The 144,179-nt window shown below is 43.8% G+C and overlaps 3 protein-coding genes across 16 annotated transcripts; 2 read left to right on the forward strand and 1 right to left on the reverse strand.

Moving 5' to 3' along the window:
- Positions 1-15,028: 15,028 nt before the first annotated feature.
- RIMKLB (ribosomal modification protein rimK like family member B) lies at positions 15,029-80,135 on the reverse strand. 12 transcript variants are annotated; one of them, XR_007890599.1, is made up of 10 exons: positions 75,770-76,827; positions 69,414-69,634; positions 36,052-36,282; positions 34,074-34,160; positions 30,999-31,202; positions 29,781-29,926; positions 24,712-24,891; positions 22,848-23,000; positions 15,471-15,534; positions 15,029-15,216 (listed from the first exon to the last, which is right to left on the reverse strand). XR_007890599.1 is itself a non-coding variant. In XM_051629513.1 (8 exons), the coding sequence occupies exons 4-8, from the start codon at positions 69,586-69,588 to the stop codon at positions 29,463-29,465; spliced, it is 1,161 nt and encodes a 386-aa protein (XP_051485473.1). In that variant the 5' UTR covers positions 69,589-69,634; positions 75,770-76,088; positions 79,037-79,220; positions 80,009-80,135; the 3' UTR covers positions 24,852-29,462. The 12 variants fall into 12 exon arrangements, 9 of the variants coding, with proteins under 9 accessions (XP_051485525.1, XP_051485473.1, XP_051485489.1 ...); XR_007890600.1 differs by lacking the exon at positions 15,471-15,534; XR_007890597.1 differs by having other exon boundaries at positions 15,029-15,534.
- A 17,330-nt stretch (positions 80,136-97,465) lies between these two features.
- On the forward strand, positions 97,466-109,807 carry MFAP5 (microfibril associated protein 5). 3 transcript variants are annotated; one of them, XM_051644164.1, is made up of 9 exons: positions 97,466-97,591; positions 97,979-98,041; positions 100,472-100,519; positions 101,666-101,701; positions 103,322-103,357; positions 104,142-104,177; positions 105,293-105,380; positions 105,777-105,850; positions 106,423-109,807. In XM_051644164.1, the coding sequence occupies exons 2-9, from the start codon at positions 97,981-97,983 to the stop codon at positions 106,542-106,544; spliced, it is 501 nt and encodes a 166-aa protein (XP_051500124.1). In that variant the 5' UTR covers positions 97,466-97,591; positions 97,979-97,980; the 3' UTR covers positions 106,545-109,807. The 3 variants fall into 3 exon arrangements, with proteins under 3 accessions (XP_051500124.1, XP_051500126.1, XP_051500125.1); XM_051644165.1 differs by having other exon boundaries at positions 97,578-97,653; XM_051644166.1 differs by lacking the exon at positions 103,322-103,357 and having other exon boundaries at positions 97,469-97,591.
- Positions 109,808-117,419: 7,612 nt separating this feature from the next.
- Positions 117,420-124,456, forward strand: AICDA (activation induced cytidine deaminase). The gene is made up of 5 exons (XM_051617209.1): positions 117,420-117,427; positions 120,490-120,637; positions 121,755-122,025; positions 122,218-122,333; positions 122,639-124,456. The coding sequence occupies exons 1-5, from the start codon at positions 117,420-117,422 to the stop codon at positions 122,690-122,692; spliced, it is 597 nt and encodes a 198-aa protein (XP_051473169.1). The 3' UTR covers positions 122,693-124,456.
- Positions 124,457-144,179: the final 19,723 nt, after the last annotated feature.

The following is a 144,179-nucleotide window of genomic DNA, read 5'->3' on the forward strand; positions in this document are numbered from 1 at the left end:
CTGCTTTCTGCACATCTTTTTCCCTGATTCATCCCTCATCCTCACTGTCTCATTCTTTATTCTGTTTTACACTTAGCCTTCTCTGCATATCCTACCCTCTCCTCTGCCTCCACTTCAAATCCCCTTAGCAGAATGCAAGCAGAACAACGCAAGATCAATTTCAAACCCCTCACAGTCTACACATGCTCCTGGTTTGCCACACTTAGCCAAATATCCAGGTAACAGCATGTACAGACTAGAGCTATGCCACCAAAAAGCAATACTGAGGTTTCGAGCAGGTCATGGTCACTGTTGCCTTCATAACCTGGCACATATTCTTGCCTCTCCCTAGAGCTGCATTGAGAGGGATAAAGTTACCAGCTCAGATGATATGTCTAATTAGGTGAATGCATAGTCCTAATGGTTAAGTCTAACTTTCAACAGAACATCACTCTGATTAAGCAGAATTTACTGTCTTCAGAGGGTGCCTGAGTTAGAACCTTAGCTGCTCTTAGTCTTTCAGAACAGCCAGAGGGAAGTATTTTCCCATACACGGCCAAGAGGAATATTGCAATTAACTCCAGATATGCAAAGTTCCTAAATGCCCCCTCTAAGGTAGTAGTCCTCTTCCCCCCACATCCCTGCCACATTGTCACAGTGCTGGACTAACATCCGATGTTGTCCCTGCAACCCACTTCCTGTGTTAACAGCTCAGCTGGTGAAGTCTTAGCTTTGGTCACAGACTTCAAAAGCCAAGTCCTCTCAAATCAAAGGTGATGACTTGAAGATTATTGTCTCTCCAATTTCTGGCTTATAGGAAGGTGAGGAAATACAGCACACTGTTTGACATTATTTGAATCTTAAGTATCAGCATTCTCAAGCCAGAAGACAAACCTGACAGGCGAAAGGTGAAATAAATTTTCTGACAAACTAGGAATCCAAGAATCTTCCCAGAGGACTTAGCTCATTTTTAAAAGCAAGAGTTCCAGAACTACTGCAAATCAGCTCTGGGAGCTTGCTGCTAATTCCTCAGAACTTTCCCATTAAGGGAATCAAGGTTGAAAAAGACCTTCAAGATCATCAAGTCCAACTGTCCACCCTACAACCTCTAACCACTAAGCCATCTCCCGAAACACCACCACACAACATCCCGAAACAACACATCCACCCATTTTTTTAACACCTCCAGGGATGGTGCCTCTACCATCTCCCTGAACAGCCTGTTCCAATGCCTCAACACTCCTTCTGTGAAGAAATTTTTCCTAATATCCAATCTGAACCTCCCCTGGTGCAACTTGACCCCATTTCCTCTTGTCCTATCACTAGTCACTAGGGAGAAGAGACCAACACCTGCCTCACTACAACCTCCTCTCAGGTAGTTGTAGAGAGCAACAAGGTCTCCCCTCAGCCTCCTCTTCTCCAGGCTGAACAGCCCTCGGGTGCATCCCATCCGGCCCCACAGATCTGTGCACATCTACGTGGTGCAGCAGGTCACTGACCATCTCCTCCTGGATTGTGGTGGAATTGTTCTGCTCCTGGTTCCTGTCACATAGCTTAGGGAGCTGGATTCCCTCAACATAACTGGCCCTGTTACTAAAGACTGCAGCAAAGTCATTTAGCACTTCCACCTTTTCCTCATCATTCATCACTGTGTCCTCCTGCATCCAATAGGGAATGGAGGGTCTCCCTGGTCTTTTGTTGTTAATATGTTTATATAAACTTTTCTTGTTGTCCTTTACCATAGAGGCCAGATTAATTTCTAGCTGGGCTTTGGACCTTCTAATTCCCTCCCTGCATAGCCTCACAGCATTTTTGTAGTCCTCATGAGTGGCCTGCCCCTTCCTCCAAAGGCCATAGATTCTCTTTTTCTCCCTGACCACCAGCCAATGCCCCCTGTTCAGCCAGGCTGGTCTTCTATGCCACTGGCTTGCCTTAGAGCACATTGGGATGACCTGCTCCTGGCCTTCAAGACTACCTCCTTGAAGAGTGTTCAGCTTTCCTGGACTCCTACACCCTTCAGAACAAATTCCCAAGGGATTCTGGCAATCAGACCACTGAAAAGTTAAAATTTGACCTTCAGAAGTCCAAGGTGGCAGTTTTGCTGCCCCTCCTCCTGGCATCTCTAAGAACAGAGAACTCTAATACTTTGTGGTCACTGTGCCCAAGATGGCCTCTAACCATCACATCTCCTACCCAGCCCTTCCCTGTTCACAAAGAGCGTTCAGGGAACCACATCAGATAATAAAATATAAGGAAACACTTTACTACAGATGTCTTTACTGGGCTTTTATAACCCTCTTTCTCCTTGTCTGCAGCCTAAGAAGAATACCTGACACTCAGGAATTCAGCCCAGAGCTGGCTTCACTCAAATTCTCAAATGTGGATAACAGGAAGAACCATTAGACTGTTTGCTGCCAAAGAAACATCTGCTTTCTGGAGTGCCGAAACGTGACTAATATGCCCTACAGGCAAACATGCCCTCTTTACACAAGGGCTGAGCAGTTATTGGTTCAGAAAGGATTAATCTTAGTGAGATACAATAACTGTAGCTGCAATTTCTGCTTCTGAGCAAACCTGGAGTTCAGTCTGCATGGAATAATCCTAGGATGTGTTTGCACATATGCAGACTGTGCAAAACCTGCTCCTTAGACAGGATACTGCAGTGCAGAACTGACTAGCAAATCCAGGTAACTCTAAGTAAAACTTTAGTACATCTTATTAAAGATAGTTCTCCTAACTACAAGAAGCTGGTTGTGGTTCTAGTTAGCAGTCCTGGGTGACATTTTCCAGGGTGTGCATCTATTCAACACCAAATTTTTTTCAAAAATTCTGCCAAAATGTGCACACTTTCCCAATGATGAAGACAGGCAGCTGAGATGTTGGATTTTACCATCACCATTTTCTGGTGATCCCTCCTTATAGTTCGCTCATGTTGGAACTGCAGCTTGGAAACAATCACAGGCTCAATGAGAGCATGCTAGAGCTTATCATCTTACCGAAGGCTCTCTGCTAGCACTCACTAACCCACTGACTAACCATCCCTGCGCAGCAATGTAGCAATTCCTTTTAGTGCTCCAAAAGTGATGATAGATGTAGCTTCAACAGCAAAAAGCAAATGCTTTAGCCACTCAAGGTGCTGGCCTTGTCTACCTTGAATGGTCACTTACTTTTCTACGGTGATCATACAGATAATACATGAAAGGCAAGAGTCAGACTCGCTGCAGGTATCACAAGCACCACCCTGAGGCACACAAAGGGACAGCCTGCAAACAGGGATAGAGAACGGCCAAACCAGAATCAGAACCAGGGGGACTGAAATTAAAGGGAAAGCAGGGAAATAGATTATTGGGAAGTTTAGATATGTTCAGAAGCCATGAAAGGGAAAACTATTCAAAAGTGGGGAACAAGGTAGAATATGGGAGAGCTCTCAGCCTGGAAACCAGTGCAAATAGGAAAATGAACACTCTAAGAGGAATTGCTTGAATGTTCAGCTAATACTTTTTGAACACCTGCACAAGTGCAGAAGAATCCCACACACAGTAGCTTGGAAAGATTTCTGCAGATGTCTGCCCTAGGGGTAACAAACACACTCCTGTGTTCACTTCCAAGCGATAAGGAGTACAGTAACTCCTGTTTTCACCTAGTTTCTTCTTTCTCTAGAATCCTAAAGCTAAAATAACAAGTTGAGGAGGACAATGGGTCATAGGATTTTCACTTGCTGAAAAACAGGGAGAGATCAATGAATCTTTGAAGTCAACAATTTTTTATGTAGATTCCACTTAAGGTGACAAGCTAACAGCCTGCTCTTGTCAGTGGACTGAGTTGGGAGTTAATCTGAACACTACTCTCCCTACAACCAGTTGGTAAAAGTTTGCAGAAATTCTGTAAACTGCTTTGGGGTCCATGCTGTGGAAGATTTAACTTGTGTATAGCATGGGCGATGGGTTGTTACAATTGGATGTGCAATCCTTTTTGTTAGCCTCTGATCCAAATTTTCTGTGCTGTCAAAAGAAGGTAAGAGATCTAATTCTGTTTGATCCTTTGGGCTTAGAATATATATTTATGTTGGTGGAAAAGTTTTGCTTCATTTCATCACAAAACAAAAACAAAAACAAGCAAACAACAAACAACAACAACAAAAACCAAGAAAAAAACAACAACAAAAAACCAACCAAAACAAACCTTAAATGCAAAGGCATTCCTACATCTTGATCATCTTTCATCTGGCCTGATGGTGGCAGGTGGGATGCACCTGTCCCAGAGGGGGAAAAGGCTTTTGGGGCAGGACTTAGCAGGGCTCATTGAGAGAGCTTTAAACTAGATGCGAAGGGGGAAGGGGAGAAAACTGGGTCTGTTAGGGACAAGCCCAAGAGAAACATACCAGGGCCTGAAGGGGCGTGGTCTAAGGAGGATTTGGTCCCACCAGTGTGCTCTACTTGCTTCCTGAAATGCCTGTACACCAATGCACGCAGCATGGGGAATAAACAGGAAGAGTTAGAGGTCTGTGTGCGGTCTAAGGGTTATGATCTGGTAGCAATAACAGAGACATGGTGGGACAGCTCACACGACTGGAATGTGGCCATGGATGGTTATGTGCTTTTTAGGAAATATCGGTTGGTGAAGCGAGGTGGTGGAGTTGCTCTTTATGTGAGAGAGCAACTAGAATGTATTGAGTTTTGTACAGGGGCTGATGAGGGGCAAGTTGAAAGTCTGTGGGTAAGAATTAAAGGGCAGGCTGGTATGGGTGATACAGCTGTGGGGGTCTACTACAGACCTCCAGATCAAGATGAGGAAGTTGATGAGGCTTTCTACAGGCAGCTGAAAGCAGCCTCACAATTACAGTCCTTGGTCCTCATGGGAGATTTTAACTACCCCGATATCTGCTGGAAGACTTATACAGCCAGCCTTTCACAGTTCAGGAGGTTCCTCCAGTGCATTGATGACAACTTCTTAATGCAAATGGTGGACAAGCCGACTAGAAGAGGAGCGCTGCTGGATCTTGTGCTCACCAACAAGGAGGGCCCTGTTGAAGCAGTGGTGGTCAATGGAAGCCTTGGCTGCAGTGACCACGAGATGGTGGAGTTCAGGATCCTGTGTGGGAGGAACAGAATACCCAGCAGGACCAGAACCCTGGACTTCCACAGAGCAAACTTTGGCCTCCTCAATCAATTGTTAAGGGAAGTCCCATGGGACAGAGTGCTAGAAGGTAAAGGGGCTCAATATAGCTGGACAACATTCAAGGATCACTTCTTGCAAGCACAGGATCAGTGTGTCCCAATGGGCAGAAAATCTAGCAGGGGAGCTAGGAGACCAGCGTGGTTAAAAAAGGAACTGCTGGGCAAACTCAAATGGAAAAGGGAAATCTATAGATCATGGAAGGAGGGGCTGGTTACTTGGGAGGAATATAGGACTGTTGTCAGAGAATGTAGGGAGGCAACTAGGAAAGCTAAGGCCTCCTTGGAACTTAACCTTGCAAGTCGGGTTAAGGACAATAGAAAGGGCTTTTTCAAATACATAGCCAACAAAACTAATACCAGAGGCAATATAGGCCCACTGCTGAATGAGGCGGGTGCCCTGGTGACAGAGGATTTAAAGAAGGCAGAGGTGCTGAATGCCTTCTTTGCCTCTGTCTTTACTCCTGCAGGCTTTCCCCATGAGCCCCAGTTTCATATAGCCCCAGTAGAAGTCAAGATAAAGGAGGAGTTTGCCCAGGTAGATGAGGATTGGGTTAGGGATCAGTTGCGTAATCTGGACATCCATAAATTGATGGGTCCGGATGAAATGCATCCAAGGGTGCTGAGGGAGCTGGCGGAGGTCATTGCTAGTCCACTCTCCATCATCTTCGGTAAGTCATGGGTAACTGGAGAGGTGCCTGAGGACTGGAGGATAGCAAATGTCACTCCAGTCTACAAGAAGGGCAAGAAGGAGGACCCGGGTAACTATAGACCGGTCAGCCTCACCTCCATCCCTGGAAAGGTGATGGAACAACTTGTCCTTGGCACTATTTCTAGACATATCAAGGAGATGGGGGTCATCAAGAGCAGTCAACATGGTTTTACCAAAGGTAAGTCATGTTTGACTAACCTCATAGCCTTCTATGAGGAAATTACTAGGTGGATAGATGATGGTAGAGCAGTAGATGTGGTCTATCTTGATTTCAGTAAAGCATTTGACACTATCTCCCACAGCATCCTTGTAGATAAGTTGATCAAGTATGGGTTTGATGATCAGGCAGTGAGGCGGATCAAGAACTGGTTGAAAGGAAGAAATCAGAGAGTTGTAGTCAATGGGGCAAAATCTAGTTGGAGGCCTGTGACTAGTGGAGTCCCTCAGGGGTCGGTACTGGGACCGGTGTTGTTCAACATCTTCATCAACGACCTGGATGAGGGTACAGAATGTGCCCTCAGCAAGTTTGCTGATGACACCAAGCTGGGAGGAGTGGCTGACACACCAGAAGGCTGTGCTGCCATTCAGAGAGACCTAGACAGGCTGGTGACTTGGGCGGATGAAAAACCTGATGAAGTTTAACAAGGGCAAGTGTAGAGTTTTGCATTTGGGGATGAAAAATGTCATGCACCAGTACAGGTTGGGGGCTGACCTGCTGGAGAGCAGTGTAGGTGAAAGGGATCTGAGGGTCCTGGTGGACAGGAGGATGACCATGAGCCAGCAATGTGCCCTTGTGGCTAAGAAGGCCAATGGCATCCTGGGGTGTATTAGAAAGGGTGTGGTTAGTAGGTCAAGAGAGGTTCTCCTCCCCCTCTATTCTGCATTGGTGAGGCCGCATCTGGAGTATTGTGTCCAGTTCTGGGCCCCTCAGTTCAAGAAGGACAGGGAACTGCTTGAGAGAGTCCAGCACAGAGCCACAAAGATGATTAAGGGAGTGGAACATCTCCCTTATGAGGAAAGGCTGAGGGAGCTGGGTCTCTTTAGTTTGGAGAAAAGGAGACTGAGGGGTGACCTCATCAATGTTTACAAATACATAAAGGCTGAGTGTCAAGAAGATGGAGTTAAGCTTTTTTCAGTGATGACCAGTGATAGGACAAGCAGTAATGGATACAAATTGGAGCATAGGAGGTTTAAGGTCAATATCAGAAAAAATTTTTTTACTGTGAGAGTGACAGAGCACTGGAACAGGCTGCCCAGAGAGGTTGTGGAGTCTCCTTCTCTGGAGACATTCAAAACCCGCCTGGACGCCTTCCTGTGTGATGTACTCTGGGTGACCCTGCTCTGGCAGGGGGGTTGGACTAGATGATCTTTCGAGGTCCCTTCCAACCCCTAGGATTCTATGATTCTATGATCACCACATAAGTCTAGCAGGATTTTTTTAGATAAATATGGGATGATGTTTCATGGCTCTGAATGGAATATTTTCACTGGAAAGATTCACATATATCTTGTCTTTGCAAGCTGAAATAACAGCCACTAAAAAGTCACCTTCACTGATAAATCATAGACTGAAGAAGAGAGTGGTTCAAACAATGGCTTTGTCAAGTGCCAAAAGACCTGAAGTCCTACAGCAATGAAATCTTCCTGACTAGACAATATAGGTTGGGTCTTAAAAATTGGATTCATATTGTTCTGGTAAGTGGCAGGCAGAAATTGCTGTGAAATGTATCTCCCTCCTACTGCAAAACAGGTTCTAACAATGACAAACACTCCAGAGTAACTGAATGTGAAGATTGCCTAAGACGCTTTTTTTCAGTTTGCAAAAGTATTTCTACTTAATGGTGTAAGTTCTGGCAAAGAAAATATTTGCAGTAGCATTCTCTAGGCGTCTGTAAAGCCATCTCTTTCCATAGGTGTTGTATGGATATGCTCCACACCATGAGTTGAGGAATATCCATCTTGATGAAACAGAAATTCTAAATTCTGGAACACACCATCATTTGAGGCAGCAGTACTGACTTTGATGATTGTGTAGACAGAGAATATAAAAACCAGAGCTACCAGGGTTGAAATTAGAACCATTATCTGAGCACTGTCTTGTCTACTCTTTCCCTGAACTCCGTAACTTCTGAAAGATGGTGAGTAACAGCTAAGGAAACCTCTTAAGTACTTGCTATCAATATTGAGCTATTCTGTTCATGAGAACAAAGGAAGACAATTTGCATTGTTTTTAGTCTTAAGTAGGTCCACTTCAGAGAAAAAAAAATAAATATCTAAGGAATACTTGAGGTACTATAGGTAGCTTCAGGATGCACTTTGAAAACCATCTTAAATTAATCTCAGACTGTACTATTGCTGAAATTAATAGAATCAAACTTTTCAACAGAAGGATTGATCTTCGATAACCATAAGTTGATGATGAAAATACACCTGCAGAGATAATTTGTGGGAAACACAGGCTCTCTTGCTCAGGCTGCCAATTGCTTGCACTTGCTACAGAGATGCATAGCCAGGGAATTTACTTGATTTATGATTTTCAGTTCTCACATGTTAGATTCCTAACTTAAATGGTTTAATTCCTCTTGCTTGCTTAAGGCTCTTAGATAGTCCAGGCTCTGACACAAAATGTTTCTTTTCCAAATCCAATGAAAGAGCCACACAACAGCCATAACAGTTTTCAGTCCCCACACACCTATGTGAAGTCTAAAATTTGTTTTTTATCATATTCTATGTATCAGAAAATTGTATGACTGAGGGATTAGCTGGCTCTAGTGTTCTTCATACGTAATTTTCTGTTCTTTCTAGTACAGAAAGGGCAAGAATGAATCCCAGGTTCTTACTGGCAGATTGTTACTATTAATAGTATGACTTCACTGACATGTAAAACTGTCTGAAGTATGACCAAGCAAACTGTCACAAATATGCAAGCTGCTAAATACCCAAAGGATTGTTGTTTTCATTTGTGAAGAACCTGGATCAGCTTGCAGCTCCTACTATCTGAAATCTTCTGGATGGCTGAGAGAAGGAAGAGTCCTCATGATTCTGAAATCCAAGATGCCAGGGTCTTGAAAGGACTCTACAGTCTTCTCCCTAGAGTGCAAGTGACAAGTGATCCAGTGATTGCTCATTCAAGGACCTGGTTCATCCAAGGAATATGTTCAATTTCTGACACCACCTGCTTGTTCTTAATTCAGAACACCTTTTATGGCTTTTTGCCACTTTCTCAATAAGCAGTAAGTGGCTCAGAAAACACTGATAAAAAAGGCAAAATATCCTTATCCTAGCATACGGAGTCAGAACTCCTCTTATTTCGCCTCCTTTGGCTCCTGTATTTCTTCTCTCTATGCAGTTGTAGATTCAGAGAAAGACACAAGTCTTCTCCACCCAAATGTAAGAGTAAGAAATAGAAAGGTTTCCTGCACCTTGAAAGGAAGTAACACCATTTTTTATTCCTTCACCATCTGGCAACTATGGAATGAGAGGCCATGGCTACCTCAGTGTCACCATTTGACTCGGGTCTGACAACAATGCTCTCGATCCCCTCCCCCTCCCACCCAGGCAGGGAAAGAGAGAAAAAGAGAGAGACTTGGCTGGATTGAAAACTAAACTACACAGCTTTAATTAAACACTAATGACATAAGAAAATATATACAATTATATACAGATATGTTCAGATATCTGCAAAAGCCTCTGGTCTCCCCCCACCTCCAGCAACTCCCACAGCATCTCCTGAGCTGGGAAAAAGTTCCGAGAAATCCCAGAGCTGCTGCTGGAGAAAGCAGAGAGTGATGAGGGTCAGGAGAGCTCGAGCCTAAGGGTCAACGGTGCTGGATGGACAGAGTCCTCCCCGGACACCAGCCATGGACGGAAGAGAAGGGAAGAAGAAGCAGGAAGGAAGTTGTCTTCTATGATCTCTGACCTTCCTCTGAGCTTACATAGATATATGGAGTGGAATATCTCTCGCCAGTTTTGCTGTCTGTCTAACTCAGCCTCCTACAGGGGGATCATAGATCTCCTCGTAGTGTCTGAGCCGGCAGAGTGAAGGTGCCACCTTGAAGCCCCAGCAGTTAGAAAAACGTTCCATTCTTATCAGCCTTAGTTAGAGCACACTGGTGCTAGTTAAAAGAAGCTTACTGAAGGGAAAAAAAAAAAAAAAAAATCAGTAAAAGGAAAATTGGCTTCATCCTGGCTTAAACCAGGACACACACTTTATGCCAAGTTTCTGGGCCACACAAGGAACTGTCTGCAAATCTTACACTCTAGTCCTGTTAAGACATATACCAAGATGCTCAACACAGCATGTTCTGTTCATAATGGAACTTTAGGTGATATCCATTGGCTTTTTGTCCCCTTCCTTTCACCCCCCTGACCATCTCAGATATTAGGTACGGCTCTTGCAGAGGCTCTGCTGGATTTAGACTCTACAATTTCAACCAAATTATACATGCACTGAATACAACTTCTAGCATGGAAGCTGTAAGGGCTTAAACCTGTACTTAAGATTGTTATGGTAATAAAAAAAAATCTTTGAAAGAGCTTTGTACAGATTTAGGCAGCTACAAATTTCTACTTCTGAGTACAGTACAATCATGTGAAGAAAAGCAATAGCTTTTAAATTTGCATATGCAAACTAGCTCTAAAGAAATACTGCTACTATAGACATTAAAATCTAAATAATAAAAAACAAGGTCTGGAAAAAATATATTTTAAAAGTCCTTATGAGCAGCATGAAAAGAAGATTTTATGTGGCCTATCCAGACTATATAATCCAATAATTTTATATGGGGGCATCATGATTGTTAACTATTGCTACTTATAAGGAAGAGCTGAAATACAGTTTTAACTTCTACTCCTGTAAACATACACAAGTGCACAAACTTTGAGAAAAATCAGTACTACTTCTCACTTGCAAAGTTACACATCTCGGTTTCTAAATGACCCAAGGCCCTAATTTCAATCCTTCTTTTTTTCTCTATAGCAATTTTACGTATGGAAACTAGAAAAATGGATTTTTAAACAGTGCTACTTGTAATTTCAGGGTATTTTAATGTTAACATGCAGTGCAACGAATGTTCAGATGGATTTTAAATTTGCATGTAACTTAGATTAGCTAATCATGTAAGACAGCAGTATGAATTTTCAAAAATATTATCAGCTTGAAGGTAACCAAAGTATTTAATAATTACTGTAGACGAGTAAAAATATGAGACTTTGAAAACTGTTATTATCTCTTCAGTCTAACTCATCCCTCCCCATCCCCCCAAAAAAAGGAAGCATGCACACCCAGAAAAATTGTCAAAACATTCCAGTCCAAGATTCTTCTCAAAGCAAAGCCACCTTTACATCCAGATTAAGTCACTCCAGGTCCTGTCCAGACAAATTTGGTTGGAGATTTCACAGCCTCTCCAGACACCTGTTGCAAGTCTGTATCACTCTTCCGGCGACCAGTTCCTTCCCATGTCCAGGTAAAATTTTCCTAGTTGTAGCTTTAGGCTATAACCATTTGTACCCTAAAACACTGTCTTTACATAATCTAGAAGCAAAACTCCAGATAATACTTCTTGACACCTAAAGAACTATATCAACCCTAGTTCTGTTCATAGCTCCACTTTAATGATTTTTTATTAGTATTTCAAGGAAATATTTTCTATTCTACTCTTTTAGTATTTCTAGTGTCTCTGTGTTTTCCCTTCCTGCTTCAAGATTGTGTTTATGTATTTTATTTAAAGATACGGTTAATAACTTCATTTCACTCATTAACACTGTTGCTGTTTCTTTCTTAATTTTATTTTTATTAATATGCTGTATTTGGTCACTGAAGACAGTTTAAATGTTTCTTGGGATGACAAGAAAACAGTAGCTTTGGAAGCTTGGTTTTGAGAAAACAGTAAGTCAGCAATATTAACTACATGCCAGCAGAGGGAAACACAGCCTCAAGAAAACTAACTCGCCCTCTTGGAGGTAATTTTTACCCATCACATCCACTGAAGCTGATGGATTCACCCAGGGATAAATCAGACCCATTGAGACATAGTAGGATATATTGTCTTGTATTTACTATGTACATTGACAGAAATAAAACCTCTGCTTTAAGTTTTATCTGTTAATTATGTGACTCAGACATCTTGGGCTTGCTTTTTTTCAAGGTTATAAGTGTTTCCTGCTTTCCAAGGAGCTAATTGGTCCAAAGTGCACTTGACAAAATATGATCCAAATCCAGCACAGTTAGAAGTGATGTCTGGATGTCAAAACTCCCATCTTTCACCTTGGAATATGTCAGTCAAACACTAGCCACTGTGGAAGTAGGTGCTAGGGATGAAACCACTTCTGGAAAAAGAAACTGAACAGGCATGATCAGTAAGCTCTAAGAGCACTTCTCACACACCAGTTCAAACCTTCTGTCCTGAACACCAATGACACCTACCCTTTTTATGCAAAATAGAAGCATAGTATAGAAAAAGCTTATGGGACTGCATAGGAGAGTGAATTTCACCTCTCGGAAAGCCCTTCACCATGCTAGGTTTGCTTCCAAATCCATCCAAACCAGCTTGCTTCTCGTACTCACTGTTCTAGCTCGTAAGGGTTACATTTGTTAAAGGACACTTACGATAACATGTAATTACAAGATGCTGAACTCCTGCAGGCAACCAATGCAAACACACACAGTGACCTGCTTGCCAACTCCACATAAGCAAAACAATGCACCATAGTGTGCTGCACTCCAAGGGACACTGACTGCAGTGATATTAAACTCCAGTCATTTGGGCAAAAGGAAATAACGGGAAATGTAATTGAAAGTTAATGATTACAAGTAACTTTGCAAGATCTGGCTGCCTTCAGAACATGTTCTTTCCCTCCCCTACATTTAAAGTCAGCTACAGCTTCATCCTACTGGTTTTAAGTGCCTTCTTTTTTCTCCTAAGTCAGGAGGCACTGATGAAATCAAGCACTTCAAATAATTTCCCATACAAATTAATTCTCCTGATTCTTACTGTACTCCTGCCCCCATCACACAGAAGAGCTCGGTACACAGCCCAGATGTGACTTTGAGAGCTTTGATCATCAAAAGTGGGTCTATGCAGTGTCCATAAAGTTAAATTCCTGTGCCCACATCCTCACTTCTGTCACCGGCCCCTTCAGCTGCATGTAGCTCACTGGCAGCTCTTGTATGACAAAGAACACTGGCAACCCAGCCTGGGAAGGTGGGTCATTGCTACCCTTCCTGTCTGTATGCAGGCTAGGAAATACATTCGTTGCTCAAGAACAGACATCCATTGTTTCTACCTACAACAGCCATATGACTCTGGCAGTAATACTGTATATGAGAATGAAAACCAGGAAGCATCCAAAGCATAGCTGTCAGCCAACATACTATACATCCTGGTACTACTCCAGCTCTCTCAATCCCATGATTCTAAAGCAGATGTGTTACAACTACTAATTATTGACATGCTGTCTCCCTGTGTCCTTCTATCATGTCATACAAGGACACGACAGCATACCTTCCAGCGCAGGCTTGTCCTTTTGTACAGCCTAGAATAACGCACATTCAATGCTACTTTCATCTCAGTAACTAAACTTCCGACAAAACACAGCTTCCGATACTATGTCATCACTACATTAGGCAGAGGGATCTGCATCAAACTTCTTTAATACCTCCCATTCAAGCCAACTGACTTTATATGCCAGCTGATTAAATCAGAACTAGGGGTGTTGCAACAAAGTTACACACACCTACCTAACAAAATCTGAAATACTCTTTCTTTCCTTCCTTCCCTCTACTGGGCCTCTACTCCCATTTCAGGGTTTGAGTGTTCCAGGGTGAACTCTCATGACAGGGCTGCAATTTTCCATTTCCATTCTCTGATCAGAAATTCAGCTGTTTTCAAAATATATGAGCTATTACCAGGATTGGGCAAAGACGGAAGATCACCATCCAAGTAATGAAAGGATTCAGGCTGCAGGGAACACTTTGAATGATTTTGTGGAGGAGTTGTTCCCTTGGAGTTTTCCTTTGCAAAACAGAAAAACAAAAAGCTGACCACTGGTCCATTAGTGACCCATCACAGCTGGAAGCAATTCTGTCTCTTCCTTCCCTGCATTCTCCTCTCTTTTGTATTCCTACAGAGCTATGCCACCAACGAGCAGCAGAACGTGGATACCAGGAATGCTAGAAAGTGCATCCCAATCTTTTCTCTTGCAAGGTCACCGCTATATTCTTTGGCATCTCTTCATCCTGGATCTTAAAGGCTATAGGGAAGAAGCAGTAAGTAATGCTACAGACAGTTCTGACAGCTGCGGTACATTCTCTCTAGGAAGGAAAAGATGGGCAGAACTAGGACTTTTTCCTTCATTAGAAATCTTCAGAAGCACTGTCAGCAAGAATATGTTTTTTAAAAATTTAATTAAAAAGCTGAAGAAAAAGATGCAGCAGTTGTAACTCCGTTTCTGGCAAAAACTCTTCCTAGTGTGTTCTACATTATTTTGGAGTCCAGTATTACACATATTCCTTGCATAAAATGGGAAGAAGGATGGGAGGGAGGAGAGGGGGAGGGGGAGCGAGAGGGAGAGAAGGTTCCTCTGGATGGCATCCCTTCCCTCTAGGGTGTCAACTACTCCACACAGCTTGGTATTGTTAGCAAGCTTCCTGAGGATACACTCAATCCCACTGTCCATGTCTCCAGCCCTGAGGAACGCCACTTGTCTCCACTTGGGACACTGAACCACTGACCACAACTGTCTGGGTGTGGCAATCCAGCGAATAATCATCTAATAGTTTAAAGAATCTCCGATACATTAACAGAGCTGCAGTTCTGTGTCTCTCTAGCAGTCACCAAAGGTATCAGCATAGCACGATTTTCTTCTTCAAACTCAAAAAACTGGCACTCTTTGTGACTTACGTGAACTCATGACTGAAAACCAAAGGCCTGATACTGAGGTTTCCAAAGCATTTCGGAAAACTGTTCATGCAAATATAAACATTTTGGAACTCCAAGGAATGAAATTATTGGATTTTTTAAAAGGCTAATATGCTGAAAAATATCCAACCGTTATTCTGCTTACTTTTCTGGCTTGTTTGTATCAATATATTTCGAACATTAACCAGCACTTCAAAAAAAAGGGTGCTGGTGCAGAAGTTACCAAAAAGAACCTCACACTCTCATGAACTTGAATTCACAACTCTTTTATTCAGTTCTCCATCTTAGCAGGACAGTGTTCTTTATGACTGTTAATTCCAAGTGTGGACATCACCCCATTCCACATTGCTGCTGGTCCATCCTGCTGGGCATTATCAAGACATAATTGTCCCCATAAGAGGGAAGAGAAGATCTGCTGCTGGTGTAGAAAAACCTAGAGAAACAAATCATTGAAGAAGTTAGTCTTTTTCCCCGAAATATTAATACCAGAAATTGAAGCAGATATCACCAAAGAAAAACATCTCTGTAACTGGCATCTAACTTGCTTCCCTGATAGATGTATTAGAGATGCACCAAGGACTGAGTCATGGGTACCAACTTTTCTTCTGACCTTGGAAAAGGCCAAGGAGTCAAGGAGTGAGATGCAGTTAAGACTGTGTGCTACAGGTAAAATCTAGTTCCTGTTACCTTTCCAGTGGTTAGAGGAGTTCAATCTCAGCAACTGTTGATCCAGCATCTTTCACAAGCATTCCTGTGAAAATATTTCACGTGGAAGAAAAATGGTATAAAAGTTTAGCAAAGTCAAACTGCAGCCTCTTTCTGCCCAGTTCTCTCACTGATAAAGCTTCAGTGTTTGCCATCTGGTAAACAAACATTTCCATTCAAGCATGGAAAAGCATTCCCACACCACATTATATTTGTACTACTCCTCCCATACACTGTTGTAAAGACAAGTGGGGAAAGTAACTGTAGAATTTCTGTTGATTCTGTTGGCCTTGTGTTTGTTAGAGGGATGGGAAAACATGCACACAAACATACTACCTTTCCTCCTGAAATTTAAGTTTCAGGCTTAATACACAATACCACTGAGCAGACAGAATCCAGAGAATAGTAAATTCTAGCAGACAGTGCTTTTGTACAGTACTAATGAGGAAGAGAAACTGTACACACACCCTTGGGCAAGCCATGCTTCTAGTAAACACCAGATATGAAATATTTACAGTTGCACAATCAATGTGACGTTCCCAGGCATCATCATGGTACAACTGAAAGTCATCTTGAGTACTGGCCTCAAGCCATCATGAAAAGAAAAAAAAAACAAACAAGAAAACAAACAACCCACATACACCACACAAAACACCACCAAAAAAACCCTAAAAAAAAACCCAAAAACCCCCACAAAAAACCCAACCCCACACAACAAAAACCCAAACAAACATAATCACCACACACACTTCACCAAATAACACCCAGGAATAAAAAACCCAAACAGCCCTACAATCTTGACCACTAGAGCATGCCCTGAGGTTTCTCATCTATACGTTTCTTGAATACTTCCAAGGATGGTGACTCCACCACCTCCCTGGTCAGGCTGTTCCAGTGAGCAACCAGTCTTTCAGTAGAGAAATTCTTCCTAATTTCCAATCTAAACAACCCCTGCCACAACTTCAGGTCATTTCCTCTGGTCCTGTCATTATTCACTTGGGAGAAGAGGCCAACCCCCACCTCCCTACAACCTCCTTTCAGGTAGTTGTAGAGGGCAATGAGGTCTCCCCTCAGCCTCCTCTAATCCTAACTAAACATCCCCAGCTCCCTCAGCCGCTCCTCATCTGACTTGTTCTCCAGACCCTTCACCAGCTCTTCTCTGGTGGCTCTTCTCTGGTGGCTCTTCTCTGGACATGCTCCAGCACCTCAATGTCCTTCCTACAGTGAGGGGCCCAGAACTGCACACAGTACTTGAGTTGCAGCCTCACGAGTGCTGAGTACAGGGGCACGATCACCTCCTTACTCCTGCTGGCCATTCCTGATGCAGGCCAGGATGCCATGGGCCTTCCAGGCCACCTGGGCACACTGCTGGCTCATGTTCATCCAGCTGCCCACCAGCATCCCCAGGTCCTTTTCTGTTGGGCAGCTCTCCAGTGACTCCTCCCCAGGCCTGTAGCACTGCCTGGGGTTGGTGTGACCGCAATGCAGGACCTGGCACTTGGCCTTAACTGAACCTCACACAACTGGCCTTCATCTGTGTACACAGCTACCACTTGGTCTTCTCTCCCTGCTTCATGACACCTTCCTCCTTAGTCCATGTAACACAGTGTACAGTTGTCACCTCTCCAGCTCCTTTCTCCCCAAAATATAAGTATTTCACAACACAGTTAAACTAAGCATGAAAGAAGCTCAGTAGTATCACTGCTTCCACCGCAAACAGGAAATCTGCATAGAAAATATGCGTGACTGGCGGAAGACATGGCAACAAGGTTATTGACTACTATAATTTGAATTTGCCTGTCTAAAAACAAATTCTATTTTGTACAAGAGGGATTGTCCCAATAAATTCTGGAAATTAACATACATTCCTGAAAATTTATGAATGTGATAAATTAACTGCTTCTGATCAGAATATTTTATTGAAAAAATCCAATTACTTCTAATAAAATTCCATTTCTTTTCCATTCCTGTATTAAAATACAATTATGTTGGAATTTGCTATATAAGATTTGTGAATATATTGCAATTATTTTGGATTTTGTCAAGAGAAAAAAAATCAGTCCCTATTAAGAAAAATGTAAATATCATATTACATTAAACCACAGGTTACCACAATACAGTATCTGAAGTTGGGAAAATGCAAAGCATTTAATAGGGGAAATTTAAAAACTCTCTGTTGATCAAAAGCAATTGCACTTTCTAGTGACAGCTACACAGGATACTATTTAACAAAGACTGCTGCTACTAAGGCATATATCAAAATAAAAACATACACATCAGCAAAATTTCTTAGACTTCAACTCTCTGTCCTCATCTGGCCAAAACTTTCAAAGTCTTTTATTTGTCTTGTCTTATTAAATGATAAGCCAAAAAGCTTTCTCCCCAGCAACATCAGTGGGTACTCAACTGACACCAGACTTTGGATATAACTAGTTATGTAGTTCCAATGCATTTTGACTGCTTTCCCTTTATTCTCATTCCTATAGAAAGGGACAACAAAATTACATATTCAACTCCCCAGATTTCCTTCCACACAAACATACAAAAATATTGAATACACTAAGAGAACTATCTGAAGTTATATATAGCAAATCACCTCCAATTAAAAAAGTAGACTTAGCAAACACACAGAAATACACATAAACCTTTTATGAGCTCTTCCCCCACACACTACTCGCAAAGCTTAATATGCTGACATATGACTATGCAGACTCTGTATATCCTAGTAACACTTGTCCTCTTTACAAATATTCTGCCTTCTTCAAATCCCTACCACATCAAAGCTGCAGAGAACAGGATGCTTTGCTATGTCACATCTAGTAGAAAAAAAAAGAAATACTTTTTTGAATTGACAGCCATGTGTGAAAACATGAAATTCCTGCTTGTTTTACACCCAATTTTTTTTTCTTGACCAGTTGACTCTAAGTCACTTACAATCATCCCCTTGCTCATTTAAAAGGCTTACATACATCTCTCTTCCTCTGTCCCTTATTTAGGCTGAGAAGCAAAATGTTACAGGTGTATCTAGGAAAGCAAGTCCATGTTCAGGGCTAGATGACCACCATTCCTCCCAAGTATTACTGTCATCTGAACTCAGTGAAGTAAGATTTTTAATCTACATGATCATCTGTTCTAGTAGGCAAGTGCTACAGCTAATTTGCGTATCTGCAGCTATAATGACTTTCAGCTCTCTCCTCTTTTGATAACCAGTACTCAAAGGCTAGTATGGCTAGCAAAAAATTTCATACAGAAAGTCTGGTTAGATTCTTCCTTACAACAAAAAGCTGGGAATGCTCAAGATCAGTAAAAGCTGTTTTATTGCCTCATCTCCCTCTCTGATGACAGCCTGACTCCTTCGCCTCTACTAGAACTGTCTCACTTTCTTTCACATCTCCAGTCTGACTGGATTTAAAAAACATTCTCCATGAGCTTCATCTGGCACACAGACTTTGCTCATTGTTATACTTAATAAATTATTTTCAAATCTCCATCCAAAATATTTTTCACTTTGCACATTTGATCTCCTCTCACTTTTCAGTAACTCAGTTGTAGCATTTTTAGCCTGTAGTCCACATAATACATTTAGAAGCTACTGAGAAAAGCACACCAGAGTTTCATAGTGCTAAGCAACACCTGATGTGCCATGGAGACTATTCAGCTGTATGAGTATCAAAACCTTAGATTCAGCTTAGTTGCCATACCTAAGTGGTGTTCCTCATTTTAGTGTCACCACCCCATGTAACAATAGGAAACAGAATTTGGAAGTCATCCACTAATAGTTAGCTACTGTGTTCCTTATATTGGTATATATTCTAACCACAATTTTTTTCCCAATCCACTTGGATCCGTTTCTCTGCATTTTCAACTGATCCAGATTAAAAAAAAAAAAAAAAAAAAAAAAAGCTCTTCCTAATGTCTAGTCTAAACCTCCCCTGGTGCAGCTTAGGGCCATTCCCTCTTGTCCTATTGCCAGTTACTTGTTAGAAGAGACCAGCACCAACCTCTTTACAACGTCCTTCCAGGCAGTTGCAGAGCACAATGAGGTCTACCCTCAGCCTCCTTTTCTTCAGACTAAATAGGCCCAGTTCCCTCGGCCACTCCTCATAAGGCTTGTTCTCAAGGCCCTTCACCAGTTTCGTTGCCCTGGATCCTCCTTTCAGCCTTTCTTGTGGATGGGTACCACATTTGCTACCCTCCAGTCCACCAGGACCTCCCCAGTTAGCCAGGACTGCTGGTGAATGATGGAAAGAGACTTGGTGAGTGCATATGCCAACTCCTTCAGTACTCCTGGGTGCAACTCATCCGGCCCCATAGACTTAAGGATGTTTAGGTGGTGTAGCAGGTCACTGACCATTTCCTCTTGGATTATGAAGGTCTCATTCTGCCCCACCTCCCCGTTTTTCAGCTCAGGGAACTGGGTGTCTAGGGAACAGTTTGACTGCTAAAGACTGAGGCAAAGAAGGCATTTAGCACCTGAGACTTTTCTGCATCCTTTGTCACTATATTTCCCCCTGCATCCAATAAAGGATGGAGATACTCCCCAGTCCTCCTTCTGTTATCAATATATTTATATACAGATTTTTTATTGCCTTTGACAGCAGTAGCCAAGTTGAGTTCAAGTTGGGTTTTGGCCCTCCTAGTTTTCTCCCTGCATTGCCTCATTATCTCTCTGTATTCCTCATGAGAGGCCTATCCTCTCTTCCAGAGGCCATAAACCCTCCTTTTCTTCCTGAGCTCCAGCCAAATCTTTCTATTCAGCCAGGCCAGTCTTCTTCCCCCATGGCTTGTCTTTCAGCACATGGGGACAGCCTGCTCCTGGGCTTTTAAGACTTACTTCTTTAAGCATGTCCAGTCCTCCTGGACTCCTTTACCCTTCGTGACATTTCTCCCAAGGAACTCTGTCACTCTCTTGAACAGATCAAAGTCTGCCTTCTGGAAATCTACGGTGGCAGTTTTAGTGCCCCCTCCCCTCCTTACTTCTCCAAGAATTGAAAACTCTTTAAGTTCATGGTCACTATGCCCTAGATTTCCTCCAACTGTCAATTCCCCCACAAGTCCCTCTCTGTGCACAGGCAGCAAGTCCAGAAAGGCACCCATCCTGGTTCGCTCCCTTATCAGCTGCGTCGGTAAGTTATCTTCCATGTGCTCCCGGAACCTCCAGGACTGTTCTCTCTCTGCTGTACTATATTTCCAGCAGACATCTGGCAAGTTGAAGTCCGCCATGAGAACAAGGCATAGTGACTGTGAAACCTCTCCCAACTGTTTATAGAATACTTCATCCACCTCCTCATCCTGGTTGGGTGGTCTACAACAGACTCCAACCACTGAATCACCCTTGATGGCCTTCCCCTTGATTCTTATCCATAGGGACTCAACCCTATAATCACTTTCATTAATTTTTAGGCATGTCTCTCTGATATAGAGGGCCTCTTCTTCCTCACCTACCCCTTTTAAAGAGTTGACAGCCACTGATTGCAGCACTCCAGTTCTAAGTCATCCCACCAGGTTTCTGTGATGGCAACTATGTCATAGTTCTCTTACTGCACAATGGCCTTGTTCTCCTCCTGTTTATTGCCCATGCTGCATGCATTGGTGTAGATGCACTTCAGCTGGGCCAACGATCCTGTCACCTTTTGGAGGAGAGAAGTCCTAATTGCTGTCTGACCATTCTCAGCCACTTCCATGGTTACTTACCTATTAGTAAGACCTGTGTTTTTATTGCCACATGTATCACCATCTCCCACCTCAGTTGAGATGACAGACTGAAGGTTGTCCTTAGGCCAATATCTAGTGAGCCTGGTTTTATCCCCTTCCCTCTCTGAGCCTAGTTTAAAGCTCTGTCAATGAGCTCTGCCAACTCATGTTCAAGGATCCTTTCCCCCCTTTGAGACAGATGTACTCAGATGTCACCAGCAGACCCAGTGCCATATAAACATCCCCATGATCAAAGAACCCAAAATTCCAATGGTGGCACAAGTTGCTGAGCCACACTTGATCAGGTGTGTTTTCCTTCCTCTTTCAGTATTTCTCCCTGCCACTTGAAGGACTGATGAAAACATCACCTGCACACTCGAGCCTGCAACCAGTTGCCCCAATGCCTTGAAGTCCTTTTTAATTGCCCTTGGACTTCTCTCTGCAACCTTGCCAACCTGGATAACCAATAGAGGGAAATAAGCAAGAGGGCTGCACCAGACCAGAGAGCTTCTGGTTACATCTCTAACCCAGTCCACACGGAGGCAGCAGAATTGTCTGAGGCATGGTTCTGGTTGATAAATGGGGCACTCTGTTCCCCTCAGAAGGGAGTCACCTACTACAATTACCCCCCTTTTTTTCTTAGTTGAAGAAGTCCTTAGGCATGGGGGTGAGTGACTAGCCCTGGGCAACTCACTGGATGGATCTTCATCTTCATCCTCATTGGCCTGGCCCTCAAGTTCCAAAGCCTCATACCAATGGTGCAAGGGCAACTGAGAAGGTGAGGGGGGCCAGAAGGGGTTTTGCTTGCCTCTCTGAGGAGGAACCTGTCTCCATTACCCCTGTCCCTTAGGTCCCCTCATTCTGCCTGGTGACAGAAGGAAAGGGAATCCTCCACTTCTTCTAGAGCCTCTTCTTTCTGCCCAGCCTCGGGGTACGGCTCCACTAATCTATTTCACTCTCGCATTCTCTGATGCTACTTAAATCTTCTACCTCCTCCCTCAGTTCAACCACCTGCCTGAGCAGATCGTTTATTTGCTCACATTGCACACAGGTGGTGTCTCTGGCTGCCTCCAGCACTAGTGCCAGGCACAGACATTCACTGCAGCCAGAAACCGCATGGCCGCTTATTTGCTTGGTCCCAGTTCGCACATTCTTTCTCACAGTATACACACGTGTAATTTTGGTTATCACCAAGTAGCACTGCAATGAAACACTCAAGAACATTTCAAGAAAAGACCTATGTGTACAAGAAGTACACATGAGAATCACCCCAACAGTGGCATTAGATAGCACATGGGAAAAAAAGGAAGTAGCAAAAAAGCAGATGGGCTCTCAGTCCATAAAACTGGTTTTTAAACCACTTTAAAGCAAACATGTCACCAACAGCCAAATTATGACTTAACTTCCTGTGGGGCAGAGAAATGGATAGACTAGATAAATTTCTTTCAGCTTTATTTTCCAGTGCTCTTAAGATGTGGCAATTTTGATGTGGCTTAATTTTTAAGACATATATTGTGCCTTATAGAGCCACTGGGGAAACAGGAATATTGAATCAAAGATCAGAATTAGGACATTCAGTAACAAAACACAACATCAGCTAGATCAGTGTATCTGCTGTACTACAGCTCATCTTTTGATGGTTAGAATTCTGTAAATAACACTCACCATTCAAAGGGACAGTTCAGGGACTCTGACTCTCTCCTCCATTCCCCTTACTTCAGTTAATATTTTGCAATCCATTTCTCCCGGTACTGGAGGTTTCCCAAGTCACAGTCACATGAGTTTCTTCTGCTGCTGCCACCTACCAGTTTTATTACTCTGTTGCAGCAGAAAGGCATATAGAAGAAGGTCTTGTTCAGCACGCACGTAATCATCATCCTTTGTCTAAGATGTCATGGCTTATTCCAGTTCTACAACATTTCCCTATACACAAGGCAAAGCACTGGGCACAAGCAAGAGCAATACAAGATTTTGACAGCTGTTCCATAAAGAGGAAAGAGCATGATCTGTAAAACAACCTTTCAAGCAACACTAAATATTACGACATTAACTTCTGCAGAATGCAGTAAATTTTTATCAGCTCTCCCCACGAAAGGTCATTTGCAGACAGATCAAAGAACTAGCACTTTTTTCCAAGAAAATCTTCACTTAATATATATAAAATCAGGCTAGAGATGCAAAACTGTGTTCCAACATTAATTTGTTCAACAGATTTGAGGAAAAGAAATGCTAAGATTTAGACATTATTGCAAACACACAAACTTCTCTCTCAAAGACACCCAACCACATGTCTGAAAGTGTTACACCCATGTCCTATAGGAGCTGATACATAAATATATACACAAATAAAGGAATAGGCCTGCCCAGTGCTGAGATGCAAAAAGTGGATGTGTCTGAAAGGAAAAGCATTGGAAATATAAGTACAACTAGTCTCTAAAATTATATTGAACTAAAGACACAAATTATGCCACTGAAATTTTAGATCATTCCACTCACTTTCACAGACCCATTCCAGGTTTATCTCAGCATAATTGAGGGAAAATTTTGGCTCTAAGATTACCCCTTCCCACCTTAATTTGAAGCTGCAATATGTGGTATTGCTGATAAATTTGCAGTGTTTCAGGAAAATACAAACTGAAAATATGCTAGACTATTTTATGATGATATGCAAGAGTTATTAATGCACACAGAAAATAGTCTGAAATAAGTGCTAATTCTTTACAAGTGTCATGGGAAATAAAATACTGAAACAGGAAACTTGGAAGCCTGTCTGAAGGCTTATACTCTTCTAATTTGAATGGTATTCCAGCTGTCTGGTATTTGCCTCTGTAAATAAAATACAGATTCTCCTCCTTAGACAAAGTAAAAAGAATATTAAGTTCCCAGAACTTTTAAGTGGTTTGAGATTAAGGAAGAGCATTACAATAGAAGGATAAAGTGTAGAAATACTCACATACAGCAGTAAGGACAACACAAAACACTTCACCCCATCCTCCACAAACAGAAATAATCAGCCCCCCAGTGTTTTTCTTTAGTGCACATATTCTCTTACCTGTCTTCTTTACAGGGTCCTGCTCCATTGAATTTTAACAGATTTAATGTTCTTGGTACTAGCTTTCCATACCTATCAACTCTTAATTGATGCCGTTATATTTTATGTTCACTTGGCAAATGGAAAGCATCGTATCTTTCAAAAACCTAAGCTAAAATAACACCCTTGAAGGCAAACTACCTTAAAGTGATAAAGAGGAGGTGGAATTAACATATTGCAAAAATATCCCTCAAATACTTACATGAGGGGACTCACTTTTGTCTCAAATGAGTAAAGCAAATGACAAAGACAGTTTTCTTAAAGGTCAACATGCATAAGGAGAGGAAATAAAGACGGTAAGTAGGATTTCCTCAAAATATCACTGTTAAAGACAGCAGTGAAGAAGCTTCACTAAAATGAACTAATGGGAAGAAACGAAGCCAGATAAGTTAGGAAACTTAGGAAGGTTACAGTAAGAGCAGAAAAGAGTCCATTTACCTGACAACAGGTCGGTTTTGATGTCACCAAACTGCTGCATTTACCATTTTACCCACTTGCTTTACTGGGGAGAAAAGTTTAGGAAGGAACACTCTCAAGGACTGTTCGTAAATTCTCACTCTCGCCACCAGAAAGGGGAGAAGGGAAGATTTTCTCTGGATTGTTTGACTGTTTTGGCTCCTGAAAAGTTTTGCAAAGAACAGTAACAAAGTGTGAGCTGTTAGAACGCATTTCTGTAAAAAAAAAAAAAGGGAGAATCAGTCACACAAAACAGATCAATAACAAATCCCACCCAAAATTCGTGCATCTAATTTGTGTAAACAGTTTAAACAAATAAACAAAGCAAAAACCTTTCAACTCAAATTTGAAATACAAGAAGGTTGGAGACTTCCAACAGCAGGCCAAGATCCACCATCAGACTGCTTCAAAAGTCACCCTCAAAGCTTAAGAAAGACTTAAAGAAATAAAAGAAAGACAGCAAACATCTGGTTATAAATCCAGCAGTGTTCCATTTAAAAGAACTCCTAGAACAGTGAAAAATGAAAAGTGAAAAAAGACAGTAGCAACAGAAGTTACCTGTCCAAGCACCTACTATTCCATAGAGAGAACAGGAGTGGGTCGTGTGTCTCACACCAGCCATAAAGCCCATAAACCTTCTCAAAAAGAGTGATCCATGAGAAAAATACGGACAGATGTCATTTGTTTTCAAAGTCTCTCTATGCCCTTAAAGTCCCTTATGTATTTAACTGACAGATTTTTGCAATAAGGGGGAAAAAAGATCCAAATGTCACTGATTTTACTTGTTGGATTCTGAAGTCCAGTATAACATCTGAAGAAGTATCTCCTTTGCATCTGACACACACAGATATTCCACAGGTTGTTTCCTAAGTATCATACATGAAAGATAGCACACAAAGCAGGAGAAAATGCTCAAAGAGTGACCATTAGCTCAGAAGAAAAACGTTAACAGTCCACATATGCAACAAGCACTGACACTGTGTTACAAATGAGGTGTTGTAATATTCCAAGAAAAGATTTTATAAACACTTTTAAGCATTAAACACAAGGCTTACAATGCAACTCATACATTGACACAGCAAGACAACAATTATGAACATGGCAAGTTGAACAGAAGAAAATCTCCAGTGTTACAAAGAACAAAATTTCATCAGATGCAGTCTGATAAACTTATTATTGGAAACAAGAATTTCTAATTGGATATTTAAAACATTAAAATATACAAAAATAGTTGTAACACCATCAGCTGTATTAGCACTATTGTAATCCAGCACTAAGTTGACCTTTTTTCAGCACATGCTTCCAAATCCATGTATGGAGGTAGTGTTAGTGCAACTGTATGAAAGTTTAGCATCTGTTTTTCAGCATATGGTATTGAAGAAAATGCAGTATACAAAGCTGATGTCTGTAAAGTTCACCTTCAATGAGAAACATTGTCTGTTTACCACAGGATATATTTGTTAGTGGGATTTTTTTTTCCCTTAAGTAAAAACAACACACCCCCTTTGCACCCCCAGCCCATTCTATACATTTCACTATTTCACAAGCAACAGATAAGTAGGGAGTAAATACAGGAGACAAGTGTGCTCATTTGTACCAATGATCTCTCAAGCCAGGTCTTCATGCAGCACCCAATGTCCAAACAAATGTACATGATGTTTAAAATCCTGTCTACTTCTCTGACCACAATGCATAGACTTATCTCCAAACTAGCACCAACTACAGAGTAAATTTCTCCCTCCCCGATTTGTTTTTCTAAAAATCTTATGTTTTCTTCAGAAATTTTACTGCTGTGAGGTGTAACCTGGATATTCTGAAAGGGTGACAGAAACAAAGTTCCTGTGAGCCAGAAAATACTACAGAGACTGAAAAAACAGGCCACAATGTTAAGTTACCAGCTCTTGCCCCTAAAATATGTTTCCTGCAATAGAAATACAGAGGTGCCACTATACAAACCAGCACGTTTACTCCCTGCTGTTACTCCACATGTGCTCAATATGTGCCACAGCTGAAATGGGAAGCAATGACCCTATCAGCCCCTCAAGGAGGGTAAGCACCTACCAATAAAAAAACAAACAAAAACACCAAACAAAAACACCCCCAACCAAAAAAAAATCCACAAAAAAACCTCCCCAACACCCAAAACCCCCTACCACCACCCAAATTCCCCTTAGATAAACAAGCAAGGGGAGAAGAGCCTCTAGAACAGACGGTTTGCTGCTTAGTGACTAGAAAATTAGGTTTCTTTCATGGTTTGTGGTTCTGAAACTCTTCATAGAAGTTAAAGACCCTTATATTCTTCAGGTATAATCTGTGCGCTTGAAGGCTCAGGAAGAAAGATTTGAAAATACCTTTAGTGCTGAAGCTCCTTTTGTTGCTGGACCAGCTGGTCCTTTCCCTTGCTTAACACCAACAGTCAACCTTTCACTTGATTTTAATAATAATATTTAATTCTACAAAAAAAAAGCAAGCCATTTTATTACATTCCTTTTAAAATTAAAAAACAAAACAAAACAAAACCAAACTGTACAAAGAAGCATGATCCATAAAGCAGGTTAATACTGTTCTGTTTATTGCCTCTTGAAAACTCTCTGCATAAGTGTCCATGAGTTGTGTTTAAGGTCCAAGTGAAGAAAAAACAGTAGAGCAGCAGAGAGGTGAGGAAGGGCCACAGAGGTGGGCAGTGCAGAGCCTCAGAGGGCACACAGGACATGCTCCATTAAAGTATCCAGAAAACAGCAGCATTGGACACACATAACCCCCTCCAAAAAAACCTATTTTCACAAGATTATTTTTCAATTGTAAACATTTTACTTTTTTTTTTAAAAAAAGAGGCTTATCTTTATATATATATATATATACACACACATATATATATACACATATATATATATACACACACACATATATATATATATATATATAGTTCCAGAGCTTTATGAACCCAGACAATGAGAAAGGAATGAAAAGGGATCAGGAGACAGAGGAGGAAAAGGAGGGGGAGGATAGGGACTGAAAAATGGACTCCATATCTGTTTTTGTTATCTGTTTTCCAAAACAGCTCAAGGGTAATGAGAAAATGCACAGCCAGAAGGACTAACGAAAATCAGGCACCCTGGAAAAAAATCAAGAGCTAAACAGCCAAAACCCAAAAAGAAATAAAGCAAAGCAAATGCGCACACACAAACACACACAAGTGTGTGCACCCACACCACACACACACGTAAAGGTCCAGGATCAATTTGTTAATTGTGAACCTAGACCACATATTTTATTTTATTTTTTTTGAATTCTGGCTGAGCTCTCTTCTCCCCCTTCCCTTTGTTTTTTTTTTCTGTTTTGTTTTATTTTTATTATTTATTTGTTTTCAACAGCTAAGAACTGAGAGTCATACTCTTCGGATTTCTGCCATCATCAGTTTTTATGTTCAGTGGGGAAAAAGTAAGCCTGGTAAGTATTGTATAAACTTGCAGCTTTATTCTAAAGTACCTATAGATGTCTAAACACTTTTAACCAAATTTTCGCTCCTCCACACCTTAACATGTTTCCCTCAAAAAAAAATTATCAAAAAAACAGAGGCAAAAAAGAAAACAGAACAAACAAAAACCCCAACCCACCAATGTACAGGCTTTAACTCACTGTTTTCTCAACAAATAGTCTGCAGTGTTTTCACTTTGGCCACTGTTAAAGATGCAGGCATAAAGAAGGGAGTGTTTGACTAGCATGTATTAAAGAAAAAGGAACAGTAACATTGCAGATCTCTCTCAAAAAGACTAGAACACTAACAAATACAAGTCGATGCACGTTTGCTTTTAACTAGTGTAATTCTTTTTCACATTGGATTAAACAATATTTTGTATACCAAACATTACAGTGCTGTTTATCTCCTCCAATCATGCAAAAAACAGTTAAAACGTGCCACTTCTGCCACAAATAGGATATGACCAATTCCCCTACACACCTTCCAAAATCAGAATGTGAAATGAGAAAAACACAAGTATTAAAATCCTCCTTCAAAACTTTATAATGGAATATAGACACAAAGCTGCCAATTAATACCAAGATAGCATAAAGTACAGATCTGTACAGAAAGCTCATGTTAAGTCAACTGACAGTTCTCTCAGCCTCATCATTTGAAAGGCCATATCCTGCAAGGTCAGGAAGAGATGACTTTAAAAGGATCCTAAACTTAAAGCTCCTGTCTACAAGAGTAGGAACAGCAGGTGCCAGGAACTTTGAAATACCTGGTATTTAACACCCTCAACCCCCCTTTAAGAATGTGAGGCACTCAGCAATTTAGAGGATCAAGCCTTGCAGAGGCAGAAGAGACTTAAATGATGCAGTAGTTCACAGAAGTTTCTAGAGAGCTGCCAGAATAGTTTCTGAAATCTTCAAGTATGAATCATGCTTCAGAGCTTGCCTGTGAACATACATGAACTGCAACACATCTGGGGACCAAGCAACATCCAAGCCAATTTCCCATTTAGGTTGTAAACCGAGCATCTTCATTAGAAAACTGATGCTGAGGAATGAACACAATTTTCTGTTCTGCAAAAAGTAGGGGCAGCAACCACAGCACACATGCCTTTTACTCCTTCTGTCTTGAATGACACCCCTGCCCACCACCACCCCTTTCCCATTCCTCTGAGCTTCTCTGATAAACAGCATTGCAAGTTGGTTTAAAAAAAAAATTACAAGAGAGAGTTGTGTTGGTCATCTATTTACATGTGGCATCACTCCACAAGAAGTTTGATCTCATTGGCTAACAGCTGGTTCATGTTGAATAGAGCCCCCGGGAGCTTGGTGAGCAACTCTCTCTCGGTGGTCTCAGGGTCGCTGTCGACAGAGCTGGAGCTAGCACTCATATTGTCGACAGTGGCACTAGCTGGAGGGCCCAGCTCTGGCTCGCTAGTCTCGCTTGCCGTGGACACCACAGAGAGCAAGGACATGCGCCGCGTCAAGCGACCGGGGGTTAGGAGAGAAGCGGCATAGTCCGCTATGATACCAGCTACATCTAGATTACAAGCCTTGTCAAAGGCAATGAAACCTACATTTGCATTGGCCTCGCAGACGTAGAATGAACCGTCGTCCTTCATCAGCAGGTCAATGCCGCACACGTCCATTCCCAGGATGTTTGACACCTGGACTGCCAACTGTTTGCCTTGTTCACTCAGTGAGCACATCATCCCTATGCCACCTGGAGAAAGTGAAAAAAACTTGCTGTCTGTTGTCTGGTCACAGGTGACTGACATCCCTTTCAACAGTTCTGGAGCCCCCAGAACCAGAAGGACATGGAGCTCCTGAAGCGAGCCCAGAGAAGGGCCACAGAAATTATCAGAGAGCTGGAGCACCTCTGCTATGAAGACAGGTTGAGAGAGTTGGGGCTGTTCAACCTGGAGAAGGGAAGGCTTAAGGGAGACCTTATGGCAGCCTTCCAGTATCTAAAGGAGAGCATACAGGAAATCTGGGGGATGGACTTTTTACGAGGGCATGTAGCAATAGGATAAGGGGTAATGGTTTTGAACTGGAAGAGGTGAGATTTAAATGAGACATTAGAAAGAATTTCTTCACTTTGAGGATGGTGAGACACTGGAAGAGGTTGCCCAGGGAAGCTCTGGAAACCCCATCTCTGGAATCACAGAATTGTCACAGTTGGAAAAGATTACCATATCCAACCATCAAGCTTGTCCCTCCCTGCCCCCCTCCCCCCTCCAAAAAAAAAAAAAAAGAGCCCACTCAAGCATGTCCTCAAGCACCCCATTTACATGGTTTTTAAATGCTTCCAGGGATGCTGACACTACCAGCTCCCTGGGCAGCCTGTTCCAGTGCCTGACCACTCTTTCAGTAAATAAATTTTTCCTAATATCCAGCCTACACCTCCCCTGGCACAACTTCAGGCCATTTCCTCTGGCTTATCGTTATTTACCTGAGAGAAGACACCCACTGTGCTATAACCTCCTTTCAGGTAGTTGTAGAGGACAATGAGGTCTCCCCTCAGCCTCCTCTTCTCCAGGCTGAACAATACTAATTCCCTCAGCCTTTCCTCACAGGACTTGTTCTCCAATTGTTCTTGTTCTAGAAGTAATCAAGGGTCTGGATTTGCTCAACACACACCTCATTTAACACACACTCTCATTTTTCCTCTGTAAATCCCCAACAATAAGCACAATTAATAAAACATGAAACCTGCAGCTTATTTCAGTTCGGTTTGTGATTCTTCAACTGCACTGAAAAATTCTGATCAAAACTATGAACAATGCTTTTCCTACCAAGCGAGCAGTTACTTTGCATCCTCCCATCTGTTGAGCAGCGGAGCATGGTGCCCACCACACGGCCTCCTACTACGATGACACGGACATCCTTGCCATGAGACTCTTTAACATATTTTTGAAACAAGTAAGGGGCATCGTGACGGATCAAATGGCTTAGGTCTGCCAAATGGTGTTTGTCTCGTGCCAGGAACACAGCTTTACCTGTATGATGAAAAGAACATCAGAAGATTGGAGGAAGCTACTGATTTGAGCTGCATCAATGATTCAATGCATAAAAGCAGAATCTCAGTGAGTATTATGTCCCATCTGTAGCTTATACTCATCTAAAAATTATTCTGTGGACATTAGTGTTTCACTGCTTCAAAGTGTTGAAGTGCTGACACAGTTGAGCAGCCATATAAGGAGTAGAAAACAGAAAAATAAACAGAAAGAAAACAGCTTTAGATTCCAGAGGTGGTCTTATAGTTCAGCTCCTTTTGGTACAAGTTCTGAACAAGAGAAAACAGGAAGAAATACCTAAGAGTAGCAAATATTTAATTAATAACATAGTTTTGTTCATCCAAGAGGACAGGACCTGCAGTTCACAGCTTTGACACATAGGAATCAATGACACGAAACTGTTAAACACCAAGCAGCTAAGAACCCTGAAGTCACTAGTGTACCACTGCAGAACCAAACCATTTTTCTGTTGGGAAGTTTCTTAAAGCTGCTCCTTCTAACACAAGAGCTCAAAACTCCAAAATAAGGCTTTGCAGTGGAACAACTATTTTCAGAGGAAAACATTAGACTCCACAGTATCCAAGATAGTTTAGCAGAAGGTTCCACAAGACATACACTGAATGGAATGTACTACAATTTTGCAAAAAAAAAATCTTTAGAAATCACTAGCTCTTCTGCAAGCAAACATCTCAAGGACTTGTTCTGTCAAACCTACAGCATGTCATTTCATTCCCCTTCCTTTCTAGAGCACATTAAAGAGTTTTTTTTGTTATTTACCACTTTTACTACTATTGAAAGTCACTCCTGAGACTACCACTTTCCATGTCATTTCTAGTCTCACAAGATGGCATCCCTTTCCATCTTTAGTTACATTCTCAACTTCTCTTCCCCTTTCTTAACGACTCTACGTGCCATATTAGATAATATGTTTTGCAATAAGGCAGTACAGATTTATTTTTTTTTGCAGAATTGTCACTCAACTAGTCTACAATGTTAATAGAGTACAAAAATCAATTGATAAAATGCCCATCTTAACTAAGGGAACAGAAATGCAGTAGCAGCAGAACTAGGAGAAAAAATGTGTGAAGAATTCTACCAAGTGATCCAACACCCAACTGGAGCAGCCACTACTTCATCAGGATTTAAGGTCTCCATCTGTGCTTGAGGAACATGTAATTTCTCATCACAGAGTATCAGAATGTAAGTTTAAAAATCATTACAAGAAAGAAAAAAACTTCCATGTGCTTTCTCCCATTCCCAAATTCAGCTCTCCTACTGGCACTTATTATTCCTACTATAGTCCTTAAATGGCATAGGAAGAATGATGCCTCAGAGGTAAACTACTTAATTCTTGACAATTATGTAGCATCGTGATATCTTGGCAAAAATAAGATTGGCGCATTTGCTGTTGCAGGAAACTATGCAGACAACGGGCTCAGAAGAGTAAGACTTATATTAATCAGCCAGTACATATGACCATGTTTGCCTTTTTTTTAAATACAATTTGCAAATGGCTGCTCTTCAATTAATTTGAAAAAGTTTCCCCAGCTTTCTTAGTGTGAAAGTATACGTACTGTGCATAAATTTGCATTAAAATGTCTGGAATTTAAAGTGTTCTAAAGCAGAACTTGTAAACAGAGATTTACATGAATTCTTGCTAAAAAAAAGAAGTTAATAGCTGCACTTGCTATAATTATTTGGTACATCTTAACAAGAGGCAGTATCAAGTCAAATCCACTGTCTCAGATACTCCACAGTTGCTAAATTCAGCTTGCTGGAAAGTCAAACTCCAACTTGGCTTTGTACCTCCACAAGCACTTTAAAACCACATAAACAGGTGTTACTGCCAACAGGCAGATCTGATCTTCCTCCACTCCAGCCTTTTGCTCTCACTCTTCCATTCCATCAACATAAACATTTGTAAGAGTAAATAATGATCCCTGTAAGAAATTAATCCAAGTAAAAATAAACAATCTAGATTCATCCAACCTAAGTTCCTGAATACATTTACTACACGGCTACAGAAACACTCATGCCAGCAGAAGAGATGTAGCAGTGCAGCACAGTGGGAGACAAACAAAAGGACAATAAGGAGGAAGAAGTGGTGTCTTTTTATTATGTTCTTAAGGTAACTGCTGGTTCTTGTGCTTAAACTTCAGTTTCAGTCCCTTTTTTCTTCAAGTATTTCTTAAATTGGTTTCTAAAAAATGTAGAAACAGTGCAACCTCCTTTGCAAGTAACCTCTGAAATTGATTTTAAACCTGGCTTCCTTTAATAAACAAAACCAATGTATTGTTTCATATTCAACACTTTAAATAAGAGACTGATAACAGAACAATTTAATCTGAACCTGCTGTACTATCATCAGCACTGTCAAGAGACTTCTTTCCAAAAAACAGAGATTCATTTTGATAAACAATACATGAGGTTTTATTTAAATCAGAATCCTAGTTACAAAGTAGAGAAAAAGTCAAATTAAGACTGAATAATCTAAGATTCCATTTCTTATGCCTATTTAGAAATATACCTAAAACCCATGTATGTTTCTCTCTACTTCTCTAAGGCCAGACCTTCCATTATTCCCATTCAAAGCTTTCCTCACAGAAGTCACTAATGCACCACCATTTTGAACTCCTATCCCCCCTGCTATTGCAAGACTAGGTTCTACTAAAATTGATTTCCAGTGTCACAGCCTAGTTAGCATTCAGAAATTGAAGGCTGGTAGAATTCAGATGTTCCACAAATTAGTCCAACACCTAATAAAAGACCTTAACTATCATCCCCTGATGAGACAAAATCTTAAAGAGTGCTGCTTGGAACACTCCCTACCCTCACCCCTGACCTCACACCCACCTCGGTGACCCCGTGTGTTCTTCACCACCATAGGGAACTCCAGCACTTCCGCCTCATCAATCATTTTGGCAAAATTCTCATGACCACCTGGCAAAAAGAAAACCAACAACATTATGTGCCATCAATCTGGTGTGGCCAAATTTGGGATGTAATTGCCACACATTCCTCCCACCCATACAGCTTAGGTAATACAGGAAAAACTATCAGTTAAGAGGAACTGGGTCATAGAGTTGTCAGACTTTGAAGGTGTTTGTAATCTGGCAGATACTAACTCCTACATTCTTTGAAATGAAAGACGTAAGCCGAAAAACTCTTCTTGATCACAACCCCAAAAGGCTCAATCCAATCTTCCAAACATGAATGCCCCCATTCTACCATCTTGTTCCTGTTTACCTCTTTCACCTTATCAACTTCCACGTTTTCAAACATCTAGCAGGAAAATAGCACAGATGTAACAGCAGTAACAGTTCCATCCAAACTACTAACCAGGAAAGCAACAGGGAATACAAAGACAAGGCATAAACCAGAGAGCAGCAACAAACCTAAATCTTGTAACTCCACCTCCCCCCTTTGCAGCTCTTTAGGCTCCTACATCTCATTCTCCCTATTTCCTGAAGTAGTACTTCAATCTTTTTGTCTCACTGCACCTGTAAGGACCTTACAGATGAGAAAGTAGCTTCTAATGACCATCCACATCATTATGGTTGATACTTCAAGGTTATCTGAGTTCAGTTTAATTCACAAAAGGCTGACTGCAGTACAAGAAATACAGAAGAGAAAGTTAGCAGACAAAGGGATGAGACTTCTCTGACACCATGTGCAGTAAAGTACAGAAGTCAAGCCAAGACACTGGCCACAAAGCCAACAGCAGCTGTCACTACCGCGCCAGGGATTTTAATGCATGTCATGGAATAACATGTCATTCAGCACATCCTGTTTTTCTTGGCAAAGCCAGTTCTCATCAATAGCTTTATATTTATGTTTTAAGAAAAGGAAAAAATAAAAGTCATGCTTCTGTTACATTCCAGAGGCAGGCGCTACAAGAAGTGGCGAGGAGTTACAAAAAGACAGAGATGTTCTGCAATTTATTCATGATCTCCCCTTACGCCAAAAAACATTAAAAGCTCATTCCTTTCTCAAAGAGCTAGAGCACCCACATCTATAAAGAAAGGGTATGTTTCTTCTTAAAGGTGTTTTCACAATAATTGACGGAAACAGTAATTCACAGAAATTGATGGAAATCCATGTTTTTGCTTTTGTCAAGTTTGTGTTTTTGTCAAGTTCCCATTATAAAAGCCTATTGGTGCAACCTCACAAAGGGGACGAAAGCACTGGTATTTTCCAAGAAAAGAGGTATCTTCAATTACTTAATTAATTGTAATTAAAAGCAAAAATAGCATCAGGGTAGCTCTGACAAATGGTTGCTCTAATCTAGCATCCTCGACAGAAGCCACAGACTCCAGAGGCGGGCACAAGAGACATTAACTACCTTGTTGGGAAACAAATCCCAAAAAACTGTTAAAAGCTGAATATGAGGGCCTATACACTTTTTGACTTTTCACAATAGCTAATGTATTTGCAGATATTTTCATTCATATAGAAGCTTAATCTACTTTCAGGTTTTATCAAAGTCTAAATCTTCATAGTATCCTGTGACATGTAGTTCCCCAAGTTCTTGACTGTTGTTCAGACAATTGGAAAAGAGTTCAAAGTGTTTTAGCAATAACATTCTAAGTTAATGTTGGGAGGCTCAGGTACAGTTAAAGTAATCTTACCAAAGCATCACAGCTAAGCAACAAAGTCAAAAACAGAATCTGAGTGTTGTGACGTTAATTTCCTTTTCTGGTTACTGAACTCTGGAACTAGCCTCAGGCTACTTAATTCTATGCATTTCCAAAACTTGACTCCTATCTTTTGCACTGCAAAAGCACAAATTATGGTAGGTAACTATGCTATCCTTTTGATCCAAATGCCTTACCATATGAAAAAGTGTCTGGAAGAGGCACACCATGACCAGCAAGTTCTTGAAACGTCCAGAACTTATTGACACAGTTGAGGATGGCCTGGGGACGATTCATCAGTCGGCAGCCCATCTTTTCTAGGTGGCGAAGGACTGTGATATCGCTGTCACTCTGGACCCAAGGTGTTGGTACACGCACAACCACCACTTGTGGGTAAGCAGTAATGAGCTCCCCATTCACCCGGAGACCTAAGGAAGAGAAAAACATTCCAATTAACTCAAGGTCTTCTGGAGAAGGTAAACAGGCAAAGAAATACTGTACCATATGTGATCCGAACAGAGATACCAGACTTCAACAGTAAGCATTAAAACATCACAAGTCTCCCCAAAATGCATCTCGTCAGTTGTGCTATTTAACCCACTTAAAACCAGGACTAGGCAAAGAACATACTGTATTAGGGCACATAATCTTGGGCTCCTTCCCAGGGTGAAGGACTTTTTTAATAGGTTGAGACAATCCTTTCTATGGGTGTTAGCTTCACACTATATTCACATTAGCAGCATCAGCTAAGGATGTTCCTGCCTCCCAATGCTGGTTCTTGCCCACATACTCATTCCTTTTGCAGTCCCAGATGTATTATTGATCTCTCTGTGGTATGTTACACAGCATAGTATCAAAGTAACAGAGATTAGGTATGACTCCTCAAAAAACAAACAAACCAGCAGTACTTTAAACATAGGTAATTTAAACAATCTGATTTATAGTAAATAAGTACTCAGAAATCATTTTATCAGCCAACAGCGCAGCATCCCATGACATTAATGCAGGAACTAGAAGCAAAGCCACCTTTGCCACCAAGACCAATGTATTACCGAATCATGACCTACAGTTTTACAAACTATGTCTATGGAGAAGAAACAATGAAAGACGGACTGCAGGAAAGGGAATACAATAGGATTGGACAGAAGCCATCAACCTCAATGGAGACAGTCTGGTATCTGAGGATGGGGAAATAGGATATTCAGTTTCTTAGCCCTATGTTCAAAGTAAAACTTTCTGACTTCAGCATAAAATACACAACTCACACTGCTGTCAGCATCTTAAAAAAGAGAAAGATGGTGAGCTGAGAAATCACAATGCATCTGCATTTCTGTGCCTATGAAAGGCCAGCTGTAACAATCCAGATCTTGCCCAAATTAATTACTTAATTACCTCTATTCCAAAGATGCTACAGAGTTGCATCTATGCAACCCAAACACACATACTGCCAGGCAATGTATTTCATTTCAACATGCATTTGAATTTACTTGAAGAGGAAGGGGAGAGGCAGGGGGGAAGAAGGGAGGGCTGCCCTCTCTGTAGTTTCCAGGTTTTTTTCTTCTCCCAACCAGATGTACTTTAGAGCTTGCCTTAAGTATAGTGAAGCAACCACTTAACTCTCAAAAATGGAAGTAGAAATATGCTGCCCAGTCCTCAGGAAGGTCACAGGGTCACCCTGTGGAAGGGCCAAAACAGCATGTTATCCAGTACAAATCCCTTTTTCCAATCCCCACTGCCATAATTGCAGAGATGAGAAAACACGCAGCCGGGTGCTCTGGCTGCTCACCTCATTAGCACCAAGCGCTGCCGCATTGCAGCTGACATGACTGGCGTGTTTAAGCAAGCAGGCTTCAGGCGCACGCACACACACCATTTTATAGAGGCATCTCAAGCAAGATTAAAAACAAGACACTGCTAGGAACCGAAGCTGAGTGTGAACATGGACTACCATCTCCTTTAACCAGATAAGGAGTACAGATTCAGCAAGAAAAATACTTTTAACTTATTAGTCAGATTCCACCTTGCACACGTGTATTCTCATTAAGATGCACACTTGACTACACTCACTTTTGCCACTCTAATTTCATACATGTCCTGATCCACATGCCAGCAGTGTTAATCATTTTAAAAAGGACTGAATTTTATACAGAGCCTAAAAATTGCCACAGCACCTTTGCTGTAAACCAAAACTATACAGTTTTCTAATTCATAATATCTGAGTCTTTTTTGTTGTTTCGCTCTGAAGTCACACCACATGCTGCAGTTTTGCACCAAGGAGTCTGAAAAACAGCAGTTTGAGGAGGTGTATACATCTCACCTGGAATCTTCCAGAATACCTGCATTAGTCTTGACTAGCAGATTGGTGGAAATTCAGCCCAGGCCACCATCCCCCCTAGAAGTGACTTTGGAAGTACAATGATGTTATCAACAGAATAATCTTAGCTTTTGCTCCATATTTGGTTATTTTCTCTGGTCTGGATACTGCTTTCCCCAGAACCAAAAACATCTCTCTCCCCTCATAGAAGACAGTTTATATACAAAGAGCGACTCAATGAAATGTGTAATTGAACCACTACTACTGACATGCGCCATAAAAATTAGCTGCAGCTTCCTAACAACACAGGGCTGCAAAACAGAAGCACCTTTATTACAGTAAAAAAAAGAGACCCAGATTCTGTCACTTTGGAACAGCTTATATTTAGCATTCCATCTAAAACACAGCAGTTAACAATCAAGTTAATGGTCACTATTGCCGAGTGGGCTGATAAAATAACATTTATTCACTATGATGTGCTGAAAGCAGTAACACAGAAGATATTAATGCATGCAGTTAATTTCTTTTCCAAATAACTAATTCATGAATGCAAAGAGGAAGAAAGGGAAGAAAAATGTTACAGATGTTACTTAAAGTAATTGAAAATTGAGATAAACTCTCTTTCCTTTGCAGTACCATCTTGGTCCCAGAAGAGAAGTACTGAGCTATAGCTACGGTTGCTTTTGAACAATGAACTGACTCACAAACATGCAGAAGGTAGATGTTCAGATCATACAGAAGTACCATGGCAAATAACAAGCTGGTCCATTTGTTGGCCTTCTCAGTTGATAGCCAAAACATTGCAGATATGACAAAGAGACAGCTGTGCAGCCCTTTCAAGAACCAATACTGAGAGCCAAGAAAAGGGTGATTCCATGTTTATCTTGAACTTTTTTTGTTGTAATGACCAACATATAACATCCATTTTACCAGTAACCAGAGAATAATTTCTTAGATTATCACAAAGTATTTTGGTATTCTTTGGCCCCATGAGATAAAGACTCCTGAGTTGGAAAATGATGCTATAAAAACAGATGCAATCCTGCACTTGAACAGGACCTGTTTGTTCACTCATTACCAGCTTTCTTTGTTCTTCCTCTGCAACATGAAACTCTCCAAAATAGAATACGGTAGAACTTGAACATGGTACACCAAACATCACAGTATTCAGATAAAAGTGCAAAAGGAATTTCTGCAATGTAATCATCCGGGAATGAACTTGATCAGTTTACCACATCCTTCAAATAAAGTAAAAAAGCCTCCAGTTTTTCTCAAAGACAGCTCAAAAGAACAAGATAGAATTGAATGGGTACATGTTTGATTCCTCATCAGCTGGCCCAACTGGTCCTGTTGCTTTTCATTCCCAAATAACAGAACGCAAGCTTAAGCTGCAAAGTAGCTGGTCTTTGCTTATTTTCACGCAAACAAATCAGAAGCCATTATCATAGAATCATAGAATATTTGGGCTGGAAAGGACCTTAAAGATCATCTAGATCCAAACCCCCTGCATTGGCAGGGACACCTCCCATTAGACCAGATTGCTGAAAGCCCAATTCAACTTGCCCTTGAACACTTTGAGGGGGTAGGCATGCACATCCCTTGGCAACCTCTTCCAGTGTCTCACCATCCTCAAAGTGAAGAATTTATTTCTAATGTCTCATCTAAATCTCAGCTCTTCCAGTTTAAGAGCATTACCCCTCAACCTGTCACTACATGCCCTTGTAAAAAGTCTCTCCCCCAGCTTTCCTGTAGGCTCCCTTTTAGATACTGGAAGGCTGCCATAAGGTCTCCCTTAAGCCTTCTCTTCTCCAGGCTGAACAATCCCAACTTTCACACACTGCTTTCATAGGAGAGGTGCTCTAGCCTCTGATCACCTTCATGGCCCTTCCCTGGACTAAATCCAGGAGCTCCATGTCCTTCTCGTTCTGGGAGCTCCAGAACTGGACACAGTACTCTAGGTAGGGTCTCATAAGAGCAGAACAGAGAAGAAGAATCACCTCCCTTGACCTGCTGGCCACACTTTTTGTGACGCATCCCAGGACACAGTTGGTTTTCTGTACTGCCAAGTGCACACTGCCAGCTCATGTTGAGCTTCTCATCAACCAACACCCTCAAGTCCTTCTCCTCAGGGCTGTTCTCATTATTCTCTGCCCAACCTATACAGGTTGTACTTGGGATTGCCCTGACCCTGGTGCAGAACCTTGCATTTGGCCTCGTTGAACTTCATGAGGTTGGCACAGGCCCAATTCTCAAACCTGTCAAGATCCCACTAGATGTTATCTCTTTCCTCCAGCATGTTGACCACACCACATAGCTTAGTGTTGTCAACAAACTTGCTGAGGGTGGACTCAGTTCCAGTGTCCATGTCACTGACAAAGATATTAATAGCACTGGTCCCAGTACCGACCCCTGAGGAAAGCCACTCGTCACTGCTCTCCATTTGGACATTGAGCCATTGACCACTACTCTTTGAGTACAACCATCCAGCCAAATCCTTATCCACTGAGTGATCCATCCATCAAATTCACACCTTTCCAATTTAGAGACCAGGATGTCATGCAAGATAGTGTCCAACACTTTCCACAAGTCCAGGTAGATAACACCAGTTGCTCTCCTGTTGTCCACTGACACTGTGACACTATCGTAAAAAGCCATCAAATTTGTCAGGCATGATTTGCCCTCAGTGAAGACATGTTGGTTGTCAATAAACATCTCCTTATTTTCCGTGTGCCTCAGCAGAGCCTTCAGGAGGATCTGTTCCACGATCTTGCCAGGCACTGAGGTGCCCAGATCTTCCTTTGTTCCCTTTTTGAAAATGGGGGTTATGTTTCCTCTTTTCCTGTTAGTGGGAACGTAACTGGAGTGCTACAACTTTTCAAATGTAATGGAAAGTGGCTTTGTAACTTCATAACTTGATCTGCCAGTTCCTTCAGGAATCATGGATGAATTTCATCAGGTCTTGTGGACTTGTGCACTTTCAGGATATTTAGATGGTCTCAAACCTGTTCTTCTCCTACAGCGGGCAGATGAATCTTCCTTCTCCCAGTCCCTGCCTTTGCCTTCTGTGACCTGGGTGGCAATGAAGACTGAGGCAAAAAAGTCATTAAATACTTAAGCCTTCTCCACATCCCACGTGACCAGGTATTCTGTTTCCTTCTGAACAGGGTCCGCATTTTCCCCAGTCATTCACTGACATAGCTGTAGAAACTTCTGTTACCCTTGATGTCCCTGGCCAGATTTAACCCTGTCTGGGCTTTAGCTTTCCTAACCTGATCCCTGGCTGCTCAACCAACTTCTCTGTACTTCCCAGGCTATCTGTTCTTGCTTCCATGCTCTGAAGACTTTCTTTTTACACCTAAGAGTGTCCAGGAGCTGCTTGTTCATCCATGCTGCTCTCCTGGCATTCTTGTCTTCCTTTCTCTTTGTTGGGATTCACTGCTCCTGGGCTTGGAGGAGGTGATCCTTGAATATTAACCAGCCCCTTGGGCTCCGTTCCTCTCCAGTATTTTATCCCATGGTACCACACTAAGCAGATCCCTGAAGAGACTGACATCTATTCTCCTGAAGTCCAGGGTAGTGAGCCTGCTTCATAGCCTCCCTGTTGCCCTAAGGATCCTGAATTCCACCATTTCATGGTCACTGCAGCCAAGGCTGCTCTGAAGCTTGACACTGTCCACCAGCTCGTCCTTGGTGTGAAAAAGGTCCAGCACAGCACCTTTTCACGTTGGTTCCTCTACCACTTGGAGAAGAAAATTGACATTGAAGCATTCCACAAACTTCCTGGATTGCTGGTGCCTTTCTGTGTTGTCCCTCCAGCAGATGGCATGGTGGTTGAAATCTCCCATGAGGACCAGGGCTTTCAAGTGCAAATCGGCTCCTACCTGCCTGTAGAGGCACTAACCCACTCGGACTTCCTGGTCAAGAGGCCTGTAGCAGATCCCCACTATGATTTCTCCTGCCCCTGTCTGCCCTTCAACCCTGATCCATAAGCTCACAGTCAGCTCCTCACCCATCCCCAGGCACAGTTCTGTGGACTCCAGCTGGTCACTGATGTAGAAGGTGACACCCCTTCCTCTTCTCCCCTACCTGTCCTTCCTAAAGAACTTGTACCCATCCATTCCCATGCATCTCCGTGATGCTAATAACGTTATAGCCCTGCAGGCATGCACACATCTGTAACTCCTCTTGCTTATTTCCCATGCTAAGTTCATTTGTATAGAAGCGTTTAAGTTTGGCCTCTGTTCAAGCTGCCTTTTACCAGCTACAATTACATTCTCCTTCATTTTAGGTGTTCTCCTCCTGGCCTATAATTCTTCTCCAGGCCTAGGGACTTCACTAACAGCAACTGCAAGCAGTATCTTATGTCCTGTTTGAGTGTTATGAACAACTTTCAGCTAAAACAATGCAAATGTTTTCATAGAAAGAACATAGTTTCAGGATTTGCAGAGACACGAAAACCAATTACAGAGCTTTTATAGCTCTCTTTACAGCAAAATCAGGCACTTTTAACAAAAATTAAATCTCAGTAACACCAAATAAATTTACAAAACTATTTTCATTCCAAATTACAACTTTGGAAAAGTCAAAAAAAGCAAACTGAGTCACCAAGACCATGAAGTACTTAGGACTTACAGTCATGTCTTCAAGTGCAGCACACCACCTTAAGAACAAAAGCCAACTTCTACAATAAAAAGGTATGATACAAAGCTAGATGCTTGAAGTATTTAATACACAAGCAGAAGGAAATCTGGATAGCCTTACACGTAAATAGAATTACTGATACCAAGCTTCTATTTTAATACAGTATTAATTCTTAGACTATAAATAAATAGCTGGAAATGTCAGAAGCTACAGCCTGGGGAAGAAACCCAAACATAAGAGTGACAGTGACATAAGAGTAACAAAGAAGAAACTTTCTCAGAAAAAATACTACATGTACATTTGCTTCTATAGGTACACTAGACAAATGTGAATCAATAAACAGGTTTCCATTATGAAAAACACCAAGTCTTTTAATCTGTGCCTGAAAAGAACTGCCTTGCTACCCTTGGAAGTTCTTAACTGTCATATCATGTTTCTGAACAAATGGATCAAAAGAGCAGGAAAGGTGCATAAAACGTAGGTCTGCACAAGTTCCCCAATAAGTGCTGCCGCGAATCCAGCATCATAAAACACTCTAGTGATTGCGTCTTATTCTTTCAAACTGACTTCCAAATGTATACGTTTCACAGAATTGATATGAGAATTGTGTGACTTGGAGAAGTGCACAAACATGACAGCTAAGTTGAAATCCTTGTAGAGTATGCATAGCTACAAAAGGAATCCTCACCTCTGTAGCCACTGCTGCCACAAGCAGGCACTTCTCAGAAGAAGAATTTAACTTCAGTAGCTGCCCCTGTCTTTGGCAAAAGCCCTAGTAAATGTCAACTGCTCTGGAATATCTAAATGGAATACATTTCTACGTGGCACAGCATACCAGTGGAACAATGCCTGGACATCATGCATCAAGCATTTGAAAAATTTAATTTTAATCCAATTTTCAAAAGCACTAAACATACATCAGCTCCTATCACATTCCCAACAGGAGCTAAGAGGGACTGAGAACTTCCAAAAGTATTAACCTGATTTTCCCTCAAAGGTCTGTAAGCTATCCTGAAAGTCTCCAGTTCCCTCAACTATACCAATTTGTTACTCCATCTGTCCATGAAGATGCTAACGTTTTCCAAATGAACAGAAACTCAGCATGCAGACTGTATGAATTAATCTTATTCAGCTGGAAAAAACAGGCTAGAATCCTACCACACAAACCTTTCCTTGTATTTTGAGGACATCACATTCTGATACCCATTTTTCCCAACTAATCAATAGTTTTAAGAAAAAACACTGCATTTTTCTAAAAACATAGACTCACTCCTGTTCTCAAAACAGTGTGTTATTATTTCTGGTTCATTCTTACTCCCGCTATCTGTCAGCCATAACACACTGCATAATAATATTTGTGTTAAATGTCTAAAGTATTTAATAATTACTTACAGTTTACTTGCAGAGAATTAAATGTGTTTCATCCTAATTGCCACATAAAAGCAAGTTTAAAGCTCAAAAGGGAAATCTCCAAACTTTTAACAGCAAATTACTGGCAGTACCAAGATACATGTTCACATAATCACAGAATCACAGAATGTTATGTGTTGGAAGGGACCTCTGGAGATCATCAAGTCCAACCTCCGTGCCAGAGAAAGACCAAATCTAGGGCAGGTCACTCAGAAAGGCATCCAGATATGTCTTGAAAGTCTCCAGAGGAGACTCCACAACCTCTCTGGGGAGCCTGTTCCCTCACCAAACTCAAACGCAACTAGATCTCTAAAATGTTTAAAACTTGGCATACTTGAACATATATTCTGCCAAGAGACTGGCAGAATTTAGGACTAATTAACAAAAGCATTAACAGAATGCTATTCTGTACCTCAAAAACTTGTTGTAATGTGTTGATTTAACTGTACATGTCTATCTTGTAAAACAACTGTAAGCAAGACAAATTCTCACAAACTGGGAGATACACAGTAAGGTATAGCACCTTAAACACAAATTTTATTTAAACTAGAACTTAAACCTAAAGAGCAATCAAGCACTGAATTTTTAGAAATCCACCGATTTATTGCCACCAAACTCTTCTTCCCCCTTTAGAGTTGCCCAGGCACCTTCTCCTCAGCAACACTTAACATGCGACAGCCACAGTCTATTAGTTTGAACACTAAGTTGTCACAGTTTCTCCACAATTTCACTGCTATGCAAAAGCCTCTTTGATACCTAGCATTACCAAGCTTTTTTTTCACTCTAGCATACACAGAAACAGACTTGGTGTTTTAAGTTCATATTCCATCCCTTTCCATCCTAACTCCTAGTTTTTCAAACCAAATTACCAAATGCTGCCATATAACCCAATGGATTTAATATGACCTCAGTCTCCTCCACATAAACTTAACCAAAAGGCTTTCTCACCACGACACACTACGATATGTTAGCAGTCCCAATTAAATCACATGTAGAGACAAAACTCATCTCTGTAAAACAGCATTACTCCATTCTATTCTGAAACGGAGAGCAGAAAACCAAAGAGGAACAGCTTCAGCTTCAATTAATAAAAATCCTAACACAAGCATTGGGAAAATTTTCACAAAAGGCTACTGCTGGAGCTCGAACTGAGAGCAAGAAGGAACAACAGAGAATCATTCTTAAAAACATGTGGGCTATTGAAAATGGTGAAGAATTTGGGAAGAACAATTATGTTTAAAGTGACTCCTGCCATTCTGGATTAGAGGTTCTTTTCAGGCACAAGCAGGAAACTGACCAGATGCCTGTCTGTACTCCCTAAATCAATACTACGCAGACTGATTCTGGCTAGATCTGTGTTTCTGATTTGCTTAAAATCCCAAACCACAGGCACTTCTTCAGAGTCATGCAAAAATGTGAAGTGAATGGACACAAATATAAAAACATATGAAAAAGGTATAATACAAACAGAATTTAATTCAAGACCATAATCTCGCTCTGAGAATTGATTTTATGGTAGCTACATTTGGAAATTATACTGAAATAATGTCAAAGCTTTAGCTACGATTATGATATGTATATAAACACTCACAGAATTAAGAAACTTTGCACCACTAACAAAAAAAAAAATTGCCAGAGAAAGACTTTAAAACAAGTATAGAAAGAAATATACAGTATTTCAGCCCTATTCCCAAGCTTTTGGAATTGAATGCTTCAATGATCTAAGTGTTAAGATTAATTTTAAATGCAATGTTGTAAAAAAAATGTAAAGTAAAATGCCACAAAAGGGGAACCAAGATTCCTTACACCAAACAAAACAGTGTTGGAAAATATGTGATTTCAAACATCTCAACAAGTCAACTTCTGCTTTTCCAAATGAGTTTTCTTAAAGTTCTCAAGACACATTTTTGATTCTAATTTGCTGCTGGGGAAAGTTAGAATTTTAAGTATTTACCGTAGCAGAAACTCAAAGAAAAAAAATATTAAGGATAAGATCCATTTAAATTTAACATAATTAAAAATTAAGTGTATCTGTTGATAAAAGTTTTAAATTATTTGCATTATAAAAATGCAAAGTATCTCACAGCTGAAGCTGATAACCCTGAGTGGAAGGGAGATGGTTTTGACCTGAATGTTGCAAAAAGGTCCCCTAATTCTTACACAAGTATATGCATGCACACGTGCTATATAGCCACTGTAGAGGCAGTCATTAGATTGTCTTTAGTCTATTAAATTTCCCAGCAAAGCTCTCAACAAATATTACTAGTCTTCATACTAAAATAAAACACAGGCTCACCAACAGTATTTACATATCCTGACCTCACTATGTACCTTTAAAATGTATTTCCAGCAACTGCACTATTAATTTTTTTTTGTTTTTATATGTAAAAAATGAAACAAACAAAAAAAACCTTGGGTTCCATGATCATTTTATGCTAATCTGGTCTAAGACTGAGCTGACATACATGGAGACAATCTTCTACCACATTATCAGCAATGTGCTTCCATCGTCTCTCTTTGCCCACATGTCAAAAAACAAGAAGCAGCCAATTTTAGGGGGCAGGCAAGGAGAAGTATGAAGCTTTCAGCTTACACAGCTTTGCAATTGTTAATATCAACATTGTACAAAAAAATAAGGCATGATGAAAGGGAGAGCAAAACTGCTAGCTGGAGTAATAGAAAGGTATTAAATTGGTGTCAGTCCAAAACAAAGTGAAAGTAACTCTGGGATGAGGTTTCACAAGAGAGCCAAGAGAACAAGCTTCTCACCAAAATCGAAGGAGGCAGTTTCACTGCCCTGTTCAGATCATACAGTTCCACCCTTCTTTGCTCCATTTCTGGCACTTGGCTCATCTTCTCACTGATTTAGGTCAGATAGCAGAGCACCACTCAGGTTTTTTTTGCTCTCAGTTACTTACCTGAGACATTTGTGAGGTTAGACCTTAGTTAACTAGATCCCATACTACAACAGCAAGTGACGGGCAAGCACAGACAAGGAGAGGTGAGGAGTAAGACAGACTGCCTTTTGGCCATTGGAAGTCCAATCAGTTATAACATCTTACAAAACAACTACACTCAGACAGAAACACTATAAACCAGCACAAGTCAGCACTGCCACCAAAAGAAACAATCCTGCTTTTCTGCTATTGCAGCTGCTGGTTCTGGTGCTTCACCTGAAAAAGTATTTGCACATGTCCATAATAACAGGAATCCACAGGAAAGAGAAAATAGCAAAGAAGCAAAAATGTGTAGGTAAGAATAATTTGGGAGTGATGGCTGAACATTTCAGGGGAATGTAAGGGCAAGCAGCTGCTTTCAGGCTGAGCACTTGTACTTCCTTCTGCATGTATTGTCTTTTACATGAGTTATGAAGCAGACCAGGACTTCAGTGATTATTATTTGGACTAGAAACAATGCTACTACCAAGCTTGTCATCGTTTACTTGAAAGTAACTTTTAGTGTTGTTGAAAGAATCTCAGTCAAAACCAGACAAAACCAAGATAGTCTAACCTTACTAAGAAGGAAAAAAACTTAAAATGGACAAAAAAGCATTTAATATTTTTTCTTATCTTTCAGCCAGCAGTCCTGGCTGACATGAGAGGTACCAGCAGACTGGAAATCAGCCAAAGTAACCCCCATATATAAGAAGGGATGGAATGATGATCCAGAAAATAACAGGCTTGTTACTCTGACATCAGTACCAGGGAAGCTGAAGGAACAGATCATCCTGAGTACCATTATGCGGTGCATGCAGAATAACCAGGTTATCAGGCCCAGGCAGCATGGGTGCCTGGAGGGCAAGTCGTTTTTGACTAACCTGACCTCCTTCTATGACGGGTGACCCGCTTATTGGACAAGTGAAGAGCTGTGTATGTTGTCCACCCTGACTTTAGCAAGGCCTTTGACAAGGTTTCCCACGTTCTCCTAGAGAAGTCAGCTGCTCGTGGCTTGGACATGCATACACTTTGCTGGATTAAAAAGTGGTTGCATGGCTGGATCCGAAGAGTTTTTTTGAATGGAGTTAAATCCAGTTGGTGGCTGGTCAGGAGTGGTGTTGCCCAGGGCTCCGTGCTGGGGCTGCTGCTGTTTAACATCTTTATTGATGACTTGGCTGAGGGGACAGAGCGCAACCTCACTAAGTTTGCAGATGACACCAAGTTGGGTGGGCGTGTTGATCTGCTTGAGGGTAGGGAGGCTCTGCAGAGGGATCTGGACAGGCTGGATGAATGGGCCAAGGCCAATGGCACGAGTTTCAATAAGGCCAAACATCGGGTCCTGCACTTCAGCCACAACAACCCCAGCAGCGCCACAGGCTTGGGGAGGAGTGGCTGGAGAGCTGCCCAGCAGAGAGGGTCCTGGGGTGCTGATTGACATCTGGATGAACATGAGCCAGCAGTGTGCCCAGTGGCCAAGAAGGCCAACAGCATCCTGGCCTATGTCAGGAATAGTGTGACCAGCAGGACCAGAGAGGTGCTCCTGCCCCTACACTCGCCCTTGGTGAGGCCATACCTTGAGCACTGTGTGCAGTTTTGGGCACCACAGCATAGGAAGGACATGAAGGTGCTGGACAGGGTGCAGAGAAGGGCAACTGGGCTGATTAGGGGTCTGAAGATCAGGTCTTCTGAGGAGAGGCTGAGGGAGCTGGGGCTGTTCAGCCTGGAGACGAGGGGGCTGAGGGGAGACCTCATTGCTCTCTCTGAGAGGAGGTTGCAGTGAGGCAGGTGTTGGCCTCATCTCTCTAGAGACTAGTGATAGGACAAGAGGAAATGGGGTTAAGTTGCACCAGGGGAGGTTCAGATTGGATATTAGGAAAAATTTCTTCACAGAAAGAGTGGTGAGGCATTGGAACAGGCTGTTCAGGGAGATGGTGGAGGCACCATCCCTGGAGGTGTTAAAAAAATGGGCAGACATGGTGTTTTGGGAGATGGTTTAGTGGTTAGAGGTTGTAGGGGGGACGGTTGGACTTGATGATGTTAAAAGTCTTTTCCAACCTTGATGATTCTATGATTCTTTTAGGAGGGCAAAAGCCCAGCTAGAATTCAACTTGGACACTGACAAAATGGATAACCAAAAGAAGCTTTTACAAATACATCAGCAATAAAAAAAGAGCCAGTGAAAATCTCAATCCTTTAAAAAAACCAAGGATAAGGAAAAGGCTGAGATACTTAATGCCTTCTTTGCCTCTGTCTTCAATAGTCAAACCAGCTCCCCACAGGGTGTTCAGCCTCCTAAGCTAGAAAATATGGATGGAAAGCAGAATCCCCCCCATAATCCAGAAGGAAGCAGTTAATGATCTGTTTCTGCACCCTGACATGCACAAGTCTATGGGGCCTAATGGGATCCACCCTAGAGTGCTGAGGGAGCTGGCAGGGAAGCTTGCTAAGCCTCTCTCCATCACATATCAATTATCCTGGTCAACAGGGGAGGTCCCAGATGACTGGAGGGTAGGTAATGTGACGCCCATCTACAAGAAGGGCCAGAAGAAGGATCCAGGGAACCACAGGCCTGTCAGCCTGACCTCAGTGCCAGGAAAGATCATGGAGAGGCTCATCTTGAGTGAGCTCACACAGCAAGTGCAGGGCAGCCAGAGGATCAGGGCCAGCCAGCATGGGTTTATGAAAGGGAGGTCTTGCTTGACCAACCTGATCTCTTTCTGTGACCACGTGATCTGCCTGCTGGATGAGGGGAAGGCTGTGGACATTGTCTACCTGGACAAGATATATGAGGACCAGCTGAGGAACAGAGGTTGTTTAGTCTGAAGAAAAGGGGGCTGAGGGGAGACCTTACCAACCTCTACAACTACCTGAAGGGAGGTTTTAGTGAGGTGGGTGTTGATCTCCTCTCTCTGTGATCTTAGAGGTCCTTTCCAACCATAATAATTCTATAATTCCATGATTCTTCTCTTTAGAGAAGGAAAAAAATTATTGGCCAGAATAAAAGAAGTTGCAAACGCTAAATATGAAAAGGTAACAGTGGCAAGCATTGTTTAAGAAGTTCTATATGAACGGAAGCTCTCAAAAGGAATTTAAAAGAGGTTCTATCACTGTACTTTTCCTATTTGTTTTATCATCTTCCTGTGTTCTCCTCCTTAGTGATCAACAGTGTTAAAGGCTGTTGAAAGTAATTTCAAATTTTAATCTCAAAAGTTTGCTGGGAAGAAAGGTTTGGGTCATTCCTTTAATACATTAAGACTATATATTTACTAAAATGGGGCATGCCTTTTTGATGCGTGATTACAGTTCCCAAGTTGGACAGTAACACATTTTAACAGTTAATAGTAGTATCCACAATCAGGAAAAGCTTGCACATCAGTAGTAGTGAGACTGTTTCAGTGCTAACATACTGATCCAAAGTTTGGCTGTGTAGCCCATGGGAATGGAAATGATGTGCCATGTCTTCAGTAACCTCGCCTGCACCAAAACAGTACGAAGGAATGTTGACGAATTTGGGGGGGCTAAAGCAGTTTCTCCAGAGATGTCTGTAACATGCCATAAGGTGTTGGTCCTAAAGATAACATGGAAATGGTTTTAAGTAGACAGATCTCATAAAACATGGGTAAGACTCCAGGAAAGATAACCATTCAAATAAAATATGCAGTTTCATGTTATATTTAACCTTGTTCAACTGCATGCTGCAACAAAAATAAGTAATGTCATCTCCTGTAACCCTGTGCTCCAAATTCTTACCTTGCATCAGATCTACTGATAATACAACCATACAGGAATTCATACCAGTATGTTGTTCTGAGATGAGGGAGGAAACCAAATACAGAAAAATATTAAATGAGAGGAAAAAAAGAAAACCAGTAATTATTTTTGCTTTTGATAACTAGCTAACTCAGGTCATGTAATCGTGAAATTATTAGAATGCAAGGGAAGCAAGAGGAAACTTCTTTCAGCAACAATTTGCATTTACAGGAGGAAGCATTTTATCACGTTTTTCTATTAATGTTGTAGGGGCAGAGTGGTAAGATTTAAGTTTGCACTGGCATTCAAATAAAGTGGTCCTATTCTGCTCCTAGTCCTCAGACTGCCTCCTCACACTGCTCATTCTTTTGTCCTAGCAGCTACAATTATGTGGCTGTAAAGTGAATAAGATGAAGCAACAACTGAATTAATACCAGACTAGTTTTTTACCCCAGAGCAATTTTGGAAAATTTTGTTTCACATGAAACAAAATGAGAAGCACGCTCTATCATTAGAAGATATTCTTATACCCATCTCCCTCCTGCTCACACTTAGAGCCAGCTTTGGTACCCACATGCTTGCACAGCAAAGGCCACCTCAACAAAACTGAGTATCAGAAAACTGACAGGTGAAAACAGCTGCAATTTTTTAGCTACCTTAACTAGATTGTGATTAGAAGATGAGCCTAAGTGCATGGACCAGGGAGAAATCATGGCATAACTGAGATCAATATGTAAGAGGAACCAAAGGCTCCTCAGTTTGGAAGCCAGGAGCTATAAATTTAGCAAGGCTTTATGATGAAACCTTTATCTAAAACCACTGCTCAGCACAGACCATAATTCAAAAGCAAAACCAGACATCTGTTTATAGCTACTGTGTTTTACTTGACCTTTTAGTTTCTATGTAGCTGTAGGTAAGACCTTTTGTATCTCATTAGGATTTTTGTACAATGGATCCTACTAGGAGATATCAGAATACTTGTGGGTCAAAAAAGCATGCTTTGCAGTGTTTTAAAAATCTAAAGTATTCTCAATTGACAGAGCACCCACTTGAGGCAAGTCTCTGTCTTTTTGTATTATCTATCCAAAGGCCAACACTTAGAAGGCCTTACCAAGGCCTTAGAAATAACAAGCTCTGGAATCCCCTCACCCCCTAATGTGGAACGTCATAAGCATCAAATGATCCCATCCTGAAATACAAGCCTTAAATGTTACAGAAAAAGAATAGAGGCTAAATACATGTAAACTAACCCTACTGCAAACTCACAGAACCACAGAATTACTGAGGCTGGAAAAGCCCTCTGATATCATCAAGTCCAGCCTATAACCTAACACCACCACATCAGCTAGACCTTAAATACCTCCAGGGATGGCGAGGCCACCACTTCCCTGGGCAGTCCATTCCAATGTCTGATCACCCTCTCTGTGAGGAAGTGGTTCCTAATATCCATCCTAAACCTTCCATGGCTTCAGGCAGTGCCCTCTCATCCTGTCACAAATTGCCTGGGAGAAGAGCCCAACCCCCATCTGACTACAACCTCCCTTCAGGTAGTTGTAGAGAGTGATAAGGTTCCCTGCTGAGTCTCCTCTTCTCCAGGCTAAACAACCCCAGCTCCTTCAGCTTATCCCTGTATGACTTTCCCCCTAGTCCCTTCACCAGCCTCCACCAGCCTTGTTGCTCTCCTCTGGACCTGCTCCAGCACCTCAATATCCCTCTTGAAGTGAGGGGCCTAGACCTGCACACAGTACTTGAGGTGAGGCCTCACCAGTGCTAAGTACAGGGAGAGAATTACATCCCTACTGCTGCTGGCCACACTGTTCTTCATACGAGCCAGGATGCCATTGGCCTTCTGGGCCACCTGGGCACACTGCTGGCTCATGTTCAACCAGTTGCCAACCAGTACTCCCAAGTCCCTCTCTGCCAGGCCGCTCGCTTGCCACTCTTCCCCCAGCCTGGGGTTATTGTGGCCAAAGTGTAGGACCCAGTACTTGGGAAGGTCCATCTGTTTGGCATCTTTCTCCTGTCAGTCATTTTTCCAACGGTGTGGAACTGATGGGGATCAGAGATCATGTCTCCATACTGTCGTGCTTTCAAAGCCAATTCACACACAGTTGGTCTTTCATAGTCAATGAACCCCATGAAGGAGAATATTTGGGCAGGTGCCGCTGATACAGCCTGCGCAAACCTCCAAAGCATGGGCATGTCGCACAGGATGTCATTGTAATCTCATGGTTATCATAGATCACATCTCGCACAGCTAGTTTTCTCAAATCCGTGACGGCTCTTTCAAGAGTGGGCATTCTGCTTCAGTACCAATCGGGGTCATCCTTATGGGGGTATCTCTCCCTTACAGCTGAAAGAAGTCAGCTCCACAGGGTGGTAGTTCCTGTCTTACTACCAAGTGCTCTATCAATACCAGCATCTCTGGCCAGGGATCCCAACTGCTTGGCTTCTCTTTCGTCCACATCATAGGTTTCAGCCCCTCTATCAAAGCATTGGAGCAACCAATAAAGAAGCAGCTCACCTTCACTGTGGGTAAAGTCCCTTCTCATGAGGTGCATTAGGGAGAAAGGTTGGACAAGATCTTCGTTGTCATCTGCTTGAGAGTGGCCTGCTCCATCTACTTGAGAAGGGACTGTTCCTCCATCCGCTTAAGAACAATCTTCTCCATCACTCTCTTCCTGGTCTTGTGGAAACAGTGGAGATTTTGAACGGGAATAAGATCTGGGACCTTTCTCTTTGTTTTGCTCTTGGTCACAGGATTAACTTTAACTTTTGCTTGTTTGAATTGAGTGGTCTTTGCAGCAGCAGCAGTGGTGGCAGCAGCCTTGCCTGTGAGGGAGTGGCAGTGAGTGGAACAACATCTTGCTCTACGCATCCACAATACATTATAAACATTCAGCAGAAGCATCCCTAGTGGAACCATTTTATTTATATCAAGAGCTGGGATGGAGATTCAGCCTGAGAGAAAACGGAGAGGTAAAACTGACCCTGCCATTACCAACATAGATCTATCTTTCTGTTCATATAAAAATCCTTACTATACAGTGCCACCCTATAGATCAGTATCAAAACTTCTACGATCACTAAATAGCTTATCACATGATAGATCATGACTTTGGCTATAGTCTTGTTGATAAATCATAAAACAAGAGCAGCTACACAGAGAAGTATTATCCTGGCTGCACACCACATGTGTGATTGCATGCTGGGAAAAAGGGCCAGCAAACACATTGCAGAAAGTGTCTGTTCAGTTTTCAGCCCGCCAACATATTCAGCAGAAGCGTTGCCCATAGCTATCTGAGGGCTTCCTCCCATCAGAGCTGGAATTTTAAACATTCACCAATTAGTGAGAATGTATAGCCTGGGCTTAAGACTGAGCCTCACGTTGAGCACCAATAAATTATTGTCACTGTTTGACTCAGGATCAGCAACTGAACTAGCAACAATAATGCTCTCAATCTCCTCCCCCTCCCACCCAGGTGGGGAAGGAGAGAGAGAATGAAGGAGAGAGACTTACCAGATTGAAAACTAAACCAGACAGCTTTAATTAAATACTAATGACAAAAGAAAATACGTACAATTATATACAAGTGTGTTCAGGAATATGCAAAACGCTATTGCCTCAACCCACCCCCAGCAACTCCCATGACATCTCCTGAGCTGTGAGCAGTTCCAAAATGTTCTGGAGCTGCCAGAGAGAGCGGCAGAGCAGACAGGAGCTGAGGGGAGACTGATGAGGGTCAGGAATGCACAAGCCTAGGGATCAACAGTGGTGGATAGACAGATCCTTCCTGGATGCCAGGCACGGATGGAAGAGAAGAGAAGAAAAAGCAGGTGGGGGCTTGGCTTCCATGATGTCTGACCTTAACACCGAGCTTACACAGATATATGGAATGGAATACTTTGGTCAGTTTTGCTGTCCTTATAGTCCACTCCTCCCTGCGGGAAGGCTGCAGATATGACTCTTCTGCTCCCAGTAGCATCTGAGGTGCAGATTCAACAAGTAGAGCAGTGACCTTCAAGTCCCAGCAGCAACATAAACATTCCAGCATTATCAGTCCACTAGCTGTAAAACTTGCTGCTAGTTAAAAGACAGCTTACTGAAGGAAAAAAAAAAAAAAAAAAATCAGTAAAATTTGCTTCATCCTGGCTCAAACCAGGACAGTCTTGTTCAACTTCATACCACTGGCTTTGGCCCATTGATCCAACCTGTCCAGATCCTTCTGCAGCATCTTCCTACCCTCCAGCACATCAACACTCCCTGCCAACTTGGTCATCCATTCCCCGTCATTCACGAATTTACCGAGGGTAGACTCTATTCCCTCATCCAGGTCATCAATAAAGATATTGAATAGGACTGGGTCCAGTACTGATCCCTGGGGGACACCACTGATAACCAAATGTCAACTGGATGCAGCACCACTTACCACCAGTTTCTGGGCCCAGTCATCCAGCCAGTTTTTAACCCAGTGAAGGGTTCATCTGTCCAAGCCATGAGCTGCCAGCTTTTCCAGGAGAACACGGTGGGAGATTGTGTCAAAGGCCTTGCTGAAGCCAAGGTAGACCACAACCACAGCCTTCCCCTCATCCACTAGGCGGGTCACCCAGTCATTGAAGGAGATGAGATTGGTCAGGCAGGATCTTCCTTTCCTAAACCCATGTTGGCTGGGCCTGATCCCCTCATTGTCTTGTACATGGCACTTGATGGCACTCAGGATGATCTGCTCCATAACTTTGCCAGGAACTGAGGTCAGGCTGACAGGCCTATAGTTCCCCAGATCCTGCTTCTGGCCCTTCTTGCGGATAGGCATCACACTGGCCAAACTCCAAGTCATGTGGTTAGCCATGACCAGTGATAAATGATGGAGAGTGGCATAGCCAGTTCTTCTGCCAGCTCCCTCAGCACCCTAGGATGAATCCCATCTGGACCTATAGACTTCTCAGGATCTAAATGGCACAGCAGGCCCTAACTACTTCCTCCTGTATTACAGGAGGGGTATTCTGCTCCCCATCCCTGTCTACCAGCTCAGGAGAGATGATAACCAGTCCTTTTGTTAAAAACTGAGGTAAAGGTGTTAAGTACCTCAGCCTTTTCTTTGCCTTTCATTACTATGTTCCCCCCATTATCCAATAAAGAATGGAGATTCTCTCTGGCCCTCCTTTTGTTATTAATGCATTTATAACAGCATTTTTATTATCCTTAACAGAAATGGTCAGATTAAGTTCTAACTCAGCTTTCGCATCTCTTCTCTTTCTACATGACCTTACAATACCATTAACACTTCCTGATTCACCTGTCCCTTTTTCCAAAGTTGATACACTCTTGTTTTTTTTTTCCCCTGAGTTGTTGCAAATGCTCCCTGCTCAACCAGGCCTTCAGCCGGTCTTCTTCCCCACTCACTCATTTTTTGGCACAAAGGGACAGCCTGCTCCTGCGACTTCACAACCAGGTCAGTCTCTCCCATGTTTTTAATGTCCAGTTTCTGTTTCTTTTAAATAGTAGGTTAAAAAAAAAAGACACATCTGAAAAGAAATCGGTAACTGGAAAGGCCTTTCCAAAAACAGAATTAAATCCAGAGGAAGAATTTAAGCAACACAGAATTGTGGAATGTTCTCCTCCCATCTGAGATTAATGCAATTTTTTCCCTGCAATGCAAAAATCTACTAAATAACTTTAAACAGCATTAACTTACACACCTCATCTCTCTCTGCTACCAAACAGTACCTTCTTTCATCTCAGTAATCCATCCTTTCATTACTTAAGCAAACTGTTGAATGGAGTAGTATCCTGCTTGAGTTTTCAACTAGCAACAAAGACATGTATCCTTCGTATCTATTTCCCGTATCAGAAAAGACATCTAGAAACACTTCCACATTGTCAGGAACTTCTAATAAATAATAACCAACAACCTGTTATTTCCAGGTGCTCCTAAAGTTGTTTTATTGAGCCTGAATTTTGAGGAACAGAAAGACTTCTTCCGCTTACTGGTTTGACCTGTCGTTTCAGTCTTAGGCCTTTCTAGAAAAAACTGCATTAAATTTATCAATTGGAGGCACTTATTTTGGAGACAAACATGTCCTTCTTGAAGGACTTTAACAGTGATATTTCAAGAAAATCTTGGGTTAAAACTGACTCTAAAGCTTGTAGAGCTAACACCAACTCCCATCTCCAAGGAGATTCTGTATCTTTCTTTTTTTTTTGTTTTTGGGTATGTCAGAGAAAAGCTTGATTTACTAAGATATACAGTATACAACAGTTACAGGTTTCTTCATGAGTACAGTATTTTCCCAAGACAAAAAAAAACACACACACAAAACAAACTAAAAAATTGTTCTAGACTAAAAGATTATATAACCAGGATTTCTTAGTTTTGACAGACATTAATGTAAATTTGTACACAAAGAAATGCTAGAGAGGGAAGAACTCATTTTTTTCCAACAACTCTAAGGTCACTGAGCTTGTTTCCTCTTCCCAGCTTTAGGGGGTTAAAACTACACTGCAGTAGCTCCACACGTGCTCTACGCCAGTACTGTAATGAAAATACAAGTGTAACATCACAATACTGTTTCTCACTTGTTCTGGATGAAGTTGCTTCCACTTGGTGCCAAAAAGACGTTAACTAAGACATTTGCTATTATGATTCCTAATTAAGACACTCCATGAATCTGCAACTACCTTTTAAAAAGAAAACACTTCTCAGAATTACACAGGTATACAATCCTTCCAACTAAATCAGTCAGGTAAAAAAAACATGCAGTGGTAGTATTGTGCTCACAGACAACAAACAGACTAAAGCAAACAGAAGGATTCTCCCCCACTGTCAGCTTGTTCTGATCTCTGAAGGCAACATATTTAAAAGATTAGCTAATCCACTAACCACTAATCTCTAGACTGTAAATGTAGTTCTCTGTTTCCCAATCCCTACAAATTTATAAATATCTTTATATGCATTTACTCTGCACTACAAGTTCTAAAATTACATTTGTCTTGTCTTTCTGAAATAAGCATTTGCCAAATACACAGCAAAACAAAAAGCACTGAGAGGCTACTGATCTCATCACAAATCAATGGCAGAGAAAGGAAACAGATGCTTTTTACAAGCACCAGGTAGGACAAGTCTCTATAGTTATCTCACTCCTCCACAGATTCCTCTAACAATCTCCTTTAAAACATTTTTCCTCCAAAGCCGTTCACTTTAAAGCAACACAGTCATAGAACTCTCACTACCAAATGCTACTCTCAGTCTGTTCTCAGTAACAGAACTGTAATTCACATACCCTCCTAGACTCCGCCTTTCAAAATCTTAAAAGATTAACAATTCCTAGAGGAAACATTCTAACTGCATGCTGTGCACCTTCAAAGACACCTCTCCAGAAATCCCTGTGTTCGACAAAACACCCACTTAAAACTGTGGTATTATGACAATTTAAGTCACTTTGCTGCTGTAACAGATTTAATCTCCAGTTCCATGCAATTCTACAGTGGCACATAGTACCACACCCACTTCCTAGCACGCTATTAGTGCTCATCGGACCCACTAGTGAGCAGGCAAACTTCCCACACCAGCAGGAAATATTCCCAGTTCTTTTGTGGAGTTTGATTTTTGCAGGTATTGCAAGCTGAACCAGCTCACTGTAGGATCTGACTGCAACAGAAGAAAGCTGGATCATAGCAACATCAGCAATGATGTGAACAGCTTAAATTGTCAAGACAGTGCCATTTTGAGACTGCAGAATTGTCTTTAGAGAGATTATTTTTTTCCTCCTACATTTACAACTCTACAGTCACTACACTAGGCCAGCTTCCAACTTTCTAAAAACAAGCCTATCAGAATGATTTGTCTTTCCCCAACTGTCCCTCTCGCTCCGTTGTCTTATGCAGATAATACATTCTCCCGCATTTACCACTCTGCTGGGTGAGAAAAATTTGCAGCAAAATTGCTATAAAGGCCCAGCTGCCAGCCTTATTTGAGCATGACAATTAGAAACAATAAGACATGCAGTTTATATGTAAGGCATAACTTCTGCCTGTAGCCACAGACCTTACTCACCTCAAAGAACCCACTAAGGGCATGCACCTTCAGAATCCTGCCTCACCTTTACTACCAAGTACATCAAGAGGAGTGCACAAAAAACCCCAACATTTCAGTCTTAGGCTAGAACGATCCTGAGAAGACTGACAGAAAAAAAAAAAATGAAGCTGAATATGAATATGCACATCTCAAAAAGTTACAGTAATTATTAAGTAACTTCTCTCTACCTTTCTGCCTACACTTACACCATGACTCCAAGCCATGCTCTCTCCTCAATAGTAGCTGAATAGTTTGCACGCCTGCAGTGCTGTGGTGAATGGATAAAGGCTCTTTCAGAAGGACAGGCTGTGCAACTGAGGAGGAGGGTCTGTGCTCCACAAAAAAAAGCGGATCACATACATACAGCTTTGCTTTCAAGTGCGCAGAGCTAATCAAAAGACTTCAGCAACAAAGACAACTTGCTTAGTTTTGACCATATATTTAGATTTTTTCCCCCTCCATGAGGGTGGCTGAATTTTTGATAAGATTGCTCAGACAGGCTGTAGAAGCTTCATCCTTGGAGATACTCAAAACCCAACTGGATATGTCCCAAACAACCTGATCTAACTTTAGAGCTGGCTCTAGCTTTCAAGTTGGCCACCTGAAAGAGAAGGTTGGTCCAGGTGACTTTTAAAGGTCCCTTCCAATCTTTATTATTCTATGATTCTCTATGCCATTCTCCTGCAGTATGCCTGGCCTCTCACGTGGCTGCAATAGTAGGATGCATGCTCCACAATGTACTATTCTGCAGCTCAAACTAGATTTGTGGGTTCATTGGGAAACATTCTTTTGCACAATCAAGATCATCTGACAAGTTTTTACAGTTATTTAACAAATAAAAATAAAGTTCTTCATGCTGAAAGTGGCTTTGTAGGTTTGAGAGTTGGGAAGGGAACCACAGGCTGATACCCTGACCACAATGAAACTTGGAAAGAGATTTAAGAAGAAATTGCGTATATGATAAAGGCAAGCCCTCTCTGGAAAGCAAAGTAATGAACTAGACAAAAAAGTTGTGATGCTTTTGTTGTTAAGCTATAAATAAACAACTAAATCCAGGTCCTGCTCACCACCATTCCATCTTTCTGGCAGAAGCAGTCATCCAGCACTATAGTCCTCCACAGAAAGACGCAGAAAGTTGTCAGGGGCACAAATAGGAGCTTTAGGCCCTCAGTTGAGTTTTATCCTAGTTTTGTGGACTAAGTAAAAACTACTCTGAACCTGTAAAGAATTTTTAAGATTCAACTACCAAAACATCTCACTTGCAATAAAGCAGGAATGGACTGATTGCAACTCAGGCAAATGAGTGCTGAACATTTAATCTTAGTCTCCAGGATATTCATTAATATTACCTGAGTCAGGGAAACAGGAACACTAGCAGAACTTGATATGCACTCTTTTGTTAATAATTTTTAAAAACCTTCTTCACGAAGAAGGAAAAGGCAGGATATAGGAATGAAAGCCATCCCTCAACACCATTTAGAGGTAAGACTTGGATGGATATGCTTTCTAAAACAGCAAGCTAGTTGGTGCAAGAAATCCTGGAATTCCTAAAAAATAATTTCTAAATCCTCACAACTGACTGCATCTATCATGGCAGGCTCAGTCAGGTTCATTAGTGCTCTCTTCCTACTTTATATTAAGAAAAAAAAACTCAAAGGAAGGAATCCTGCCTGGCTACAAAACTAAGAATGTAGCTCACCCTGTGGGTCTGTTCCTCAACCAGGAACAGAAAGCCCAACACTTCATATTAATAACCAAATGATAGCTAGACAGACAGACAGACAGATGATGTTCTCAACCATGAAAAATAGCCTGCAAGATACCTCATAAAATACAAAGAAGTGCTGCCAAAGGAAAACAAATAAAAAGAACTGCAGGAATGAAATGAGCCATTTTCCAAAGCAGTTGAGAAGTATAACAACAATGGGACATGCCAATTTACATAGTAATGAAACAAGTATGAAGGAGAACAATGCACAAGTGCAGCCTCTCCAGGTATTTAAACAGTCCTGAGTCTCACTGACAGAATGCATACGTATACTGAATGTAAATATACCCATGGACTACTATTCAAAAACAGAGTATTGGGTTACCCAAGTAATTGGCTAACACTGCATCACTCCTGTTTTTCCGTATTCGTGTTTTCCGAAGCCTGTGTAGTTAACACTGTTGATGCACGCAACACAATCCCTATGTGACTGTACATACATTATTTACAAATCATGTGTGCATACAATATTACATTAAAAAGCTACATTAAGAGAAAAGTATTGAAGCCACAAAGTCAAGAACATAAAAGTTAGAAAAATCCACAACTAAGGCTACGTCTGTAGCATTGATCTGCTACTCCACCCACATACTATCTTCAACTACACGAACAAACATTGTTTTCCCCACAGCATTTATCTAACGTGCACAGGAGATACAACACTCACTTAACAAGTAGCTAACTCAGCACTGTATTTTCTTTTATACTGTTCAGTGTGTAGACCACAAATTGGTATACTGAAATTCTTGCTTGAAACATACTAATTTCTTCTTGAGTTTTACTTATTGTGCTTACTGCAGTAACATCTAAGGCTTCACAATCTTAATTTATTTTGTCAACACCACAAGAAACCAGTGAATATTCTACTGATTTCCCACAGGGGTAAGGGAAACCCAGAAGTAAGTGTTAACAATGGAATTCTAGATGTCACATTTGGGAGATTTCTCAGTTGCTGATTCCGCTCTGATTGATTCTGTTTGTGGATGCAAGTCTTCAGAGGTTTCATAAAGCTGATCCTAGTAACCAAAGTTTCAGTACTTAGGAAATGCAAACACATGCAATTAAAGGCAATTTCTAAGCAGTCCATCCAATTGAAATCTCCAGATTAATACTCTCCTTCTAGCAATGTTCTCCTTCAATTGTCAAAAACTCCTGTAACCACAAAGAAGGCATCCTACAAATTGTCCTCTCCTTCACTATGCTACAAGTTAACATTTCCAGAGCAGAATACCCTGTACTTTGAGGAGGCTGATGAAAAAGTAGCATGTGATCAAATAATTTAAAATGTAGTATCTGAACACAAATACACAACAAAGGAATCAAAACCGCAAATTCTTTTTTGCCAATTTTTAATTGAGTATTTGCTGTTGCTACTCATCGTGGCATTTTATCTTTACATTTGCAGATAATGAAAAGCTGCCTTCGTGGTTGCATCTACCACACCAACTTCTAACATTTGACGTGACAGCTAAATGTCAGTGGCACCAGGTCAGCAGCCTCTGCATGGACCAGCACTTAAAGTGAATGGTCCACTGTCAACAAATATTTGTGTAACCAATTTTCAAAGGAATATTTCTCTAGAGGACAGAAAAGCTCTTGAAGGTTTGATTCCAACCCAAGCATTGAAAGTCAGCAACCACTGCATGCAGCATGCACCCCCCACAGAATTCATCCCCCTAGATGTAACAACTGTGCTTCCATTTGTTTTCTGTCTCATCTTCATTCTATTCCCCTTATTTTTTCCAGTATTTTCCAAACCATAGATTTTTCTTACTGTCAAGTAGCTTCTTTGCCAGCAATTCTGAATACCACTCTTAATGACTCAATTTTCTGCCTTGCCTCCAAATTCATTTTCCATTTGTTCAGTTTGCATTTCTTCTCATAGAAGTTTCAATACACAATCCATGTTCCCACTGGTTTCCAGCTCCAGTTTCTTTCCTGAGGGAACCAATTTCTTATCTAGCAAGAGTTTTCACTGCAATCACTTCCTGTTACCATTTCTTGTTCCAGCACATTTCCAAAGCAAACTGCCTTCACACCAAACTTTTCCCGACTGATACTTCAGTCCCCAATCCCAAACCAATTTCACTTTCCCAGCCACATTTGAATGGAGTGATTTACTCCAGTAAGGTCTCTGTGACATTAAGAGGGTGTATAACCAACATGAAGGAAAAACTCCATCTTAAACTCTGCATTCAGATCGAACTGTAGCAGCAGCAAAGGCCACAACTCCAGAAGTACTTTTGCACAATACAAGAGTGTTTCAAATGTTTTGGCTGTGAAGCTTAAACAAACCTCTAAGATGCTTAAAAGACCATTTTGTGAAATGCTAATTATTTGGTACAAATTTCATGGAAACATCATAGAAGGCTAGGGTTGGAAAGGACCTTAAAGATCATTTAGATCCAAGCCCCATACATGGCCAGGCACACCTCCCACTAGAACAGGTTTCTCAAAGCCCCATCCAACCTGCCGTTGAACACTTCCAGGGAGGGGGTATCCACAACTTCCCTGGGCAACCTGTGCCAGTGTCTCACCACCCTGATAGTGAAGAACTTCCTGTCTAAATTAAATCTACCCTCCTCCTGTTTAAAACCACTACCCTTTGTCCTATCACTACATGCCCATATAAGAACTCCATCTCCAGCTTTCCTGTAGGCCCCTTCAGACAGTGGAAGGCTGCTATAAGGTCTCCCTGGAATGTCCTCTTCTCCAGGCTGAAAAACCCCAACAAATCCATTTATGTCTACTTTCACAGGTAAAATAAAAGCCACTTCAGCCAAACCGAGTTCCTGTTCCAAACTAGTTCTTTTGAAAATATCTTTATAAATTTAGGGAAAATGAGAAAAACATTATTTTTTTTTCTAGAAGTGCCCTCCTTTCAGTGAATTGCTTTGCAGAGAATTTCCAAAAATCTGTCAAAAAGACATGTAACACTTAAGGGGCAAGGGGTAGGGAGGTTCCATTAATAAGGAAGGACAAATTATAAGCAATAAAAATCTGGTTTATAATGGAAGTTTTGGCCTATTGCAATGTTAAAATAGATGATACAAGACCTATCCACAATGTCAAAAAACACCTCATATGTTGTACTGATCTAGTACAAAGCAGCAAGCAGGTAGCAACCTAGTTGCAGGTATAAATCGAGTCTTCTAACTACTGTGGTGCCTTAGAGAAATCTCTTAACTTTCCTATATATTGATTCTGCATTGGTAAACATGGCAAACCATTGCACTCTTACTACAAAGATATTTCTGAGGATTTAATCTGTGCTTTCAAAAAGCCTTAAAACTTACAAATTAATATTATTTGGGGATTTCTGAGTAAAACAGTTACACAACTGAAAAAGATTCTGTGAGAAATCTCCAAAATCTATCCGCAACGGATAGCCCAGACTCTTCTGCATGGACACAACATACGTATTTTTGTGCCATCATGATATACAGTACTGTCACTTCATAAAGTACTGTTTGAACAAATGGTCCCATTACAGCAATAACAAAATAACAAAAACGTTAAAGGCCATGATTCCCCAGAGTGCCAATGCAATTTGTTCTAATCCATTTAATAACGCTTCTACCAAAAATGTAGAAAATGTTTGTGCAGTCACATTGTTACCTGTCTCAGAGGACAGATAGAACGCTAAAAAAAACCTTCCACTAAGAAGAGGCTGATTTGGCTATAAAACTACACCAGTATACAGACTTGGTTCACAATACAAATGCTTAGACAACTGTGCCAGCACAGCTCACTTAGGTGACAAAGAGCTGGAACAGGGCTTGTTGGAAAAGTGACACAGAAATCCTCAGCCAGTTGAGGACTGTCATGTGAACTATTAAGCTAACTTTCATTTTTTTACTGTGATGTATGGAAGCACCTCTTCCATCTCACTTTTGTCTTTTTTACATTTTCTCTCCAGATGGCCATTCCCGAGCATTCTTACAACAATTAAAAATCTGGCAATGTTTTCTGGCAGTTTCAGATATGATGACATGCGTATATGTTCAAGATGATGCGCCCTACAAGTCTGATCTTCCTGGCTGACTATTCTAGAACAAATGCAAATGAAAAACTTTAGTCCTTAACATAGCCCTCTAAAATGACCATAATAAAATATTACCATGCAGAAACATTCCTACTTCTCCACCTTGCAAAGGTAGATTTGGACTAAGCCCATATCTACCTCTGATGACATACTGATATTTACTGACAAAATAGAATGATTTTGAGAAGATTAAATTAATCATTAGCCTTCATTATTTATAATCAGCTTTAGATAAAAACAATCATTGTGTAAGTATAGAAATCCCCGATAGTAAAGAAGAAAGCTGCAAGGTCACCCAGGGTCCTTTCTTCCCATATACATGACAAGAAAGTTGTGTTTGGTGTCACAGTTCTGAATTAAAACAATTCTTCCTAAAACATGTGGCACCTGTTGAAAGGCACTGCTATTAAAACGTTTCTAGGTTAATAAGGTAAACGTTTGAATTCTGGGGGTTTTTTTGTCTTTGTCTGAGGTATTGAATGTTTGGGTTCTAATGTTCCAGAATCCCCTCTATATAGTCCATAAATGCCTACTAGCAATGCTTATGGCTGACAAGTGACTGCTTTCTACAATGGAAGAACATAAAAACCAGTTTCAAGTGGTTCTGAGCCAGCACTTTCAACAACAAAAAATTCACCTCACATCTAACCACCTTCCAGTCCTTTGCACACAATGCAGTTTCTACTCCAGCTCTCACTGAGTTGCAAACTCATTCCCCAACTCTGCAGAGGAAGCCATGGCTGCTCTGACTGTTGTTAGTAGCAGGAAACAGGCCAAATCTGCACTACTCAACAAGGCACCTTGCCAAGGCCAGTTGCCTCCGCTCCATCACTCCCAGTCATTGCTGCACACTGCAGGAAAAGCTCTCACAGTGAGGTGCACTGCTGGACTAAAAAGTCCAAGGGGACCACTGAAACAGTCAGCAGGAAAAGGAGGTGATTATTTTCCCTACTGTGCGACAGAAGACAGTCTTTAGGTGACATAAAGATTATTAAAAAATATTACAAATTTTGATACAGCACCTGTCACATATGCAAAAGCCCTCTATAATAATGAGTCTAGTTGACAGAGTGCTTTTCTTACCATTACACTGGAAACACAGGAATGTGTTATCCAACCTTACCCTTTTTTCCCCAGCTTTCTATACAGAAATCTTTTCACTTTCTTGATTCCCCTATGTTTATTTCCAAAGCTACCTAAAACAATGCGAGGAGAAAAAAAAACAAATATCACAACTATATGTCGTTAATTCAGAACAAATCAGAGATGAAGGACAGATCATATGAAACAAAATCAGATTGTGCAAGAATAAAGACGTAACCAAAATAGTGACTAATCTTGCAAATTTCAGGCTCACACAAGAAACTCAGATGCCTAAACTGGCACACCAGCAACCTTTACCAAACTAAAATAATCTGTCTTCTAAATGCTTCCTCTACAGAAGAAATGAAGACAAGAGACCAGTTGCCAGATGTCATCCATCTGACTTACAGTGCCCACACAGTATTACTGTTTAAGGACACATGACTATTGTGTCCTTTTCATTCCTCACCTTGGCTGATCACTTGCTTTTGCATTCCTAAATTCTTAGGAGAAGTTCACACTTTCTTTTATGCTTTAGGACACTCCAAGTTCACTCACAATCTTTAACAGTTGAAAGTTCATGAAAGCAACTTTACTTAAAGCCATTTTATTTCACACGACAGTATCAGAAAATACAGAGATTCCAAAACTATACAGTAAAGGAATTGTTAAGTTGCTGGCTCAGTGATCGTCAACTTCTGCTATTCTGATAGCTAAAAATTTTAATTAAGACATTCTTGTACATGGTTTTAATGAAGGAAAGATCCAAATTTCCCTACCATCTTCTTCAACTGTGTTTCTGCACACGTAAGGTGTGCAGGAAGGTTACTGTTAAGTTAGTTTCTTAGGTGAGAAGAGTGCTCTATTCAGAAACAGCACACATCCAATGAATTATCTTCTGTCTCTTGTCCATTAGCATGCTTATTCCCTACAGGCTTCCTCCACCTTCATCCTCAACCCACCCTGCACACTCCTGCTCACAAACTTTAATTTGTTTAGCTTCAAATTCCCCAAGCTTGTTATATCATTGCACTAGTAAACTTGGACAAATAGTTTAAAATCACACATTTTAACAGAACTTACTGGTAAGACTTCAGCTGTGTGCCTGAAAACATCATGAAGTTTTGTTAAATTACCTGCTATACATTTCAAATTAATATAGGAATTGCCAAACTAGATGCCAAACTACCCATTTTGTTGCAGAATCTAGCAGTCACCTTACAGCAGTGAGTACCAAATGCTTCAAAGAAACACACATACACAATATTCCTAAGCTGACAACTTACATCCCAACCATAAGAAATTGCCTGTTTTACAGTACACCTTGAAGCCACACCTAAATCAACATAAGTATGTGCCACTCCTGAAAGAGCAACCCCACTCTCCCCTGCCCTGGTATACTAGAGCTAGCAATTGGGTGACCACAAAATGGGTGAAAATCTATTACTTCCTCCGATTACCCTCAGAGTTTGAGCCCTGTATTGCTAAGCTTTCAACACAAGTAACAGTAGAAGTGGAAGCAAAAGCAGATTATCATCCACTGAAGACACATTATCTTAATCAAACCCTCTATGTTGTACAAAATTTTACCCAACCAGGACCCATCATATAACAGTAGATAACAGAAACTGTACAGAATGCACTACCTCCTGGATTTTGTTCCAGGAAACATTTTCCTATGCAACTGAGGACTTCAGTGAGGAAAATGAAACACAAAACTTCTGGCTGTGTCATCTACCAGAAATCTGTATCAAGACACACGTGCAAGCACTAGCAAAAAGAAAACTGGAAAATTAAGAGGGAAGATTTTCCATCTCTCCAAGAGAAAGAATTGTTTCATAGAAGACAGTTCCCCCTCTAAAAAAATCACCATTAGTCCAGATTATTTGTAAATAAACTTCTGCAATCTTTCAGCATTTTTGTCTCACTCCTTTATAGAAGGTCAGGGTTTTTACATAGTTATGAATGAACACTTTTTATCAAAAACATTTACTTTTTTGCATTCTCTTTCTAATAACTTAATTTTCTCATTCTTGTACTACACACTCCTCAGGGTTGGTTTTCCAACTTGTGTACTTTATCTTTTCTTCTTGCAATAGACGCAGCACTAGGGGACATGAAATGGAAGAGAGCAGGAAAGCCATATTTAATTCCCCAAAACCAGGCAGAAGACAGGAAAGAAAAAAACATCACCAAGTAATAAAAACAATACTGAAATGCTGAAGAACCAATTATGCACCTTAAAGGCTGCAGCTGCAGTCCAGGAGGGCTGTCTCCACACAACATACTGTCCAAAGGACAGCATGCTAAGGGTAATTAGATGTTCAGACTTTCTGACAAGAACTTTCCCTGACTTGAAGACATAATATAGAATTTCAAGCCTCTATCATATACACCTCAGAATAAAAGACAAGATACATAAAAGTTTAGACATAGCAGAATCAAAACATCTGTTTTCCCATGCAATCGTTTTATCCTTGATTGATTAATGCTGCAATAAACTACAAATTCTGACCGAACTCATTCTCTGAAGTCAGTTTTAAGATTTCCTTCCTATATAGGTAGTAATGAAAAAGGTAAGCTCATATGGCAGCTCTTCTTCAGGGCTGAGTCCTTTTCTATTTTCTTCCCACAAAGAATTACTCTAACACAAGTTTCAGAAATGTAATTCTTCCCTAGATCTCCATTCATACTTTTTATGCTACATGGAGAAGAAAAATGGAAGAAGGAACAAAACAACACTGCAGTCTCCTTCCTTTAGGAAAATTAAATTAAAAAGTTGGGGGAAAAAATTACAAGAGTGTTCTACAGCTTGACACTGGTGGTATTAATATTCTTCCCGTAACATAAGCTTACTATATACAGCATCATTTTACTTAACATTTCTAACACACCTTAACATCTTTCTTTTCCTTTTTCATTAGCACAGAAAAAAAATAGGAAAACAGAACAGAAATCTTACAGTTTAGTTTAAAACACTGCAAGCTGTTCAAATTACCCTGATGCACATACATTGTTTTTCAGCCCTGTTCTTTTTTGGCATTTACATAATTACACACCTGGAGAGCAGCCTGCTTTAGTTATGCCACATTAGTATCTTCAGCTCTATGACAATTTGTACTGGCCACTGAAAATTCCTTTTAACCTATCTCAAATGTGTTTGCTATCTCAGAGATTGAACATAAACAGAAGAAAAAAAGTGCCCCTGGAATTCTTAAATGTGACTCACAAACTTAAAATACCTATGCAAAAATGAAACTATAATTTCTTTTTAATTCAGAGGTCCAGAGGAATCAACACACTAAAGCTGCCCTCCTCCCTGCTCTACAGAGGCAAGGCAAAAATAGTTCTAATGCAAACTAGAAGTTTGCAAAGTTAACAATTATATTTGATTACCCCAATAAATGCTAAAGAACACGTACATCTTTACAATTTAAATGATGTATAGTAGCCTGGCACACTTGGAATTCATTATTAAAGAGTACAGATGCTCCATTTTACAAGTACCCTTTCAGCACATTCTTAGCTCATTCTCACCAAGATTTCCATCTTCAATGGTCAGCACCACTTCATCCATCACCAGGGCCCGGAAATCTAGCTCCTCTTCACAGCACTTGGCCTTCAGTGCTCTCAGGATCTCCTGCTGAGGGTAATCTTCTCTGATGCGACGGTCTGTTAAGAACCACAGTCTGGGACCAACTGAGCTGCACATCTTGGACTTGTCTTGCAACCTTCAAGGCTTCCTTTCAATGGAACTTCTAGATGGTGGAGAAGATGAGACTCCGTTAGAGTATATAGGCTCCTATCTTCATGTTCCCCACTGTACCAAGTCCTACTCCCTCTGCACAAGTCAGCCATTTTCAATGGAGTGCAACTTCCAACCTCGAAGTGGGAAAATAATGTCTACATCTAATCTGCAACAGAAGTAACAACAACAGAAACAAATACATTTATATTCAATGAAATGTAAATGCTAAAATTCAGGTCTTGGTCCTCATCCTAGTTTCATCCACAAGATGCACACATTTGGTATGACTACTGGTACTGACAGTAGCATCCTCCTTTCTTGACAGTAATTAGAGTCATGCCAAGGACTGAAAACATTTTAAAGGCCATCCTTGAAGGCCAGAATTTTAGCTTCATGACTAATTCCTTACAATTGGAAATAACTCTGTTCCCCTTATATACCGTTAAATCACCTGTGACAGACCGATGCATCCTTTTCCACCATACATGGAACACGCCATTGTGTGCCAAAGTATTTGTGTTAAAAAGCAACCCAGAAGAAAGCAAGAAGTCCTTAAGTATTTCAAGACTGATTTGCTCTTACAAAAATCTCACATCTACTGTGAAATACATTTATATTATATTTTATATGTGAAATGTATTAATATATTAGTATATATTGATATATTATTAATATATCCAGAACATATAAACAGAAAAAACAATGGAATAAGGAGCATCATCAAAATGTTAAGAATAGTGAACATTAATACACGTAACCTAATGCAAAATCAAGGTTTGAAACTCAGTGCTAGCTCTTTCTTGCTCCATTTTTTTAATCACCTTTATGCATAAATATCACTAGTGAATTAATCACAAAATCCAGAAAAGAAACAGTTCAAACTTAAGAATTCCAATGGTGTCAGAAGTGGTAACAGTGAGGCACTCCTCCTTTTGCTTTGAATACAGGGGATTTGAAATATTTTTTACTACATATTAAAGTATTTTAAAAGCTGTAGAACAACTACAGGTACTTCACTCATTTACACTGAAGAAAAACAAGAAGCAGCATGGTGTAGGGGAGAAATAATTCTGTAGAAATGTGACACATTTTTAAATTTCCCTAATCAAATGAAGAAGTAGAAATCATTCTTTTCACCAATATAGCTTACATGAGTTTCAAACACAATTCAACTCTAGCACAGAAACAGGAGTTTTGCCTGGGAGTCCTAATGAGAGGACCTGATGTCAGCAGGCAGACCACAGTTATGCAACTGCTTTAATTTAATATTACAAAAAATTGTAGTTTCTGCAGCAGACATTGGGACAAAAAGATTGTTTTGCTACCATAAGAACAAGTTGATTTTTTTTGGTAATTAAAACACCTTTTTTTTTTTCCTATTAGGACAGCTTTTTCTTAACATAAAATTTTAAGCAATCACTTTTATTTCCGATACTGAGAGCCACAATGACACCAAGCAAAGACTGCAACTCAACCTTTTTTTTTTTTTTCATTGCTTTGGCAAACGAGGAGAAACAATAAAGCCACGGACTAAAGTGTTTCATACCAACAGACTGAAAGAAAGCAGACACTAGGGAAAGGCAACCACAGATGCAGTGTAGCCCTTGACAGCAGTCAAGATGCTCAAGGTAAAGCAGGATAAGGAGTGCTCACTCCCTGCAGGAAAATCAGTATGGGAGGTTGTAAAGAATATTTTTTGATAGGTCAAAGAACCCCTTCAAAGCTGCTTTCTTCAAAGCAGCTGAAAATGAAAAGGGCAAGATGAGACTTGGGCTTGCAATGGCTGACATCTGCTACATCGTGCCCTGCTTTTGGCTCTCTCAAAAATGGGTTTCTCTACATGGCAATTCACTGAAAGCTTCTTAGGCCAACATCATCAGTGAAGAACTGGGACAAGTTACATTTTTCAGAAATGGCACTGCCACAGCACAGTTCAGAGGCTTCTTGTCTGTATTTATGCTACTTGCATGACTGAGGAGACCAACAAGCCCCACCTACCGCCCTCCTTTGAAAAGCAGCTCTACTTCACAGGCCAGCCTGTCTCATTTTAAAAAACAGCTATTGAACACCGAGTACATAAAAAAATATACCAGACAGACTTCGTCATAATTTAAAAAAACAACCAAAAAAAAAGAGAAAAAGAAAATAACTCAGAAACCATTACATATTTTCAGCCTGTTTTTTTCTCTCCAGCAGCCTTATCCCTATTTTTGCTTGCTAGTAACCCCTGACTGCTATGCCAAAAGGCACATACTCCGATCTTTCTCAAATCTTTTTGCTACATGGCCTCACCTTCATCCCCTTAAATCTGCAGAGACCATGTCATCATCCATCACTGATTGCCCTTTCAGCACTCTTAAAAATTAGCAAAAGGTTGCCGAAAAAAAAGGTATAGCCTTTTCTTTCCTCCGTCTTTCTTCTGTTTATTAAAGGAGTTAAGCATCACCAAGAAAAGCCATCCAGGTATCTCAATTAGCACATTAAACTAGCAGGCATATTAAAATGCCAATATGGGTATTATTCTCCCTCCTAACACTATGTCTCATTTCCTCCAAAACTCAAAAATTTTATAAATGCATGAACAAAGCTTCACATGTCATCATGAGGCAGGCAGATAACAACCTCAAGTCTGGAGATAAAGATTAAGAAAATCACTTCAGATCAAGTTACAAGCCAGCAGCAGAGGCAGAAACTAGCAATCCTAACTCTCAGCTCCTTGACCTTCCAACACAATACCGTGTTTTTTTTCCACCTGGAGAAATATCCTTTTCATGCTAAAATTCTGCTCCTAAAACCACAAGCTATTTAGCAGTTTCAGCCTCTCCTTAGAATCTCTATTTTGATTGTGTAAAAAGTCTCATGGAACACAAAACCTGCAATTTACCCTATTAATCCAAATATTTTAACAATCTCTCCCACACTGTCAAGAAAATGGTCTGTAGGAGAAAAGCCTGCCTTGGAATCAGATGCACAAGAGCATCAAGCCCTCACATTGGATATGATTTCTAGAATTTTTCCCTGCTAACCAGCTCCACCCATTTCAATCTAAAAGACACAGCCTCAGACAATGCTGGGTGTGCATGGAACGCTTTCTAATCCATGAAAGCATATATTGCAAAGTAAGTATAGTATATGAAAGGGGAAGTGAGAGATGTTTAAATGTCTTCAGTATCACCAGTTGAAATGATGTTTTTACTGACAGCTACTACTGTTGATTTAAGTACAGTATTTCAGTAAGTACAGTATTTAATAGATTTATGAAATGAAAAGAAAAAAAAAATCATAAACTTAACTGCATGAAACAGGCTGGGAGAGGTAAAAGGGTGGCACGAAAGTAAAAGCTCTGTGATACAAATCAAATTAACTATGTGTCACACCAGCCAAGCAGCCACTGCTGCATGTACTTCAGAAAGATGCTGTGTGTAAAAGATTCTTAGCAATTTATAAAGAGAACAGAATATTCACCACAACTTTGAGTGGCAACATCCCTGTATTTCTCAAGGTAGGCTTTATCCTGGTGTTCACACAGCATCTCCCTTCCCCTCACGTGCAAACATATTCCTCCAATCTGTAATGCACCTTTCGGAGCTGTTCTAACAAAAGCAGTCACTGTGCTACTTTCCTACTTTACATTGTATGTGAATATGTTTTATTGACATAATGGGGAATTCAGCCAATCAGCTCAGCTGTCTAGAGATCTGGAAATCTTCTCTGAAGACCAGTCCTTTTTCCCTTGAATGGGTCTTCTCTTCACAGAGAGAGCCTTAGAGATCTGCCTTCAGGAAAAGGAGATTTGCCTCCATTGTCCATTTACTCCTGTCTTCCACATCCAAAAGCAGAGAAAAATGGACTAGTCTTTTTTATCATGATGTGTGTTCACCTAAGCTGAATCAAGAAGCCAGATATTAGAAGATACTAATTTATTTACGTATTATTGATAAATGTGTAACATAATAAGATACCCAGTAGACAAAAAGATTGTTCTGTATGTATCCTTTCTATCAGAACGCAACTAGTCAATGCCTTTGTAAATCAGAAAGGCTAGGTTGTTTCTCCCCTGTGGGAATGACAAACAGAATCCCAGATGTTTTCTAGCATTAGGAAACAATGCGATCTAGCTCTTTCAACTGCTTGACTTGTGATCTAACGTTGTAGCACACTCCCACTGACTATAGTACAAACTGGAAAACAAGATAGTGGAACAATTATTACCATCAGCCCCTCCCAGAATCGCCTTTTTTAGACCTTGGCTCAGACTCTCAGCCTCACAGCAGTATGTAGCTAACACAACTCCATGGATTTCAGTAGTTAATAGAGAGGTAAAACCTGATCTTAGTTTTAGCATACTTCTAGGCACATTTAATCCCTATAGCTCAAATAATTACTGGAAAAATCTCATGGAATTGAGAAGGAAAGTGAAAAGAGACTGACAGCCAAGACTGCCATGGGAAATGGAGAACTAGGAAAAATATAGCTCCAAGCACCTCACTACAAATAACCCTGCACCTTCACATTTATCATTAGTGCATATCCCTTAATACTTGTTTCCAGAACAGCATTATTCAAGTAGGAAAAGGTATTATGCTTTCCTTTTTATCATAAATTAGCTAAGGCTTGAAAGTGAGTACACACTTCCAATAAACCAATTGTCTCTACCAATACAGCAGTTTCTAGAAAGCTATTTTAGAGGCCACGCCTCAAGACACTGAAGAACTAAAAATAATTGGCAGATGCTCATAAGTTAAGTCCTTTAGGAGATATCTCAAGGCAAATCTAAATTATACAGTCAATCTTAGGTAGCAGACCAGTTACACAGGTAATGAAGGGCTGTCCAGCATATGATCCATCATAAGATGTCATGAATGTCTCTGTCTCATCTTAATAAGAAGAGAGCATTTGAGATATTCCAGAAATATTTCTATGTCATATGGAAGCAAGGTCTGAAACCAGTTCACAGCTGTTTCAAGTCCAAAGCACAATTTTCTGTCCACACAAAGACACCAGAATGATGATCATTTCAAGAAAACCTTAAGGAAATCTGTAAGAATTATGAAAATAACCCATGATGATACATACAGAGATAAAAACTGACATCTTGATCAACTTACAAAAAATGGCTTTAGAAAAAGAAAACCAAGATAAAATAACTCATTCCTGACGCTCCTGCTTCATGGTGATGCTTGAGGACAACCTCAAGAAAAACTGATCTGCCTAGCAGTTTGAAAATCTTAGGGGGGAAAAAAAGTTTTAAAATTGAAGACTAAAAAATTAAAAAACTTATTTAAATGCATTTTATATAATATATTGAGCAGCGGCAGCACAATCTGTCCATCGCTGCTGCATTATCATCCACCCCTCTACACACAGAATCATAGAATTTAAAGTCATTGCAGGCAGGTAACTAACTCCAAGCACACCTCTTTGAAAGCACAGCACGGTATTCACCTCCTTTTCTCTGTGGTATTTGTAAACTGCAGTCAAAGGACATGGGAATATACTAATCTTTCCCATTCATTCCCAGTACAACCCCCCACTCTCGCAGATGGGCAACTGCACTCCCTGCCGATGGCATTCATCTGCTTATCCCCACCTTTGCATTGAGTGGTGTTAAAGATGCTAGCAGCAATCCTTCTAGGCACAAATAAAAGGCAGACATTCACAATCACGCACACAACACACCCCTTCTTTCCTCCTCTATGTACATGCTGTTAAGTAGGTGATAACATTCCTCATTCACACACCCCAGTTCCTGATCTCCAATGAATAATCCGTTCCCTTACCTCTCTGAAACACAAGCCCCGATACTGGTCAGCATCAGCTATCCTTGTACTTCCGTCTTAGCATTTTTTCCTACAACAGGCTCCCAGCTTTCCAACCCCCTTCGCTGTGCCTGCACGCATGCCCGTGCAAATAAAACCCATTTCCTCCCACATCAGCCGCTTTTCTGGAGAGTGTATTCCACCGCTGCCCAGATTCCCCTGGAATGTGGTACAATACCCCCCCTCTCCTCCCCGACCCCATGTACACAGCCCGTTCTCCCTCCTCCCTTCCCCCACCACACTGACTCTGTGCATGCTTCTCCCAGCGCCTGGAGTGGGGGAAGGGAAACAGGCACTGCATGAATGAATGGTCTGACGAGACTTACCAGAAATTTGGTGAGGAAGGAGTGGAAGACGAAAAGATACCAAAGATAGGTGCTTCCTTCGGTGTGTCAAGTGCTGCTTCGGTCCTGGCACCCTTAACGAAGTCACGTGGCTTGCTAGACACCCCTTTTTTCCTGGATCCACTACTAACAAAAAGGGTGGGTGGCAAGGAAGTCTTCTGGACGCCTCTGTACTGCACTCCAAAGGAGGGGAAGGTACTACTGAAGGTCCCAAAGCAAGCAAGGGATAATGATGATAACCTCCCTCCTGGTCCTATAAGGGCCAACGTCTAGCAGATGCCTCGGGGACCAAGACAGATTTCTGAAGGAGAAAAGGAGGAGTAAATGACTGTTAAAACAATTCCTAAATGGTCCACCCCTACCGGGAAGGCAGGAGGAAAAAGAATACTGTTGAAGAGCTTTCTAGGTAAAACAGACTTAATCCTCGTGTCTCTGCTTCCTCAGAACTAAATGCCTGTATGACTCTTTAGTCACCCACACCTAGGGAGGAAAAAAAGGAGAAATATCCCTATTAGACATAAACAAACACATGAAGGTATATAATAAGGATAAACTAAATCCCAGCACAGTAAAAGGTACTGTACACGACAGTAAGCAAAGCCAAAAGATGGGATGAACACAGAGGAACTGTGCAACTACAAATAATGTACAGAAAAAATACTACCACAGAAACCCATTTTAAGGGGAAAAAAACAAAACAGACGGTTAAGCAGTTTGTTACTTTACCGAAGAATGTGAATTCCAAGGAAAGATACATTTATACCTACATGTGAACATATGAAGAAATCAAGTTTGAAAACCTATGAAAACTATTTATTTGTGTGAGTCTTTAAAACAACATTTGGAATTCAAATGTGACTGAAGAAAAGTATGTTTCAAGTCAGAGACATGTATCCTATGCATTAGACTTCTCTCTGCCACAGAAAATAAAGAGTCGTTTATAAACGGTAATAAAAAAATAGAGGATGCTTGCTTAGATGATGGAGGTAACTAAAGATTCGCAGTCGCACACTCGGAAAACAGGAGTCCCTGGCAGACCCTAGTCCATGTGCAATTTAGCTCTTTAAACATCAGAAAACAAGAGAAAAAACCCCAGCTGCAAAGATTTCATTGTAAGACTCAACGACACACACACACACACCCCTCCCTACATCACGAGAAAAACTGGCCCCGACAAAGCCAGATTTTCACATTCACGCACACTGCAGCGGTTTGTTACTCCCTTTCAGCAGCTGCTTGCCCCAGCAAGCGTGCGAGAAGGCTGCGGGCGTGCAAGCCCGCCTGTGCAGGGTGGGAGGCAAAGACGCGACCACCCCCCGCCCTGACAGGCAGCAGACACCCCCGAGCGACCCCTCGCCGGGCGATCGGCAGGAGCTCCCCCCGGCGCCCCTCCCGGGAGCGGCCTCCGCCTCCACCCACCTGGCTCCCCAGCTCCCGGCCCGCGCGGGCGCGGCGAGAAGGCGCCAGCAGCTCGAGCGCTGCCGCGGGATGTTCAATCACCATGGGCGCAGCGCAGCGGCGGGGCCGTACGGCTGAGGGGACGGTCCTGACTGCCCTCCTCCTCCTCCTCCCCGCCCTGGACACGGCGGACCCCACCCCCGGGCTCGCACCCGCCTCAGCCCGACATCTCACCCGCCCCGGGCCCCGCCGACCCTGAGCGCACCCGCCGGCGCCGCCCTCCCCTCCGACACCGGGCCCAGGAGGGGAAGCCGCGGGGCGAAGCGGGCTCCGGGGGACTTGCCCCTTCCTGCTGGCCGGCGCAGCCGCTCAGCGCCGCGGTCCTAAGGGGAGCCGCGCGACGCCCGCTCCCCGCGTCCCCGCCCTGGCTGTCCCTCCTCCCCGCCGCTGGGGGGAGGCGGCTGTTCCCTACACCGAGACCCCCGCCCCCGGCGGCCGCCGCTCCAGCCCGCGGGCAGCCGCCCCCCGCCCCGGCGGCCGCTTCCTCCTGCCGCGCCGGCTCCCGCCGGCTCCCGCCGCCCGGCCGGAGCGCCGGCGCTAACGGCCGAGCGAGCGGCGCTGCCACCCGCCGCGGGGGGGCGCGAGGCGGGGCGCCCGGCGCCGGGCGGGGGGGTGGGGGAGGGGAGGGGGCGGCGGCGGGGAAGCGCGCGAGGGCGGCGGTGGCGCGTGCGTGCCGGGGGCTCCGCGCGCCGCCCGGGAGCGCGAAGGCGGCGGGAAGCGGCGACCGAGGCGGCCCGAGCAGCCGCCCGCGCCCCCCGCGCCCGCGCCCCCCGCGCCCGCGCCGCCTAACGGCCGAGACCTGCTGCCCGCCCGTGCCCGCCTCAGCCGGAGGTTCGGCCGTGACAGACCCCGGCCGGGCCCGAGGCGACGGACGGCTGCACCGCAGCCCGGCCAGGCACCGCACGGCCGTGTCGGGCGCCGCGGGGCCGTGTGTCTCGCCCTCCACCCCAGCTGCCCGCTCGCGGGGCGGGCATGGTGCCACCGCCACGGGTGACCGGCCACAGCGGCGGCATCCGCGCTGTCAGGCCGTGCGGCAAAACAGATGCCGCCTGTCACACTTGTCACTGCTGCTTTTGGTACCTGGTGCACAATTCCAACACCTTCGTTCTTCGTGCAACGTGTACAGGTGCCACATGCCCTACGCACCACCCACCACATGCCATCAGGTGTCTGACAGCCAGCGCGCAGCCTGGGGCTTCATCATCCCTCACTGCCATCACTCCTGTAAAATAACAGCTGTGGGCAACAACTGCCCACGACACATCCTATGTATCAACCAACACACCTTGTTTATCAGTTTCTGTGGCACGTGTACTTCATTTCCTCTGTTCCTCACCCTTTTTATTGACTATATTGTATTAGCTGTGTATCCCATGTCAACAGCATGTCACCCCAGAACACTCACTGGGCAGACTCTAGACACAAAACACCATGCATCAGTGGCCTTTCCTCTTTCCCATTTCCTGTACTTCCATGGAGGATTGAACTGGCACTTGCCATATACGACTCCTTGCTAAGCAGCACCCATAGAATATTTCTCAGCTTCTACCAGACATCTGCTAATTGCCTTATTTCCTTCACCTGAACTGCTGCCTGTGCAAAACTGTCATGTATTCCACTGTCCCATCACAACCCACTGCTTAGTCCAACATGCCGTTAGCAGGATATTCCCAGATACACACTGGTATTAATTGGTCTGATGTCTGCCATGTATTTGGTAAACCCCCACTATAGCCCCACAGGCCCCAAGGGGCACATATACAAACTGCACATATATGAATTGTCACTCACATATCTGGCACACTGAGCTGCATTCCATTCATCACCACAGGAGCAGAGTAGTTGGGGCTGGGAGGCACCTCTGGAATCTGTCTAGTCCAATCCCTCTGCTCAAAGCAGGCTCGGTTGGAGCAGGTTGCCCAGACTCCTCTCCAGTCAGGTTCTGAGTATCTTCACAGTCCCTCTGGGCAACCTGCTACAGTGTTTGACCACCCTCACAGAAAAATAAGGGGGGGGAAAAAAAAAAAAAAAAGGAAAAAAAAAAAGAGAAAGGGAAAGGAAAAGGAAAAAAGGAAAAGGAAAAAGGGAAAATGAAAAGAAAAAGGGGAAATGTTTATCTTAGCTTTAAATGGAATTTCTTTCTATGTCAGTTTGTGCCCACTGAATGGACAGGAGTGTTTACTGGGCATGACCGAGCAGAGTCTACCCCAGCTGCTTTCCTTCCTCCTAGCAGGTATTTATACAGGTTGATATAATCTCCCTGAGCATTCTTCCATGTGGAACGAACCTGCTCTCTCAGCCTTTCCTGCTATGAGATGTTCCAAGTCCCTAATCATCCCTGGTCATAGCCTTTTCCTGGACACACCCAGTATGTCCATGTCTCTCTCCTATTGGGGATCCCAGAACTGGACACAGGACTCCAGATATCATCCTACTGGGCTTCACCACACGCCAAACATAATCCACTTACTGCCCCAATTCTGACCAGTGTGATTTTCTCCTTCACTAGCCTCCATGACCTCTAGATACAGCATGTACAGCCTGGACCCCATGGGAACAACTTGCATATTGCTCAGTAATCTGTGTTACACTCCCAACTTTGTAAAAACAGGATGTACCCCCTTGATCATGTTTGATAATGCAAAACACCCACCCTGTCATGAACGTTATCAGTTTAGTCTGCTTTATTCTGCCTCTTCAGCATGTGGTGGTTGGATCTTAACCATCTTAATTCTCCCACCCAAACACCTTACATACCCTTACCTTCCCAGCGTAGGTCATCTACATGACACACCCAGTGCCATTTCAGACAGGCTGTAAAACCCACGGTTGCAGGATAAAGGTGTGCCATCACAACCTTTAATGCAGTTCCCCTGATATTTAATTGAAATGATGGGAACAGTTTCCACAGTAGTGGTAACAGTAACAGTACAGCATCCTCTGGCAGCAAAGGCTCCTGATGTTGTCCTGGATATAACCAAACAGCGTGTCTGTGATTTTTTCCTGATGGGCATTTCCTTCATCTGCAACTGCCTAAAAAAAAAAAAAAAAAAAAAAAAAAAAAGTTAAAACGACAGAAGCAGCCTCTTAGGGGAGGGGCTGTGCTGCTCCCCTCACCTCACACCAACCACCTGTTTTGTGCTCCCCTCATGCTTGGGGTGTCCAGCCACAGTCCTGTGAGGAGAGGGCGTTTTTACCACCAGAGGGGGCCTCCAGGTAGAAAATCAGGGTGAATGATCATGTGGCTAACTCCCATGCCTGTTTATACCATCTTTATAACCATTTCACAGCAGCCTGGCAGAGCAGAAAAAAACTACTGACAGCGGTAGGGTTAACTCTCCCTAACATAATCTATATATGCCCCAAAACCTGCTGCAATATTTATTCATTCATACTGCAAAATCGTGTACCATAGCATCATATGCTTCTACTTTGGTACACCTTCTGCAAAATTACGACTGATAGTTAAAACACTCCCCATTTAAACATTGAGCATTTCTAAGACTGACTTTACCGAAGAGGCCTGTATGTTTGTTCATTTGGTTTTGCAAACATTTGGGTCCTACTCCCCAAACCTCAGGTGCAATTCAGACAGTTCTTCTGAGAACTATTTGCCTTGTAATTATGCTATAGAAAAGGCTACCTCAGATTATGTCAGTGGCCAAAATCCCCATTTACCCAGACACCATCTGGTGCTCTCCTATCTCCTGTCTAGGTTGCTCACCAAGAATTCTGGCTTCTCATGGCTGCAAGCCAGAGACCACTTCTGGATTCCAGGCTCCACCTGACTCTGTACAACAGTACAGGGGAAAACACAGCTATCACACACTTAAATGCCAACTGGAAACACAAATTGGGAGCAGAAGGCAACTGAAGGCAAGTTTCAGCAGAGTAAATAAATAAATTTATGAATGACATAAAAATGCTGGACAGTATTTTTGTTACTTAGTAACAAATCTTCATTTGACAGAATTACTACATTTCAAGCCTTCTGGAACCAAGTTCCCAGATGCATCAGGTTCACAATTCCAGAGTCTAAGCACCAACTTCGTGAGTATTGAAGTGAGAGCAATGATGTAGTCAGATGAAAAAGCAGGTTGAATTACCTTTATCTCTGTGATTTCCCATCATCTATCCTACAATTTCCCATAATCTAGAAACTTAGGTAAGTTTGGAGGGAGTTTTGAATTCTTTTGCTCTTTCTCAGAAGCATGGAGCTCCGGACATGCCCACTGTTGCAGAAGCTTTTGAGTTTTCTTTTAAGAGTTGTCAGTGGAGCTGAGACGGATGTAGATGCTCTGCCTCCCTAGAATTGGGCAAGACTTCCTTTTTTTTCTTTTTTTTTGACCAATGAAGGTTAAGACTTCTCTTGTCACCTATATATCTGTTCTTAGGACTAAATTCTCACTGTTTGAAAGTGCAAGGAGAATATTGGCTTGTGCCTTCAGTGTCAATGGTACCAGATTCCACCCTTTCAGAAAGAAAGATAATTGCAGTATCCGTGAAGAATGGACACCCTGAACACTCACCAGTCCTGGCATCTTTCTTTCGAGATTTTTCCCATGCACTCTGAAATGCATAATGTAAGGACAGGTCCAAAGCCTTAATGTATGTATGCAAAATCTGATTTCATGGTTGATTCCATGAAACAGCCTTTGTCACTGGGTTCACAAAAAATGCAAGCCAGCCATTTAGTCCTCAAGCCAAAGTCTGCAAGACATTATTCCATCACTCAAATCAGAAAGTTTCATAAATTACCTCTGGTTGGGTGTATGAGCTTGTGATGGAAAAATGGTGGAAAATCCAGCCGGCAAATGTTGCTAAGCTTAATTATTTATACCAATTTGCTCAAGCCTATGCACTGCCTGTATCTACTCATTTGGTCAGCTAACTCTGATTGCAATGTTTCTGCTTCCCTCTTGGATGACTGAATAATAAATAAAAAATGTAAGACAAGGTAAATGCCTGTGTTCACGCCTGAATGCCTGGGTTCACATACGAACACAGATGGTCTCACAGAGGGAAACAATTTCTGGGTTTGTGTTTCACTGAAAAAAATGGCCATATCATGTAAAATGACTGTGCAAAATGGCACAAAATCATCTTTAATTTCACACAGCCTCAGTTTCCCCAGTGGTCCTGACTGTTACACTAATTCCTGTTCAGAGTATGCTGCCATAAGACCCAACAAAATGGGGAAATAACTGCCAACACAAGGCGCTCCCAGCTAAGGGGCTCTGCAGAGGAGTTCCAGGTTTCACTGACTGAACCACAAAAGTATCTTGACCCAGAACCACGCAAGTCTCCGATCAGCCAGCTGCTTCAGGCTCATCTCCTGCAGATTGCACCAGCCAGTCACCACACCCCCCGTTCCCAGAGCACGGCGCTGGAGCTGGCACACAGCTCCACCGCCCGTATCAACTGCCCGTCACCCCCAACCCGCCGCTCCCTCCGCACAAACCCCGCCCGCTGCCCCCCACCGCGGGGCTGCCCGCGCAGGGGGCCGCCCTGCTTCCTGCGCGCAGCTCCCGCAGGCCCGCGGCTCCCCTGCCCCGCCGCTCCCACCGGCCTTGGCTGCAGCCCCTCGCCGCCGGGGCAGTGCGGGGCAGTGCGGGGCAGCGCGGGCAGGCCACGGGGCAGGTGAGGTGAGGGGGACAGGAGGGAGAGGGGAGAGGCAGGCCGGGGTCCTGCCCTGCCCAGCCCTGCCGTCCCCTCGTTCCCCCGCCCGCCCGGCGCGCGCACCGGCAACCCCGCACCCCCTGGGCCCCGCATGCGCCCCCTGCCTTGCGCGTGCGCGCGGAGGCGCGCTGCCGCAGAGAGGCGGGGCGAGGCGGGGCGTGCGGCGCGCGCGGGCTGGCGGGGCTGGCTCGTGCCTGCGGCGGGAGCGCCCGGAGGCGGCCGGCAGGAACCGGCCGTGTCTGCCCGGCAGGGGAGGGGCAGGGAGCTCCTTTCCCGGTGCCGGGCGCTGGGGAGGGAGCGAGCAAGCTGCTAAGAGCTGTATTCACCAAATTATTGCTTTTGGTATAACGGCACAGAGCAGAAGAGGAGAGGTCTGTGCGGTTGGTGGGATAGAAGGAGCGGGAACCCGCTTGTTCCCAGCATTTGACGCGGGGACTGCAAAGGCTCAGGGCACAATCCTGCCAGAACAAAGGGTTTCAAAAGGCTATTGCAGGACTTTCCTGTGGGCGCTGGGAGACATAAAAGAGGAGAGCATTCCCATGGACTAGGTGACTTTGGAGAAGGTTAGAGGCTTCTGCTGTCCTTATTCTGGGTACAGTCTGAGAACTGGGAGGCACAAAGAAGCTCTGGCAGGCAGGATTGCAAACAAAAGGATGGATAAATAGCAGCGGGTAGGCTTCAAAGGCTTGTACATAACCAGTAGCTTCTGTTCCTGGAAGACGAGTGCGTCTCCTGGCCAAGTTGCAGTTATGCTGCAGAGAAACAGAACGGTACTGAGGAGCTGGACAGAAGTAAAAATGTGCTTTTGAGAAAAATACTAATTTGGAAGGAATCTGTATCTTCCTTCTGCCTCTCCTTTTCACGTGCCTGGCCCAGTCTCTCTTCCAGCTGTTTTTCTCTGCGTTTTTTTTTCACCATCCTGAGAAAAGTTCCTGTCTCTTTTCTGTCTGCCTGCTTTTTTTTTTGTTTTATTTCCTGTTCCTTGCTCTGTTTTGACTCCTGTTCTGCATTTTTATTACTGTTTCCCCACTGTCTTGATGAATGCTGTTGCAGTGATGACCCACGATCTCGGTGCCTGCTGGGAAGGATTTGATGCAACCACAGAGTGGCTATACCTTGCAGGCACTTTGCTGCATTAATGTTGATAAACATCTGCCCCGTGAGCTAGAGCTTCAGACGGCAGGTTAAATGACTTGGCTTTTTCCCAGTTTTTATGTTTTCCTCCTGTGTCTGGCAATTCTGTGCCCAGAGCTGATGAGATGATGTTGCAGGGAATTGTTTTTTAAGATTTCTCAGTTGTGGGTAGCGGTTTCTTCATCTCCTCTTACCAAGAGCAAGTGTGGTTATACACTGCACCCACCCTCTTGCTTTAAACCGATGGAGGAGCTTGAGGGGTGGGCGCGTGTACCTCAAATTCGGATCTCTCCTGGCAGGGGCTGGTGCCAATACGGGAAGCAGTGTTCAGAGGGCTTCCTGCCGTGCGAGGGAACCCCTCCCCTTTCCCTCTGCGGCCAGCTGCTAAGGGAGGGAAGGGTTGGAGGTGCCTTGCAGGGAGGCCAGAACTAGGTCAGTGTAGCTGGAACTGCAGCTGGTGCAGTGCGGGGGTGGGGCAGAGCCAGCCACAGCCAGAGGAGGGTGGGAGAGGAATCGTGCTGGATGGAGTGACGGGGTGGGTTTCTCGGAGAAGTTGCAGGGGCGGGACAGCCTCCTGCAGGCTGATTGCATGGGTGCCAGCACACTGCCCTCGCCCTGCTCCCCATTCTCCCCCAGTCCCTCATCCCCTCCACTGCCGAGCCCTTCCACTGCCTGCCTGCCCTGGGCGTGCGGAGCGCTGAGCTGGCATCTGGTTTGGGCAGCGGGGATGTGAGCCTGGGCGTGGGCAAGAGGAGATCCGCCACAGGGCAGGGGGAGGGAGCGTGGGAGGTAATACTGGAAGATGGATTGAGAGAAGGCTATTAATACTGGAGAAGGGAGGGTGGATGGAAACGGAGAAATGGGGAAAAATATGGACAATGAATAAGGAACAGATGGAGATATATTATTTAAAAAAAAAAAAAAAAAGAGAAGCATGAAAGCCAACGAACAATGACAAGTGATATTTCAGCTCTTGTAATTGGTGCAGTGGAGAGGAGGTAATCTGCATTCCTTACAGTTCCCAGGCAAAAGGGGACATCCCCCTTGCCAGAATCCACAAGGCAATAAAGCTGCTTGCAGCCAGACTCTGCCAACATGCTTACCATCACCAGGAGCTACAGCGGTACAGACGTATCCTGCTGCTGTCCAGAGGTCACACCACCCTTGGGAGTGCAATGGCAGCACATTTCAATACGGTTTGCAGTATGCCTTATTTGACCTTTTGCGAGTTTCTGCATCTCTGACATTGCCTCCCCTGTTACAGCTCCACAGACATTCCAGATTGCAAGAGTTTTCTTCCGTCCTTGCTGTACAACCTCAGCCTTACTTTCTCTCGCCCTCTCTGACTTGCTCTCCCTCCCCCCCTTCCCTACTGTTTTTTTGTTTTCCCTGCCTGTCTCCCCCGCTGCCCAGTGACAGACATACTTGCCCACAATGCTTTCTGCCTCTCTGAGACATTGGCTCCCCAGTCTGCTCGGAACGCTGCAGCCTGTAGAAACGCACGTCCTCCCAGCCATGCCCTCCCCTTCCCCATTTTTCCACTCCCCCGTCTTCTGCTCACCTCCCACTGCGTCCTTACTGTCCTGAAGTGCAGCCTGTCCCCTCCCTTCTCCATCCCTCCCCCCCTCACCCCGCAGAGCTCCCAGCCCTCACTGCAGTGCAATTCATCACTCCTAGCCAAGGTCCTCACGCCAGGGGAGGGGCAAACCTGGCTCTCTGTGAGGCTGGGAGTGGGTAGGGAGCTCAACTGTCTCCTCCTTTGCTCGCGGAAGGCAGACCCTTCTAGAATTGAAACCTCTCATCTGCTTCTAGCCCTTTTATTTCTTAATTTACTTATTTAGGCTCATTGTTTTCAAAGAAAAAAAAAAATTCTGCCAACATTCCAGTGAAGGTGACTGAAAGGAAACGAGGGAGACAGTCAGAAAAACTTGTGCAGAGAGAGAAACCGCGAGAAAGACCACTGGGTATTAAAAAAAAAACCCACAAAAAACCCCAACCAACCAATCAAACAAAAAAAGGCAGATGCAGAATAGGAAAGAAATAGGAAAAAGAAATAAAGAGGAGGAGAAAAAAGATCAGATGCAGGAAAAAGAAAACTTAGGACAAACCCAGAATTGAATTGGGAAAAACCTGAGATGGCAGACATGGCAAGAAAACTCTAGGAGGTTACTGTAAATAGCTAAAGAAATCTTGCTAAAGAGGCTAGGTTGATACAATCAAATAGTGTTTACATATTTTAACAAGCAAACCAGTGTGCTTTTAATTGAATGCAAATATTCTATTCAGCTGCATGCAAATGAAATTCCATTGTGTTTTTATTCTAAGAACAGTTACAAATGAGGAAATAATGGGTGAACAGATAAGACTTCTTTCATAAATATATGTAACAGGGCAGCTGTATTAACAGGCAGAGGCAAGAAATTGTTAAAATAATATCAAAATAGTTTTTTCAGCTACCAGTCTGTTGCCCTTTTACAGGCATCTTGTAAAGGTGTTGTTTACGTTGATGCAGAATTACCTACATTTGGTGTTGTTTTCATCTCTTTTAAGAGGTGAGCTAAATCAGTGCAGGCCATTTACATGCATACATATCACATTAGGACAGTTTTTCATTAACGTTGCTTGCCTTGGTTTCAATCTGCCATCAGGTCACAACAGTGAGTATACATGGGGAAGGTCAGAAGCAAATTCAAGTAAGTCAGCCATACCTACAGGAGAGGCTGATTTATATCTATGCAGTTGCAGTAATCTGATCTGAGGAAAATCAGGTGGCCTCCCTTGGTAAAAAGGACTAGCACATAAGGAATAAACAAGATGGCATTGTTTAGCCTAGATAAGGCTTGGAATGTAAATGAGGGTATTGTGTGAGGGGATGTTTAAACGGGAGCTTGCTGAGAAAGCAGAAACGTCGTGCAAACCTCGGCAGATCAACCAGATTTGAAAGAAAGGAATGCCAGAGGTGAAAAGTGCACAGCGATGAAGACATACGGCCTTCATCCCAAAGACCCCCGCCCGCGACCCCCAGGAGACACTGCGCAGACGCAGCAAGGAGGAGCTCGGGGTGGCAACTATGATAATGCTTTCCGGGAACTAATTGTAATAACCCCTCCCTATCCTCGGGCACCTAATGTATATGCAACAACATGGATGAATATGTATTACTTTGTGTCATATAACGAGCTTGCCAACAGCTCTAGGGTGTGCAGGCTTGTGGAGGAGCGATCCCGCGTGCACCCAGCGCTGAATAAACATACCTTCTTTACAACCTTACTGGTTGTAAGGTCGTTATTCCGCTCATCATTTTGGCACCCCAGATGGGACCCTCTCTGCTCGGCTGTGGGAACGACTGGGGAACGGACACCCTAGGCGGGCCCCGGGATCTTCTCGGTAGGGGCTCCGCTCCCAGCCGTTCACCACGGGAGCAGACAAGAACCATCTACATTGCGGACAAAGGTATGTTTACTGAATAAGTAGCTGTAGCATGGGCTGCTGGTAAGGCGCGCAGAGACGTCTGGCGCACAGCGTAGTCCCAGGTGGGGTACCCAGGTGGGGTACCCAGGTAGGGCCGTCGGTATGCGGGTGGAGGGACAAACCGGGTGTGACGGAGGACGTGCATACTTCCAATGACTGTATAAGAGGAGGATTGCGGTAGGGTTGCTGTTTGCAATGCTTCCTGCCGGAGCACCACGGCTCTACACCGTAGTTAAGAGTGTGACAGGAGTGAGGGACAGGCAGGGGCACTCCTACTCTAAGATGGCCCGGAGTGCATGAGAGCTCTCGGTGTGCGTGTGTGTGAATGAAGCGTGGCTGAGACGTGCAATTAAGCACGGAGCGAGTGTGGAGTTCTGATCCGTGGTTCCGTAGGTCCGCGAGCGGCGCGGCCGGAGACGAACGAAGCGAAAGCGTTAAGAGATCGCTGTGTGAGTGTGTAACACGGGTTGTTAAAGAAAAGAGATCTCTGTTTCAAAAGGTAAAAACACCCCCAAAACAGAGTTTGGACTGTCTTAGCGGTAACATATCAACACCATGTATAGTATGAATACTATTGTTGTGGGATTACTGCTTTGTGAGTGATACTGTTACTGGAAGCTGTTGCAATTGGAGTAAGTTGTTGAACTTTGGGATACAACTGGGGGAGGGTTCCAAGCGCAGAGAAGTGAGGAACTAAAAAGAGGAAACAAAAATGGGAAATACCCAAGAAAAAGAAATCCTAAGGAAAAGCCCCTTAGGATGCACATTGGAAAGATATTGCTGGGTCCAAGAGAACTGAGAAAGTACTGGCATTTGCAGATGAGGACTGACAGGGACCTGGGGAATCTACCCTAGCAGATCCACTGGTTATGGTAGTTTTGGACTTTTGAATTACTTACTTTCTCATTGGACTACGGGCTTTGTTTCTGTGTATTGATTGGGATCTGACTAAAACGGGAAACAGTCTAAAGGTGGTATTCTGAAAAAATCTAGTTGTTTTACTTGTCTGGTAACTGTTAAAAACTGCTGTTTAGCTTGTGTCTGATACTGCCCTTTTGTTTCACTTGTGTCTTGTAGCACGGATAATGTATCCTCAGCAGGATGTGACATCACTAAATGCTCACCATTAGGATGTATTCTGGAGATTGGAATAAGTTTGGGAGTAAGCCTTTGATAATTCGTGGATTGCAGTCAATGTGGTTTTGCAAACATGAAGGAGGATGAGATGTGTCTTGTGTGTATGGTTTTTTGATAATGAAATGTAAGTTTATTAAGGAAAGTTGTTGTAAGTCGATGAAAGGGGATGAGAATATAGAGTATCAGTTACTGGAACTCTCAGCTCTCCCTCTCCACCTGGTAATACGAGGGGGAGTGAAACGGGGGCGAGTGGACGTTTGGAGGATACAGATTCCAGTCAGATAGTTGGAAGAGGGGGGCAGTGTCCTGCTGTTCATGCCCCTTTAAGATAAGCATTCAAGGTGGAGGGACGGCTTTTTGATGTGCATGTCCCTTTAAAGCATTGAACCCGTTAAATTTGAAACAGTTTGTGGGGCCAATGCAAAAAAGAGTGCTGGAGCTACTCAAAGCAATAATAATTTTTATATATATATATATATATATATATATATAAATAATCCTCTTCAGTAATGAGAACAGTGAAGAGTTGAAAAAGCTAAAGAAGTGGAATATAAATATCCACAAGACTATATTAACCATCTTATGCCCAGGGAGAACCTGGACTGGAATCCTAACTCCAGGAGAGACCTGGACAGACTAAAGGAATATCAACAATTAATTTTGTATGGGGTCCAGGATGGGACCCGCAAAACAAACCGAACAAACTTGTGCATGAGGTTAACAGGGGTCTGACAAAACATTTTCATTCTCTTTTGATAGGCTATGTGAGCCTGCCAGAAAAATTTATATATTGGGACCCGGAAGCTAACTGTAAAATGTTTAACATGTTGTTTACATGTCAGCCTGCCCTGGATAAAAGAAAGCAAAAAGCATAGGTCAGGCCAGAGTGAGATCATCGTCTATGAGGCACTGCTGAAATCGAGCCTGTTTGGGTTAAATCAGTGTGTATATTGTAAGCAAGAAAGAGCATTGGAAAAGGAATTGTCCCTGATCCTGGCAGAAGCCTCTAAGTCTAAATTAGATCCTAGCTTAACAATAGATCAAGATAGGGACTCAGACTGGCTGGAGGTGGAATTAAATTCCCTAGCAGAACAATAAAGCTGGGGAAGGACAGGGTTAATTTTTGGTGAGTACAGGAGCTAGTTATGCTGTTCTAAATTCTTGCAAGGAACCTTTAGGTAAGTTTTCTATAGCAGTTGTTGATGCGACAGGGAAAATAGATGTTATGCCTTTTTTCCAGCTCCTCAGGAGAGAGCTGGGAAAATGGACCTTGCTATACAAACCTGAATGCCCGTTGCTGCTTTTGGGAGTGAGAACAGGAGGCTAAAATGATGGGCTTGGGGAGCCTCACTGACACCAATCCCCACCCCCTTCATTGGCTGGCCCAACGCTGGATCTGCAGTGTGTTTGAGCCACAGGGTGGTGTGAGGAACCAGCCCTCAGGTGGGAATATGTGTCCCTAAAGGCCTTCCTGAGAGAACGGAGACACCAGTAAGGACCTGAGGAGTGGAGGGGGTGAAGGCCCACTTCAGCTGCTCGGCCTTCCCACGGCAAAATGGATACAGGTATTTGTTTGCATTAGTAGATACCTTCTCAGGTTGGCCTGAGGCTTTTCCACGTCACACCAATCAAGCAAAGGAAGTAAGTAAAATTGTATTAAAAAATAAAAATTCCTAGATTTGGAGTGCCAGAAGTGATCTCAGGTTAGTAAATTATTAGAAACTAATTGGAAATTGCACACAGCTTACTATCTGCAAACAAATGGCAAGTGGAGAAGACATTTAGGGTGGGATCAAGCCCTCCCTGTGGAACTAACAATCAATCAGTAGTTGAAGAATATGGAATGACTACCCCGTTTGTAGGGTGTCTCAGAAATATAACCCATTTAACCTGGCACAGACAAACATACTCATTTTTTTGCATATACAGAGGAACAGGTAACCGAGGGAGCACTAATCCCAGATGGTAAGGTCATACTGGAGGGAAAACCTCACTATAAAAAGGAAGACCTTAAACTTATAGGGGATTTAGATGGGGAATATAACCAGGATGGATGGGCAGTTACTCCACACCACTGGTTGTAAGGTCATTATTCCGCACGTCAAATCCCTAAAATATTTGTTCAAATGTCTTTATCGTAGAATACAACATATATGAGCATTTAAAAGGTAAGTCAGCTTTTACAATCCCTATGAAGGTATAGGAAATGGAGGGACAAAAACCTGAAAGGTGTTCCTTCCTATTTTCCCCACAACTGTCAATTTGTCTGCTGCCACGTATCTTGTATGTGGCCAGTTTAAAAAAGAAGGCCTTGACAATAGATCATTTTCTGAATGTTAGAGGTTTTAAAACAGATTGCTTTTAAAGCTGTAATTTTTGCCCTCATTAAATAATATAAATATTTTCTTTTAAATTGCTATTCTTGCCTCCACAGTCTTTCTGCGTGCACATGGAACATCTTTTCTATGCATACATCTGTACACCTACCTCCTATTGCCATTTTTAACTGAAAGAGCATGTCCAATGCAGGCACTGCAAGCTGGCTCATTTTCATCATATCTTGTAATATCCAGTACTCTCTGTAGCCCAACAGCTGGACTCCCAAGGATCTCAGAGCAATGTACATTCCTCTGCCTCATACCAGTGACTTTTTAGCTAGCTCTGCTTGCTGCTCTAGTGCATGATCACCACGCTGTAACCGCAGAATTAATCCTGCTTACTTTCCTTCAGGGTTAGTGATGCCTGGAAGTGAAGGAGAAGGGAGGAGTCCATCATGTCTTTAATGGTGTTTAATTTGTGCCTACAGCCTCGCTTGTATGGAAAACTTGTGCCAGTGTAATTTAAGATGGTGTTTCTGTGAGGCTCAGAATTTATATGGATATAGATATAACCTGGTCTTACAGGATACATTTATATATTTTAAGCTTAAAATGTTACTTGTCTTCCTGACAGAATGGTCGTGGAAAAAGTGTCCCGAGTGAAGCTGTATTTGAGTTCAGCGTGGAGAAAGGAGGGTGCAAAAAGACATGTGAAACAGCCAGGAAGAATCGGCCCTGAGTGTGCTGGTTTGGGGGGTTTTTTGGTAGTGGGGGAAGGGCCCCAGGAGTGGCCCGGCAAGAAGCTGAGAAGCTCCCCCTGCTCTAAAACCAGCCAAGGAGGGGTATTAGGGAGACAATAGATCCGCCTCAGTGGTCAACATACGAAAGAACTGAAATGACACCTAAGCAGAGCGAGCACTTAAAGAAATAAAGAGCTGTTCCAGGGAGGGGCAGAGCGGTGCTGGTGGTTGGTGAGGAAGAACTGGAGGAAGATGCTCAAGCAGAAGTTTCCCTGCAACCCATGGTGAGATGGCAGCTGTTCCCCTGCACTCATGGAGGAACGTGGTGGAACATTCCCTGAAGGTGCCAGGAGGGGTGAACTTGGCCAGTGGACTTGGACTTTGTGGCCCGTGGATTCTGATTTGCTGCCAATGGACTGATGACGCAGCTGTGGAAGACCCCGGCGCCAGGGGAGGTGGCTGTTCCCGAAGCAGCCCCTGACTCTGTGGGAAGCCCAGGCTGGAGCTGCTTGCTTCTATGAGAAACGTCTGTCGTGCCAATGAACAGGCCCACACGGATCCTTCAGCGAAGGACAGTTTATTTACACTCTTGCAAGAACGGGTGACCTAAACAAGTAGGCACACCCATAGTAAGGTGCATAACTGTTTATAGTCCCTATTCCCGACGCAAAGTTCCCACCCCCGTTTCCCCACTGGCTGGGCAGTCCAGGGTTCACAGCCTATCCAACACTTCTAATTATCCTATAAGTTTCCCGCCCCTGTTTACACATTCCATTCTAGCAGTTTACTTTTTACCTTTTAAGGTATAATTCTGACCTTTCTTGCCCCCTTGGCTGTCTTCCCAATCACCAAAATCATCTATACGTACTGGTGTCATCCTGTTCCGAGGAGCAAGATAGAAGTGACTTTGTTCAGTCTTATCTTGGCCACAAATCCTGCTCCATGTTCGGATCCCTCAGATGGAGCCCAATTAAGTCCCTCAGTTTCTTGGACCATAAACCACCCCAGGTGTCATTGGAACGCGCAGATATCTCACTTCTCTCTTCAACAAACTATTATATTCCTAACACTAGGGTATATAAAAAAACCCCAACAATATGCTTCTAACACTAAGATGCGAAAACAACACTACATTTCATTTCTAACGCTCCTGACCTCGTGGGAAGGACTCATGAAGGAGAGGTTGGTGGAGGACTCTCTGCCATGGGAGGGACCCTGTGGGGAAGCAGGGCAGGACTGTAAGGAATCCTTCTTCCTGAGGAGTAAGGAGCAGCAGGAATCATAACTGTGACCTGACTCTAAACCCCATCCCCTGTCCCCCTGTGCCGCTGGGGGGAAGGAGGGAGAGAAACCGGGAACAAAGGGATTTGGGCCCGGGAAGAAGGGAGGGCTGGGGTAACATGTGCAAGCCCTGCTCTGTGTGTGTCTGTGTCCTGTGTGTGTTTGGTTAGTGTGAGATTAAATTATTATTTTTCCCCAAGTTGAGTCTGTTTTGCCTGGGACCTTATTCGGTGAAAAACCCTCCTTGTCTTTGTCTCAACCCATGAGCTTTGTCCTCCTTATCCCAAAGCGTGTGTGTGGGGAGGGGAGTTGAGTGAGCAGCCATGGGGCTGTTCCTTTGTTGTCGTGTTGGGACCAAACCACAACACTGAGTCAGTACAAGGGATCAGAAAGGAAGGATGTTTGTGATGGTAAGATCTATAGAAAGAGTAGAGAAGGAAACCGTGAAGCACAGCAAGGGAAGAAGGAAGCTCCTGACAACTTCTTGCTGAAGGCTTGTTGTCAATGAAAATCCTGAAGCTCATGGCAAAATGACCAATGAAATAGCACAGAGCTCACTGCTTGCCTCTTCTCACGCTCAGTTATTCACAAATGTTGAACTGATTGGAAGGAGCTGAGCATGTATTAATTAGTTTCATGGACTCCCATAGGTTTTTTTGTGACTGGAAGACTGTCTGCTCTCTAAGCACTGGCTTGTTGATTTGGGCTAAAGAATTCCCTATTCTTGCAGAGTCAAAAAGAGGTGGATCATGTCCAGGCTCCTGTACTTTGCAGTATTTCCACTTCTTCAAAGTCAGACATGAACCTTCCAAAACTGGGGACAGATCTGACACTTGAAAATGACAGGCCTTGATCTGACACTTGAAACAGGCCTTGTCACTAACAACTTAAGCAGAACCAGTAGAACAACTGCAGGATAGGGCCAGACCTCAGCTATTAATGGAGCCCAACAAGCACTGAGAAGTGGGTCCCAAGAAACTACATTTCAGCCTCAATTCACATGGCCAATAGTGCTGCATTATTGACCTGATATACTGAAACATCTTACAGTTCATTAATTTCTCATCACTCATATCTAACTTAATGCCCAGTTACTTTGGGGATACATGAAGGCCAAGGAGACAAAGACAGATAGGGAAATAAATAATCTGGCATTTAAATGCCTCTCCAAGACTTTCATAAATAGTATGCCCCAGAATTACTTACCTGTCTTCTGAAATGCAGTAATCTCTGGGGTGAAATGCCTCAGGAGATTTTAATTTCTAGGAAGTCTGATTTTGTGTCTCATCCAAAATACTATGCTACCATCACTACAGAATCCTTGGTAAGTTAGTGGGATCAGTACTAACCTGGAGGAGAGATTTTGCTGAATCACTGTCACTGCTTCTGATCTTAGGTAAACACCTACTGGAAGCAGGATCAGTGCAGCTGAAGGGAACATCTGTGTGGAAGTGTTACCTTCATGAGTCACCAGTGCTATTTAGTGCAGCACAGTTCTCCTTCACACCAGACTGTGGCACCCATACCTGACATTTTAGACAGAAGAGTTTCACCTTGAGTCATCTGCTGTAGATATTCCCAAGTTGCCTCTGCTGAAGAGGGATGGCTGCATGCAAAGCAGAAGACAGCGATGTGAGTGAGACTGGAAGGCACAGAAATATGCTAGTTATTGATATCTCCCAGAAATGACGGCTGTCCAACTGTCTTGGTTACTGTCATGAAGCAAGGATAGGAAAAAAATAACAAGATTCTCTTCCATCCCCAAAAGCAAAACCGGTTAAATAGTTGTGGATCCGGTACACTGACAAACAGTAGAGCTTAGAGGAGCGCCTTCATTTCCGATGAGGGCCTCCAGACAGAGCCAGAGCTCTCGAAGAATATTCTTGCACTGCAAGAGAAAGAAAGGGGCTTCGCAGGCCGGTGTGCTGCAGCTCCCTCCGGCGTTCACAGCGGGCACGACCGCCAGTTATTTCACGGCAGTTTGCCTGGCATTTAAAATACTGAGCTGCTTCCCAGCCAGCGATTCCATGGCCAGAAGAATTCCTGTATCTGCTCCAAGCTCTCCGAACACAGGGGTGCTGCTAACACAAGTGGTCTGCCTGTACTGAGCAGCTAGGGGAGGACACAGCCTTCCAGTTTGAAAAAAAATAATATAAAGCTCAAAAGCAATCAGAAGAAGCCTTTCTCAGGACTAGAGGAGAATCCTGCGCTCTGTGGGAGATAGTGATACATCAGTACATTGCTAAACCAAAACATACAGCATCAATGAAAGTTTCCAAATAAACGTGTTCAGAATTCATAAGGCCTTAAAGATACTTTAGCTATCCAGTTAAGCAGTAACAGGGGCTTAAATGACAACACAAAGGGACAAAGAAAAACAAAAAATTAACCAAACAGTGTGGAAACCTGTGATCCAAACATACAGCTATGTGGACTTCCTGAAAAAGCCTGAGAGGATTCCTAAAACAGGAGTGTGTCTATATCTTTCATCACTTTCATTTGGTTGCATAACCACCTTTTGATGATTTTTCGTAGACTGAGTGTTAACCAGTCTCTCTCTGAAAGTGGGAATTGTGATGTCTCACTCCAGTGAAATCGAGGCATCATGCTTTTGTCCAAAAGGCAGGGAAATGCCTAGGTTTCCCTGTCTCCTCTTCTGGTACTTCCAGCACACGTGTTTCCCTCACAAGTCCCAGGAGGACCAGAAACACAAAGGAGCCGTTATTCTTTCTTTTCTCTGGAGCATTGCTACAATCGATGCTCAGCCACTGTTAGGTAGGAAGTTGTGGCTTCAGGTAGTCACATTTGGGTAACACTCTTCTGGGCCTCTTGGGACAGTGAGAACATAGTCAGGATTTAATTAGTGACTGTGTACAAGGTATTACAGAGTTTTACTCCTAGTCTGCAATTTGTTGAGAACCAACGAGGGTTACCTAGCTACTAGGATTACGCCTTAGGGGACACAGCTTTCCCCTATGAGGTTCTCTTTCATTGCTTTCATTGCTGGAGGGAGCTTGTGTAATTTCCTAGCTTTCTCCTCCAACATCCTTGGCTTCAGGACTGAGATTGTGCCTTGAAGCTCACACAAAGGGCACGATCCAGCCAGCGCTTCCTCAGACCCAGAGGAGTAATTCCAGGAGCAGCAAAGGGAAAAGAAAGTCTCTGAGAAAGCAGCAGGAGGCAGGGCATCGTGAGGCTGTTGGAGAAAGGGTTAGGGGAGAGCAGCTATTCCAGTGGGGCTGATTCATAAAACAACATGCTTGGAGGCAAAGCAGCACAACGTAGTCTGAAGGGTGGCACAGTGAGGGGCAGATCTCATTCTTCCTCTTCCTCTTTCAGTATATGTCTCTCCCATTTTCCTGCCTTTTTTTTTTTTTCCCCTACCCTGCACACATTTTCCCTATTCCTCACCTTTCACAGGCTGCCCAGAATGGCAGTGGCTGTTCCCGCTCCCTCCTGCACACAAGCCCGCTCCTGAGGTGAGCAACATCCCATCCCCATCTCAGTCCTATCCCCATCTCCATGACCATCCAGTGCCCACCTCCACCCCATCCACACCCCCATCGCATCTTATCCCCATCCCATTCCCATCCCATCCTTATTCCATTCCCGTCCCATCCCCAATCCCATTCCAATCGCAACCCTATCCCTATTCCCATCCCCAACCCACCCTCATCCTCATTCCACCCGCATCCCACCCCCATCCCCAGTCCCATCCCGCCGGGAGGCACCGCCCCGAGCCCCGCGCTTGCAGTGCGGCGATGTCACCGCTGCTGCCGCCCGACGGGCTGCCCGCCCGCGCTCCGCCGGCCCCCGCCTCCCCTTCCCGCCCGGCCCAGGCTCCCGCTGCAGGCCGGGCCACCGGCCTCTGGCTCCTCCTACATCCCGGAGGGTCGGATGGGCCCGGACGTCGCATGCCGGGCCCCCCCTCTCCCGGCGCAGCATCGCGGACCGGGCGGGCCGTGTGCCCGGAGCGGGACAGGCTGGGGCACCGTCGGGGCAGTGAGAGGCTGCCCGGCACCGTGGCAAGCCCAGCACGTCGTGTGGAGGAACAGGCGTGCGGGGTCTGCAGAGTCCGTGTGGCAGAGGCAGGCAGGGAAACAGCAGGAAGACCGAAGGCCTGGGGTGGGAAGGCAGCAGCTGAGGGGGAAACGAGGCCAGATGTGGTGGCGTAAGAAGAGGGCCTGCGTGGGAGGGCAGCACGAACCGGGACACGAGTGTGTAACTGAGAAACAAGAATCCGTCCCTGGTGCTGGGCCATCCTGGGGGAATGGGAGGAGCGGGCTCCCATCGGAGGATAATAAACTCTGGAATGAGGGTGTGGGCTGATGCTCCTCAGTTCCCCCCTCATTCCAGATGCATGATGACACCACGTCTCACCATCTTGCTGGCTTCTCCTTTCTCCTTTTTTTTTTTTTTTTTCATTTTTTTTTCCCCCTAAAAAAATAGTATTTTTAAGACAACCAGAAGCAGAATGTGTTCTGGGTGTGGCTGCATGCGATTTACCCAATAGCCAAACTGGGGGGATTGCTTAAGGGGAAAGACAAAGCATCTGCTGCTGAAGGGAGCGGAGACCAAGAACTGCAGTAAGTGGTGGGGACCCTATCTTTTCTCAGTGCTCCTCAAGAGAATTTGGAAGTGGAAAAGAGTAGGTGAAGATAACAAGGGGAGACTTTTCTTTGCATGCTGGGAGGTGTGTGTGTGAAGGGGGGTGTAGCCACCTGGATGATAAAAGAGATGGAGACTGGAGAAAGGAGGTGGAGGGAGAAGGAAAGCAGATGTTCAGATGTTTAGTTCAAAATGTTTCAGAAACACATGGAAAACTGGCCAGTGAGACAGGTGGGAGGGAGACCGGGAGGATCAAATGGTCTTGAATGGAAAACAGAGGCAGTGAGCAAAAAGTGTCTGTGCTACAGGGATGGATATCCCTGTTCCTTAGCTTTCCTCTGACTCCTGTCTCCTCCACTCCTCAGGGATGAAGACCTCTGGAGCTTGTATACTGCTGTGTCTCTTAGCACTCTCCCTGTCCCCAGCTGGTGAGTTCTTATGCCAAGGGGAGGATTTCTTCCCCACCCTGGCTCCATGGCGTTTCGTACACAGGCTAATGTACAATGGCCTAAGGAGAAAGACAGATAAATGTAGATGGATAGTGAAGGGGGAAGGACGGAAGAGGAAAGGCAAGGTGGATATAGGGTTGTAAGGGAAAAAGAAGGAACTGGGGACTATTTCCTTCCCATATGTGCTCACTCTTCAGTAAGTACTGGGAGTCTCAAGAGACAGAGGTCCACAGCCTCCACTGCAGGGATGTTTGGGTGGGCAAACCAGCCAGGTCCAGTGTAGAAAGAGGGCTAGCTGTGCTTTATGCTTAATATACACTGCTGTACCACATGTGTTTGCTTGATCTGCGGAGCGTTTCCCAGTGCTCCACAGATCATTTGCTATCAGTAGTGGTTCCTGGTGGAATTGCCCTATTCCAGGCCACTCGGCTGCTGGGAGGTTTTGTAGTTTGTACAAAGTGTAGCTGTTTTGAGAAACCTAACCTCTGTAGTTCGATCCACTCTCTGCTTTTGTTGTTGTTGCTCTTTTCTGCTGCTCCACTTCTTTGTTTGCTTGGAGTCACTTTGGCAAAAATTCAGGTGGGATCAAATTTGTTTAAAAAAACCCCAAAACACATACACAAAAAAAAAAACAAAACAAGGGCTGTGTCAGACATTATAATCAGAAAACACAAGACAGACATAAAAAGAAGATTCATTTCAGTGAAGAGAAAGAGCTTTGCTCAGGAAAACTGTATGTAGGAGACAGATGACTGAACCTATCCCATTCAGATCAGGTAATTTCCAACTGCTCCCCTTGGTCCTACCCTCATGCTGAAGCCTTATTCTGCTCCCAAAAGCACTTTTTCCTGTAAAGGTGCACATGGAAGTTGTCATGTTTATGACTGTGAAGCAGGGATGTGAGGCATCCAAGAGATGATCTTGTAGGTGATCTGCAAAGTTAGAGGCAGAAACAAAATGCTGTGATTTTTATAATGCATGAAGGAGGTCTGAAAGGAGTATTTCTTACTTTTGTGTATTTTATTTTAGCTTCTCTGGGGCTTTCTAGTTATCAAATAAGGAGGGGAGGAAAAAAAAAAAAAAGCTAGAGAAAGCTGACTTACCAGTGTTAGAAAAAAGGAGAGGAGCTGTCCCCCTTTTTCCATATGTTTCAAATCTGAAATGCTTTCAGAATTTGTGTTTTGCCTTTTCTATGAGAAACAAATTAGAAAGAAATTGCTCGATATAATTTTTCTCCTCTACTTGTTACCATTAAGGGATTAACCAGAACATGGAAAGTTTTGGGCAGCACTACATCATGCGCTTAAGTAATTTTACATGTCTGGCTCTCCCTAGATCAGTCACCAGCAGCTGAGCCCTTGCTGGCAGCTGGGTGGGGAGGGTAATGGCAGGGTCCAGCAACTCCCGTGATGCTGCAGAGCAGGATTATATAGAGGTCCCAAGAGTCCTTCTGCAGCCAGCACGTAAGTGCTCTTGGAATGAGGAAGAATGAAGACAAAAGTTCCAGACTTGATAGTTTTTACCCACATAGTGCTCCCACTAAGAGAAAGCTAAAGGCTGAGTTCATAAGACATAGCAGGGTGTACTGTTTTTTTGGCCTGGTCCTGCACACATCCCTGCAGTGCCCCAGATCACAGGTTTTCTCCTGCCAACTCCTTCCTTCATCCCACCCCAGTTGTGCAGACATTTCCCTCCGTTGTGGCTAGCAGGAAATATTTTCCTATTCCTGTCTGCTGTAGGAAGCAGCTCTCTCACCCTTTATATTTGGACAAATGAACACTCTAGCTCAGTTTCAGTTTCTTCTCCTCCACGTAGCATGTAGAGCCAAGCCTTCATCGTTCTCCTTTCTACAGTGTCACCAGGGATGAGAGGGGAAAGATCTTCAGCTCTGTACTCTGTACCCAGGCAGGATGATGGACCAGATAATTATTTGTCTAAGGACCTACAAGATCTGCAATCTGTTTCTTACTGTGCCAGTTACTCAGTCTGTGGCCCCAAGCAAATAATCACCATGACTCATCTTCTTCTTTTATAAAACAAAGGCAGGGATTTTGACCAATCTCCAGACCAGGGAGGCAACATGCAATTTGTTTTCAGATGCATCAAATGGGGTTTCAGAAATGCAAAGTCCAGTAGTAGATCTGGAGGTATTTACTATCTTGTCTCTGCCTAGCCTTTGACCCTGGTGGAAGCAGCTGGGATAGCATCAGGAGCTGATGTATGCACAAGTCTTTAAAGAACAAACCCAGGCAGCAGTGGAGGCTGAGGCACAGAGGAGAGCGTTTCTCCTTCAACAGAGGGCAGCGGTGTCTCCTGAGCAGATAAGGATTTCATAAAAACTTCACAAAGCCCGCTGGCTGTAGGAATGCTCTGTCTGTCCTTTCTTCACTCTTCTCTTTTCTTTGGCAGACTGGTTTCCTTGGGTGGTCAATGGGCAAGAACTGGAAAGTGCAACTGGTAAGTATTACAGACATGTTATGTGCTAAAGACTGTTCATGTGACCCAGTTCTGCATAGTTATAGCCTGTTTAATTGCAAATGCTGTTCTTTGTTTCCCTGTCTCTGACACTGAGCATGTGAAGATTAAACAAGCCATCCAAGATAACCTGCTAAGTGTTGTGTGTTCATTACAAATAATTCAGTAGTGCTGGGGTCCTGAACACTTAGCTGAAGCTCATGAAGTTATATTCACTGTCAAAGGCTGTGGGAGATCCACGAGAGCTGATAACTCTTCAGCCATTAGATGCTCCGGGAACTCTACCACTGCTTAGGAAAAATCCCAAGAAAAAGGGTGCACAAATGGGATGGTGCTTTAGCAGTGAGGCCACTGAGAAAGGATATTGACAGGTATTCATACTGACTGTGTTGTTGAGGGTGAATTGCTTTATCCCCCTGGAACTTTTTCCATTTCTGTGACATGATAGGATAGAATGAACACATTTGCATAATGCTTCAGCACCAAGAAGAACCACAAGGGTCTGCTTTTTCTTGGACTGTAGCGCCTAGCTGAGCCATCAGACATCTCCCAGTTGTGATCCTGTCATGTGCAATACCTGGGTCATCCCAGGAAGCTTTTCGCAGGCCAGCCCAATATGAGTCCATCAACCTTCCCTTCAGACTTTATCCCTCCATCACAGCTACCCCAGCTTTGCCATCAGTTGACTTTTAAAGAAAATAATCTGTTAATTAATTTCTGCAGTCAAGGTTAGGTTTTGGAGTTGCCTACTTCCTTCTCTGCAGTGGATGCCTCATCTGTCTGTCCTCCTCCTGTGGGAGCCATCAGCACCTTCATTTCAGACATCTTTCTTTCCCATTGAGATGCTTACAGTGGCCATATCTGAGAAGGCAGAATATGAATCCAGGGTTCAGTAAGGGCTGATGTAGTACATGCACCAAGAAGTCCAGCCCCAGGCCAGTCACTAAAAAGGTGTATGGATATGGGTGGCATAGGGTAACTGTGTTTGTTCATGTATTTACTGGATCGGATCCCGTTCTGCAGTTAGGCTACCATGGTGGCCAAGGTAGTTCAAGCTGGCTATGGCTAGCTGTGTAAGGGATCACAAAGTAAAGACAAGCTCTCTCAAGGATGTTCTCTCTTTTCCAGGTGAAGTTAGCACTGACTCTCTTATCAACACCCCAGGTAAGCTCCTATCTCTTGGCAACTTCAGGCTACTTTTCCCCTTTACACCTGCCTACACAGCCCCAGCAATTATCCATCATGCTCATAAACTCCCCTTCCCCACTTTTGACACTCAACAATGCTCTTACAGCATTTCAGCTTATCTGAAAGTCTTTTCTGTGGCCTGTGCAGCTCAGACATTAATTTGGGGTGGCATGTTCTCCAAGAAAATGCCAATCTCACCTGTGTACTAGGGCTCTCTGAAGCTGTTTGCACTGCAGGACACGATGAAATCCAAAGCTCACGTCACCTGGGCTTCCAGAAACATTTGCAGGGAGGAAGAGATGAAATGACAAGGGAGAGAAATTGGTTGGGTTCACCAGTTAACTGGGCAGCACTTGGACCGAGGTTGTGTCCCTGTCTGCTCACAGCTGTCAGTCATGCTTGAATGCTCAGGCAACAGAGGTGGCAAACCCCCCCCGAAAGAAAATATTAGAGCAAACCCTGAGCAGTGGTGGGATGGAGAGGTGGAAATACTGATATTTTAGTGCTGTCTTCCCTGCTGTGCTTGCAGCTATGTCACTGGGGGGTAGCAAAACATACATGAAATGTAGGGTAGGTCGTGGACATTTGAAGATGAGCAGTTGTAGCATGCAGTGTTCTTCCTTGGAGAGCAAAACCTTGCTGTGGAGATAGCAGAGCACATGTGAGGTAGCCTAATCCTGCTGGACTCAGAATGAGGAATGGAGGAGAGGGCCAGAGCCTCAAAGAGGATCCTCCCCACTTTTTCCATAGGAGTCCTGTTTTGAATCCAGCACCACTGGCCTCAGCCATGGTTTCTCTCTCTGCTGGTGCAGTCTCTCAAACACATCCACTCTGAGGTGGGGGAGAACCAGGCAGGGCAGGGAGAGGGAGAATACATCTGGTTGATGATACAGTTCAAAAGACAAAGAAGAAGCAGCTGTGCTTGACTGTTGCTTGGAAGTGTGTTGTGTGTGTAGGAGAGTTCATCTGAGAGTGGTGTCCCCCTCTCTAGGACACCAGTTCCATGGTCTCTTCTCTGCCCTGTGACTCTTCTCATCAGCTGGCTGGAGTATTGTGGGTCAAGCCGACCAGCTGTCATGGAACAACAATGGAGGAGAAAAGTGTACACAATATTGTGTACACAAGGTGCATGATCCTCTGGTGGGGGGATGGGAGGTGAAAGCAACCTATATCAGTCTTGAGGTCAGTGTATGAGACCTGACAGTCTGTAGGAGGGTAGATAAGATTTGCTGGACCAGACTGACAATGGCTAACCTACAGCTAAAACTGAAAAGACTAAATATGAAGCCTTTACAGTAGACTTGGGCTTGAAAATGCTTATTGTTGATGCATTAAGAAGAAACTCTTCACAAAAGACATGCTGTGGGACCCATCTCTGCTCTACAGCGTCCCATCAGCTCTAGGACATCCAGCATATATGCAGGGAAAGCCTGCAGATACTCTGACAAGTCAGATAACATCATGATCGCCATTGTCTATGAACCAGATGGGGGATGGCTACTGGTCAGGAGTGGTCAGCAATCAGCAGAACTGTGGGAGGGGGAAAGAGGCTGAAAGCTCAATGAAGAGCTATCCAAACATCTTCTCTTTTTTCAGCTGCAGCTGTCACACCACCTGTGCTTCTTAGTCCTCGTGAGTTTATTCTCAGTTCACAGCCAAATGTTGTGGACCCCTCTTCCCTCTCCTTGCCCAGTCCCTTGCACACCCAGAATTTTGTCTTCCCTGCCCCTAATCATGGCACCAATGCCCAAGACTTCTCTCTATGCCTGTCTGCTTTGCCTGTGCTTCTGGCTGACTCTAAGGCATGTGAACATGAAGAACAGAAGCCCTCTATAACTGCTCATGAAAATTGTGTATGACAGTCAGGCCTCCAAATTCCTTTCCAGTTTGTCACTGGGTAAATAATGAAATTATGTATTTGGGTTGATTTATCAGAGGGAACAAGAAACCATCCACCTTTTGACCTCTTGTCATGTACAAGGGGTTCATGACCAGCAGTCTGGGCGTACTGTTTCTTAAAAGAGTCACTCACTATTCCTTAGAAAGAAGCAGTTGCAGGCTCCTTTGCTTCTTGCCTAGACTGATGGCAATGGCAGCAATGAAATACATTTACCTGACCTTTTGAATTATAAGACAAGAGGCCCTGACAGTGTAAGTTTAAACAGCAGTGGTAATGTTTCATAGTAAAGCTTGGATGGATTTTTAGTATTGTTGGCTGTGTAGCTGGCACCAGATTCATATTGGATTTGTACTGTCTCTTACAGTTTTATGTCAGTAACAATGAAATCTTTTTCCACATTAGAAGTTACAATGGAGGGCTCTTGAAAGAGCACTCCAGTTATTTGTTTTGAATAAGCTGATGTTTAGGAAGTAATCATGGTAAATCACACTAACTTTGCAACCCTCTGTCTTCCAGTTCAGTCTGACAGCGAAACTACGACAGCTTCATCAGGTACATTTAAGTTTGCTGCCTGTATCCCCTCCCAGACCTGTTTTCACCTACCTTGTTACTTCTTCAGGTAGATGCTGGCTGAGCGCTGAGCATAGTTTCCTGAAAAATTCCCTTCACCCTGTTCCTTGAGTTAGAAGTACTGGAGAAAGACAGAAGTGGCAGCTGAAGTCTTCCCCTGGGTGGCATGCTTAGGAGAGAAGGAACAGGCAGATCACCAGACCAGATACACTGGGTCAATATTATGTTGTCAGTGGCCAAGACCTGGCGTTTCAGAAGGAAATGCAAGAAAACCCATCACAGTTAGCTGTGATGTTGATTGTCTAGTAAAGAAGGGAACCAGATTTGTGTCCTGAAGTGTGAGATTGCAGATCTATTAGAAACACGTGTTTTAAATCATAGAATCATCCTGGTTGGAAGGGACCTTGAAGATCATCAAGTCTAACCATAACTTAAATCCCCCTACCATAACCTGATTTACCCGTTCAGTTCTTAATCATGTCCCTAAGCACTATGTCTACCTTTCTTTTAAATACTTCCAGGGATGGTGACACTACCGCCTCCCTGGGCAGCCTGTTCCACTGTCTAACCACTCTTTTGTTAAAGAAATTCTTTCTAATATCCAGCCTAAACCGCCCCTGGCGCAGCTTCAGGCCATTTCCTCTGGTCCTATCATTATTCACTTGGGAGAAGAGGCCAACTCCCACCTCCCTACAACCTCCTTCCAGGTAGTTGTAGAGGTCAATGAGGTCTCCCCTCTGCCCCCTCTTCTTCAAACTAAAATGTGCAACTAAATGTGCAACTACAATTTACATTTTAAACAAAATGAACAATTTGTGTCCTAGCCCCTTACAGCTATTGAGGATTCCCACTCACCTTGTTTTGCAATTCACTCGACTTTCCCTTACTTTTTTCTCATGAGGCAGGGGGATCAGAAATGTCTGCCTTATTTTCCTCTTCTCTAAACCATACCCATCTGTCACAAGAGAGTGGAAAATAGAGGCTCCTAGGCCTTCCCTAGGAGCCTGCAGGACAGTGATGAGGGTACATGTATGCCAGACTGAGAGCACCTGCCAATGCTGCGGGATTACACCTCTATTGTGTGTGTGTTTTCTCAGATTGTCGCGAAGAAAAATTTCCTTGCACACGCCTGTACTCTGTTCACAAACCGGTCAAGCAGTGTATCAGCTACCTCTGTGTTACAAGGTAAGAAACCAGCAGTCCCTGTGAAAAGCCCTAAGATCTCTCCAGAAACAGTAGGTCCAGTTCAGCGATTGTTTTCTTTGAAGACTAGAGGTTCCCTCAGTGAACCGATCGGTGTGATTACTTCTATCCTCAAAGTGTCCTTTTAGGGTGATAAATTAAAGCAGCACAGTAGCAGTCATGTGCCCTGCTTTGTAATCAGTATTTAAAGTATTTGGCCATTTTATGAAGTCTTAACAAAGATTGCTTACCCATTGACAACAGCCGTATTCTAGATTAACTAAGCCTAAAAATTTAGGATTTGCCTCCTCATCAGTTTATTGCCTGTGTCCCTTTTTGTTTCTTTGGGTACCTGTGCCTTTTGCTGCTGACCTTGGCATGTGCTTGGGGACCCCTCAGTGTTCGTCGCATGTACATAATAAACAAGGAGGTGTGCTCTCGCATTGTCTGCAAGGAGAATGAGGTCATGCAAGGTGAGTGATAGCACAAGCTAGCCTAAACAAATAGCTGCAGCCAACTGATAGAGTCTCAAAGCTAACTAATTAACCAAACCCAATCCATATGTAGTTGTTACCTTGGACTTGGTTTGGGGGAACTGTAATGCAACACAGCCTTGCCTCCAGTATACATGCCATGAAAAACACAGGGAAGTAGATACCATAATACCAAGAAGTATGAGAGGTCTGCTTTCATGGGTCTTGATTGCGCTCTGCTAGCCCCAGACACACCCCTACTCAAAGTTGCGTTCCTTTGAGGTTAAAGAGTAACTCTCAGTGTTTCTATTCATTAATAGAAACAGGATCCAGTCTAGATTTCTTGTGTTGTTTTTGTTGCAGCAAAACACATGTGATTTTAATAAATCACAACCAGAAGGAAATTAATAAAAGCCTAAGGACTTGTTCGCTTGCCTCATGTACATGAGGATTCAGAAGCTCCAACAGTTTCTGTAGATGCAGTGAAGGACGTAACTAACTATTCCAGTGGTAAAGACTTTGAAGGAAACTTTAATTACCTGTCAACCTGTGTGTGCCTGCTATGTCTTCAGATGAGATCTGTCGTCAGCTGGCTGGCCTTCCTTCTCGACGTCTTCGCCGATCTGGGCAACCCCTGCATCTTCCTTGCAGACAACTCCTGGAGCAGCAGCGCAGGAAGCCCGATGCTCTGTGAGCTACCAGCAGTGAGGGAGAAAAAGGGTGAGGAGAGACATCATCATCCACTACCTACAACCCAAGACAAGTCCTCATTTGTTATTTTGCCACCATTTATTTGCTTCTCTGCCTTCCCCCACACCCTCTTCTTCAGTTGCTGCAGAACACAGAGTCCCCTCTCTGCTAGTCTGTCATGACAGCTCTTGTCATCTTCTAAATCTGTTGCTGAGGAGGTGGGATGCTGCCCTCTTTTCTCTCTAACTCTGTTTGGCAGGCCATGAGCTGCTCATTTCCCAGAGGTCCTTATAAATGTGCTGCACCTTCTCTTGTTTTGCCCCTGCAGAGAGATATCTGGGGACAGGTTGTACTCCTCTCCAATGGTACAGATGCCCTAATCTGTGTCTTGTGGAGAAGTGCAAACCTATATGCCGTAGGACTCTGGCCTAGGTTTCTTGGATGGCATCAATATGAGTTCAGATATGGTTAATCAGCCTGAGCCTCTCCGGTCCTTCTGAACCACCGTGTGATAGCACATCCTCCTCCTTTGTCTGCTGGGTTCAGAGAAGAGACAGAACAGAAAGATGAGCTGTCCTCAACCCAAGGCAACCCTCATCGCTCCTGCATGGCAGCAGATCATTTATAACTACCTCTGGGAAGTTCTGCCTCTCAAGCCCATTGCCTCCCTCACATACAACCGCTCCTGAAAGGAAGAATTCTGGATTTAGTTTGGCATAATATTTTTCACAATAAGATTATGTTGAAATAGAGTGCTGCCCCTTCCTCTTCCTCCTCTGCTCTCTCCCATTCTGTCCCTTCTCATTGAAGAACTCTCTTGATGCCCATTCCAGGCAAGTTCCAGGGAGCAGTAAGTATGGCTGCCTCTGTTCCTAAGCCCAAGAGAGTCCACAAAGAACTTGTGTGTCCTCACAGTAATGGGAACTTGCATTGAGTTGGTTTGTTCTGGTGACTTGTCTTGGTCTGGCTACCTCCACATTATCCAGTTGCTGAGCCTGCTTTTAGTATCTCCACTTGAGTTCCTACCTACTGACCGTGGAGCTCCTTCACAAAGCAGAAGGGAGTCCCAAATTGGAGTGGGATGTGGAAGAAGAACCGTTATCTGAGATCTCTGGGTTTTCCTTCAGGTTCTGTGGCTGTGTTGACCTGCACAGAGCCAGACACTGGTGGGGTCATAAGCCTGTCTCCAGGTATAAGAGTTCACAGAGGCAGACCAACTTTGGGAAAATAATTCACTGTGGTAGTGCTGGATGTGTGATCTGCTTGAGAACTTTGTTTTCCAGATATATGGGGAACATTTACAGGTTTATGAGCAGTTTTCACTATGAGACTGGGTAGGGTAAGTGGGGAAGAGCTGTCTGAAGTGTATTAATCACTCTGTGTGACGTCTCGTGACATGACTCTGTGGAGTACCAGAGCTGAACAGCTGAGCTCACTGTAGCAGATCAGCAAGACCCTGTTTCTAGATTCTCTGAGCATTGTTCCCAACTAAAAGAAAGCCAGTTTGCTAGATAAGGCATTCATCCCAGTCACATAATACACTCTGCTGCTGAACTGAGTCCCATTCAGCCCTGCAGGAGCAGTGGTCTGCTGCACAGAGACAGGGTAATGCAATATAGGGGACAGATTGCTGTATGGAGGCAGAAGCTAAGAGCTCGGATTTCTGCTGTATGCAGCTTGAAGCTGGTTACGTTCTCTGTGTAGGGGAAGACACCCTGTGCAGACACAGATTTGTTCCATAAGGTCAAAATTGACCATAGGTGGGCTACATATCTTTGTATTAATCCAATATACAGAAGAAAGAATTCCAAGTTATATGGTGACTGGAATTTCATCCTATGCATGAGGGCACCGCACCGCTACAGAGGATGATGTTCCTCTTGAGGCCTCATGAGACTAGAGGTGGAGGAGGAATTCCTCTATACTGAGAACATGCATGTTTCTGTAGAGAGGAGGGCACTGAGAGCTTGATCTCAAAGACATTCAAGCCACTAACCTCTATGCTGGGACACCTGTGGAATTTGCCTGTGTGGAGGAAGGTAGGCTAGCGATGAGATGTTAGAGGGAGCTCTTGCAAATTGGACTAGGCCAAATTGCTACTCTGTATTTAGAGTTGAATGTAAGCTGATATAGATATATAACTGTATAACATAGCTACTGTACAGTATATAAAAATTTAACATTCATAGAGTTTGGAGAATTGTTAGAAGCCTTTCTGTTGCTTGCTTTCAGCAGGGACAGGAAGAAGTACTCCTCTCTAGGATAACAGTTTCAATGCTAGAGTCCATATAACACAATTAAAAATATTAAAAGAAAATTTATTTCCCATTATTATTGGCAACTCTCATGTATTTGCATTTATTATTTGTCTCAAGCTGTGTTTGTGGGCAGACTTGACTCCAGCCCAAATGTGTCATTTGGACCTTTTTACTCCCTGCTAGCCCAGTCCTCTGCTGCTCTTCCCCTCTGGTTCTCACGCACTGTGGCTCCCTCAGCTGCCAAATCAGGATTATCTAAAGGGAAAGACATGCCAATCAGAGCAGAGAGGGGAGAATTGCACCCCAGGTCAACTTGTGCACTGTGGGAACAGCAAATGCACATCTTAAGGTGGCAGAAACAAGGTAAGGACGAAAGAGAGTGCTGTGGGAAAACACAGGAAGGCTGTTGGAAGCCAGTGCCATGTCACCTGGAAGCTCCGTGTTGCCTGGATCTCATCCACAAGAACCTGCATTATGAACAAGACGTGTTATCACTGAGCTTCTCAGCTTGGAGGGATCCCTCAAGAGTAGATTGCTGCCTGAGGTGTGGGCTTGTCCTTCTCAGAGAAAAGTGGTGCTTGCAACCCATCCATAAAGAGCACCTCTACAAACAAACAGAAAGTTGGGCTGTTTTGGGTTTGTTTGTGTTTGTTTTTTTTTAAAGAAGATTTTGAAGGTTCATGATCCCATACATTTACTGCTGGCACAATATGGTCTGACATTCAATCATAGAATCATAGACTACCAAGTTGCAAGTGGTCTCAAGGATCTGGTGTGAAACATCCTTAACAAAAAGCATGCACACTGTTTGACAGTGTGCATTTGTCTGAATTCCATTTCTTTATCTCCTCTTCACCTCCTGCTCTCTGATCTTCAGCATACTATTTTCTCTGTTTCCTTGCCCTTGTAATGTAGCAAGCTAGAATAAACCCCCACAAAATAAAGAGCTGGATTTTAGTCCATTAAAAAAAAAATCTATTAAAAAGGTGTGTGAAGCATCATGAATTAATTTGATTGTCTAGTTTTGCTATTAATGTAAATTATTTTTTCAAATAAAAATGTTTTCATTAATGTATCAGTTAAAATGCAAGCTGCAGGTATTCGTTGCTACTGTGTTGAAATATATAAAAATCCTGAATCAGCAGAGCAAAGCTTCATTTAATTAATAAATTCTCTTTCAGAATGCTGTTTTGGGCATTTTACTAAGACTGCAATTTCCATACAAATACAACTTGTCCCAAATTAGACATTAACAAAAAGATGTAGTAAATATGTAATTCACTGTGTCTAAATAATAAGTAATGTGAGAACTCAGTTGCTTAAATATAACAAATGTACATGAAGTTGTGCATTTTTAAAAAAGAAATGTCCTTATCGAGATAGTATATCTTTCCAGTTAAGATAATAGATAAAATTACATTGAAAATCAGCTAGCAGAACTGACTTCAAAGCTAATTAGATTGCTCAGGGCCTTGTCCAACTGAATTTTGAAAAAGTCAGCAAGGATGGAGAGTCCACAACCTGTTCCTGTGCTACGCTACACTTAAGATGGAGAGTATTTTTCTGATGTCATATCAGAAATTCCTTTCTTGCAGCTTTCATATTTTGCCTCTATCCTTTTTGCTGTACATCTCTGAGCAGGCTCTGCCTCTATCTCCTACAATACTGTCACAACAAACTGAAGAAAACAGCAAGAGAAAAATATTTAATTCATACAAATTCTGAGTTTTGCTGCAAAACAAGGAATTTTACATTAGTTTCATTTGGGGAAACTGTTAAAAACCCCAAAACATTATGAAAATAAATTTACATTCTGTGGCCCTGAACACTTGGTTCATACAGCATCTACTACTTCTTGTGTACTGCCTTTTCAGCCTGAAGCCACTCAGTTTCCCTGCTTTGGGTTTTGTAGCCTTGGGATTCACTGTTTTGCCCTTAGCTGGATCTTTGCCTTCTTCGGTCTGTCAGCTTTCATATTCTGTCAGCTCTTGATTGCTTTCTTGGCCATGTTGGCTGCCAGTTTCAGGCCTTTCTTTGGGAGTTCCTTCACAGCCACAGCTAATCTGGGCTTCTTGGCAGGGCCAATCAAGGGTCAGATGGTTCTTGGCCTCTGCTGCCTGCTTGGTACCTTTCTCTTGGCTAGCTGTTGAGTTTAAAGGAGCTAAAAGTACGAAGTCCTCTTTTGTTGCCCTTGTCCAGTGTCCTTAGCCCAAGCCTGGTGCAGCTGTTGTCCTTCTGTACTGCAAAGACTTCAGTTCCCTTTCAGAGTGGTGAGAGAAAATACTTCGGTGCTTCTTAAATGCAGTCATTGCCTTGTAATCAGCCCCACTGGAGGCTGGAGGCTTGCAGGGTTTGGATCCTCCTGCCACTTTCCCTGGCTTCTTAGCCAATGCCTCAGAGGCTGGAGCAGCAGTAGCAAGTGCAGCAGCATTGGCCATTATGGATTAACAAATAAAACCTTGATTCAGGGTAGATTTTTGCCTCTCCAATCTGTGAGCTTTTTTGGTCTTGTCACCAGTTTTCCAAATTAGGATGTGACCAAGCTAGCCACCTTAAAGTAAAGGTGCCTGTGCTCTACCCTACCTGCACCTGCACAGAAATGATAGAAGAGATGAGTGGACATGGTGTCTCCTCACTGAGTAGAGACTGGGCAAAGGAAAATTAACTGGTTGTGTATGTGAATGCAGGAGCTGTATGTTGTATTGAGATATTGTTGTTTGGGGGGCACATCTGAGTGGCAAGCACAAGTAATGCTACAAGCATTGCCTAAAGCCACTGGGTACCAGTGAGTTAAAATTTCTGATAATAGTAATTTCTAATCTGTAGTTTCTCAGCATCTTTGTTTTCCCTTCAGATTCTTCCTCTTCTTTCTCTCCTCTGCTTTCTAGGAGCTCCTACCAGCCTTCTCATCCAAGAGGAACCCATGCTTTTGACTGGAACATTGAAAGGGTATTTTTAAATTCTGTTAAATTAGTTGAGAAGTTCTCAGGCTTTTGGATGTCCTTCCCTGCCTGGGCAGTTAGCTTAAATGTGTCACAACTCTGACCTCACTGCTTACAGCGGAAACTTGGGAGCCTCCCATGTGATCGTGGCTAAAGAAATTACTGATGCCAGCAGTCAGCACAGGCAGTCATGGCAGTGCACTAGCAGGGCAGGAAGATAGCAGAGATATCTCAGCAAAGGAGGAGATTCTCATCATGCAATAAGAATCACTTCTCACCCCCTTCTCCCTCTCTTTATTGGCCTCAGGATAGGTCTCCCATTCCACTCTCATTGCTGAGAGCAGTGGGCCCACTGGAAAAGGATCTGGGTGTCTCTAATTCTACAGTCTGACTCTTTGGCATTGGGGATTAGAGGTTAATGGTGGCATCCCACAAATCTTCTGGGTATGGCCAGTGTGGAGAGCACAGGAGCAACTCTGAACTTGGTGGGGAGGTGGGGAGAGGAAGAGGAGAACATGCAAGGCTATCTTGAATCTTCTGAAAATGCTTGATTTTTTTAATAAGGAAACTTCCTAAGATGCAAGAACACTGTTTAGGGGGACCTCCAGCCAAGGAAATCTTGTACAACTGCAGGGAACTCCAAACACATGCACAGAACATGCAACATGCTGCTCTTTATTGAGCTACCAGGCATTTCTTTCTCAGCCCGTCCAGCAAAGGACTTCTCCAAAAACAACAGGAAAATTAAAATCAGGATTTACGACCGAGCTCCCAGGTGCAAGCTCTTTTTGCACTCAGTAGCATGAGTTGCTGCACAAACTGGAGCTAGTAACAGGCAACTTTGGCCTGTGAAACCATAACCACAGCTAGAAGATGAGTCTAATTGTGAAAAACTGTGGTGCAGAGCTGAGTTTCTCCCCGTGACTAGCAGATGATTGCAGAGATAGGGAGCCCATGCCTTCCATTAAGAAGAGGGAACATGTGATTGGGAGCAGGGTCTGGGGTACCCAGACCAGGGTACTGAGTTGTAGGAGAACTAGAATGCAGGCTGCAGCTCCCTGTGCATAAAGAAGGGTCTGTGCAGCACAAAATCAGAAGCCAAGTCATTTGGGCAGGGCAGGCTGGAGGCTGGAGTTGCATATGCTGCTGTGGGAAGCAGCAAGGTGCAAGCAGCTCTGGTGGGTACTTCCCCACTCCCAGCTCTCAGCTTGGGCAAAGATCATTCTGCTTTGATCACAGAGACAGTGTTTTTCTTAGTGTAGATGAGATAAGCTGCCAACCATGTCATGACCTCAAGCTAGAGGAGACACTTGAGGACATTTAGTGCAAGTCTTTGGACTTTGATCACATTGCTTACACGGTAAGCATTCATGATGGGGAAGCCATTCACTAGGTTTCAGCCTCCTCTACCCAACCCAGCTCCCTGTCTCCCTGCTCGTGATCCTAGCAGGTGTCAGTCACTGGTAGCAAGGAATGGAGCTGATGCTGCCTAGAGACATGATTGGAGGAGTTAATACCGGTGGGGAGAGAAAAAACTGTGGGGTCACAGAGGCAGGATTAAGGGTTATTAGTTCCTATAAGGAGCCCTAGCTCAGACTAGTAGAGAGCTGCAGGGCAGGAATGAGGGGCACTCAAAGAATTGTGGTTGAAAATGTGTACTCAATTCAATAGTTTCACCTTGATTTGCCTCATTTCCCAGCACCAAAACAAGCTCAACAGTGGAACAAAAATAAACCATGAGTCGAGTCTTCAGGTAAAGATTTTGCAAGTGCAAGCCTGGAAAGCCAAATTACTATTAAAATGCATAATACCGTACAATCTCAGAGCACACCCAGCAGCCAGATGCCCTCAATTCTGCATCAGTGGCATCATGTACAATCCTGCAGCAGGCAGCAGAGCTCAGCGCAGGGGTCCAGGCTTCATAAATCCACCCACATACATTCTGAACTCCTGCCTTCTCTCCTTCTCAATTCCTTCACCTGACCTTGGTTTATTAGAGGTGCAGCCTCTATCCCTGCTCTTGTCTAACATAGGTGCAGCCTCAGTGACACTCACCCCAAGTGCTTTAGATTTGCATTTGCAACCCCCTCACTACCCCACGTCCTGGAGATGTCCATCCCAGGTAGGCCCCACACACATCCTCACAGCTTTCATGTATCTCCATGGTGCTGTGTATTCCACACCACAAAAGGCAGTGCTTTGCCATGTCACTGCTGAAACCATCTCCACAGGCATGGCATCCACAGCTGCAGAACTAAATGAGTTGGTAGCTCTAGGGACAAGGCCCTTTTTGCCCACTGTCCTGGACTGGAGTAAAGGGAGTGGTCTGCGTGGCAGAGGTGCCTGAGCAAGTGAGTCTGTCATCATCTAAAGTAGGATGAGAAATCTTTGTGGAATGAACACAGAGTAGAATGTAACATGCTTATTGCAAATCCACACTTTAATATATGCTTATGCTTAATGCGTGCTTATATTAAATAAGCATATAACATTGTATGTACTTGTAATAAGTAAGCACATGAGCTTATTTATTTGCCTGGGTCTAACTGCAAGGAACTCTATTGTTCCCCTGCTTGAGGTCTCTGTGCAAGTCAGTGTCCGTGGGGCATCAGCCCCTCTGAGCAGAGAAAGTTTTTCTGCTTGAGGTTTTCACGTGAGGCGAGGCGAGGCAAAGCAGGTGTTTGTGTTTCTTCATGTTCAGTGTAAGAAGAAACCAACTGGTGATGTTGGCGCTTGTGTCAAAATGTGGTTTCTGAGCAAAGGCTGAATGGAAAAAATAAATATGTATTTATATCAGTACACACCAACACACCACTTCCTGTTGACTAAACAAGCAACCTCTGCTCTGCTTTGGAGCTAGGTAATGACCTTTAATTATTCACCACATTTTTTTTTCTCTGATTTCTTAGTAGTTTGCTTTCTGAATCTTTAGTAACAATAATGGTGATATTCCACTTTCCCCCCTATGCTGCTCTTCAGACTGCTGTTCTTTGTTGTTCTCACTTCATTACAGGGAATAGAGCCTTGAGCACAAGAAACCAGAAGTGATGCTTGGACATCCTTCTGTGATCCTGAGAAGCTGGACCAGTGTCTCTTGCTAGATAGCACTCCAAACACATCAGTACAGGGACCCTTGCTAGTCTTCCCCACTAGCCTTTAACTTTAATTGACCCAGGCTTTGATCAGAAACAGCGATGGAGTCACCTTCAGTAAAACTGTTTTTCTCTCCCACTTCCAGTCCCCTCTCCCTCAAGCAAAAAGCAAGGAAGAACAGAGCGGTCAGCATCTTTCCTCATGTGTATTAGCCCCCAGGCAAAGGGTTCTCACCATAAGTTAAATATTAGGCAATTTATAGCTAGGGAGGAAGCCGGACTAGCAGCTAGGTCAGGGATCAGCAACTTTTCCATAGCTTTCCAGACTTTTTTTTTTTTTTCTTTTTAATGAAAGCAGAGGTGACATTTACTAATCAGCAAAACTTTGCGTTGGCAAGAGACTGCAGTTCCTGCTTTAGCCAGAGCTGCATATGAGCTGAGGATCCCTCTCGAGCTGTCACCCTAGACTTGCTGTGAAACACTGAAAACACACCAACACTGACATGTGTCTGCTCTGGGGTTTAGAGGCAGAGAATCACTGCCACTGACTATGTGCATTCATACCTCCACTGTGAGGGAAGTTACTGGTCTAAACAAGGGCATTAGAAATCCTATATCAGTATTTAGACTGGAGAGCCCTGCCACAGAATGTCATAAGTTCGTATGTTTGTTTGTTCGTCCTTTCTTTTCTATCTCTGAGGAGACCAAAGATGGTTTCAACATTTAGGGAAAAGAGCTGATGTTTTAAACATGGAAGAATGAATTCCACCTTCAGGCGGGACCAGAGAAAGGATCTAGTTAAATGTTTTATGAAATCTGCGTGTTAAACCTCTGAGAAAATCATTATGCACTAATTTAATTTATGGGGAACACCAGGCTGGCCATGAAGATATTTCTTGTCTCCTTTCAGATCAGGAAGTGTTCTGTAAAATTTTCAGAAGCTTTTGGCTATGAAAATTCGTAGCCAGAACAAGAAGAAAGCTGAAGATACTTTAATTCATCTGATGAAAAACAAACAGTTTTGATGGCTAAGAAGCAGATTTCTCAGGGTGTGTTTCCTTCCCTCCTTGCCCCTTCCCATTCCTCCCCATTCCTCCTCTCCCTCCCCATTCCTTCCCTCCCTCCCCATCCCTCCCTTCCGCATCCTTCCCTATCCCACCCCTTCCCACCTCTCCCCATCCCTCCCCTCTGCATCTCTCCCCACCCTTCCCTTCCCTCCCCTCCATTTTTCTCTCCTCTCCCCTCCCCATCTCTCTTCCTCAACCTTCCAGGACTGTTTGTCCTCTTCCTGAACTGTGCCATGCCAGCTGCTCTCAAAGAGAAGTACTCTCAAAGTGCTGGACTAGAGAGTCAAGTGCTCTGTTCTGGCTACTCATGTCTCCTTTTCATGTTTTTGCATATACTGGTTTCACACAGTCCTAGCATGCTGAAAGCCAGTAAAATTAATAGCGGAGTAAATCAAGCAAAGAAAAAATGAAGAGCTACCCTAGCATGAAGTAAACAAAAGCTGTGTTTCTCAGCCATAGCACTGACCGTGCGCTGCCTGAGGCAGAAATGGAGCAGGTTATCCCCCAGATGCCTCCTGAGCACCCTCCCTGGCCAAAGCCACTGCCCCATCCATTAGCTGTCCTTCAGCCCTGCAGAGGGCATGGGTGGCCAGGCAGGTGCTGTGGGGCCATGGTGGAGCAGAGCCTGGGCAGCAGAGCAAGGAGCATGCATCCTGAGCAGGAGGCTGGGCGTGACAGCCTGCAGCCACAGGCCTGATGCCCAGACAGCAGACAGAAGGTCCCTGCACCGCTGCTGCCTGGAGCAGCAGGACCAGGCCCTGAGTTATTTATTCCTCACTGCTTTGAGATGAGGGTTTGCCACTATTGTTGGGATGCTGAGACGGCTCAGGCTCCCATGGCCATGTTGAGGTGCCAGAGTGGGGTCAGGCGCTCCCCATCACACCCAGGTCTCCGGAGCTGGGTCCCTCTCACTCTCCCCTTCAGCTTTGCTCTTGCCCCTTTGTTGCCAAGCAGCTGCCATGCCTTTCAGGGGCACACAGAGAAGGGGAGAAGCCTGCCAACAACCTGGTTTTCCCTGAGCTCCTTCCAGCCGTGCCCTGTGCAGAGCTCCCTTGGCAGTGGGGCAGGGCAGGGGCACCATCTCCAGGTGCACAGCTGTGTGACCTGAGGCCCAGAGGGATGGCGTGGTTTTGCCCGTGCTCACACTAGTGGTGCACACGCTCCCAGGCCCCTCTCTAACCACTAGACAATGCTTCCTGCGTCGTTATGTTATTGATACTAATTCAGAATAATTTTGCAAGGGGGGGAGGGCCCAACAGGGAGTGCAGTGGGGGGAGGTGGCCAATGAGGGCTGAGCATCTTTCAGAAGTGATGCCCCTTCGCATCTCAACCCTTCGTTTTTCGGCTCCTGCAGCTCCACCACACCCTGGTGAAACACGGCAGGGGGTAGATAGGAGTGAATGGGGAGGGGACAGACGGGGCAGGCCACATTTCTGTACATCAAGTCAGAGGGCTGCACAGACGGAGCCTGCAAGACAACTTCCCTGCAATCCCATCCCCTGAGAGAGACCCTGGCAGTCATGGACAGGTAAAATGAGTGCCTGCAGTTTCTTGCTCGTATAAGAAATTAGGGTCTTTCATGTAGAATTAACATGCTCTCCATTCGGTGGTCACCGTCCCTTTACCTTTCCTCATCTGACTCAGTGATCTAACACCCTGCCCTGTCCTATTCTTGCACCTTGCTTCTCCGTGTGTCTGTCATTCTTTCGCTTTGACTGCCTCCCCGTACTCTTTTCCCTTTTTGTCATTTCTCTTTCTTGTGACTATTCTCTATTCCTTTTCATTCTTTTTCTTTTCTAGAAACAAAAAGGATAACAGAAATATTAACATTTTGATGCTATCTGCCCCATAAGCACCTCAATGCCTGACCACTCTTCTCTCCTTATCCACCTCTTTTTTCTCGCACCAGATTTCTGTCTTACTCTGTTTCTGCTGCTCACACTCTTGTGCTTGTAAGCACAAATTGTTCCAGCATTGGATTCCTCTGCTTGCACTGCAATTACTTTGTGAGCTAATTGTGATCAAATCACACTCCACAATGCCTATCTGGACCAAATGATCCTTAAGGTCACTTCCAACCTGTCATTCTATGATTTTATGATAATTCACACACACAGAAACCTTCACTCTGGTGTGACGATTTGCTTAATTAACCTTTTTATGAGGGGAAGGTCTCTATTCAGTCCACTTCTTCATTGCCCGGGTATAATCACAGCTCCTGTGTCCTTCCTGCTTTCCCTAGAGGCATCCTACAGGTATAGGAGTGGACATGTATCCCGCAGTTTGTACCTAACTATACATCTGTTCTGTTGCCCCCCGCAATGCATCTTAATTTATTATTCTTCCTGTATCAGCCCCATTCTGAATTCCTTCCTAGCAAAAGGACCCCTCCAATGGTGAACTCCAGAGAGAAGGGAAAATGGGAACTGATGTTAATGAACGTTTCTAGTCGAACAAATGGCTTCTGGTATTTAAATTGTCTCCACTTTGTTCTGACACTGAAAAATAACCCAAGTAATCATAATTTTATTTTTTTCTGGATTTTGGTGTAGTTTCTTGTTCTTTACACTTATTTGCCTCCACGTGTTGCTCCACAGGGGCAAAATCATTGAACAGAGAAAAAAAGGGAAGAAATGAGAGAAGGGACAGTTAGAACAAAAAAATCAGAAACACTCCAAAGGCAAATATTTTTGCCTAAAACTTCACAAAAAAAAAAAAAGATACAAGGGAAAGCCTGTTTTCCCTAAACTTTTTGATGTGTTGAAAAGTGTTTTTCTATGTGGCTTTGATGGAACATCAACATAATTATAATTGGTTTTCACCTGGCTTACATGATTCTTCAAAAAGTGGTTGCATTTTTCACAACTCCTTTGTTCCATTTTCTGCTCTTCTGGCACACCCAGAAAGCCTCTGGTCTACCATACCTGTTCATTTCCCATGTGACTGGGCTATCTTCTCTGAACAACCTGAGGATCCATCATACATATAAGGGTGTCCCCTCTCCAGCACCACTGTTACGGGGCAGAGTCTTCCTCACATCTCTGCAACAATACACATCTAAGAGCAAGAAGCCTGAGGTGAACCCCTGGTTTTGTGAGAGGATCAACATGTGTTGTGTGTGTTAGGGAACAGGCACACTTGTTTATACAAAAGTAGGGAAACAGGGTGAATCTAAGGTGGTAGGAAGTGGGGCAGCTCTAGGCATGAGAAATAAATCAAAACCAATAAAGAGGAACATAACGTGCCGAAGAGAAAAGTGGGTAGGGGAAACATGCACCCAAAGGGAACTGCCAGAGAAAAGGGTGATGAAATGCAGTGTGATCAGTTTGTGCTCTACTCCTGACCCAACCTGCAAGCCCAGCAGAGCAGAACTGGGGCAGTGCTTACAAGACAGACCTCCAGGAACAGCCTGAGGCTGTTGTTGGCTGAATAAAATGCTTAGTAGGGATTATTTACTCTCTGAGTGTGTGCAGGACTCTGCAGAGCCTTTTCTTCTCTATGGACTTTCTCATAGCAGGAGATATGCCACAATTCCCATGTTATCCACTTTTCTAGGAGCACGTGTGGCATAACTGAGCATGTGTGTGCTTGCTTTTTCTGTGTGAGCAGAACAACTATTTTTACCCCACAGGCTGAGGACTACAAGGCAGGAAAGAGGATGCATGCAGGTGGGACAATCAGGATAGTAAGGGTGCTTGAGGAAAGACTGTGCCTCTCTGGAGATGCAGAAAATCGATCTCACTATCACTTAAACTAACCCCATCTCCCTGCTGAACATCAGCCTGTCAGAGGGAAAAGACAACAAAGGGCATGATTATTTTTAACCCGTTCACTTCTGTTTTGCATTACTGTGGGGGAGGTATCTCACCTCAATGAACACAGTGCTTTTCAGCTGCCTGTGTACCTCCACTTGGCAGTGAGGCTGTTAGATAAGGCTCATGGCTACCTTACCCTCCCCATGCTCCTGCTGCCTCTCCCCAGCAGGATACCTCAGCATGGAAGCACCACTGCAATCATCTTGATGTTTGACTAACATGGGAATGATGCTTGTGTCTGGAGAGGTGTCAGCATGCCTTCCCCATCAGATATTCTGTCAGCCAGTGTGTATGGCACTTAACCTTTTGTGCAGTGCTTGGAAAGTCCTCTCTAAAGAGGCTATTATTTGATCCACTCCTTGCCCCCATGGTTTTTCAGGGTTTCATACAACAGAAATAATATTTCTTGATGGCTGAATTCCAGACCATCTCATCTTCCCCAGTCTTCTCAGACGTGTTCATCCATCTCCCTCATTGGTGTCCGTGTTATGGATATTTGCAGATATTATCACACTCTACTCAGCCATAGTCACTGTTTGACTAATCACTACTAAATGGCTTACTGTTTCCACTCACAAGGTCACCTGCTTCATCCCCACAGTCACGTCTGCACCCTTTCCCTAAGACTTCGCATGCAAATTACTGATGCTCTTCTTGTACTGAGAGGTCTGGACACCAGGAGGATATTTTTGGTGCTCAGCTCTCAAAAAAGTCATGTCCAACTCCTGGCTCCAGAGTGAAGCTAATGTAAATGTTCTCTTGCCTTTTCCTGCAGTCTCCTGATGAATAGGAAACTCTTCCTCTACAACTTCAAGAACCTGCGCTGGGCAAAGGGCCGACGTGAGACCTACCTCTGCTATGTAGTGAAGCGCCGTGACAGTGCCACATCGTGCTCCCTAGACTTCGGATACCTGCGCAATAAGGTAGGGGGAACACCTTGGAATCCTCTCCTTAGATCTATGCTGAGGTGCATGCAATTCCAGTTCACCTGTGGCAGCAGAGAAATGGAGGCTGCCACAACAATGCAGGTACTGGCACACATGTCCACCCGCACGGACATTGCGCTGCTACTGCTACTTGAGGGATGCAGGCTACAGATAACCTGTACTTTATAGGATGTTTTGGGTTGGAAAGGACTTTAAAGATCATCTGGGTCCAAGCCCCCTGCATGGCCAGGGACACCTCCCACTAAACCAGGTTGCTCAGAGCCCCATCCAACCTGGTCTTGAACACTTCCAAGGAAGGGGCTTCCACAACTTCCCTGGGCAACCTGTGCCAGTGTCTCACCACCCTCAAAGTGGAGAATTTCCTCCTCCTGTCTAACCTGAATCTCCCTTCTTCAAGGGAACCCTTCTTCAAGGACTCCATGTCCTCTTGCTACAAGCCCTCATAAAAAGCCCCTCCCCAGCTTTCCTGTAGCCCCTTCAGGCACTGGAAGGCTGCTATAAGGTCTCCCTGGAGCCTTCTTTTCTCCAGGCTGAACAACCCCAACTCTCTCAGCCTGTCTTCATAGAAGAGTTGCTCCAGCCCTCTGATTATCTTCGTGGCCCTCCTCTGGACTCACTTCAACAGATCCATGTCCTTCTTATGTTGGGGGCTTCAGAACTGGACAGAGTACTGGACAGGTGGGGTCTCACTAGAGTGGAGTAGAGGGGGAGATTCTCCTTCCTGACGTGCTGACTGCACTTCTTTTGATACAACCTCAGACACAGCTGGCTTTCTGTGTTGCAAGCCAGCTGTGTCCTACCCCCAGTGGTGTTACCAGCAAAGTATCCATACTCCTTGCTGCTTTGCCAGCCTACCTATTTTTCTGCTTAGCCCTCACCCATTTCTTCTGTTGTGCCTACACATCAGTGCATCCCTGTGCTTTTCCACTTATGCACCACTGTGCCTTCTCCCTCTGCGTGCTGACCCTAGGACCTCCCCCTCACCTTGTTTCTCCACCCCTCACACTCCATCCAGCTCACACCTCCTTCCTTACCCTTTTCCACCCTGCTTGTCCCCCACCTCACGCCTTGCCTCTCTCTCTCTTTGATGAAGATGGGCTGCCACGTGGAGGTGCTCTTCCTGCGCTACATCTCAGCCTGGAACCTGGACCCGGGCCGCTGCTACCGTATCACTTGGTTCACCTCCTGGAGCCCCTGTTACGACTGCGCCCGGCACGTGGCCGACTTCCTGCGTGCCTACCCCAACCTGACCCTTCGCATCTTCACGGCAAGACTCTACTTCTGTGAGGACCGCAAAGCAGAGCCCGAGGGCCTGAGGCGCCTCCACAGGGCAGGGGCTCAGATTGCCATCATGACCTTCAAAGGTGAGATGTGCAGGCGAGAATGTGGTGATGGAAAGCTATGGGGGTTAGGGAGACCCAGGAAATTGGGAGAAGCTAGGACAAGGAGCCAGAGAAGATGATGGCAGGATATGTTGATTTAGTGGTCCTAAGAGAGGTCAGTGTCTGCTCTGGGGCGGTCTTGAGCACTCTGTAACTCCCCTGTGTCTTGTGCAGATTACTTCTACTGCTGGAACACATTTGTGGAGAACAGGGAAAAGACATTCAAAGCCTGGGAAGGACTGCATGAAAACTCTGTCCATCTGTCCAGGAAACTTCGACGGATCCTCCTGGTGAGGGCCAATTCTCATTCTCCTTCTGGTGCCTCTTCCTCTCAGCATCTTCCTCTCTTCCTCAATATAGTTCCTCTCTGGTCTTGCTACCCATCTCTGCCATCTGCCATTTCATGCATTCCTGTGTCTTCACCTTCCATGTCCCTCATGCCTGTCTCTCTTAACTTCCTTTATACATCCTCTCCTCATTCTCTTCCCCTTTTTTCACCTCTCATCCCATCTCCTGATGTTCCTTCCTCCTTCCCCATTTTCATAGGCTCCTGCTCACTTGAAAACTGACCTACCATTTATATTTTGTCCTGCAGCCACTGTACGAAGTAGATGATTTACGAGATGCCTTTAAAACTCTGGGACTTTGAAGTGAAGGTCATCAACAATCAGAAGACTTCACAAACACTTGTTCTTTGATTTTCAACTCTCTCGCTCACAACAGATCTTTCTCTTCTTTCCTCTTTACATCTCTCTTCCTTACAGCCCTGTGTCTAGAGATAAGACTATCCTTACTTTTCATTTCTAAGGAGAATTAGGCTGATCTTCTGCAGGCATATTCCTCAGACTCACACCCCATCCATTGATAGCTGGGAATCAACAGGACTGCAGTGACATTGCCAGAAAGGTATTTGTCCTCCCTTGGTCCCTGCAGAGCTAATTCAGGCAGTCCACTAAATGGAGTTCTAGGCTTAACCTTGCCAGATGGAAGCAGACAGCCTGCAAAGCTGTTTCTGGGACTGTGTTCTGACCTGCACGTCACTGATCATTTCATGAGCACTTCAGGGACCATGGCTCTTGGCTCTTAGAGCTGCACGATGCTGAGCTGCTCTGAGCTCTTCCCTGTGAAATGTCAATTTGTCCTTTTGGAGGTGGGTGAGAAGTTGAGAACCATTACCATTTAAGTGGTATAGCCTATGTCCTAATGGCAAAATTGACCACTTATTAAAAAGCTCAACTGAGAACATTGAAATGAGTTCTGGAAAGCCTGGGTAGCTTAGCTTGAAAACCTTACTTGAAGCCAGCAGATTTTCAAAGTGGACTGTGTGCAGGCCCAGGCCCTCTAGGACTTCCTACCCAGAAAGGAGCTGTGAGTCCAGGTTTTGTGCCCTAGGAGAGGTTGAAACTAGACAATAAAATCCTAAAACGCAAGCAGAAGGTTCACTGGTCAACATTTTCAAGTATGATCTGCAATTCTGGGTGTCCAGCAAGATATTTCCCATGCAGAAATAGGAAGCCCACTGAACTCCTGTTACTTATGATGTAAACAATAGCAGCTCAGGGTCAGTACTGATGAATGTGTGGCCCTCCTGCCAGGCCAGAAGGGAGCCACCAAGGCACTTCGCTACTGCAATATTTTTCCAGCATACATCAACAGAAAAACACCCTTAATTTCCATATTGTGTTGTCCCTCAAACTTAATTTCTCATTCACTTAGGTTGAGGTTGTGGCATTGTAGATGGTTCATTGGTATCCACATCAGTTACCATCTGTTACTTGACAGTGCAGAGAGGAGCAACACAGCTCCCACTACTGGAGGACTTTTCATGCACTGAAAAGTCCCTCCCTAGCTGTCTATACAGCTAGCCTGTAGATAGATATCTTCCACAGGGGGCAAAATCAAAGTACCTTCCTGCCTGGCAATCACAGTCTTTCCACTAGGGGACTCCATTAGTTCCTGACCTTGTGTACATAGTCCTTACCAAGTTGAGACATGGGTTCATAGTGCACACCTACTCACCACCACCTTCCTACAACCTAAATTACAGATGGATTCCCCTCTGCAGTCTGACCTCTTGAGGCATTGCCAAGGCTAAGTGTGTCCCACATTCTGGGGGTGCTCTGTCATTTTCTTCATGATGGCTGTGAGTTGTCTGCTCCATCCTGTTCCTCTTTATGTGAAAGGCTGGAGGTTCCTGTGTTGCTGCTCAAAACACTTCCTATGGTGATAGGCCAGACGCAGAAGGACAGCAGAGAGCCCTGCTCCCACAGTGCCTCTTCCTGCTAGGAAAGGTCACAGCTGGGTGCATCACAAGCTTTCTACAACTTCAGGCTCATGAGGCACACTCAGCTTGAGGAATTTTGACCAGGAATAGCAGCGAGAGGGTTTTTTTGCAAAGCATTAATTTGCAAGCATGGTGTTGTATATTTGTTTGATATGGTGGATATTATTTATATAAATAAAGGTCTTATATCTGCTTTTGTCATTATTTTGGTACCATTTGGGTGAGGGAAGTAAAAGGTGACATAAAGGATTGACATTTCATCTGTCCTTTCTGATTTCTGGAGACATAAACTGGCACGAACCTATTAAACTCTCTTTATCCTTTTCACTTGGAACTTCAAAATCGTTGAAAGTGTCACCCAGCAGATCAAGGTGGATAAAGAGTTCAGGCAACAGGTGCTACCAAAAATCCGTAATGTAAATCCTAGAGTTGTTTAGGATACTTCCTTCATTGATTACAAGCCTGTAATCCCCATTCATGACTTGTAATTGACCAAAGTGGACACAGAAGTGCTGACTCAAAATACTTCACAAAACAAAAAGAGAAACAGAGATGTGAAAAGGACCTGTCTTTCAACTTTTGGCATTGGCCTGTACAACACTGTTGTCCTCAGTGGAATTATTCGAGAGCTACTACAAAAAGTAACCTTTTCTAAAAAATCAGCTGAGACACTGGTTTTTGCTTAAGTGCTGACAAACATTGAGTTGGAGATGAGGGGACTGAGTGCTGCATCAGCAGCTTTGCAGACGACACCAAGTTGGGTGGCAGTATTGGTCTGCTTGACGGTAGGAAGGCTCTACAGAGGGATCTGGACAGGCTGAATCTATGGGTTGAGGCCAATTGCATGAGGTTTAACAAGGCCGAATGCTGGGTCCTACACTTTGGTCCCAACAACCCCATGCAAAGCTACAGGCTTGGAGCAGAGTGGCTGTCGCAAGCCAGTACCGGGGGGCTACCGGCTGTCAGGAGACTTTTGCGACTCCCCCTCCCGATGTGGAGGGGTTTGTGAATGAGCCCGAGGGTCACACGCGGCGCTGCCTCTCACGGAGCAACAGCCACCGCGGGGCCGTATTTCCGGGTGGTAGCTAGAAAGCAGCCCCACCCCACCATGCTCAGAAATTGCCTCTAAAGCCAAGGTTTGCTCCACAAACTAATAGGTTTATTAAGGGTTAACACAAACTCAGGGATGATGTTTAGGGACAATGCAGGTGTGAATGGCTACCAGGGATATCAATATGTATGTGGTGAGAAAGTGTCCTTTAGGGAGGCAATGCAAAGGTGCTTTTAAGGGAGAGGGTTAAGGACCAAAGGGAGGAGGGAAGGAGGGTGTGTGTGTGTGTGTGTGAGGTGATGTTACCCTCCGGCGGCTTGTCCAGCGTCGGTCGGTGGCCAGAGGGCAGGACGGCAGGTCCGTGGTGTCGGAGGGGCAGCCTCTCGGCAGCGGGTGCAGCGGCCGCTGGTTTCCCCTCAAGTAGAAGCAACACGGGGAGGGGGCTCCAGCCCCGACCCCAGGGCTGCGGACCCCGGCACGCTCGGCGCTGAGGCTCAGGCTGGACCCGGGGCAGGCAGGCAGGGTCCCAGCACCAGTGTCCGCAGCAGGGGGGTGTCCCACGCAGAAAGCGTCCGAACGGGCCTCAGGGAGGAGGGAAGGGCCCACCTGCTGCACTCGCCCCTTCGATACCCCCTGACCCACCCGTCCAGTCAGTGTCACTGCCCAGAGCCAATGAGCATCCGTGAGCCCCAGGTTAGGGCGGTGACTGCCAGGGGCACAGGATGGCTTGTCGCCCATCCTTTCTGTCCCATACATCTGTTGTTTTGGGTTCAGTTGTCCTTGAGAAGCAAGTCTGGTTTAGTTGGTTAGCTGGGGATAATCAGGAGAGGCCTTCGCTGGCTTAAAAGGCATTTTGTTTAGACTTATGTGGGGAAGAAAAGAACAGTTTCCCACAGTGTCAGAAAAGCTGCCTCAGGAAAAGGACCTGGGAGTGTTGGTCGACAGCCAGCTGAATACGAGCCAGCAGTGTGCCCAGGTGGCCAAGAAGGCCAACAGCATCCTGGCCTGTTTCAGAAATAGTGTGACCAGCAGGAGAAGGGAAGTGATCCTGACCCTGCACTTGGCACTAGTGAAGCTGCTCCTTGAGTACTGTGTGCAGTTCTGGGCCTCTCACTGCAAGAAAGACACAGTTGCTGGAGCAAGTTCAGAGAAAGGACAACCAAACCAGTCAAGGGGCTGGAGAACAAGACTTATGAGGAGAGGCTGAGGGAACTGGGATTGTTTAGTTGGAGAAAAGGAGGCTGAGGGGAGGCCTAATAGCTCCCTACAACTACCTGAAAGGAGGCTGCAGTGAGGTGGGAGTTGGCCTCTTCTTCCAAGTAAATAATGACAGGACTAGAGGAAATGTCCCAGAAGTTGTGTCAGGGGAGGTTTAGACTAGATATTAGGAGGAATTTTTTTTACTGAAAGAGTAGTCAGGCACTGGAACAGGCTGCCCAGGAAGGTGGTGGAGTCACCATCCCTGAAAGTATTTAAAAGCTGTGTAGATTTGGTACTCCAGGACATGCTCTAGTGAGCTGCTTTCTTTTTTGTCCAGTGGGCATGCACTGATGGTTGGACACAGTGATCTTAGAGGTCTTTTTCAACTGTGACAATCCTGTGATACACCTGTTGAAACATGATAATTGATGACATCATTCAATAGCAGAAAAAGGTAAATGCAAAATAACATGCAATGCATTCAGAATACATCCTAGTTGCTTCTTTTGAATCTAAAGCAAATGAAATTCAGAGTGGACTGTTCAGCTAATCCATGTCATTTAGCTATAGGAATTTAGCTGCCCTGCTACAGAGCTTCTTTTTAATCACACTTTTTCTGTCCTCAAATGCCTATTCATAGAAGATATTCTTTGAATTGACACTATTAATTAATTCAGCCTCAAACGCATTAGGTGTGTCTGCCAACAATCACTTCCTGGAGGATAACTTCTATGTACGAACATTACTTCCCCAACCTAAGATTTTTTTACTTGCATTGTAGACTGTGTATATACGGAACATTTCACAACTGCTTATATACTCAAGTACCACTTATGTTTACACATATAGTGGCTGTGCTGTTCTAATGATTGCCCTCCTTTACACGCACCTGGGAAAAAGCTAACCCCTGAAGGGGAATGTGGCAAATATACCTCAGGCCCTATTGCCAGAGCTGTGGGAAATGGGAACTTCTAATTTCTGGGAGGGTGTTCCCCCCTAAGACCATGGGGAACAGCCAGCGCAGGTGCCAGTGGTGCTAATTGGAAAGCCCAGTCTTACTTGGTCCAATATCCCTCAGCTTGCAGTGATGAACAAGGCACAGTCACATCTGAATATCTGTACAGCTGCTGCCCCCAGCCATGCTTTTCACGACTGTGTCTGCCTTCCTGCTCTCTTGTTACTCACATCTGAAGGACTACAGCTGCAATTTATGACAGGATACAAAATATTTCCCAGCAAATCTAGAACAAACGTGAGCATTCACCAGGCCTGTCCCCATGACTGGGTGTGTCATGTTTGGGGTGTTTTTTGGATGCTCAAGCTTCATACACCATCACTGCAAACATACCTTCACAGGATGCTGAAAACCATCCTGCCTACTGGTTCTGGGTAGCTCCTTCTCCTTGCTGAGAGTCATTCTGTGTGTCTCTGCATGCAGCCAGCTGTGGGACCTTTTGGCCATCAGGATGAATCCGGTCTTGAGACAACTGACATGCATTGTATAGTTCTCCCCTCTAGGGAGGCTCTACAGAGGGATTTATTCAGACTTGAATGAATGGGCCACGGCCAATTACATGCACTTCAATAAGGCCAAACATCGGGTCCTGCACTTCGGCTACATCAACCCCCAGCAGCACCACTGGCTTGGGGAGCAGTGGCTGGAGAGCTGCCCAGCAGAGAGGGACCTGGGGGTGCTGACTGACAGCTGGATGAACATGAGCCAGCAGTGTGCCCAGGTGGCCAAGAAGGCAAACAGCATCCTGGCCTGCATCAGGAATAGTGTGGCAAGCAGCACTAAGGAAGTGATTGTCCCCCTGTACTCAGCCCTCATGAGGCCCCACCTCAAGTACTGTGTTCAGTTTGGGGCCCCTCATTACAGAAAGGGCATTGAGGTGCTGAAGCATGTCCAAAGAAGGGCAACACAGCTGGTGAAGGGTTTGGAGCATATGTCTTATGAGGAGCAGCTGGGTGAACTGGGCTTGTTTAGTCTAGAGAAAAGGCTGAGGGGAGACTTTATTGCTCTCTGCAACTGTCTTAAGGAGGCTGTAAAGAGGTGGTCTGTTCAATGAAGTTACAAATGATAGGACAAGAGGTAATGGCCTCAAGCTGTATGAAGGGAGGTTTAGATTGGATGTTAGGAAGAATTTATTCACCCAAAGGGTAATCAGGCATTGGAAGAGGCTGTCCAGGGCGGTGGTGGAGGCACCATCCCTGGAGGTATTTAAGAGTCATACAGTCACAGTACTTAGGGATTTTGTTTAGTTAAGGTCTTGTCAATGTTAGGTTAACGGTTGGACTGATGATCTTCATGGTCTTTTCCAACCAAGGTAATTCTGTGATTTATCACCCAGTGGCTGGTGTACAAAGTCCACCCACTCTATGAAAGCTCTGACTCTGCAGCAGAGCAAGGTACAGGATCTGTCTTTGATAATGGAGGAAACAGGATAAAGAGGAGATGGGATGAATACCATGTGGAACACCAGGCACGGCTGCCACCTCCTGGCGCACGGGAGTGTCTGGCATCCTTCAGGAGGGTGTTGGCTGGCGCGATGTTCTGCGCTGCAGACAGCTCCTGGAGTCCGGCTCTTGCCAAGCCCCAGAGCATGCCCACTGGAGAGCAGGACACTGACATCATTCCCACAGCTGCACACAGCATCACTCCAGGTCAGCACACAGTGTCCTTGGATATCACTTTGCAGTAATAAGAAACAGATTGCCATTAGACAATGCAAAGACGTGCTCCAGCCCTCGCAAATACAAGGGGGATTTTCAAAGCATGTCTCCCCCCTGCTTGCACTCTCTCCCTTCCCTGCATGCTGGTACTTAGAAACCAGGACAGAAATGAACTTCAGGATCATGGTGTCTAGTTCCCTGCTATCTCCCCCTTCAGGGATTTTTAGCCTTGATGCATTTGTTTCCAACATTGTCCTCTAGCTCAAGGATTTTTTTCTTCCCTCTCTGATGCTAACCTTTTGGTGTTTCCATGAACAGAATTTTCATCATTTAATCACATATGTATTAAACACTTGTGACGATGGAAATCAGATTTGGTTCACAGTCCAAATGTGGAGCGGTTTGGCAAAGAAGAGACCATTTGTTCTGACAATGCTAGCAGGGACAAGAAGAGCCTCTGAAGGGGAAGCAGAAAGCAGGTTGCTGCTGGAGCAGAGGTCAGAGCAGAAGAGTAGGTGCTAAAGCATGGCAAGTATTTTGAAGGCTGCCTTTGGCTTTTAAATATCTCTAAACTTTTGTGATAGGCAGGTTTCCCTTCAGGCTTCCAAATTCTCATCAGATACAGCACCATTGTTGTTGTTGTCATCAGTATCATTAAACATACCAGTTAAAGGACTGATGTGGCTTTCAAAGGTGCTTAAAATGGGCCTATGTCCTCACACAGGTGAATGCACCCAAGTTTCAGGGCAGGGAGGATGTTGGTGTCTCCATCCTGTAATCTTTGTATTGATCACAATTAAGAACTATCCTATTCTACAAGCTGGAACAATATTTTTATCAGTCCTGAGGGATAGAAGAAGCTAAAAGTAGACAATCTCTCTTCTGTGTTTACCTCTATAGGCTAGGAGTGTGGAAGACCCATCTCTAGGTCCTTACAAGCCAGTAGGAGCACATCAGAGATACAACACATTTCCAGTTCACTCTACAAGGTAAAACTTGTGTAGAAAACTTCACTGGCTGACTTTGAACTGGCAGGCTTCCAAATGGACCTGAGTAAGTTTGTCATCCTGCCTTCAGCAGGAAAAGGGCTGTGCCTTGGATGAAAAATCATGCACTCTGGCTAATTCATAAAAGTTAGTCCAGACACTTCTCTGCAGCTGAATGACTTGATAATGTCCAGAGCTGACAGTAGAGGTAGCAGACCTGTGACTCATTACAAGGATGGGGATGCCAGAGATCTCTGCCTCATTATGCCCCAGTGCTCAGCTCTAGGAAGAGATTATCCCCAGCCAGATGTGACTGGAGAAGGTGGGGGCACCAGCCTGTGGCAGTGGTCACTTCTGAGTCCAGGCCTCACTAGGAGTATGTCACCATCCCTCACGCTGCCCTGTTCATCATTTCTGCTGTATCACATGTCCTTTTGCTCCCTTAGAGATAGTCCTACACATTACAGGACCATCATCACTGCAAAGTTCTTGCCTAATGGACTAGGAATGCTGCTGAGAAAATCGACATCTCTGTTTCACTCCTCTGACGCAGACTCACTTGCACTGGATCAGAGCCATAGGACCCTGATCACACTCCAGCTGGAGTTGTTACAACCTCCACAAAATGCTGACTCTGCTCTCTCCAAGTTTCTGCTTTATTGCCTCTCCCAGAACAGCACTGTAGCTGCTTATGCTCCAGAAAGAGCTATTGAATCCTCAGAAACCACAGCTGGCCTAGGAAGAGCTGAAGAGAACTGGAACCTGGGTGTGTGTTAGGCAAGAAGTATTACAGCATCTCAACTTGTTCTTCTCTTTCTTAGTATTTCCCTTTCAGGAACTCATTGCTCTGTTTCTCTTTTGGGACTTCTAGCAAGACTGATTAGTCCTTCTGAGGAGGAGGAACAAGCAAGCAAGAAGTTGGACAGAAAATAAAATAGTTACAGGGCACAAGAAATCATAGAGTCATACCCATCGTATGTTCTTTTTTGTGCTGACCTCCTGTTATTAATCCTAATTATGTTCCTCACAACCTGAAAAGAATCACACCTACTGTACTTCCTGTCTAAGAGAAGCTGCACTGGATGAAGTTGCACTGGATAAAGTTGCAATGTTAAATTAAACTGAGGGGCCTAAGTGGGATCTAATTTCCTTCCTCCTTCATCAGTCATTTTGTCCTTTACTGTTCTGCTGCATTTCCTGACTTCTCCATGTTTTTCCCCTTTAGCCACCACTCTGCTCTTGTCCAAGGTGCTCTGGCCTAGGGCTAAACAGATACAACTCAAAGCAAGAGTAGGGTACCTCTTTATTTGCCAGGAATAACCCCTTTGTCCTGCAGTAAAGTAACTATCTTCTCATAGAATCATAGATTCATAGAACCATTGAATGGTTAAGGTTGGAAGCGACATTAAAGATCATCAGGTTCCAACCCCCCTGCTATGAGCAGGGACACCTCCCACTAGACCAGGCTGCACAAGCCTCATCCAACCTGGCCTTGAAGACAACTAGGCTTCCCCTCCAGGGAGGGGGCTTCCACAACCTTCCTGGGCAACCTATTCCAGCACCTTACTACCTTCATGGTGAAGAATTTCTTCCTCATGTCCAACCTAAATCTACCCTCTTTCAGTTTAAACCAATTACCCCTTGTCCTATCACTACCTGCTCTCGTGAAAAGTCCCTCCCCAGCTTTCCTGTAGGCCCCATCAGGTACTGGAAGGTCACTATAAGTTCTCCCTGGAGCCTTCTCTTCTCCAGACTGAACAGCCCCAACTCTTTCAGCCTGTCTTTGTAGCAGAGGTGCTCCAGCCCTTTGATCATCTTGGTGGCCCTTCTCGGGTCCCTCTCCAACAGCTCCGTGTCTTTCCTGTGCTGAGGGCTCGACAGCTGTGCAAAGTACTCCAGGTGCAGCCTCACCAGAGCAGAGTAGAGGGGCAGAACCAACTCCCTCGAGGTGACCTTGCTTGCAGGAGAACTATTTCATAGTACTAGTTCTCTGAGATGGGCCTTGGGCTGCCAGGAACAAATCTGGAGCATTCACAGCAGGGACTGTACTCACCCTCAGATGATACTGCAGGAAAGAACAATTAATTTGGAGCAGGTCACCATACTTCTTGGGTCTTCTCTAATTAATTCTCTCATATCAACCCACCTTTCCCTCCTAATTCAATTTCACATCTCATTTAATCTCCAGGCAGTGTCATCATCCTACTCCAAAGACCCTGGCCATCCAATCTGCCATCTTCCTTCAGATATTTGGAGTTTTAGGTGCACTGAGCTCTGGCCTTTCCAAGGTCAAAGTCTGACTGCATATTTATTCAAAGGTACAGAAGTATAGCCACACCTGGCAGCAATTTTACATTATTTCACATTAACTAGCAAAGTGTCAGCAATTTCCACACTGCCTTCTCTGTGCTATGTGAAGCTGTGAGCAAGACTCCATGATGCTTAAGTATTTCTGGCAAGACACCCTGACAAACTGGACATTATGCTTAGGTGGGTTCTTTATTAAAAAATCTGTCTGGACCCTGTTATTGCAAGAGCCCCTCCTTCCATAACCACCTTGATAAACTGGATGCTGTCCTTGCAAGGGGAGTCCCTCCTTTGGCAGCCAACCTGATAAAAGTGACACTTGTCACTCCAGTCTTCAGGAAGGGCAAGAAAGAAGATCCAGGAAATTACAAAGCAGTCAGCCTCACTTCCATCCCTGGAAAAATGATGGAGCAGCTCATTCTGGAAGTCATCTCTAAGCACATGGAAGAGAAGAAGGTTATCAGGAGTCGTCAGCATGGATTTACCAAGGGGTATCATGCTTGACTAACCTGATAGCCTTCTATGATGTTGTGACTGAATGGATAGATGCAGGGAGAGCAGTGGATGTCATCTACCTTGACCTTAGCAAGGCTTTTGACACTGTCTCCCATAACATCCTCTTGAACAAACTCAGGATATGTGGAATAGAAGAATGGACAGTGAGATGGATTGAGAACTGACTGCATGACAGAGCCCAAAGAGAGGTGGTCAATGGTGCAGAGGCCAGCTGGAGACCTGTAACTGGTGGAGTCCCTCAGGGATCAGTGCTGGGTCCAGTCCTGTTCAACATCTTTATCAACGGCCTGGATGAGGAGACAGAGTGTCTTCTCAGCAAGTTTGTTGATGACATGAAGCTGGGAGGATTGGCTGATTCACCTGAAGGCTGTGCAGCCATTCAGTAAGATTTGGACAGGCTGGAGAGCTGGGCAAAGAGGAACCTAATGAGGTTCAACAAGAGCAGAGTCCTGCACCTGGGAAGGAACAACAAAATGCACCAGTACAGGTTAGGAAGTGATCTGCTAGAGAGCAGCTTCGTGGAGAAGGACCTTGGAATCCTGGTAAACAACAAGTTATCCGTGGGACAACAATGTGCCCTTGTCGGCCAAGACCAATGGTATCTTGGGGTGCATTAGGAGGAGTGTGTCCAGCAGATCAAGGGAGGTTCTCCTCCCCTCTACCCTAGTGAGGTGGCCCTAGTCCCTAGTGAGACCTCACTTGGACTACTGTGTCCAGTTCTGGGCTCCCCAGTTCAAGAGGGACAGGGATCTACTTAAGAAAGTCCAAGGGAGGGCTACAAGGATGATTAAGGGACTGGAACACCTGCCTTATAAGGAAAGGCTGAGAGACCTGGGGCTTTTCAGTCTAGAGAGAAGAAGACTGAGGGGGATCTAATTAATGTCTATAAATACATGAGGACGGGGCATCAAGAAGGCAGGGCCAACCTCTTTTCACTTGTGCCCTGTGGTAGGATGAGGGGCAATGGATTCAAACTCGAACAGAGGAAGTTCCACATCAACACAAAAAACTTCTTTGCTGTGAGGGTTACAGAGCACTGGAACAGGCTCCCCAGAGAGGTTGTGGAGTCTCCTTCTCTGGAGACTTTTAAGACCTGTCTGGATGCCTTTCTAAGTGATCTGCCCTAGGTTTTGGCCCTGCTCTGGCAGGGGGGTTGGACTCCATGATCTTTGGAGGTCTCTTCCAACCCCTAACATTCTATGGTTCTGTGATCCTGTGATCTCACTAAATGGGTCCTTAACAGAGATTAATTAAGAGAGGAGTATTGGACCCAGCTGCACCTAGGCTCCTCTCTGAGAAAGAGATTAGAAATCAAGGGGTCCAGTCCAAATCTCCCCAGGTCAATCCCCACCTCTGGGAATCTCTATCCATGCCCACTTTGTGGAACGTGCTGTAACAACCCTGTGGGATGTGGTATTTAATTGGGGCCCCCACCTCTGGGAAGCCATGCTCACCTTGTGGGACGTGACACACACATGAATGGGTCTTCTCATCTTACAGATTTTCTTAAAACTTAGGGTTTCTATTTTGTGCTGGCCATGGATGCTACACATTGTTATCTTTGTGGTGTTGTCATTTCTAGATGCTCAGATGGGACTCAGCTAACTTCTGTAGCATGATGAAGTTTCAAAGCAAGACAAAAATGAAGATGTTTGAAGATACATCGGGCTGAAATCCAGTTGCCACATTCCGCAGCAGACCAGTAACTTACAAGTTATGTTGCTGAATGGTTATGGACCCTGATGTACTCAACTACATGTCGATCAAGTGATTTGGTTTGTCCCAAAGAAAACTGTTGACACAAGAGTGGCCAGAAAGAAGCCTTGTGACATCCAGCCTGAGGACCTGGAAATGGGAAAGAAAACTTCAGCCACTCTGTACATATTGCTTGGAATAATTCTATTTAGTTAACATAGAAGACACTCCCCAGCCAGCTGTGCTCAGCTTTAGATACCCTCTCAGACAACAGGGGCTGGAACTGCTTCCCCAGCCTGCAGCTTTTCTGCCTGTCTTGATTGTCTGCTAAACATCTGGAGGTTTTGGCATGGCCAAAGGGTGCTATAAGCATTAATAAACTAGAAGAGATAGGCACTGTTCCCACCAGCCCCTGCTTTATTCTGTAAACAATCACTGGTGCCTGCACATTGCAGATCTGAGCAGCAGCACATTCCCCAGTGCTATCACACAACAGGCCTCCTGTTTGGAATGGTTGGGAATAAGGAAACATAGAACTCCCAACATGATTAATAGAATTATTGGATTGTTTAGATTGGAAAAGACCTTTAAGATCATCAATTCCAAATCTAACTCTACCATGTCCACTGCACAGTCTTGCTAGAGAGTGACCCTAAACAGCACACAATTAACTCCTAAGCATCTCAGGATTCCTAAGCATTTGTATAGGAGAATTTAAAATCCATTATGGATAATAACCATTCATATAAAAGCAACATCATGTGACCACACTTACATGTCCAAAGCCAAAAAAATAAGTAAAGTACACAATAAGAACACAAAAAAAATGTTTCCACAGAGCAGACAATTTCCCTTTTATTCTGTTGTTTCTACAATCATAAAAACATGGAGAATAAAACTTTAAAATTAAGTAGTATAATCCTTAATAAGATAATTGTATTATGTTGTAACAAAAGCTGTAATATAATAATGATATTATATAAATGCTAACAGCATCAAGTCTTTTCTGAAACAGACACATAGCCATAAAAGTGATCTTCATAAGAAATTATCAAAAACAGAATGCATTGGTCTGAATACTTCTTTGAAAGACATCAGAGCAGGAAAAATACTACTCTCCTCTCAAGAGGGTATTCACGGAATTTGGTGGCAGAATCAGCAGACGTCAAAGGCTTGTTCCTAGGGAATGGTCTCCACCCCCATTGGACTCTCAGAAAGTTTTGTAAATACCCAAAGCACTGTGTCCTGGCTGCCTAGCTGCATCATCTGAACTGCCTGATGGTGCTCCTTCACAGTGTGCTCCTACACTGTGTCAAATGCTTGGCAATGCACAGCCAGCGATAAGAGCCTTCTCTGGTGGCAGTCCGAAGCTCATCATTCATGGCTGTAGACTTCAGGGACTGGCTTTTCTGGTTTTGTAAATCTTGTTATGATGGGCAAATTGTGATGGAAAGCATGCTGCTGATGCTTGGTAGTATTCAGTTTGCCAACAATGGAGGAAACCCCTAGCAGAAGGAAAAATACACATTAACTTTAAAAATTATATGCCAAAAGCTTAAGTTGTCCCTTCACCATAATCCAAAGTTTGAAAATACAGCATCTAGTCCAAGAAATCGCTCGGATCCGCCTTCAGCATCTTAGATAATATCCCTTGAAACACAGCTTTCCAGACAACAGGGAAGCACCTCAGAACTTACTGTGCCATGTAAAGCCCTGCTAGGACAGACTACTTAGAAGCAGAAGCATGTAAACAGTGTCTGATTGCAGAGCTGAATCCAGGGGAAGTGGAAATAGATCCTATGGAAAGGCAGAATTTTGGGGATTAGAAGGGCCTTCTATAGGTCTCTGGTCCAACACCACGTTTGAGGCATGGCTAAGTCCAAAGCTAGATCAGGTAACTCAGAGAAAAATTCTCAGTAGAATGGAGATCTGACAGCCTCTCCAGGCACCTGCTCCAGTACAGGACCACTGTCAGGCAAGACTTTTTCCTTCTGTTCAGTTGGAATTTCCTTTGTTGGAACTTGTGCCTGTTGCCTCATTTTCCCTCTGTGCCATTCTGAGGGGAGTCTGGCTCTGTCTTTGCTGCTTTTATATAGTGGAAAACTGCAGTTAGATCCCACTTAGGCTTCTTTTCTTTAGGTCTAACAAAGCCAGTTCCCTCAGGCTCTCCTTGTAGGGCAAGTGCTCCCTGACCATTGCTGTGGCACTCCAGCAAAACCTCTCTGGTTCCTCAGTGTCTTTCTTATGCTGGGGTGGGGAGGGGTGGGGGCCAGGACTTGACACAAAGGTCCGAATTTCTCTGAAGCATGTGCCTGGAACTCACTCTCCTCATTACCCCTCTGTGTAATTAGTACAATAGGGCTGGATGTTCACAACGGTTGAGTACATAGACCTTCCCATTCTTTCTGTGGGGGCATTGGTGGTTAGTCAGGATTACAGATGACCGGCCCTATTCACCTTCACTTTAGGGGTGGGTGAGTTTGGCAGAGACAGCAAAGCAATTGAGCAAGACTTGCAGCATGAGTGTCCCAGTGCAAGCTTCCTATCCATCAGGATTCTGCAGTAATCAACAAGGTTGCCAGGAGCACAGGGAAAGACACGTCATTTGCTAGCTGGATATGTTCATGGCTTCAAACTTGAAGAGGGGAAATTTAGATTAGAAATGAGGTTTAAATTCTTAATTTTGAGGGCAGTGAGACACTGGCACAGGTTGCCCAGGGAAGTTGTGGACGCCCCATCCCTGGAAGTGTTCAAGGCCAGGTTGGATGGGGCTCTGAGCAACCTGATCTAGTGACAGGTGTCTCTGCCCATGCAGGGGGAGTGGATTTTAAAGTCCTCACTGTATTTGTAGTTCTGTGTATCCCTTACTCTATCTACTGCCATCCATTCTGCTCTAAGGACCAGTTCAAGCAAGAACTGGCTTGCCCCACAAAGGGTGACTGAGCCAGGAAGTTAACTCCAGACCTGGTCTTCTTTTCTGTTCAGTAGACCACCTTGTCTTTCTTGTATAGTAGGACATCAGGCCATACAAATAACTTCTGCAGTTTTATAGATTGCAATAAATAGGGAATGCAGATCTCAGTTATATGGTACTGTGATATGTAAGCTCTGATTCTGAAAGTGAATCCACCCATCTGGGCATTTGAACTTGCTCAGAATTCAACTAAAATCAGTGGCCCTGTCCTGGGAGGCAAAAAGAGTGTACTTGAATCATATTTACACAGCTGAATCATCTTTTGGGTTCAATTAGCTCCAGTAAGCTGCAAGTTAATGGACTTGTAGCTGATCCATGTAAAGAGTTGAAATAATTTACCCGTTCCTCAGTAAAAAAAAATGAGATAATTGCTAAATATCTTCTCTACTCCTGGCCATCAAGGCACAGTGTAGCAGTATAGTCCTTGGCAACCTCTTGCCTCCTTGGCCCTCTGTTCATGCAGCATCAAGCCCATGCTTGGTTTTCCTACTGTCATTTCTACTAACACTATTGCCAAATACTTCAAACCTCCTTTTCCTATGATTTTGCATTACTTTTTGCTCTCAGCATTTTCTTCAAGTGGCTACTAACCAAAAGGATATTGAAGAGTTCACACTGATTCAGAAAGATGTATGGCATGAAGTTCTGGGGCAAATAATCATCTTCTCCGTGTTGGTATGCAACAAATCTTTTCCAGACATAACTGTAATCTGAGGAGAGAGATATTCAGTCACTCTTGATGAAAGGTGTGTCTAGTTCTTTCTTCATGAATATGTCAGTGAGTCACCTCTTCCTCAGTAAGAATACAATAAAGGGCAGGAGAAAGATACTCATCTGAGGGTTTTCAAGCCAGGGATCAACAATGACTTGCAACTACACAAATAAGTTGGTGGAAAGGGGAACTAAAACTGTACAAATAGCAATATGCCTAAAAAAGAGAATTTACAGAGAGAGAGATCATTATGGTAGCTGGGGCAACCCCTATCACAGGTAGCACATCAGGGTGTAAAGCCACAGTGTGTTGGCCAAGGGAGAAGGAATGAGTGATTGGCAAGTTGCTTCTTTGGGAGGGACTGAAAAGGGAAGTGGCACACACAGCCAGGGCTATTCAGGCATAACTTTTGGCAACCTTGTGCTTGATGACAGCAGGTTTGGGTAAGACAGTAAACTTGTTGCTTCAACTATGACTCTGACTTCTCTTGTTGATCAGGGAAAATCTGGAGTGAACAGCCTAGCATTTTGCTGTTTCATATTGCTCTTAGTGTTGATAAGAGGGCTGGAGGCTACCTCAGTGCTCTAGTGGTATAATCCCAGAGACAGGATCCCCAAGATAAGCCATGTCCTTTAAGTTTACATTTGACCAGGTAGGTTTTGTAGCTACACACTCCAGTAGTAAGTATCCAGACACATATGTAAGATTCATTTGTTCAAAGGCACATTATTTCCTGTGAGCTACATGTCTGGTCTATTTTTACTGCCAAGCATCAACAGGCAGGTGAGATATACATACAAAAAGACACACATGCAAGACAAAATTGGCCTCTGTGATGCATAATCAGAAAGTCTGCTTAAGATATGTCTCCTCTTCTCCAGCAGTCAGGGGAAACCAATTACTTTTGTCAGCTAGCAAACTGATCTGCCTATATATGATAGAAAGGAAAAATTCTGCCTTACTGTCAGGACTTTTCACTGTATATAATGGAAGCATGGATGACTAGAGAAAGACTTAACTCTCCTTGTTCAGATTTGGCAGCTGTATAGGATTAGGGAAAAATGAAGGCAGGAGAGAGTGGCATTCGTGCAGACATTAGTCCTCCCCAATGCCAGTCATCACCACTATTACAAAGCACAACTGCTGAGACTGGGACATAATCCCAGAATTTCAATCCACACCTAAGCAAAGCCAAAGAGTAGTTGGGTTACCTTCAGGTTTCATAATATGTATAATGACTCCTCTCTTTGCCAGTTTCCAGAGACCTTGCCGGTTACGGATATCCAGATGCTTGAACAGCTTGGCTGCATATATTTCTAGGGTTACATTGGGATGTACCCTCAGGAACTCGAGAATTCTTTCAGAGCATTTCCCACAGGGGGTAGTGGATAGGATCCAGGTGATGGAGCAAGAAACTAATGGCTTGGCATTGAAACAATTTTCCAAGAAGTTGACTTCAGCATGTTGGGTAGAATTGTTTGTGCACCAATTCCTCCAGATAGTACCTCTGCTCCACCTGATTTCATACAGCAGATACACCACATTTGGATGTTGGCCAGGCAAAAAATTTCTTTTAAAGTCATTTGGCTGTATCTTCCACCTGTGACAAAAGTACCAGCAGTACGATGATCTCAACACTTCAGTGATGTTTGATCCCATTGTGCATTGCCTGCTCTCAGTGTCAGCCAAGCCTCTCACTTTCAGCTTTTCCCATCACAAATAAGTAGCTTGAAGAATGTTGCAACCTAATGACCTAAATCTGGAAATTGATGAACTATTCCCCTGCAGTAGCCCTAGTGCAACATTCAAAACACCTCCTTGATAGGTGTTGGGAGGGTAAGCAACCTCATGACTACTCTGAGATCAGCAGTGGTCAAAGCAGTGAGAAAGATGGAAATGAAGATCAGTGAAAGAAATGGTAAGAGGTAAACAGGGCACAAGGCTTCTTAGCTTTGACTGTCTGTGGAAATGTATATGGGGCCCAGGTAGTACATAGTGATAGAACTGTATCTCTTACCCTTGGTTGTTCGCTCTGGATACAGAACCTATACAGAAAATATTTGTGAGTATGGCAGATCAGAAAACAAAATTTCTTCCACAAGTCCTGGCCTGGCCTTTTTCAGTCTATCCACTCCCTGCAAAATCTCTTTTATCTAAAAGGGCTTAATAAGTAATCTCTGCACAGCAAGACAGCCACTCTGGGATGCAGGATCAGTGTATTTCTACTGGGAGCTTGTAGCAGGATGCTCCATCTCAGTGTGACTGCCTCAGTTTCTGTTTGTGATTCAATTGCTCTCTGTGTCTCAGTTTTACAGCCCCATGCCTGGAGTGGAAAGATTCCCATGGGAAAGGAAAGGTCCAAGCTAACTCTGAACTGGTAACAAGCTTGAAAGTACAAACAGAGGGCCAAGTTGATGTCTGTAGCAGCAGCTGCTCCCCGGTGTTGAAGAACATGGAGCCCAGCCTAGCCACACTAGGCCCAAAACAATGACAAAACAAGAATGAACCGATAAACAAGAGCTTGCTTGGTGAGAAAAGGGCCTTCTTGGGTTTTTCCACTGTTTTTGCCTTACTCTCCAATGAGAGATTTTAGAAGTACAGCTACATAATTAAATGACAGTAGTCAAACCATTTTATTCTTGTCCCATCTTTGACTGGACAGATTCTTGTACACTTTCCCTAAGAGGTGTGCTGGACCTTCTCCTCTCCAACAGGGATGCCTGCTTCACCAATTATTTCTCTGAAGTCAAAAAACAAGACAGGGGACATCCAGCTGTGGCCATAAGAGGGTGAGAGATATCTGTTCTCCCTCTATCTCTTTATTAGCTGGCCTTAATATTGAGTAATCTTTCATTCTAGAACTTTAAGACCTCAGGATCCTTTTTAGATAATAGCAATTATTGCCTTATCACTTGGCCTAGGTATTATTTTTAATCATTGTTTTAGATAAGGCCTATTAACAAGTAAGTTAATAAGGAAGTCAGGCCTATTAATAAGTAACCATTTAAATGGTTAACCTCTGCCAAGTAACTGAGTATTAGTTGTGCATATTATTGTTATGATACCTTTTTGCATTATTGCTTTAACTTTCTGTTCTGCTGCCCTAATACCCCAAATCCCATACAGTTTGGTTGTGTTTTTCTTTGGTGGTTTGGTCATTAAGACCATTAAGCCCTAGTGCTGTTTTCAATAAATCTTGTTTTGTGCATATATATCTCATCTGCTATCTCACCCGTTTAGGACAGAGGTAAAATTGGTGGCGGTTTAAACTACCCTGTACATGAATCCTCTCTCACTTTAATACATTTGGATTCACCATGACCTCACTCAAGTTTAAATTCACTGATTTCAGCAGTACTGCACATGCTTTTCCCTGACTAATGGAAGAACAGAATCATGTCTCTTTTCCATTTGTACCTTCCAAACCACTTCTACTAGTTAAAATTTGAGGGTTTTTTTCTGTTGGTTTTCACAATAGCAATCTAGACAAAACATTTTCACAGCCAATGGATCTTTCTTTTCTTACTATGGAACTGTTTCAAAAGCTGAAAAAACATCAGTACAAAAGGAAAAAACACCAGTGCAGAAAGGAGGGTGATTTCTCACTAACTAATGCCTATGGGGTGGCTCCATAGACCTGCCTGACTATATACATTTTGTCTCTCATGATGGCAAAGAAGATCAAACCTGTAACTCATTCATCCCTTCCCAGCATAGGTCTACATGAAAACAATTGCAAGTGATCAAGGCTAGTTATCTCTTTTGTAAAAGTCCACTGATAGCAAATGTAAGGATCTAAGAATCCTAGATCTTTAAGAGGAGAAATTATGAAATATACAGAGTGAAATTACATTTCAGCAGGAAAAAAATAGTCTTCCAGATCAACAGAGACCTGATCAGCTCCTTGCTCAGCCTTATTTCACTGATTCTTTAAGGGCATTGTCTAGTTGTTTATTGTGTTGAAAACAAAATAGGTGACAGTATAAAAAACCTAATTTACTCCATTCTTTCTTGCCTTTGAGATCTCTTTCCACATTAAGAGGTATTTAGGAATTTGAACTCTTTCTGCCTACTGCCATATCAGCATTTAGCAAAATGACACATTGACATTTTGAAGCTGGACCTACAACTCATGATACTGTAATGCATTCAAAGACATGACACACAAAAATCCACAAATGTCTCCTCTGTATCTTCATGTACCAACACACACATTTGTTTGTACTTCACCAGTTCCTTAGAAACAACTACAGTAAATGTCTACACTGAGTATGAAGAAATAGACCTACTTGTCACATACATGTAGGCACTCACCTCTGTCAGTGGTAGCAGCCATGGATACGTCTGGATTTGTCTGATCATGGGCGTCCTTTTATTGGTTTCACATTTAATTTAGTTTCTATTCCCAAGGATTACTCACCTGAATACTTGTTCACCAGTGACTTCCTCTTATACAAAATAACTAAGTCATCAAGTGAAACTGAAAGCAAGATCCCAGCCAAAAAAAAAAAAAAAAAAAAAAAAAGGGCAGCAAAAAAGGACAGGTCCTGCTCAGAAGTGGATCCATGAGTGCATACAAGGTTGCCTGCCAGAAGCTGGAACTAACAGGTGAGCCTTTTTTTCACTGCAGAATAGAAATTCTACCTCTTTATTACCACTAGCCCCAGAATAGAAAAACAGCTTTTCTCTAGTCACCCCAATGCACCAGGAGAGACTCTACACAAGTGGCATCAGTTCTCAGAGCTGTGGCATGGCAAACAACTTTTCTGGAACCTAAATACCATCAGAAAATTGAGCAGAACCCTGTGGAGAGAGGGAAGCAGAAGATATAATCTGCAAAAGCTTGTGATTTAATGGATCTCTAGCAGGTTGTGATGGTTACTGCCATTTCCTTTCATGGGACCATTCTGTGGAGTTCCAAGGACCCTTGAGCCAAGGTCCTCACATAAACAGGAAAGACTCACAGTGTGTGTGTGGACACATCTACAGCTGTGGTCAGCAACCAGGCCAACACTCTCAGGCTAACTCTAAGCAAGCTTCCCAGCATCCAGGACAGCTATGAGAGCAGATAGCTTGTTGTAGGGGAGCACTGAGATATTTAGGTAATTTCACAACAGAGAAGAGCTCTGTACTCAGATGGGCACCTGAGAGGAAGACCAGAGCCAGCTGCTGTGTATCTGCAAAAGCAATTGGTCATGACATGTCATTGATGTAAAAAGACCAGGCTTTTTCCAGTGCCCCAAGAAATCTGCTCAGCATTATGAACTTGGCATCACCCATTTAATCTGAAAAATTAGTGAAACAGTGCTAGTTGCTAGTGAGGAGCTTTCCTCTAACTGACACATCCAAAAATGGGCTTACAGAGCAAAGGGATTACAAAAGGATTCTTCATATGGCTTAGCTAGAGAAGTCTGTGCTGTGTCAATCTGTATGACTAAAATTGTAGTTCCTCTGATTTTGTGACACAATTATTTTGTGACCTGTTGCAAGCTGAAGAAATGGATCTCTGGTCACCTATGTCCAGGCATGTGCATTCCTTGAGGACAAAGCCATTGCCTTCCTGCAGACTAAGTTTGACTTAAGATTGTAAAGCTAGGGGAGTTAATTATTTTTGTTTTCCCAGGCTGGCCCTCAATATTCTGTTGTCAAAAATTACTCAGTTTACTGCATGGGCAGAACAAACAGAAGTGAACATGAATGGTGGAGTACAGAGGGAGGAGATCTGCTGCACCACATAG

Source organism: Apus apus, chromosome 1, assembly GCF_020740795.1.
Source record: "Apus apus isolate bApuApu2 chromosome 1, bApuApu2.pri.cur, whole genome shotgun sequence".
Taxonomy (NCBI): Eukaryota; Metazoa; Chordata; class Aves; order Apodiformes; family Apodidae; genus Apus; species Apus apus.

Coding starts and splice junctions, on each gene's coding strand:
- RIMKLB (XM_051629513.1), bottom strand. CDS start 69,588: ATGTGCAGCTCAGTTGGTCCCAGACTGTGGTTCTTAACAGACCGTCGC. Junction 36,283..69,413: donor CATTGAAGATGGAAATCTTG/GTGAGAATGAGC, acceptor TCTCTTCCTTAG/GTCTCCGGGTGAATGGGGAG. Junction 34,161..36,051: donor TCCAGACACTTTTTCATATG/GTAAGGCATTTG, acceptor TCTTTTTGCCAG/GTGGTCATGAGAATTTTGCC.
- MFAP5 (XM_051644164.1), top strand. CDS start 97,981: ATGAAGACCTCTGGAGCTTGTATACTGCTGTGTCTCTTAGCACTCTCC. Junction 98,042..100,471: donor ACTCTCCCTGTCCCCAGCTG/GTGAGTTCTTAT, acceptor TTTCTTTGGCAG/ACTGGTTTCCTTGGGTGGTC. Junction 100,520..101,665: donor AGAACTGGAAAGTGCAACTG/GTAAGTATTACA, acceptor TCTCTTTTCCAG/GTGAAGTTAGCACTGACTCT.
- AICDA (XM_051617209.1), top strand. Junction 122,026..122,217: donor TGCCATCATGACCTTCAAAG/GTGAGATGTGCA, acceptor TGTCTTGTGCAG/ATTACTTCTACTGCTGGAAC. Junction 122,334..122,638: donor AACTTCGACGGATCCTCCTG/GTGAGGGCCAAT, acceptor TTTGTCCTGCAG/CCACTGTACGAAGTAGATGA.